Source organism: Palaemon carinicauda, chromosome 38 (assembly GCF_036898095.1).
Source record: "Palaemon carinicauda isolate YSFRI2023 chromosome 38, ASM3689809v2, whole genome shotgun sequence".
In the NCBI taxonomy this organism is placed as follows: Eukaryota; Metazoa; Arthropoda; class Malacostraca; order Decapoda; family Palaemonidae; genus Palaemon; species Palaemon carinicauda.
Genome location: NC_090762.1, coordinates 50,671,705 through 50,794,204, shown reverse-complemented (window position 1 = coordinate 50,794,204; position 122,500 = coordinate 50,671,705). Strand labels below are relative to the sequence as shown.

Sequence of the window (122,500 nt, the reverse complement as noted above, 5' to 3'; positions counted from 1 at the left end):
GATATATAAGCAGAAACAAAACACCAATTAACTTTTTAACTTACTCTTCTTCGTCTATGGTATTTGCGTGACTGTAAACAATCACGAGAGACAAAAGTTTGATTATCAGCCAGGATTGCACAAGCTTCCCCATTTTTCTGTAAAAGAAACAAAAGGAAAAATGAGAGAAAGGGAATTTCCTTACATACTTACATGTCATATTGATATTTTCTTGATTTCTCTTACGAATTCCTATTTTGATCATTTGATTCACAGGCTTAAAGTGGATTATGCTTCGGAAGACAAGTTGAAATATAAATGCAACAGATACTGTTGAATTATATTTACCAGAAACAACCAAATTATATTACACACACATTACATACACACACACACACATATATATATATACATATATATATATATATATATATATATATATATATATATGCCTATATATATACAATATATATATATATATATACTGTATATACAATATATATATATACAATATATATATATATATATATATATATATATATATATATATATATATATATATACAATATATATATATATATTATATATATATATATATATATAATTTGTGTATGTATGTATGTACTGTATGTATGTATGTATGCACAAAGTAGTTACATAATATTTTTCGATTGTTTCATATAATACGTAACTATCTTTATGGAAACAGCTGTAACAAGTCGTGTTAAATTATCCAGACTGCGAATTTTGAGTGATAGAAATTATCCACGATAGTCTTATCAGTGCCCCATAAAAACAGTGTTTAGAAGTTATTTCACAGATAAAATCAGAGGCGTTCAATCAAAAGAATATGATTATTTATAAAGAAATTGGCGTGCTTCGACATTGAAATTTTATTACTCTCTCAAACTTACTAATGATTATGATAATCAACTTAACTTTAACAAAGTAATGTCACCTTAGTAATCCAAAAGACAAACCGAGTATTTTTGAGAACCGAAGAACTGGGCAACCTACCTGATTGTAGAAAGGATCACTGCAGACTATAACTTCAGAGGTAGATCGTCTCTTTATATAACCCTTGTGACCGACGTAAATGGACAGTGTGACCTGTTACCAACTATCTTCTATAGTACGTTTTTTTTTTTTTACACTTTTCTTATTTCTGTTACGGCTTGGATGGAAAGGTTTTTATGAAAATGCTTATCATGTAAGATACTGGAAGTTAGTATATGATTTGCATAAAATGTGTGAAAAAAAAACAAATGTCAAATACTTCTTTATCAGATATGCACTGTTTTTTGTGATTTTAGCAAAATGTCTTGAATAATAAATTAAAATTATGGTAATAATTGTCATCGTTACTGTCATGCTTATATCAATGATAGCAATAACAATAATGATAATAGTCATAGTAAATTATGATGTCTTTAACGTCATTACCGTTTCGAGAAGGTCGCCGTCCTGCGTAGGACAAGTGAGAATAACTTCAGTCTGGTCACGCGTATGATGTGTTTCCATTTAAGACAGTACCGTAATAGTGACCCAGAGAGATTACTTGAACTGCATCGGACACTTTGCCCCATGCGAACATATACTTAAAAGTCCACTCTCCTTTACCGACGTCACCAGTGAAATATTCATTTTGTGATGATATCTTTTGCGCAGTCTCATCCTGTTTTACAAGAGGTTTTAATCATACGAACCCGGTTTTCGTTGATAACCGTTAAGTTACGAGTACGGTACGGTATAATCTGTTATATCTGCCCAGCGCTTTAATGAATAGAATTGACTTTATTTGGAACATTTATATAAGTGTATGCTATTAACGCTTGCTCTAGTATTTGAAAAATGCTTAACGCCTGAACAAGATGCATAATCGAAAAGTAATGGGCAAAAAAGAAAAAAAGGTTCATTTTATGAATAAAATACAGAAGCAATTTCTTTACACTTTTTCCCTAAATCAAGTGAAACAAGAATATGTATTTTTCAAATAATATGTATCACGTGATGAAGATTTGACAGCGAAAATGTCAAAGTACGGGATTTCTGCGAGTCGAAGATCTTTGGCCCTTTGGGTTTTCTTTAGTATCTTTGCAGGAACTCCACATAGTCATTCGGTCACGATCTGGCATATGCGAGTATAGTAATTACGGTGATGTCGCCAAGTAAGATCCTCACAAATCGTGGAGACTATTTTCGCGTTTAGAGTGTGGTTGTATTAAAAGTCTCTCTCTATCTCTCTCTCTCTCTCTCTCTCTCTCTCTCTCTCTCTCTCTCTCTCTCTCTGAAATATTACCTTTTTTTTTTGTAAAGGCGCAACCGAATACAAAAAATGTTTAGTGTCGGAATTTCACAAATAGAGGGGGGCATTTGTTTAATTAGATTAACACTGTTATAATATAATTGAAATTGCAGTGTCTGAATGGGTGGCAAAATATCTCATAGGGATACATCAACTTTTTTTTTTTTTTTTTTTTAGGTGTATATACGATTTGAGTTTGATGTTGGAGCTTGGACAAGAGTACAATGCAAAACATCCCACGTTATATTCCAATCTTTGTTTATTTGTTTAGAATCTACTGCGGGTATGATCAATTGGGTCACGTATGTTTTGTCCTTAGAATAGGTGTATGTTTGTTCCTTCTCCAAATATGTCTACGAGTTCGTCTAGAACCGTTATATACGCCAATACTGGAAAACTATGTTCAATAATTTGAGGAGTGGGTGTTTCACAAAAAAAAAAAAAAAAAAAAAAAAAGTGCATTAATACAAGATTAAATCTTGGGACATTATCTTGGAAATAGGAGAGATTCTTAATATTCGGCTATGAAGAAATAATGTCAGCGATGAAAACTAATGTCTGCCAAAAAGAAAGAAAGAAAAGATTGTTAGTGACGTTTTGTTACAACGATTCCTTGGAAAGAAATGAAACTGCTTATAGATTTTCCATACTTATAATCTTTACAATTTTATCACCAATATAGTTCTTCATTTAAGACTGGGAATGGATCCATCTTCGTTGATATGTAAATATTTTATGACGATTAACGTTTTCGTTTCTTATCATCTCCTGAATGATAATTTTCATTTTAGACAATTTCTCCTGACAATTCTTCCTTGACGAATATAATTGAAGTGGCCAGATTTTCTCCTACTGCTTGAATCAACGTTTAAATTCATGCCAGTCTCAGTGAGCCCATTTGAATGAAGCTGAGAAGTGTAGGCCTACACATCGAAGTCAAATTATTTGTCAAGTTCATTGCTTATAGAATTTTTCCAAGGTTATCCGAGTATTGCCTGCGTTTGCATTTTATGTTATGAGAATTGTAGTGTGATTGTATTTTTTTTAATATGATATTTTTCCCATTTAGTAGGCCATAACCTACCTAATTAAAGCAAACATTTAGAATCTTTACTTCATCTAATATATGTTATGTTTTCTGTATTAGAGAATAACACATTTTTGAAGGACATTGAATAGAGTCGTGATGTGTTAACGCAGATTAACTTTTAATGTAGTCCAGCTTAATTCCCTTTCAACCCAATAATGAACATGTATAAACTGTTTTGCTTCTGTAATCAAGAAATCAGATTTCTAACCTTCATTAAACACCCGATTTTACTTTGGCATACGTTGGTAATATATAGATTCAATAACCGGTTGATACTTATTAATTGATAAGTTTTTCATCATCTTCCAAACTCATGTAGGATTTTATTTTTCCTCTTAGTAAAGAAGCCACAAGCAAAACATTTCGATTTACTATACGTCATCTATATTATTATTATTATTATTATTATTATTAGCTAAGCTACAACCCTAGTTGGATAAGCAGGATGCTACAAGGCCAGGGGCTCCAACAGGGAAAATAGCCCAGTGAGGAAAGGAAACAGGGAAAAATAAAATATTAAAAACAGTAACATTAAAATAAATATCTCCTATATATAAAAAAGAGGTAGAGAAATAAGATAGAATAGTGTGCACAAGTGTACCCTCAAGCAAGAGAACTCTAACCCAAGACAGTGGAAGACCATTGTTCAGAGGCTATGGCACTACCCAAGACTAGAGAACAATGGTTTGATTTTGGAGTGTCCTCCTAGAAGAGCTGCTTACCATATCTAAAGAGTCTCTTATACCCTTAATAGGAGGAAAATAGCCACTGAACAATTACAGTCAAGTAACCGCTTGGGTGAAGAAGAATTGTTTGGTAATCTCAGTGTTGTCAGGTGTATGATAGAAGAGAATATGTAAAGAATAGGCCAGACTATTTGGTGTGTGTATGTAGGCAAAGGGAAAATGATCCAATGTAATACTCTCTGGCCAGTCATACGACCCCATAACTTTCTAGCGGTGGTCTCTCAGCGGGTGGCTGGTGCCCTGGCCAACCTACTGTTACATAGAATTGAATGATTAAATCGCCATATATTTTATTTACTGTTTAAAAATCCTAAGTTTTAATTTTGTCCGAAGCCACCAAATCTTTTGTTTTATTGTGTAGGATCGAATATCCTCACTGTATAATTTCTAATTCATTCACACAAGTAAAATTGTAAGGTTCTTTCATTCTGTAAGAATATTTGGATCTAACAAAGGTTTTCGAAGTATTTACATGTGCTAGTAATTATTTACAACACCACGCTCTCCATTTACTCAAAAATAATGCAATCCTGCAGTTCTCATCTTCAAAATATACTAAAAATAAATTAAACATTGAGTGATTACTCAAAAGTGTCACTATTTGTAAATTCCATATTTTATGGACACTTTTGAGTAATTAATCAATTTTTAATTAAGTACATTTTAAATATATAGTATATCAAATGCACACTGGCATCACGAACTTCTGATTATGTACGCTGGCATCACGAATTCTGTTTGGGTGACTATGTTGACATGTCATTTCCAAGTTGTTTAGTCAGGAAACCGAGCTAATTTCTTTTTATAACCCCTTCCCCCTTCCTCAACATATCTTGCTAATTATTGCTTTCCCAGAATTTAAATAACCACATAATTACTGTGCAAGAAGATGAGAACTGCAGGATTGCATTTTTTTGGAGTAAATGGAGAGCATGGTGTTGTAAACAATTACTCAAGTGCTTATAAGAACTTTAATGTATTTATAAAAAACTTATTAATGTCATTAGCATAAACACTTCGTAGAAAAACAAATTCTTATGTACTCAAAGGACGTTAACCTGCCCTAACTTTAGGGTAACATCTAACGGCATAAATGTGATGTGTGATACCTTGCATGTTAAAGAAGAAGAATATACAATATTTACATTCTGGATTCTGGAGACATGTTCGAAACTTCGTGTTCGTTTTAATACTGTCAATTTAAATATGCTAGTTAGAACTAGTTAACTTATATATTTGAACCAAAATTTAGCCGTTATTGATGTTTTATATGTTTTCTACCGTAAAGCTACTTATTAATTAAATTTTTTGTTACCTACAAAAAAGTGAAAGATTATCTATGGGTAAAACCAAAGTTTTTTTTCAGAGTTCCGAACAAAATTTTCAGATAACACTGTGAGGATTTCACAGGCTAATGTTATAAGAAGTTAGGATTATACATCGCTAATTTGACTACGGCCTTTAACCAAGTGTCAATGTAAAGTGAGGTATATTTTTGCTGGTGCTTACTGAAATAGGCCAATAAGCGTTTCCTGAAGGCTTTCAGAGCGAATGGATGAAAAACTGATCAATAAGACCCTTTTGTATCCTGGGAAAGGGACAGCAGACTATGCCAATGGAACAAAGGTTAGAGTTCACTAAATGATTATTGCTTGTAGAATGATTGGTATTATTGTTAATTTGTTCTCATCATTTATTCATTTCAATATTTCCTTTCCTCACTGGGCTATTTTTCCCTGTTGGAGCCTTTGGGCTTATAGCATCTTGCTTTTCCAACTAGGGTGGTAGCTTGGCTAATAATAATAATAATAATAATAATAATAATAATACCCAAGTTAATCTCGCGTCGGGTTTCAAGTCATGGACTAACTTAATCAACTTCAAGGAGCCATTGTGCATCAGCGGCCAATTCCTAATACGTGCAAAGAAATTGGACACGAACTAACCTAACTGGGGGCTGACTCCCCCTGCGACCTCCCCTCTTACACTGCCGTATTCTTGGCCGGCTGTCATCATGCATACAGGTGGCCGCTATCTAATTTGGAGCCTTTGTATATCAGCGGCCAGTTCCTCATGCATTGACTAAAAATGGACCTAAACTTTCCCCTCTAACCTAACCTATAATCTGTGTCCTTACATACATACCTAACAGGGTAGCTAACGACCCCCTGCGACCCCCTTACACTACCGTATTCTAAGTTAGCCATAATAATACATACAGGTGACTGCTATCCTATGTACACCCCTCAAATTTCTTGATTAAACTGCATTTAGTATGGTAGGGTAGCAGGTTATTGCCTTAATCGTTACAGTAATGCACGGGCTCTTGAACCTACCGTAGTGTTATATCAGGCTGTCATGTTCTAAATACATATATTACGTTCCATAACTCTACATTCATAAAATTAGTGGAGACCCTAATGGGGATATGATTTTCCTGCAGGTTAAATTTGCATCAGCTGCACTATCCAGTTGTGATCAGTAAGTATTTTCTGAAGGTTAATATTCTTGATGAAGAAAGGGAGCCTTTGTTATTCGTTTGGACAGACCAACTGTAAAATTTAAAAGTTATGACAGGAAAACCGCACTTTAAAAGGGAAACAAACTCAAGAACACCGACTAACCTAACTTGGGAGCTGCATCCTTACCTATTTACATACCTTGGGCTACACCCCCCTGCAACCCCCCTTAGACTGCCATATCCTTTGCTTACCCTAAGGCTAAGTGTCGAGTCTGGTTTTGCTACCCAACTGGCTTCACTCCCAGGAAGATGTAACTGATTCAAATTTCTTAAAATGTAAAACCAGCTTCATATGATATTTCAGACCAAGATAAACAACAACTTCCTCATAATTAGAAATTGGTTTGACAAGTAATGAGAAAGTTTACACCTGTTCCAATGAACTACATGTGCATTTATTTGTATTTCGGGAGCCTATGTAGTTGGTTGGGACAGATCATGTTAAACCTGTAGTTTAAGTATGGGTGAATATTTACCTTAGCATAATATTCCTAATGAAGAAAATCATAAGTCTTCCTTGTGTATTTATAGGTACTTTGAACTGTTCTTATGCAGATAGTTTGGAGAAATTGACATTTATCAAATTTTATAGGTCTCGAAATTCCAAAAGTTATGACTGAAAAACTAATTTCAAAAGTGAAACAAACAGGAGCTGTATCCTTACCTACTGGAGAGTGGAACCCGTTGTGGAAACCCCGCCCCCTACCCCTTAGACGTCCATGTCCTTAGCTTATCCTAGGACTAAGTCTCTACCCTGTGTTTGTTTACTAACCAGCTTCAGTCCTGAAACTGGATTTTTCAGATGTGTCTCCTAGTTTAACCCATCCATATAATTTGAAAAACATTTTTGTTCCGTAACCGAAATACAAACCACGCTATTTACATAGGGGTTTACTTTTGGCGTAGCTGAAAGGACGAGCCATTAGAATTTTAACGAGGGTGTATTACCCCCGCGCTAGTTAGCAGGGGGGTTGGGGAGTGGTAGCTAGCTACCCCTCCCCCCTCACACACTGGTGAACTGCTTCACTTCACTTTTGGCTCGGACAATGAACAGACGTCTCTGTCCCGTCCTCGCATGGCAGCCATTTATGCTTTGTCTTACTTATTACTTACTTTTCTTATACTTAATATATATGTAAACATTCTTATGTTTATGTATATATTTGAGTATAGAAATTCAGTAAGTTTCCTTTTCAGTGTTTGTGCTGTGTGTGTGTGTGTGTAGGAAGTCCACTCATTGTATGAAAACTTCTCCGTGTGGTCTCAGGCCACTACGGTGACTTTTCACGAGTCGCGATCTCTCCCTTTGTCCTTCGGTCTCCCTTTGGCGGGCGCCGTGGGGAATCGTCATCGCTGAACTTTTCTTACTAATATGTTTCTCCGCTGTTCCTCCTTCCCTACGGGGAACTTGGTCTATCAGCGTGGGGAACTTGGGAGTTTTGTTTTACTACGGTCTCTCTCTCTCTCCTTGAGTTCGTTCACCCTTTTATTACTACTACGTTTTACGGTATCTTCCTTCCCGTTGCGGGTTGAGTTGCTTCTCCGTTTATTTTGTCTCAATTATTTTTTATTTAAATCTAATTGTATTTGTTAACTTTTCAGCCTCTGTGTAGAACGCTTCCCTTCAGGGTTCATTCGTTCTTACTATTAGTAACATTCTTAGTTGAATTACATATTTACAATTGTTATAATTCTGTTTTGTTACAGTTCTCCGCCTCCCCCCCTTCCCGTGGGTGTCAGTGGGGGAGGAGGGCGCATTCCTGTGTGTAATTCTTATGTTCTTTTACCGCAGGGGTTCCTCTTCGGAGTTCCCCCGGGGGAATTAATGTTAACTAATTATTTTATTTTCACAGTTAACTATCTAGTTTTTCGTTTGCCTACTGTGCCTACAAAGCAGAGCTGTCCTGTTGGGGCCTGGGGAGTCTGCCGTTGCCGCCTCCTCTACGACTTCGTCATGGGCGTGTTCCCTTCTCCTAGAAGTTCTCCCGTGACAACTGTCAGCTCCTTAGTTCATATAGAATGCTCAGGAGGTTCGCCTCCTTGGGTGGGTACTTCCCTTCCGAGGGAGGTTCCCTTCCCAGGTACTGTATGAGTTTTTTCCCCTTCAGGGGGGTTTCTTCTCTTATCTTTATTTTTTTTTTCTGGTCCTCGGGCAGTTATGCTCTTGGTTGTAACCATGCTCAAGGGGCTGAGCGGTAGCAAGGCCGGACCATGGAGTTCGTGCGATTATGCTCTTGGTGCTGAGCGGTCGCACTTGCAGCTACGCTCAAGGAGCTGAGCAACTGCAGGAGCTCCTCTTCGGAGGCTTGCTCTTTATGGTCAGCTTGCTGATCCAACGGCCCTAAGGGGCGCCTTCATCAGTTCTTCCTGTCTCTTCTACGAAGTGTTCATCTCTCTCGTTCGCGAGAGAGGACACTCATAGAGACTCCTCTTTGGAGGACTCCCCTGCTGTTGTTGCTGAAGGCTCAGTTCTCCCCTCCGAACATTTTCGAGGGGGCAGCTGAGTCCAACGGTCTCTCCTGCGAGTGTCTCTCTCCCTCGGGGGAGTTCACTAACAGAGACTCCTCTTCCGAGGACTGATGATGGTGCTCCTGTCCGTGGTCGTCTTCATCTTCAGCCGCAGAGGATCCTCCTCGACGAGAACAGACAGTTGCAGCTACTTCTCTAGACCTGTCAGCAGTTCATTCGCGATCTTCGACTCCTGCCAGATCTTCTTGTCTTCCTTCTCCGTTCCTGGTCGCAGTAGCGCTGTGGGTGCCTCCACCCCGTTTTCCAAACGAGCACCGGTCCCTTCGGGGCTAAGGGCTTATCTCACATGTGAGTAAGCCCTTTGGTGCCAGGTTCTTTTACCTGTGCAACCTCGTTCTACTGCGCGTTCGCGCGCAGTAGTTCGCAAATGTTCCTGATGTGCGCAATGCGCGCCAACGTTCGCCCTCGCGCCAACGTTCGCCCACGAACCCCGGATCTGGGCGCAAGTCTCCTGCTGTGGACCAGACTTCTGCTGAATCAACTCCTGATCGCTAACTCTTCTGAGACCTTCTGTGCGGCTACGCGCCATGCGCGCCTACAGTCTCCTGAACGCCCACGATCGCCTGCTCGCCGGCGCACATCTGATCACCCTTTCCTGATGTGCGCATTGCGCGCCAACGTTCGCCCTCGCGCCCATGATCTCCGGATCTGGGCACAAGAAGGGAGGTTTTTCTTCACTGAACTCCACGTGCACCTGCTCGCCAGCGCGCATCTGCGCCCCCTTCCTGATGTGCGCATACGCGCCATCGTTCGCCCATGATCTTCGGATCTGGGCGCAGGCAAGGAGTTATTCCTTCGCTGACGATCTCTCATACGTCTGGCCGCGTATTTCTCCTGGCCACGCAACTACGCTCCTACGATCTCCTGGTTCCTGCCTCGTCACGCAGTTCAAGAAGTTCCTACGCTAGTGCACAGGCGCTCACAGGTTCTTCTGGACTCGCAGCGCTTCCACTTCACTGCACCGCCCAGGAGATACCTAAGTTAGCGCACAGGCGCTCACAGGCATCCCTGGGCTCTCCTTACGCGCCCGCGCGATTCGTCGCCTGCGCGCAAGCGTTTTCAACGTCAACGCTTCAATCGTCGTAGGTTTCCTACGCGCCCACGCGTTAACTCTCGTGTAAGCGAGCGGTCGCTACGAGCCACCGCTCGCCAACGCGCCATCGCTCGCCAACGCGCCATCGCTCGCCAACGCGCCATCGCTCGCCAACGCGCCATCGCTCGCCAACGCGCCATCGCTCGCCAACGCGCCATCGCTCGCCAACGCGCCATCGCTCGCCAACGCGCCATCGCGCCTTCGCCCCCCTACGCGCCATCGCTCGCCAACGCGCCATCGCTCGCCTACACGCCATTGGTCCCCCAACCTCCAGCGCTCGTCCTTTCAACTGCGCTCGCCCTCACCTGCGCGCCCACGTGCACTTTCGCCTGCGCACCCACGCGCCTCATGCCTGCGCACCCACGCGCCTGCATGCCTGCGCACCCACGCGCCTGCATGCCTGCGCGCGGGCTTGCCCACGTTCACCAGCTCGCGAACCAACAATTTGCCATCGCGCGAGCGCCAGGGTGATTTCGACCACTATTCCCGTCGGGTTATCGCAACACGGACAACCTGGCGAGTCTTCTGGGGTGCGTACTTCCAGTTCACGATCTCTCCCTGTAAACGCAGAGCATGGCACATACAAGAGCAGGAAGGATCTTCAGAGAGGTCTGGGCAACATTCTTCTTCTTCCTTTCAGGCAGGCCCCATCCTCTACTCCAGGATCGTTCGATTCCCTTTCCCCTAGCGGGAGTCGCTGACACTGCGTCTGTCAGCCGTCAGCAGAGGAGGTACTTCGAGATCATGGGGGAACCTGGTTTTAGCCCTTCCTCTCCACCATTCCGTGGAAGGGTCTTCCCAGGGAGTTCTTCTCCCGAGAAGTTCTCCGCCCGAGAAGTTCTCCGCCCGGCAGGTGACATTCTCGTCTTCGGAGATCTTAAGCCAGAAGAAAGCCGCAAAGTGTGCCATGCGGGCCACTTCGTGGCTGGTTGTCTGGCTTGGATCTCTGGGCATCCTGTTGCGATCCGAGAATTTGTCCAAGGAGAGCTCCAGGAAGGTCATGGAAACTTTCCTCCTCTCGGGCACGAGCACCTTGTTTCCCGGCTCACCAAGTTTCGAACTTGTGGGCAACTCGATGTTGAAGCATTGAGATGCAGTGACCAAGAGGTTCCTCTCGGAAGTCCCAACCATGGATGTCGGCAAGCTCAGACACTCTTCCACTCTTGGAAAGACCTTGTTTTGAGCCCAAGGACAGGGAACGGACAGCTATTATTATTATTATTATTATTATTATTACTATCCAAGCTACAACCCTAATTGGAAAAGCAAGATGCTATAAGCCCAGGGGCTCCAATAGGGAAAAATAGCCCAGTGAGGAAAGGAAATAAGGAAATAAATAACTGAAGAGAACAAATTAACAATAAGTCATTCTAAAAAAAGTAATGTCAAAAGAGATATATCATATATAAACTATTAACAACGTCAACAACAAAAATGTCATATATAAACTATAAAAAGACTCATGTTCGTCTGGTCAACAAAAAAGCATTTGCTCCAACTTTGAACTTTTGAAGTTCTACTGATTCAACAACACGATTAGGAAGATCATTCCACAACTTGGTAACAGCTGGAATAAAACTTCTAGAGTACTGCGTAGTATTGCTAAGAGGTGGAGAAAGCGAATCACGGTTCGCTCCTCCATAGGCGCTTGCATCCAGACCCTACAAACCTCCAGCGCCTCAACAACAACAGCCTCGTCAGCCTAGGACATCGGAATCAGCCCCGGCAGCTAAGACAAGGTGTCTAAACAGCAGCCCCCTCCTGTCAGAGACAGAAGGGCGGGGAGTCGTTCTGGGGAGGCAATAATCCTGAGGGAGCGGCCGAGACCGCAAACACTAGGATTGTCAACCCCCCTGCATGGTCCCCAGTGGGGGGATGCCCAAGGTTGCGAACTCAGGTGGCAGCAACTCGGGGCCGATTCCTGCACGATCTCTGTGATCAGCCAAGGATATCGCGTCCCGTTCTTTACATCTCTACCTCCGCTGACAGCAAATCCAGTGTCGCTGAGCTCCTATGCCATGGGATCAGCAAAGGGGCTAGCCCTTCGGGCAGGAATCGAGACCATGCTCTAGAGGAGGCTCTCCAAAAGGTCATCGACGGCTCCCCCCCACGGCTTCTTCAGTCAACTCTTTCTTGTAAGAAAGCGTCTGAAGTCTGGAGACCTGTCTCGACCTCTCAGCCCTGATCAAGTTTGTCGAACAAACTTCGTTCAGCGTGGAACAGCAGAGCCAATCAGGCTTGTAGTGTGACCACAACTCTTTATGTGCACACTGGAGCTGAAACCGGGTACTTCCAGATCCCAATCCATCCGTCTTCCAGGAAGTACTTGAAATTCAGCCTAGACAGCAGATATACCAGTTCAAGGTACGGTGTTTCGATCTCCCCGCAGCACCGCAGGTGTCCTCCAGAATGTTCACCCTGTTATCTTCATGGCCACACAGGAGCGGCATCCGTCTCCTTCGCTTTCTGGATGACTGGCTATCCCAGGCAATCTCGGAATCGACCCTTCCTCAACACCGAGACAAGCTTCTGGGTCTTTGCCAAGATCTAGGGATCATGGCAATTCTCAGGAAGTCTTCTCTGCTCCCATCTCAACTACTGGGATATCTAGGCATGATATTAGACTCCAATCTCAAAGCCTTCCCATCAGATGGCAGGATAGCAAGGCTTAGGAAAATCGCAGAACCTTTCCTCAAACGAGGAGAACTTCCAGCCCAATCTTGGTTACGCCTCCTAGGTCACCTTTCCTCCTTGGCCAATCTAGTTCCAACGGCCGCCTCAGGATGAGATCCCTGCGTCAGCGGCCCAAGTCCCGGTGGAATCAAGACAACGATTCCCCGGACATTCTGGTCCCTTTGGGACCTGTAGAACGAATGGACCTGTAGTGATAGTTAACCTATGGAAACCTTTGCAGGGGAATGGATCTTCTCGCCCTTTCCCCTCATTTGATGCTGTTCTCGGACTCGTCAAAACTAGGGGGGTGTCCACGTTCTGAATCAGGCCTATGGTCAGAACCAGAAGGGTACCTCCACATCAATCTGCTAGGAATGAAGGCTGTAGTCTGGCCCCTCAACACTTCCAACAGACCCTGGCGAGTCACTCCGTGGACGACAACTCCACGGTAGTGCCTTTTGTTTCAGCAAGCAGGGAGGTACCTTTTCATATCAACTTTCTCATCTTACAGTGGAGATACTGAGATGAACCGAAGTCCACTCATACCCTATCGGCTCGTTTCATTCCGGACAAGGAATGTGCTCTCCGACAGTCTGAGCAGGACTTCACAGATAGAGAGTACCGAGTGGTCTTGGGCCCCCCTTGGTAGCCAACAGGTCCTGACCTTATGAACCTGTTTGTGACAGTCTTGATTTTCAAGCTGCCGCTGTACTACTCCTAGTCCCAGACCCCAAGGCACTCTGGCAAGATGCCTTTCTACACGGTGGGACAACATCGACGAACTACATCTTCCCACCGTTCTGTCTGTTGAGAAGGGGGCTCAACAAGACCAGACTATCGGTCAACCTGTCGATGACTCTGATAGCTCCGCTGCGGCATCATGCAGAGTGGTTCCTGGAACTTCTGCATCTCCTGACGGAACTCCTGAGAGAGCTTCCCCCACGACACGAGCTACTCAAACAACCACACTGCGACATCTACCACAAGCCGTAGCATCACTTCGGCTTCACGTCTGGAGACCATCCAGCATCCCCTCACAGAGAGAGGCGTTCCGCAACAAGTTGCGGAGTGGATGTCTCGACACCTGCGAAAGTCATCCGCAGGGGTCTACCAGGCGAAGTGGAGAATCTTCTGTGGTTGGTGTTGTGGGAGAGGTACCTCTCCCCTTGATGCCACTATTCCAGCAATAGCGGAGTCATTGTCTATCAGCGGGAGGAGACGCTCCTTTCGCTCTCGGCGGTGGAAGCCTATCACTCAGCCTTTAGCCTGGCCTTCAGGCTGAAAGGAATAGACATTTCCTTCTCGCTGGATCTTTCTTAGTTCATACGTAACTACGAACTTACCTGCCCCAGTCGGAAGTGAGACCTTCTCCATGGAACATAGTTCGGGCTCTTAGGGCTCTTAAGAGATCTCCTTGCGAACCATTACGCCAGGCTTCTGATCGTCACCGGTCTTGGAAGACGGTGCTCCTGCTCGCTCTGGCCTCGGCCAAGCGTGTCAGCGAACGTCATGGTCTCTCGTACAGCGTCGCCCACTCAAGAGGATAGGTGGAGGTAATGTTCAGGTTCGTCCCTGAGTTGGTTACTAGACTCAAATCTGGGAGTCCCGGACCTTCAGTCGACTCCTTCAGAATTTCGAGTCTCCGTTCTGTAACAGATGACCCAGACCTTCTCCTACTAGGCCCAGTAAGGAGTCGAAAGGGTTATCTTAAAGAACAGCTGCAGTTCGTCCTCGCGTGCAAGCCCTGTTTGGGAGCACAGGGAGGACGGAGAGGAGGGTCATCAAGAATGCCTTTTCAGTCTGGACTCAAAGGGTCATCCATCACGCCCTGAATCCAGATCCTCCTCCGTCACGTCGCCTTAGGGCACACGATGTCAGAGACATCGCAACGTCCCTGGCCTTCAAGAGAAACTACCCTGTGACGCAGGTGCTACAAGCTGGAGTCTGGAAGCGTCTAAGGACCTTCACAGCCCACTACCTGCAGGACGTGACCCACTGGAGCCTCGATACGTCTATTGGCCCTGTGGTGGCTACACAACAGCTGGTCTAACCTCAGGCTCCTTATTGGACAGAAGGTTGAGGGCATTGTTACCCGGTTTTAGAGTGCATTAATGAAAGAAGTATGTCTGGCCCTTACTTCTTTCTTCATCCTCCCCTCTCTTGGGGAAAGCAGCATCCTGGGTTCTCTGCATAGCTGACCTCAAACCTCTGCAGGTAAACCATGCTTCCTTGTGTTCCTAGTATTGAGTTAATACTGTCGCGTCCCCCATACCTTGACGAGGTGGTATTGGGAACGTCCTAGCCTAGAATTCCAGCTAAAGGACTTCAGGTCGACTTCCTAGGACAAGTCACACTTCTTCCCTCCACACACAAGCTTATGTAGGCCGCACGTTTCTTGTGTAGCAAAAACTTGCGAGGTGCAGGGACTCTTTTTCTTGAGTGCTGCTCACTCGGATTCTGAGTCCCCGGGTAAGCCAAAGCCAGTAAGTCTGGGGACTTTCCACCCTACCTAAGGGTAAGTCACCCTATGTAAATAGCGTGGTTTGTATTTCGGTTACGGAACAAATGACAAATTCAGAGATAATTTGTATTTTTCCTAACCATACAAACCTTAGCTATTTACACATATTTGTCCGCCAGCCCTGTCCCCCAAGGCAAGTCTTACCTCTAAGTGAAGTGAAGCAGTTCACCGGTGTGTGAAGGGGGAGGGGTAGCTAGCTACCACTCCCCTACCCCCCTGCTAACTAGTTAAAATTCTAATGGCTCGTCATTTCAGCTACGCCGAAAGTAAACCCCTATGTAAATAACTAAGGTTTGTATGGTTAGGAAAAATACAAATTATCTCCGAATTTGTCATATTTCCTATGTTTGATTACTTAAAAACTGTTCAAAATACCTGTAAATACAACATTAACTTTTCATTTCCTATAAAAAAGGAAAATGTTCACTTGTTTTGGATGCTGTTAATATGTACATCTTTCTTAAATACAGATTCAAGAAATTACTTCCAAATGTGTGACCTGGGCGGGGGGGGGGAGGAACTTTATTTAATGGGGTGGAGCTTGTATAGGTACTGTGTAGGTAGAAGATTGCCCAAGAGAAAGTCGCATGACAGAAAAAATTATAATTGGATTACTAATGGGTACCAGAACTAATACTGTCATACAGGAAATGGGAAATCAAAATTTGGATAGGATAACTAACATTCGGGAATTTTAAGAACTCCTGAGGGACTTCTGTTATGGCAACCAAAACAAAAGCAATGAAATTGGCATTTCTACAAAACTAGGTATATGAATTATCCTTAACTGCTGAATTAGGTAATGGGGTTCTAAATAGTGTTATATTCAATTATGTTGGTGAAAGTCAGTTTACGAATATTGTGTAAAACTATATAGGTTACCATAGGCCAAGCATTAAGGCCTAGGATACTGTGTCCTAGCTCATTGAAGATGTGACTTTAATTGACCTATAACGCCATGTTTTTACCCATTGAAAAATTAACCGTGGGAACTCTGAATGGTTCATCATTAATGTATAATATATTGACCAAATGATAGTCAGGACAATATCTATAGTAGATCAAGTATTATTTGTATGCTTTGCCATATCAGGCTTATTAAGGTAGGGCCTATACTGATATCTATTCTTTACAGTATTTTTTGTTTTTCATCATTATTCTTTGTGTAAAACACTGGGTTTTCCCATTTACTGAACGGTACTTAGCTCATTCACCAGAGGTTACTGTTGCTGATAGCACCAAGTTTTTTTTTTTTTTTAGCATAAGGCACAATGTGGGCATTACTTAAAGCTTATATAACATTCCTTCGGCCTCAAACTTGCTTGCTTTGTATCCAGTAAAATTATATAGTACAATAACTGTTGTTGTTTTGAACCTATTTTTTAAACAGTAACTTGCAGAAACTATTAGTTTTTTAATTATGATGGGTTAACATCCATAACTAAAATTGCTATGGATTTCCATTAGTTATTATTACCAAACAGATTTGAAACACCTTGAAATACACCATATACCAGCTGTATTTTATGCTATTGATACTGCTTTTACACTTGTTAATTTCTACCAGTTATCGTCGTCAACACTTGAAGCTTTTGTTGAGCAGGCCTTCCGGATGCATAAAAAACGTGATCTTTCCATCCCATTTTATAGAGATGTTCAAAGCTATGTTAGTAGGACTAAAACAACCCAGCAGTGGGCTTCATTGCACAAATTTCTTAAATATAATCCAAGTTTATTCCTACCTGAATACAAACCCTCGTCCTTTAGTAGGAGCATGTTTTCAGTAATGAAGTGTTGGTAGTTACTGTCTGTGGGAGCCCCCTTACTCCAGCCAGTACACTGAGTGGCCACTTTGTTTTCAGCAGCCTGGGAACACAGACATACTTCCAGCACTGTCAATTTATGGAAAATGAAAAGTTTTGTAGCTTTCCAAAAAACTGTAGCATACGTCTATTAAGATATCTGGATGACTGGCTGATTCTAGCAAACTCTGCAGCAACCCTTCTTCACCACCGAGACGAGCTTCTAAGGTTTTGCCAAGATCTGGGGATCATGGTAAACCTCAAGAAGTCTCAATTGCTCCCATAACATACTGGTTTATCTGGGCATGTTAACAGACACCGAAAGACACAAAGCATTTCCATCAGATGAATGAATTCAGAGGCTTAGGGAGGTAGCACAGCCCTTCCTCAGACAAGAAAAGCTCCCAACCCAGAGCTGGTTGCGATTTCTCAACCATCTATCCTCTCTGGCCTGTCTAATTCCCTACGGACGCCTCATGATGAGATCCCTTCAGTGGTGTCTCAAGTCCCAGTGGAATCAATCGACTGATTCCTGGGAACTCTTAGTCTGCATAGGACCATAGGAACAGTGGATCTCAGATGGTGGTTGACAGATCAAAACTTCTGCAAAGGGGTCGATCTTCTTGTCCCTCCCTCGGAATTGATGCTCTTCGGATACATCAAAAGAAGGGTGGGGGCCCCATATGCTGCACCACACCACCTCCAGCCAATGGTCCGAATCAGAAAGGTATCAGCACATAAATCTCTTAGAGATGTGGGCACCCTTCCTCGCCCTCCAACAGTTCTACCAGTTCCTGGCAGGACACTCTGTGGTATTAATGAGTGACAATACCACAATAGTAGCTTACCTAAACAAACAGCAACTGTGCCATCTAGCAGTAGAGATACTCCAATGGGCAGAAGACAGCTCGGTGACCCTATCTGCATGCTTCATTCCAGGCAAATGAAATGTGCTAGCAGACAATCTGAGCAGAGCGACTCAGATAGTGGGCCCTGAGTGGTCTTTGAATCATCTAGTAGCCAACAAAGTCCTGACTTTGTGGGGTTCTCCGACCGTGGACCTGTTCACAACGGCCCTGTACTTCAGGCTTCCACTGTACTGTTCCCTAGCCCCGGATCCCCAAGTTCTTTGGCAAGATGTATTCCAACAATGGTGGAAAAACATAGACGTGTACATGTTTCCCCTGTTTTGTCTGATGAGAAAAGTCCTCAACTAAGTCAAAGTAAGAACTTACTAATGACTCGAATAGCTCTGCTATGGCATCAAATGGTTCCTGGACCTTCTGCAGCTCCTCACAAAGATCTCAGGGAACTCCCTCAAGGACATGATCTGCTCAAACAACCACATGCCAACATCTATCACAAAGCTGCAGCTTTGCTTCGACTTCATGCCTGGAGATTGTCCAGCACCTCCTCAGACAGAGAGGCTTTGCGCAACGAGTTGCAAAAAGAATGGCTGGTGTGGTTGGTGTCATGGAAGGGATATCAATCCCCTTGATGCCTCTATTCCAGCAATTGTGGAGTTCCTTGTACATCTTCAGGAAGAAATGCTTCTCTTGGTTTCGGCTGTCAAAGGCTGCTGCTCAGCATTGAGTCTAGCCTTTAAACTGAAAGGAGTAGATATTTCCTTCTCACTAAAACTTTCCTTACTCATACAAAGCTTTGAGATTTCTTGTCCATAGTTGGAACTTAGACCTCCTACTTGGAACGTGGTTTGGGTACGTCAGTTCTTGAAGTGCCCTCCTTACGAACCATTACGCCAGGCAACAGGTCGCCACCTCACATGGAAGATGGTATTCCTACTTGCTTTGGCCTCGGCCAAAAGAGTAAGCAACGTCTCCCATTCAAGAAGATGGGGAGAAGTAAACCTCAACTTCGTCCCCGAGTTCATTGCCAAGACTTAAAATCCGGGTGTGTTAGACCCTAGGTTCAGCCCATTTCAGATAGAGAGTCTATGTTCTGTAACCGAAGACCCAGACTAACTGCTACTTTGCCTAGTGAGGAGTCTGAGGTGTTACCGAAAGAGAACAGCAGCAGCTCCCCCCTCATGCATCGGCACTATTTGTCAGCACTGGGAAGGTCAAGAGGAGGGTCACGAGGAATACCATCTAGATCCAAAAGGAAATTGAGTTTGCAGTCAGCTCTGACCCTCCTCCTACCAAACGACCTAGAGCTCATGACATCAGGGGCATTGCAAAATCCATGGCGTTCAAGAAAAACTACTGTGTCACTGGTACTGCAAGCGGACGTATAGTAGCGTCAGATGACCTTCACCGCCCACTACCTACAGGATGTAACCCACAGGAACATGGATGCATTTTCCATTGGTCCTGTGGTGGCTGTACAGCAAGTGGTCTAAAAAACTTTCAAGTTCCTTTATGGACAAGTAGCAGAGGGTTGAGGACTGAGGTTACCCAGATTAGTCTAGGGTGATTGAGTAAGAAGGACTGACTCTCTGCTTCCTTTCACCTTCTTCCCCCCCCCCCCCCCCCCTGGGGAACACAGCACCTGTGTACTCAGCACAGCTGACCTCAAACCCCTGCAGGTAAAGACTCCTTTCAATGTGTATCCTAAGTACAGTCAGACCTCTCTTCACGAAAGACTCTGCTTACGAAATTTTCAAGCTACGAAACGAGATGCGAATATTTTTATGACTCGCTTTACGAAAAATGTTTCACTTCAAGAAAAGAGATTTGCCAGCCAGTCCGAGAATAAATTAGTCACCCATCACAGAGTTGAAGAAAATGGGTTCATACAGAAAATGTAGCTGTAGTCTATAATAGGGGTAACTATAATAGTACAGTATTGTACTGTATGTATTGTATTATTTTCCAGTTATCATTACATTATATTGTAATAACTACTTAATTTACAGGTATTAACATTTAGTTTAGGTATATTGAATGGTTCAAATGTATTTGGCTGTACAGTATTTCATTGTGGTTATACTGTAGCTTTATAATGAGATGTACAGTAATGTGGTGTTTTGTAGGGTTTGGAACATATTAGGCAATTTGCATGTGAAATATGACTCACAACACGAAAAAATCACTTTACGAAAGCCACTCCTGAACGAATTAATTTAATGTTGTGAGGCATTACTGTATAGAAATAACACTTGTTGCGTTACCCCAATACCCCTACGTGTGAAACTTTTGAGGTAAAGTCTTAGGACTCTCGTATCTTTACAATTCTAGTTCCTATGTTAAAAGATCAGCCGCATTGCTAGTATCATGAACACACAGCTTCTGCAGGCCGCTAACAGTGCATAGCACAAGATTTTAGCGAGGGCAGGGTTCCTACTACTTTTGATCTCATATTGAAGTACAGTAGAGAGATCCCCGGGTCAAATGCCAAGTGCCAAGGCCAGTTGGCGAGGAATTTCACCCTCCTAAGAGGTGAGTTACCCCTAATAAATAGTGTAAGGTTTGTATTTGTATTGGAACAAAGGACAAAATTGTAAGTAATTTGAATTTTTCCTAACATACAAAGCGAGAGCTATTTATACAAATTGGGCCACCAGCCCTGTCCCCTTGTAATTCCTGTCAGAAAGCAAAGTGGTTGCTCAGCCCTTGTGTGTGAGTGAGCGCAGTAGCTGACTACCCCGATCCCCCCCCCCACCCGCTAACTAGCGGTTGGAGTGGTTATCTCTTAAATTATCATGGCTCGCCTTTCAGCCAAAAGTGTACCGATAATAAATAGCTCCAGGTTTTTATGTTAGGAAAAAATACAAATTACTTACAAATTTGTCATATATTTTCTTCTCTTCCACTTTTCCATTTTTTCGGATCACTTTTACCTTGGCTTGCTAATAGCCTCTTCAAAAATTACAATTCAAGGAAGCTTGTTTCTGCCTACAGTACTTTTTATAATGTTCATGAAATGACTTTGGCAAATGTTGTTAACCTGCGCAAGAAAACGACCTGTGTGAATCTTTTTGGGTTGCTTCTTTTCGATGAAATCATTCTGTTCATGATAATAAAGGGATTTTGACGAAGGAAAAATCTATTTCTGGGAAGAGACCTGTGACGCCCGGTGAAAAGGGTCCTTCTTTATACTTTTCTAATATAAATCTTCCAAATATACCAGAGAAAGATAAAAGCATGGAATGCAGAGGTTACTACCCTCGCGCGATCACCTTGTGGGTGTCGTGTATACAACAGGGGCGTGTGAAAACCACTATTCACAGGCTGTCTTCCATTTAGATAATCCCTTCATCAAAGGGGAGGGCCGTGACAGGCCTTAGAGAACACAGTTGGACTACCCCACCGACACCTACTACGCGCGCCCTCCAGGTCATCCTTCTGTTTTGGACTTGCCCGCTAAGTCGTTAATTGTTTTGTTCGGTGTTTTTCGCAAGTGATTGTCGTTAATTCAACATGACTGACGTTGCTACTTCACCTTTACCAATGTTAAGTACCTTAGTTTGTTTTGACAGTTTATTTCAGTACTGGGCATTTGTTCTTTTTCCAGTATTGTGGATTTTAGTTTTGGAAGCGGTTGGCCTGCCTCGGTATCGGCAGCCATTTTGGTTTTGTTCGCTTCGGTAGTTTTTCAAGTTAATATTGCCCATCTGGTACTCTGTCATCTAGGTTATATCACTTACGTTTTATGACCAATATTATTATCATTATTTATTATTGGTTTTTACTATGGTATTTATTTGCTAGATAACATCTTAATTTCTGCCATTGTCGTAGTCATGTTTGCCGCCAGAAAACTGTTCTTGAATGACGTTTAGTTGCATGGCCTCCAATTCCTTCAGGTCGTTCGTCGTAAACTCTTCTTGGAGCTCCTCAAGAAGATCATTAATGTCATCCTCATAGACGACTAGCTTCAAGGACCTCCTAAGTGAAACGATTTCCGCAACCTCAGGTTGCAAAACAGGTTTAGGATCGTCAACTGTTTTGGCTTCAGCTAGGCCTACGTCAAATCCCTTGAAATTTTGTGAGGAGATGGAATCAGGCTACAGCTTCTTCCTTGAAGAGTTCAAGGTGCACCTCGAAACCTGCCAAGCTTGATCGATGAGTCTGAGGCCTATCACAATATCGAAATGCTCCTTCCAAAATTCACGAAGGGTTAAAGTTTGTGCTGTGAGCTTTTGAAGTTGGAAATCAGTTGCTGGTCCATGGGCTGGAGGAGAAGGCTGGTGTTGGGTGGAAGGTAGAGAGCCTTTATAAATGAATATTCTAGAAGTATATTGTCCTCGAGGCCAGGAGGGTAATCGGGGGCATTATCCAACACCAGCAGACATTTCAGAGGTAGTTGGTTCTCTAACAAATTATTCTTCAGTCAGGCCAAAACAGATATATCCCTTTCGCATTAGTTCTCCACATCACCAGCAGCCTCTCCTTTAGCACTTTGTGGGACTTGAAGACTCTAGGAGTCTGAATGATACTCCAGTATGGGCTTGACCTTACTATCCCCACTGGCGTTGGCACCGAGTGCAAGGGTAAGCCTGTCCTTCATAGACATGGCCGGGCTTCCTTCTGCTTAAGGATGGTACCTATCATTGACAGATTTCGGCCCTACTCCTTAGCGATCATACTCAACCCCATGCCAGCCTCATATTTCTTGATTATCTCCAGCTTTGTCTTCATAGAAAGCATGCTCTTCTTCTTTCCTTGAACATCATTAACATTCTTGGGATCCATGGCTATTGAATTACGGGTTGGATAAAGCAACACAAAAACTATAAGTACGAAATCAAAATCACCAACACGAATTCAATCTGAATGATAGCATTACCGAAACAAAATGATCGAGGGACTCCCATACGAAGAGGCATGATGGGAAAGATGCTGACCAATAGGAGAGCAAGATCTTGCGGCAGTAACTAACATCAGGGTAGAGAGAGATAGCCAATGGGAGTACAGAGCAATGGCGGCAAGTCTATGTTTGTGCTGTGCATGAATTTTAGAATTATTTCTTTTCGTATCCTCGGGGTTTTTTCGTAATACGAGGCGAAAAAGTCTTCATGTGTGAGTTTTTCAAATACAGAAATTTTTGTATCCTAAGGTATTACTGTATATTCATAATAGTTCAAAAACAATTTTACTGGAAACAAAACTTATTGATTTAGGACTCTATTACAATACATTTAAAATTTGTGACCTAACCAAACTTAGTCATGGTTATGGGAAATATACATTTTTTGACAGTTACACCAACCCTGACTTACTTCAGTTTTCCTCACATATGATGTCTCATTCCTCAGCCTTCAACTATCCCAATGTTGGAATCCAAAATAACAAATAGTGATTGATATACTCATAACTTCAGGTAAAGAAAGAAACTTCTATACTTCAATCAATGGGAGATTTGTAGTTCTTCTGAGTCCCAAAATTCTGTCTTGTGACATACGCTGTGATTCAACAATCTACTGGCATGCAATATTAATCTCTAGCAGCACTGAAGATAGGCTAAGCTGGTGACTCCAATTACAAGCTGGGTGCCTTTTAACCATTTGATAACCTCTCATAACAGCTGGTATTTGCTGATTAATGACATTCTATGATGCAGACCAGAGACAGAATCTGTAGACTCAGAAGACAAAAAAAATCCTAAAAAATCAGTCGAGGATTCAGGGAATAGCTCTAGTTGAGAAGACCCAAACAGAGGTGTACAAGCCACGTGATGTTCATATCACTTCACCCTGGCAAAGCTCTCTAGATTGTAGAAGGCGGCCCTGCCTCGTACGAGCCGGCTGCATTGGTGACAAATTATTTACTTTGATCTCTTGCTATTACTATAGTTCATGTAATTGTATCTTGAGAAGAAAGAGGCAGACCTCTTACCTTCACGAAGACTTGCTCCCACCTAAGATAACCTCCCCATATAAATGTCTCGAAAGTTTGTATCTGCTTAGGAATAAACTACAACCTTTTTACTATATAATTTGTACTATTCCTAGCTTTACAAACTTGAGTGATTTACCAAAGGTCCTGCCTCATCCACCCCGTAAGTCTTTGACCAGAAGAGTGTTGTGAGTAAATGCTTGATACAAGCTTTGCACATCATGTACTGTAGTTGCCTAGCATTGTAACATGACGTAATCTACCAGTTTATTTTTTATTGCCTGGCCGTAGAAAACAAAACCAGAATTAACTCCATATAAATAACTTATGCTTGTATAGCTAGGAAAAATACAAATTATATAAAACTTGTACAGTATTTTTAAGTTTTCGATGTTTATCAATCATTCAAGTTGCTTATATACTGTACCACATTATACTGCTTGCATTATTATGATTGACCTGTCATTTCTAGAGTATTGTTACTTTTTGTAGAACTTTAATAAAAATGTAGCTGAAGGAATACAATTTCCCTTAGTTACTGTCAGTCATTTACTTTATATTCTTAGGAAGAAGGCAATATTTATATATACAGTAGTCTTGACTGATTACCCATTTGTTCCGTAACCGAAATACAAACCACGCTATTTACATTGGGTTTACCTTTCGGCGTAGCTGAAATGACGAGCCAATAGTTTTTAACGAGGGTTAACTACCCCTGCGCTAGTTAGCGGCGGTAGGGGAAGGGATAGCTTGCTACCCCTCCCCCCCACACACCGGTGTTTTGCTTCACTTCACTTTTGGCTCCGGCGATGAACAGACGTGTCTGTCCATCGTCCTCGTTGACAGCCTTAATCTTTTTCTGCTTTTTCTTTCAGTTTGTGTGTGTGTGTTTAGAAGTTGATTACCTTTATTGTTCACTATGCGCAAGTGCCCTGGGATTGCCGGCCGCCCTTGTGGTAGTTTTATGTCGGCGGTGGACACTGATCCTCACACCCTTTGCCCGCAGTGTTGAGGCCGACGGTGTGATCAAGAGAATACGTGTAGTGAGTGCAGGGAGTGGTCTGCCTCCCAGTGGGAGAGGTTTGGCCACCGGCATAAGAAGAAGTCCAAGAGAGACCGTTCTCCTTCTGGGGTTGCCTTGAAGGAGGAAGGTTCTCGGGACTCCTCTTTCGCCGCCCAAACCTCCTCCGAAGCTCCCCCTCATTCGGCTCCTAAGTAGAGTCTGCCGAGTGGGAGCGCAGGCCCTAGTTCTGTTTCCTGACCTCGGTTTGGGGGAGAGGGCGTCGCCTCCCATAGCGGGGCGGTTCCTCCTCCTCCTCCGGGGGAGGTTGTTGATGAATCTTTGTCTAACGATGATCTTTTTCAGATTTGGGCTTCCCTTGGGCTTAAGGGCCTGCCCTTCAGGGTAGCCCTGATTGACCTTGTCCAGTTAGGGGCCGCTGTTAAGCAGTCGCCGGTGATAGCAGAGGTAGACCATCTGTCTATCGTCGACGTCGTGGTTACAGAGGCTTCCGACGTGGCGGGTCAATCCTCTGCAGGTGCAGTTGAGGATGTTGGTGCTTTCGGCTCTCCTCCCCCTTCCGTACATCCTTCGAAGGGGGAAGGGAGTCCTGCGGGCTCTTCTGCTGTCCAGCCTCCCTCTAAGGGGAGTGCTTTGACTGAGACTCCCCTTCGGAGGACTGATGGTCCGGATGATCTTCCTCGTGGCCGCCTTCGCCGTAAGGCTCACCGTCCGCTGTGTCGCAAGGGCCTCCCGTCTCCTTATAAGGGTGCTAAGAGGCGCCTTTTTGGATCTTCACCTTCTTCCTCCGAAGGGGACTCTCCTCGCCGTAAACAGCCTGCAGCTCCAGCTTCCTTAGACCTCTCTGGGGATCGGTCTCCTACGCCTTCCAGACCTTCAGCTTCTGGGGCTGATGTTCAGCAGCCTGACCTCGTCACCCGACGGGCAACGGTCCCTTCGGGGCAAAGGGATTCTTCCCTTGCGCGTCAGGGTTCCCCTGCGCTCCCTTCTGCAGTGTTAGCGCACAGGCGCTCTCCTGCTCGTCAGCGCTCTCCTGTTCGTCAGCGATCTCCTGTTCGCCAGCGCTCTCCTGATGATCGCCCCTCTTCTCGCCAGCGCTCTCCTAAGGACATCCTTCAACCTGTTGTTCCTGTTGAGCGCCCAGCGCGCCAGCGTTCCCCTGCTCGCCCTTCTGCAGTGTTAGCGCACAGGCGCTCTCCTGCTCGTCAGCGCTCTTCTGACCGTCAGCGGTCTCCTGTTCGTCAGCGCTCTTCTGAGGACCATCGCCCCACTGCTCGCCAGCGCTCCCCTGTGGTCTCTGAATATCCTGCAGTTCCTGTTGTGCGCCCCGCGCGCCATCAGTCTCCTGAGCGCCCTCGCGATCCTCAGCTTGTTCCTGCCCAACATCGCTCGCGTTCTCCAGCGCGTGTTTCCAAAACGTACGTATGCCCACGCGCCTCCTGTTCCTGTGCCTGTTCGTGAACGTTCGCCTCTGCGCCCCGCGCCGACTGTTCCCTCACAGGATTCCACGCGGCGCCCTCTTGCTCGTCAGCGATCACAGACGCTTCAACATTCGCCTGCTCGTCAGCGTTCTCCTGCGCGTCAGCGATTACCTGAACGTCGGCGATCTCCAGACCGCCCGCGTGACCTATCGCCTGCGCGCAAGCGTTCTCCAACGCGCCGTCGCCCAGAAGATCTGGAAGGACATGGGTCGCCTTCTGTTAGCTCGCCCTCGCGCGGTCGTTCGCCTACACGATCTACTCGCTATCGCTCGCCAACGCGTCACCATGCGCCAACACTCCATCACTCGCCTACGCGCCAGCGTTCACCAGCGCACCACCGATCGCCTGCTCGCAATCGCTCGCCCACGCGCTACTGGTCTCCTGAACAACGTCGTCAGCGGTCATCGGAGCGTTCTCGCTCACCCGCGCGTCAACACGCTCCCTCGCCGACCCGCCAACGCGTTCGTTCACCGGCTCGCCCACGCGCTCGTTCGCCTGTACGCCCTCGCGCCCACTTGCCTGCGCGCCCCGCGCGACCGCTCGCCTGCGCTTTCGCGCGACCACCGTTCGCGCCGGATTTCGCAGCCCGTGACAGCAGCAGGAACGCGTGTCGCCAGACCGCGCTCAGGATCGCCTCCACCAAAGCGCAGGACTCTTGTGCAGGATAGGGAAGACACTTCAGAGAGGTCAGTGCGACTTTCTTCCCCTTTTCCTTTTCAGGCAGGTCCAGTGGTGTCCACTCCGAAGGATCGCCCGATCCCCTTCCCTCCAGCGGGGATTTCGGACTCTGTGTCCGTGGAGCGACAGACTTGGTTTGGTCCTCTGATGCGGGCGTTAGTGAAGGCTATGAAGCCAGCACTCGCCGATCAAGGTCACAAGCCAACGACTGCCTCACCTCCACTGAAGAGAAGGAGAGGAGTGGACTTCGTGGTGACTTCCCCCAGGGAGAAGTTGGTTGCTAAGAGGTCTGTCAGGAAGGCCCCATCCCCTTCGCAGGCGTTTTCTCCTTCTCCCGTGGACGAGGCTTTTCCGTCCTCGGGTGAGTCCAGTGAGGTGATAGTCTCCCCCTCGGCACCAAGGGGGGAGCCTTCTCCTCATGGAGGAGAATCGTCTCGCGCGGAAGGTGCTTTCTGAACCTCTTTGTTGCGATCCTGTATCCCTCCCAGGAGGGAACCCAAGGACTCCAAGACCATCCCGAAATCGTCTTCAAGGATTCGCCAGGAATCCCGCTGCTCCCCGGGAGAACGTCCACGCTTCGGCCGAGGAAGAGATTCCGGGGACGGGAGACTTAGCTGCCAGCCCGCAAGGAGGAGACCAGCAGGAATCTGAACATGCCTTCTGGCAGGTCCTGAGCCTGATGAGGCAACTCAATGGGTTCATGGACCCCGTGATCGCCCCCCGAGAAGGCAAGGACACGGTCCTGGACCAGGTGTTCGATATTCAGAAGGCCCCTAAGACCAGTGCGGCTCTGCCCTGGTCTCGGGGATTGAAGAGTGCCAGAGCCAGGGCCAACGCACAACTCGCGATTCTTGTCCTCCTCTGCTGGGAACAAACTCATCCCACCTCCTCGTCTCCAGCAGAGGAGGTATTTTGAGATCTTGGGTGAGTCTAGTCTCGCTCTTCCTCTCCATCACTCCGTAGAAGAGCTGGCTAAGGGAGTTCCTTTCGAGAAGCTCTCCGCCCGGCAGGTGTCGTTCTCGGCGTCGGAGATCCTGAGCCATGAGAAGGTCGCAAAGTGCGCCATGCAGGCCACTTCGTGGCTGGATATATGGCTAGGAACTCTGGGCATCCTATTGCGCTCCGAGGACTTGTCTAAGGAGACCAATAGGCCCTGGAGACCTTACTCTCGGGCACCCGCTCCATCGAGTTCCTGGCGCACCAGGTCACCACCCTGTGGGCCAACTCTGTATTGAAGCGGCGCGATGCGGTGACCGAGAGGTTCCACCCGAAGGTCCCCGCCGTGGATGTCTGTAGGCTCAGACATGCTTCCCTCCTTGGGGAGAATCTGTTGGAGCCACAGGATATGGAGCGAACGGCTGAGAGGTGGAGGAAATCTAGCCAGGACTCCCTCCTCCATAGGGCCCTTGCAGCTCGGCCCTATAAGCCTCCAGCTCCGCAGCAACAGCAGCAGCAGCCTCGTAAGGCACCGAAGCAGGCACCGGCAGCTAAGAAAGTGGTGTCTAAGCCCCAGCCCTTTCCAGCCAAGGTCAAGAGGGGCGGTAAATCCTCCAGGGGAGGCAAGACTCCTAGAGGGAGCGGTCGCGGCCGCAAACACTAGGAGTGGCAATACCCCCGCGTGTCCACCTGTGGGGGCATGCCTTCGACGTTGCGTGCACAGGTGGCAGCAACACGGGGCCGATGCTTGGACGGTTTCGGTGATTGGCCAAGGCTATCGCGTCCCGTTCATAACATCTCAACCTCCCCTGACAGCGAATCCAGTGTCGTTGAGCTCCTATGCCATGGGATCGGTAAAGGGGCTAGCTCTTCGGGCAGAAGTCGAGACCATGCTCAAGAAGGATGCTCTCCAGGAGGTCGTCGACGGCTCCCCAGGCTTCTTCAGTCGACTCTTTCTTGTAAAGAAGGCGTCTGGAGACTGGAGACCTGTCATCGACCTCTCTGCTCTGAACGGGTTTGTCAAGCAAACTCGGTTCAGCATGGAGACAGCGGACACGGTCAGACTTGCGGTGAGACCTCTAGACTTCATGTGCACACTGGATCTAAAGGACGCGTACTTCCAGATCCCAATCCATCCGTCTTCCAGGAAGTACTTGAGATTCTTCCTAGACGACAAGATCTACCAGTTCAAGGTGCTGTGTTTCGGTCTCTCCACAGCACCTCAGGTGTTCACCAGAGTGTTCACCCTGATTTCATCTTGGGCGCACAGGAACGGCATCCGTCTCCTTCGTTATCTGGACGACTGGCTGATCCTAACAGACTCGGAGTCGACCCTTCTTCGACACCGAGACAGGCTTCTAGGTCTTTGCCAGGATCTGGGGATCGTGGTAAACCTCGAGAAGTCCTCTCTGCAGCCGTCCCAACGACTGGTTTATCTAGGCATGCTGATAGACACCAATCTCCACAAAGCCTTTCCATCAGACGACAGGATAGTAAGGCTGAGGAGGGTGGCGGAACCCTTCCTCAGGCGAGAGGAGCTTCCCGCCCAATCGTGGTTGCGTCTCTTAGGTCACCTGTCCTCCCTGGCTCGTCTGGTTCCAAACGGCCGCCTCAGGATGAGATCCCTGCAGTGGCGGCTCAAGTCCCGGTGGAATCAAGGATCTGATTCCCCGGACGTTCAGGTCCCGATAAGATCTTTGGAACGGACGGATCTGTGGTGGTGGCTGGTCGACGAGAACCTGCGAAAGGGAGTGAGTCTTCTCGTCCTCCCCCTGGAATTGACACTGTTTTCGGACGCGTCAAAAGAAGGGTGGGGGCGCACGTTCTGAACCTGAGGACCTCAGGCCTTTGGTCAGAATCAGAAAAGTGCCTGCACATCAACCTGCTAGAATTGAAGGCTGTCTTTCTGGCTCTTCAACAGTTCCAACGGACCCTGGCGGGTCACTCCGTGGTGGTGATGAGCGACAACACCACGGTAGTGGCTTATATCAACAAGCAGGGAGGCACTTTTTCGCAGCAGCTATCCCATCTTGCAGTAGAGATTCTGAGGTGGACCGAAGTCCACTCGATAACAATATCAGCTCGCTTCATTCCTGGCAAGAGGTATGTGCTCGCTGACAGTCTGAGCAGGGCCTCGCAGATAGTGAGTACCGAGTGGTCTTTGGATCCTCAGATAGCCAACAAAGTCTTGACTTTGTGGGGTTCCCCGACCGTGGACCTGTTCGCGACAGCGTTGAATTTCAAGCTGCCTCTGTACTGCTCCCCAGTCCCGGACCCCAAGGCTCTCTGGCAAGATGCTTTCCAGCAACGGTGGGACAACATCGACGTGTACGCCTTCCCACCGTTCTGTCTGATGAGAAGGGTGCTCAACAGGACCAGACTATCGGTCAACTGTTCGATGACTCTGGTAGCTCCGCTATGGCATCACGCGTAATGGTTCCCGGACCTTCTGCAGCTCCTGACGGAGCTCCCGAGAGAACTTCCTCCACGATACGAGCTTCTCAGACAACCCCACTCCAACATCCCTCACAAGGCCGTGGCCTCGCTTCGGCTTCACGCCTGGAGACTGTCCAGCGTCTCCTCACGGAGAGAGGCTTTTCGCAACAGGTTGCGGAGAGAATGTCTCGGCACCTGCGAAAGTCCTCTGAGGGAGTCTACCAGGCGAAGTGGAGAGTCTTTTGTGGTTGGTGTCGTGGGAGGGGTATCTCTCCACTCGATGCCACTATTCCAGCAATAGGGGAGTTCCTCTTATATCTGCGGGAGGAAATGCGCCTTTCTGTCTCGGCAGTGAAAGGCTATCGCTCAGCCTTATGCTTGGCTTTCAGGCTGAAAGGCGTGGACATTTCTTCCTCGCTAGAACTCTCTCTACTCATACGTAGCTATGAGCTTACCTGCCCCCAGTCGGAAGTGAGACCTCCTCCTTGGAACGTGGTTCGGGTCCTCAGGGCTCTTAAGAGACCTCCCTTCGAACCATTACGCCAGGCCTCCGATCGCCACCTGTCTTGGAAGACGGCTTTCCTGCTCGCTTTGGCTTCGGCCAAGCGAGTTAGTGAACTTCATGGTCTCTCGTACGACATCGCCCATTCAAGGGGATGGGGGGAGGTAACGTTCAGGTTCGTCCCTGAGTTTGTTGCCAAGACTCAGAATCCTGGGGTGCCGGATCCTTGGTTCGACTCTTTCAGGATCGCGAGTCTCCGTTCTGTAACAAGCGACCCAGACCAGCTGCTACTATGTCCAGTGAGGTGTCTGAGGTACTACTTGAAGAGAACAGCTGCAGTCCGTCCTCAAGTGCGGGTATTGTTTGTAAGCACAGGCAGGACGAAGAGGAGGGTCACCAGGAACACCATCTCGGCTTTGATTCGAAGGGTTATCCACCACGCCTAGAATCCAGACCCTCCTCCGTCACGTCGCCCTAGGGCACACTACGTCAGGGGTGTTGCTACGTCCCTGGCATTCAAGAGAAACTTCTCTGTGACACAGGTGCTTCAAGCTGGGGTCTGGAAGCGTCAGACGACCTTCACAGCCCACTACCCACAGGACGTGACCCACAGGAGCCTCGATACGTTTTCTATCGGCCCTGTGGTGGCTGCACAACAGCTGGTCTAACCTCAGGCTCCTTTATGGACAAGTAGCAGTAGGTTGAGGGCGTTGTTACCCGGTTTTAGTCTGCGTGAATGAAAGTATGTCTGACCCTTACTTCTTTCTTCATTCTCCCCTCTCTTGGGGAAGCAGCATCCTGGTCTTCGCATAGCTGACCTCGACCTCTGCAGGTAACCCATGCTTCCTTGTGCTCCTAGTATTAAGCTTAATACTGTCGCGTCCCCCATACCCTGACGAGGTGGTATTGGGAACGTCCTATCCTAGATTCCTATCTAAAGGTCTCAAGGTCAACTTCATAGGACGAGTCACACTTTCTTCCACACACAACTTATGTAGGCCACTCGTTCCTAGCGAAGCAAGGAACTTGTGAGGTGCAGGGGCTCCTTCTCTCAAGTGCTACTCACTGAGAGGCGAAGTCCCCGGGTAAAGCCGAAGTCAGTAAGGCTGGGGACTTACCACCCTTCCTAAGGGGTAAGTCACCCAATGTAAATAGCGTGGTTTGTATTTCGGTTACGGAACAAATGACAAATTCGGAGATAATTTGTATTTTTCCTAACCATACAAACCTTAGCTATTTACACATATTTGCCCGCCAGCCCTGGTCCCCAAGTCAAGTCCTACCTCTAAGTGAAGTGAAACAAATCACCGGTGTGTGGTGGGGGAGGGGTAGCAAGCTATCCCTTCCCCTACCCCCGCTAACTAGCGCGGGGGTAGTTAACCCTCGTTAAAAACTATTGGCTCGTCATTTCAGCTTTGCCGAAAGGTAAACCCAATGTAAATAGCTAAGGTTTGTATGGTTAGGAAAAATACAAATTATCTCCGAATTTGTCATATTTTGTTTTTATCTGTGCAATTGACAGTCCCAGTTTACACATCTTTAATAGATAATTATCATGTTTTGCAGGTTACATTTCATGTGAAGACAGAAACTGTTGAAGAGTCACCTAAAGTTATTGATGACAGCAAGAAATGGAAAAGTCCAGTAGAGCTGCTATTGGGTAAAAAGTTTAAACTTGAAATATGGGAAGCATGTATTCGTACTATGTTACCAGGAGAGATTGCTAGCTTCTCTATAGATAAATCAGTAAGTGGTTTACTGTATGTTCTCATATATCGTTACATACATAAATAGATTATAGTTTTTTACATGCACATCTTTTAAGCTGTGATGTATCAGATGACCCTCTTTGAAGTAAAGGCTTTAGTGGGATCATTGGTGGGTATATTAGCTCTGCATTGCAGCCTCTTTTTTTACTGTCATAGGTTTTCAAATAGGTCAGTGAGCTTAGCATGAGCAGCCATCATGTTGCTTGGACAGTGATCATCTTGTTTTTGTATGTTCATTCTAGGTATCCATCTTTCCTTCTGCTTTGACAACTTTTAATCTTTGGTAATTAAGATAGATTCAGCTTCTAACGCTTTCTGAGTTTTACATTTGTGTACATTGAAGTATCATCCTCTGGTGTTTTAATTAGGCTTCCAATGGTAAGTTAATATGTTGGTGAAAGTAGATATTTGCTTCTTGTCAGTCTTCATTGTGTGATCACTGAAATCATAGAGTTATTGTTTAAGGTATAAGCTTGTGTATATTATATACTCAAACAAGGTTGGTAGAATCCCAGTTGAGTTGATAAGTTCTTGAAGTCTAATCTATGTTTAATATCAGCTTCTTTCTCATTACAGGGCTTTGCTACCTAACATTGATTTACTCCTATACGTAATAAAAAAACTGACTTTTAATAGGAGTATGACTTCAATGAGGCTGGAATGGCCTTTTAAACATTAACAAGCTAATAGTAGTAGTAGTAGTTGGCAGACAGTGGGTAGGCTCCACCCACCTGTCATGTAGGGGGTTCCCCTCCTACCTGCCAAGTACCATAACTTTCATTTTACTTTGGCTGCCAGGGAGTTCAGATACTTCTTTGCATCCTCATTTGGCTGTTGAAATCTTTAGCTTTTTCTTTCAGAGTTAATAAAGGGTCATGCATATACTAGTGTTTGAGGGATATTAATGGAAGAAGCCAAGTATGTACAGTGTTTCATGGTAACTGTAATTAGGTGACAGTTTTCTATGCTACCTGCCATTATCCAACATACGTGTTCTTATCAAGTGACATGTTTGTCACTGTTCCATCCCTTGTGTGTATGGTCATATAACAACAGTGACAACGTGAACCTAAGGAATTTGGTTTTTCTGAGACATCGCTGGTGCTCTCTTTTAAGAAGAGTTCCATCGCCGCTGAGTTTGAAAGAGGAGGAACGTTGCATTTCGTTTTTTTCTTCAGTGCCTGCTGATCCTGAAAGGCACTAAAAACCTATCACTTGGTTTTACTGTTGTTGTCTTTTTCCATGTGAGAGTATCGTCATAGGCCTGCACAACTTTTGAGAAAGTAAACTTCAAGTTCTCCCTTCTCCCCTGCCTCATCTTTTGACAAGTTGTGAAGAACAAGTAGAATTTGTCAGTTAAAAAGTCAAGGAAATCCAATTGACAGGAGTCAGGTTTGTATGTAAACCTTCACCCTTCACATAGCAAAGATAACAGTGAGAATGGAGTACACGGGAGTCAAAATTTCATAATGTGTAAAGAGTTGGTCAGTGGTTATCGACTGGTAGTGTGGAAAGCCCCTCCCCCCTGCATGCTCACTGAGTAGTCACTTTGATAGCAGCCATCAGTGAGAACAGACATTCTCACTGGCTGGAATATTGGCAAACTTAATTTCTCTTTCTTTTTATTTTTCCTATATGTTAGCAACTTTGTATCTTCTGTGGCGATCCTTCGGGTATGCGGAAATGTCCAGGGCTATCAGACAAGACGTGCAGCACCTTTGCGAACTCCAGGGAAATGGATCCCCACTTTTTTAGGAAAGCCTCCTCCTGTGCTGAGAGTAGGGAGTGGTCACCCTCCCAGTGGCAGGAAAGTGACCGATGGCCACCCAATGAGGCGCTGGCCAGCCCAAACAAAGGCCAACCCAGCAGAACAACCCTCGCCAGGAAGGACTAGGTAATCTTAAACAGAGGAAGGGTAAAAGTGGGCAAAAGTGGAGATAACCGCCACTAATGGGAATCAGCCACCAACCCTGAAAGCCCATGTGGGGTAACACCGCAAACAATGGGACACATCCTATCAGGGTACCCACTGGACTCTCATTTGTCAGATTAAGACCTGAGAAAGGCAAATGAAATTGCCCTCGTGGTGGTTTGTCATTGGTGCCATAAGATATGATAATGACCCTCCCAGTGGGAAACATAAGGCAGGATGAAGTCCAAAAGAGATTCTTCACCTTCAGGGTCTTCCTCAAAGTCGAAGTCCCAACTACTTCCTCTGACCACCATTGCCTTCCGACCCTTCCCCGCCAGTCTGGTAAGTTTGGTGACCCTTTAACATTGGAGCAAACCTTGAGACAAGGAGACCTTCCTGTTTCCCTTAACGAAACGGAAGGGTCTCCCTCCCCGGGAGAGCCTTCAGTGTGTTTCCAGATGGAAGTTAGAAGTTGTCTAACAATTGTTATGGCCCTCCTTGGGACTTCAAGGTCCTTCTTCTAATGAGTGGCTGGTGAATGTGATCATTTTGAAGACTACACAGGAAAATGTTGTGCGTGCAGGAGAAGTCATTGGCTCTTCTCCTATGAGAGCCTTGAAGTAGGCGTCCCTCCTCACTAGCCTCATGTCTACACGGGGCAGCGTTCTTTCGACGACCCCAATTTAAGCAAGAGCGTCGGTGCCGGTTAGGCAACCTCGTAGGCCAGCACAGAGAAGTGACTTCTATCCCGCTCCATTCATTTTGAAGTGGGGAACAAACCAGTCCTTTCCGATTCAACAGGTTCAAGGGTAAGGCGTACGAAGGGAAAAGGACGAGGACAACAACCAAGCTAGAGGGTAATTTTCCCATGATACCACTTGTGGGAGGATGCCTGCAACCAAAATGGAAGAGATGGTGGTATCACAGGGCAAAGAGAGGGACTGTAGATGTCCTGCGATCCGGATACCTCCTCCCATTCATCAGCTCTTCACCTTTTCTAATTCCACTGCCAGTGATATCATCTTATTGCGAGGGATTGGTGAAGGACGTAGCCCTTCATGCAGAAGTCCAGCTATGCTGGAGAAGGGTGCCCTCCAAGAGGTTGATAGCGGCTCCCGAGGTTTCTTCAGTCAACGCTTTCTTGTCAAAAAGGCGCCTGGAGCCTAGAGGTCATCCATAGACCTGCAAGCCCTGAACGAGTTTGGGTTACGGATGTCGTTCAAGAAGGAGACCTCAACAAGTCAGGCAGCGATCAGTCCTTTGGACTTCTTGATGACAATTACTCTCAAAGACGTGTACAGTACTTCTAAATCCCAATCCATCCTACCTGGAGAAGTACCTCCACTTTGTTGTGACCATCAAAATGTACCAGTCAAGGTACTTTCTATCAGGCTTTCAACAGTGCTGCAAGTCTTCACTAGAGCCTTTACGCTATTATCAGCATGGCCACATTCCATCTGCATTTCTCTCATGATATCTGGACATTTGGCTGATCTTGGTGGACTCTGAGGAAACCCATCTTCACTGAGACAGACTTCTTTCATTTTGTCACAATCTTGGGATTGTGGTGAATTAGAAGTCCATCCTAGGGCCTTAGCAAAGACTCGATTACAGTACTTCGGAATAGACATCGACAGAATCCTAGGTAAAACTTTCTCATCTCAGGACAGGGACAGCATTCCCCTTCCTTGGACAGCACCAAAGGTCAGCTCACCAGTAGCAGAAGTTACTGGGTCCTCCAGTGTTCCTTGACCGTCTCGTTCCAAATGGTCGCTTTCACCTATAGTTGCTTTGATGAGAGTTAAAGGGACACTGGTCTCAACATCTTGACCACCCTCTTTCATTGGTCTTCATAGGGGAAGAGGCCAGACACAACCTAGAATGGTGGTTAGAAGAGAAGAACCTTCTTAGGGACTCACCCCTTGCGTTTCCTCTTCCAGGGTTTTTGTTGTTCATAGATGCATCAAAGGAAGGTTGGGGTGCACACCTCTGTCAACATATGGTATCAGGACAGTGGTCCAAACTAGAGCATTGGGGCCATATAAACATGAAGCTGTGAGCAGCCCTTCTGGCACTCCAGCACTTTTGCTTTCCTTTTGTTGGTCAATCAGAGGTGTTGATGAGCAATAACGCCACCATAGTGACATACGTGAACAACCAAGGAGGTACTGTGCCACTACCGCTTTGCCAACTAACAATAGAGATCCTCTAGTGGGCATTGCTCAACTCGATTATTCTGATAGCCCAATTCATTCCAAGCAGAAAGAATATCATAGCTGACAAACTTAGTTGGAGGATAAAATTGGTTGGTTCTGAATGGTCCTTGAATCCTAGGATAGCGACCGAAATCCTGACTTTGTGCGGTTTGCTGATGATTGACCTATTTGTGGCTTTATTAAACCACCAGCTCCCAGTTCACTGCTCACTGGTGCCAGACTTGGAAGCAGCATTCAAGGACACTTTCCAACACCTATGGGATGGCCTCAACGTCTTATGTTTTTCCGCTGTTCTGCCTAATATGGAGTGTCCTAAATTGAGTTCAACCTACTCCCAACCTCAACATGACTCTCAGTGGCCCCAATTAGAATGGTACCTAGACTTTCTACTCCTGCTAATAGAGACTGAGAGAACTGCTTTCTCTTCTCGACCTGTTGTGCCAACCACACACCTTGATCTACCACAGTACATTGGAATTGCTTCAGCTTCATGCGTGGAGGTTTTCCAGCATCTCTCAGAGAAAGGCCTTGCGTTGGAATTTGTGAGAGAGATGTCTTTATACCTACGCAAGTCTTCAACCTCTGTATATCAAGCATGTTGATTGTTGTGGAAGGGCTGTTTCTTCTCTTGAAGCCTCTATCCCATTACAGTAATAGCTGATTTTTATTTTAAATGTGAAGGGAAAAACTCTGCTCAGTGTCATCGGTGAAAGGCTATCGCTTAACCTTGAGCCATGTCTTTAATCTGAAAGGAGTTTGTTTCCTTTTCAGCTGAGCTTTCCATTCTCATACAGTGTTTTGAACTGACCTGTCCTTCGTCAGAGGTGAGACCACTACCCTGGGGATTATATTATCTGAAGGGGGCTTGCCTCAGATAGGAACCTCAACCTTAATCCCTTAGCTACAATGATGTCGTTTGATGTCAAAATATGCTGTCACACACGTTGATGTCCTGGATACGTTATTTACAAATATAAACCATATGGAAGTTAAAATTACTCATATATCGTACTAAACAAATGAGTACGGTACATGGTCGTATATTACACTGTTCACACTCAAGAAATTTCACTCAAAAATCTCCTCCCCTTCCTGATATTACCCCCTTCCTTCTTCAGCCAACTAATGAAGTCTTTGAGATTCTAGCCTTTATTCCTGGTTGTGTAAGAGTTATTATAGTCTGTTTGTATGTTAGCATGTAGAATCACACTACTGTCATGCCAATGGCAATATTCCCTACCAGAGGCATTACTCAAACCCTCCTGTCACCCCCACTTTAAAAACTTAGGAATCCTCACGTCTCACCCCTCCACCAAGCAAAATATTTGCGATTCTAGTCCTTATTTAAAATCGTGCAAGGTCTATATTAGTGTATTTTTGTATTGGCATACGTTTTCAAATCACACAAAGAACTATGTAGCATTCTTCATCTATCATTGGTTCTCCACCTCTGACTCCCACGAGTCCCAACCACAAGGTCACCAGAACATTTTACCAGTAATGCAAGTTGTTGACACACGACGAGATTTGTCTTTTTCTTATTTTATTCCTTTTTTCTCAACTACCAATTCTACAAAATATCATCATCTTCATGTCTTATATATTTCAAATTAGTATTGTTATGAACGAAGTAGTGAGGGTGAGAACGGGTTTAGAAATGATTTAGCAGCTAGAGCAGATATGAATGTGTTGAGGTGGTTTGGCCATGTTGAGAAAATGGAAAATGGCTGTCTGCTAAAGAAGGTGAGGATTGCAAGAGTTGATGGGAGAAATACAAGAGGAAGGCCAAGGTTTGGGTGAATGGATGAAGTGAAGAAAGCTCTTGGTGATAGGAGTATAGATGTGAGAGAAGCAAGAGAGCGTGCTAGAAATAGGAATGAATGGCGAGTGATTGTGACGCAGTTCCGGTAGGCCCTGCTGCTTCCTCTAGTCACCTTGGATGATGGCAGAGGTACCAGCAGTAGGGGATTCAGCGTTATGAAGCTTCATCTGTGGTGGATAACAGGGGAGGTTGGGCTGTGGCACCCTAGCAGTGCCAGCCGAACTCGGTCGAGTCCCTAGCCAGGGTGGGAGGAGCGTAGAGAGGAAAGGTCCCCTTTTTTCATTTGTTTGATGTTGGCTACCCCCCAAAATTGGAGGAAGTGCCTTGGTATATATATATATATATATATATATATATATATATATATATATATATATATATATATATATATATATATATATAGATTGTTCATTGTGTTCACTCATAAAAGTTAGCTTACTGTCATTATTTCCACTTACAGTATTGACATTCTACATAGTATGTCATGTTCTTACATGTGGTCTCTATTTCCAAGCCTATGAAATACCCAAAATATGGATTATCCAGTTCATACTGATAGTCACATGCAAGGTGGAATGACAAGAACAAACAAACCTTATGTCTAATGAACTAAATTTATCTCTCTCTCTCTCTCTCTGTCTCTCTCTACCAGAAATATGTTTCTTTTGTCATTGGGTTTTTGTTTATCGTACACCTTATAATAACATATTATAGAATACTTCTTGTGTCTAAGGAAACAAATGGATATTTTCATTACATTTATGTATAACATAAAGTCCATTATTACTGAAGAGTAGTTTTATATATTTCAAAGACTATTTATCGTGGAATTATTACAGAATAATAGTCACTTCGATGAATATAAAGATTTTTACACATAAAGTGACTGCTTTACCATGATTTAGAGAAAATTATATGAAATAAGTTTCAGAAAAAAATCTGTCTATAATCACTTTACAATGAATATAAAAAAATATTTCCATTGTGTTGAGACTGAAATACAATAGAAAATGATGCAAACTTTTGACAAATTTATTCTGTAATCAACAGTAAAATAAATAAACATGGAAATGTAGGCTATTACAGAATAAGTGAGCATGTACAGTATACTGATGGTGACAAATCTTGTACTGTATATAGCTTGAGGGTGTATCCTCTGCCTTGTAGTGAAGTGGTTAAAACAGTCTTCTTGCTCACCTTAGCCTTGGCTAAGCGGGTTATCGAGGTGCATAGTCTCTCCTGTAATATCCCTCATACCGAGGGATGGAGGCAGGTCTCATTCTCCTTCATCCTAGAGTTTATTGCCAAGACCCAGAATACATCAGTTCTTGATTCCAGGTTTTTGTTGTTTCAGATCGCGAGCCTGAGCGAGGTAACCAACAATCCTGATCAGTTGCATTTGTGTTTTGTAAGGGCACTGAGGCACTACCTCAAACATATGCATGTAATCTGTGACCAGAAATAAAATCTCTTTTTGGCTAAAGGAGATCATGACCCTACCCTTCTGCCACCTTCCCCTTCCCCCCCAGAAAAAAAACAAAAAACTATTTAGTATGCATAATGTCAGGTAGAGCAGAAACTGCAGTCAGATGTGTGGAAATGTCAGACATTGTTTAAACAGCCTTTTGGAAGCCTTGTAAACTTTGAGAGGCTGTGCAGTCCGTGCATGTGGTGTTGCAGCCAATGATTTTAGCCTTCTTAAGCGTTAAAAACACTGTCTGAAGGAAGAATTGCCCATTACCTGCGGGAATCGACCCACATGTCTCTAAACACTTTTCCTCCAGGGCCTGTAGTGTATAGCTGCACAGCAGGTGGTACTGTGTAGCTACCTCAGCTCCTTTCAAAGAACCATCAGCATTGCATCAAGGACGAAGGTTATTTATTAGTCTGGGATGAAAGTGAAAAATGACCGGACTTTTCTTCTTCCTTTCAATCTTCCCCTCTCATGGGGAATAGCTTCAAAAACCCTGTCTGCTCAAATTGAAATGACTAAAGGTAAGCCCTACTTGGCTTGCAGTAGATCTATAATGTATATTAATACAGTATAGATGTATCATTCCACACACTCTATACGAGGGGGAGTGTGTAGTAACCAGATAAACCCATTACTAAAAATATGCCACATGTGAACCAAGCAAACCTATTAGGATACATATGCTACTTGGTTAGAACCAGGCAAACCCATTACTGTAGTATCCATAAGCTTCAACTTTATGACAGACTTTCTGCTCACTGTCCTTTATTGCACAGGCCGTGGACCCACTTGGATTGTCACAATGCTGGTGCACAAGGTGCAAGGAACTTAGAAGGTCTAAGTTTAGGAATTCCAGAATTTATTTTCTAGTCGGTTGGAATAGGAATTTCCTTCCACCTAAGGATTATTCCCCCCTTGTAAAGGACGAAGGTACAGTATGTACTTGTACCAGAACAAATGACGAATTTGGAGATAATTTGTATATTTCCTAACTATGCAAATCTGAGTCTTTTACTCATACTTTTCTGACATCACCAACACCCTAGGCCTAGAAAGTCCCAGCTGCAATCAAAGCGACTACTCAGAGAGCAAGGAGCAAGGCAGGGCTTTTCCTGCTCCAAGTCGTTAACTACCAACGAACTGTTTACACCTCATTATAAAATTGTAACTGCTGTGTATTCCAGCTTTGCTGTCATTCCATTATTTGTTGGACTGCATGCAGGTAAGCTGCATAATCAAGAAGCTTTTCTTAACAAAAAAGTTAGGTGCAGGATGAGCAGATGTATGCAAATCCGATTTTAGTAAATGACCATACTTTCAGATAACATATTCTCTAAACTGATAAAAGTTTTTCCATGACCGTGTACAGTCCCTGGTAGTGGCCTAGCCTAACACTTGTCTCATTTTCATGCCCAGGTCATTAGGAGGTTGAAAGGAGTCATCACTCTTGCTCCCGTACTGGACCGAAATGCTTTGACATTTTCTGGAAAAGTAAACCAACCAGTTTGTTTATAGGGACTCCCTATCTCCTCAGGATAAGTCTCCTATTAAAGGACAAAGGTTTGTATTCAAGTTAACTTACTACCTCTTCGACCCCCCCCCCTAAGTTCTAGGTTAAAAGTCAAAGGTTTCAGTAGTGCTGTTATTTAGAATTCTAATGTTTTAGATAGATAACATTTTAATGCAAATAAATGTAATTTTGAGGCATACAGTACTGTAGCAGGTTAAAGTTTTTGTTATTTACCTTTGCTGATAAAATTCATTTAGAGGGAGTTTACCAGGTTCTTGATCATCTCTGTTTTGAAAAGAAATATCCCCTTTTCTTGACATTACAATGAACATATTGGATCAAGATTTAAAAAAAAAAAAGAAATTTATGGGGGGGTTGGTTAGTATCATAGCATGCCAGGCACTTGCTGTTGCCATGTTTGGTTAACTAAAATCCCCTTTGTTTGTAATCCTCTCGTTTTTGACTTCACTAATCAGTTTATAATATTCTGAGGAAATTTGTAGAACAAATCCACATGCAAAGAAAATCCCACTTGTGTGGTACTATGCCCTTCTTCGGAATCTCCTTCCTCATGCACTGTTGGAGAGGCTGGTGTTGCCTTCTCTCATTCACGCTTCATTTTTCATCATGAGCTTAACTGATTTTTGCAAATACTAGATGTACTTCCTTTTAAGCATGATTGATATCTAAGAGTTAAAAAATAAAAAAAAGCATTACAGAAAGGAAATATCACTGATATCTTCCTGTGCGTAAATGTGACATAACTTCTGTAATGGGTTAGGGCACACTGAGGATATTAGTTATAAGTTCGGAGCTGCTGCTAAACTCAATAACATACATTAAAGGTTTCAGGTCTGTATTCAGAAGTTATATATAAAAGATACAAATTACTTACTTTAAAATAATTATTTTATACATTAATACAAATCCATTACAGTACAGAAATATCTATGCATAAGAAACAATTACAGTAGTTTCATTTTTTAAAAAATAATTAAACTTGAGCATACATGTACATTGGTGACTAGAACTTATTGGATGTATGATTTTCTCTTCTATGTACAGTACTGTATTTCTTAAGTATTTTTCTTTTTCCAGTTACTCGCACCATATCCACTGGTGTCAAAAACCCTTCGCGAAGCTTATGAAAAAGACAGTAATGGAAAAAAAGAAAAGAAGCCACACCACTGCTGTGGAATGGGATTTAAGGAAGGCTTAGGGTATCCAGACTTAGATAATTTAGTAAATCATCCCAAGGACCTGAAATTTACTATTGGTATGTTTATTTTTAAGCTCAGTTTGACACTTTTGTAATATAGTCTTTTGATCATGTTCAAAACTAAGATGCGAGATTTAATAAACCATTTTTAGGTTATTCTTTATGAATGTCATTTGCTCTTACACGTGATACAAACCCTCAACCTTTAATAGGAGTGCCACTTCAGCAGAGCTGAAATGGCTGTTAAACTTTTAACAAGATAAACACAGTTCCCTGACGTATGGCTGTTATGCCTCACCCACCTGACAGGTGGAGTAATACTCACTTTGATTTTGGCTGTGGGTAGTGCTCTGATGTACCTTCTTATGTCCTGCTCAAGGTGATTAATGTTTTTCTCCTTTCTCTTTTCAGTGTGTTTGTATTGTGCTCTTTGTTGATAATGTCAGCTCCTTGGACAGACATACACCTTGCCAAGAATGGACCGGTATGTAAATAAGACCGATGTAGACCCCCATCAACTTTTTAGCTTCTACAGGGGACATTACAGTTCACATTAATCTCCCTGTGACTAGTGTAGAGAGTAGCCTCCTGTGTCCTGAGTGGAGAACACTAAGAATAGTAAGAATTCTATGAGGGATTCATTGATATCAGACTTGGCAACACCCAAGTTGATGCCAAAGTAACTCTTGAGCTTCTTCCTATTTTGGAATACGAAACACGATCTTTTTTGTGTTTCCCCAGACCTGGATCCTCCAGAGTAGGGTTTCCCAAACTTCAGGACACCATGGAGCCCCGAGCAGGGCAAAGGTTTTTCCATGGAGCACTAACAAGATAATTTCTAAAATAAATATGAGAAACATTAATTTTGAATTTTAATACTAACTAATGATTTTTGTGTTCCTTTACTTAAGGCTTAAGCCAAAAGGAGCAACCACAAAAGCATTGACAAATTTGTTTCTTTGGTTGTCTGAGATTTGAGTCATGAAAATATATACCAGGTAAAGAATGCTCATGATGGATTTATATGAGAATAAACTACGAATGATATCGACAATGAAAATGAATAGGTCGAAGAAAATCACAACTAAAAAATGGTCTTTATTATTGTTCTTCTTAAATTGATAGCCAAAAATCATGCCAGTTGATAACAGAAAGAGCTGATCAATGCAAAATATGAAAAACTATCGGAAGTAATAAAGAAAATAGCAATGGAATTCGATATGGAGAAATAACTAATTCAGAATTAAACAAAATCTAATGACCAAAGTGCAGCTATTGTTTTGCATTGCAAAGCTTTTCAAAGTCGGGCATGATTGAAGTAACTTGTAGTTTCATATCATTTTCTGCATTTCGCCTATTTATATATTTAGTTTTAGTAGCTGCATACAAGGAGAATGTTTTCTCACAAAGATAAGTTGTTGGGAAGCGCATCAAAAACTTAAGGGCTTAAGCTGCAATTTCTGGAGTCAAGTAGGTTTATCGAAAATGTTGAAAGTTCACTTTCCTTAAATTTTGCTTTCAACTCATAGTTGATTGAAATGTCTATTAACTGTTCCCTCTCTCTCAAAGACAGTTCTTGTGTGTTTTGGGAATCAAGAAATGTATCTTGAATCCAGAGAAAGTTTTCAGTATTAGAAATAATATACTTGCCAGTTAATTCAACCATCGTAGACAGATGCTGAGAGATAGAGACTTTTACGTCTGTATGAAAAGAAAGCTGGCTGATAAGTAGATACTCACAAAGGTGTTCTAAACATTCCTATTTTCCCTTGAGAATGCAATCATTCCAGAGCTTCAGCTTGCATTGGAGAGTAATTATCTTGACTCTTGACTCTCAGCCACTTTTCCATTTTAAAGGGTGTAATTATTTCAATCTCCTGAACAAGATACATCGAATATTAGAATAACTTCCTAAAACAACAGATACATGGCTATGTTTAAAAGGGCACCGCTGGGAGTCGGTGCAAATGCGGTAAGAACTAGGAAAAAAAAAATTGTTTCACTGACCTCACAATGATTCCAAACGTTTCAGAGCAAGATTCCAATTACAACTTTTTGTTAAATATTTTATAAAAATAAATACTTGCTCACCTCTGCACGCACTTGCCAAGCATTGTAAACATTGAGAACTATTTGTTGGGGGTCTTTAGATTTTACTTAATACTCGTCATTATATTTTTTTTCTTATTTTTATCCTTTATAAAAGGACTAATTGGTAACTTTTCATCAAAGGCACTATCGTTATTTTGTGGAATTTCCACAAAATAATTTTGGTGGCCTGGATGAGGAGCTTAGCATTTGCTTATACATGTTCATTAGTTGTTTCTGTTTGTGATTTTACTAGATTTTTGTGTTTACAACTATTTTTTATTTTTGATTAATCAAACATCGTTGCATTTTTGGTTAATTTATTTTTTTTTATTTTCTTTTTCATGGACCATAATGAAACTCTTTACACTCTGTAGTTAGGTATCATATCTCTTTCCAGTAAAAAAGATCAATAATTAAATGTCTGCAGCCATTAAATTTTTCCATATAAAGCATTTGGTCCTCTTTAAGAAAGTGTTTCCGGAGCCCCTTGGATTCACTCACAGAGCTCCAGGGCTCCTTGGAGCCCATTTTGGGAAACCTTGCTCTATAGCTATGCGCATTGCTCGTTTCAGCGAGTCTTCCCATCTAGGCTCAATAGAACTAGAAACCTTGTCTAGAGCAAAGGCGACCTCGACCTTTACCTCGCTACGCTCAGGTATACTACATTGTACCTGTGCAAACTGAAAAGGGTACATGCTCAAATACTCCTTGTCAGCCCTCCCCTTCCTAGCGCTCACCTTATAATCGGCCTACTTTGTGAGAGGAACAACGAGTTCCTTCGCAAAGGACGGTAGGATTTTCTGCTCAGGCTGGTCATGGGGCAGGACAGGTTGACAGTGCACACCTTCTTTAGTGAAGATGAACACAAGGAAGGGGCATGAGCTTCCATTCTCTTGCCCTCTTTCTTTGTGTGGTACTTCCCCTGAGCCTATGAAACAAGTACGGGGGCCTCATTCAGAAGGATGCCCTTTGGTTTCTAGATCTTGTCCAGGTGGTGAAGCAGACGGTTTCAGGATCGATCACCCTTTCCCCGAAAGTTCCTTCCCCAGACACTCCTACTATCTCGGAGTCCTCCCAAGGTAGTGAATGCTCATCTGATACTATGCATAGCAGTGAAGCTTGGCAACCTCATCCTCTAGCCCCTCCCAAGCCTTAGTTGTCTTCGATGTATTGCTAGTATTTGAAGACCAAGACCCGGTCTGGGAGAGAGTAGGATTGATTCCAATCATTCCTAAGAAGAGGGGAAGGAATCACAGAGCAGGTATTTCTCCTCCATGGGACACCTTACATCCTCGTACGAGCAGGGAATTGAGCTCCCCGAGGGAAGTCACATTCCCAGATAACTATAGGCTTTTGCCTGTAGAGTTGAGCGGGCCAGATTCCTCTACCAAGGTGGCAGAGGTTCCTCCTGCTCTCCCATAAGGAGCAAAACCTAAAGAGTCAGAGAAGAAGGACAGCTCATCCCTTTTCAAGGGCTTCAATATCTGCCCAAGGGAATGGAAGGACACTAAGACGCTTCCTAAGAATTGGCATTCTATGGATGAACGTCCGTCTCAAGGGGAACCTCATTCGGCATCAACATCTACCTCTGTAAAACTGGAGCATAGCAGACTTCCTCCGAGGCTCCAGTCCTCTGCCAGAAGGAACTCTGAAGAAGACCTATACCCTGCTATGAGTGCCATCTTTGAGGTGGAAGAACCTTTCAACAACGGGTCGGAACCTCCGATGGAGTACTACCAGCATCCGCCGGCCCCAAGATCTCACCCCTGGAGCAGAAGAATTCAGACAGTCTCTTTCTGTAAGTCGTTTCCTGCATAACGAAGTCAACAACCTGGAGGAGCCAGATCAGAATCTGGCAGAGGGAAAGGACATGGTCCTAGACCTCTTCTGCGATACGTCGGGGCCAACCAAGACTAAAAGACCAAGATAGCTTTGCCTTGGTCGAGGGGATTAAGACGGCAAAGAAGAGAACTTATTCCTAAGTGGCAGGAACTTCACGATCTCTCCGATCTGTAGATTCTACTCGTAGGCCTTATAATCCTCCCAGTGCTGCTATTCCCATGATACCAGAGTACCTATTGTACCTCAATAAGGAAAAGCTTTGTTCAGTATCAGTGGTAAAAGGCTATCGCTCCCCCTTGAGCCTCGTCTTCAAACTGAATAAAGTTAATGTTTCCTCCTTGATGGAATTGTCTTTGCTCATACGGAATTTTGAGCACACATGCTCTCAGTCAGAAGGCAGACCTCCTCCTTGGAGTGTAGTCATGGTTCTTCGTTCACTAAAAGGAGCCCCTTACGAACCTCTTCATCAAGCCTCAGGTCGAGACTTGACCCTGAAGACAGTTTTCCTTCTAGCCCTGACCTCTGCGAAAAGTCGTCGAGCTTCGTGGTCTGTCTTATGATGTCGTCCAATTCAGTTTCGTCCTCAGTTTGTAGCTAAGACTCATAAACCAGCAGTAGCAGATCCTAGAATCAGGCCCTTCCGGATTGAGTCTCCGGTATGTAACAGATGATCCAGATCAACTGTTACTCTACCCTGTAAGGGCACTGAAGAAATATTTGAAAAACTAAGAGAGCCCACTCACAAATCAACAGGCTCTTTGTGAGCATGGAGAGAAGTTAAGGGAAGAATGTGATATCTTCCAGGATCAGGTAGGTGATTGAGAGAGCCATTCAGCAAGATTACTCTTATCCCAGTCCGTGTCCCCTATCCCGTGATGGATGTCATGGGTATCAGTACATCCCTGATGTTTAAGAGGGATTTTTCTGTGAGGCAGGTGTTACAAGCGGGCGTGTAGAAATGACAAAGTACGTTCACCAGCCACTACCTGCAAGACATAACCCACAGAAACCCACACATTCACCTTAGGTCCAGTGATGGCTATGCAAAATGTGTTCAAATGACACCTGAGCTCCCTTGTAGGACAATCAGCAGTCGGTTGAGGCCAGATGTTACCCGAGAGTAAATCTACAATGGATGTGTGAGACTGTCCACCTCTATTTTATTCTCCCCTCTCTTTGGGGTCAGCAACTGAGGAACTCTGCAAGCTGACCTCCGCTGACAATAGGTGGGTACAATGCTTTTTGTGTAACCTGGTATATTTCTATATATTTGTTATGTCCTCGATTGGAGAAAGAGGTGGAGTCGGGGAATGTTTAGGTAAGTGAGGGACGTTGCTCCAATTTTACACTTAATCGGTCAAGTTACATAGCCAAATTCTACGCTAGCACCAATTGCCCAGGCCATCATCCTTTAGGACTACGAGGTGTCAGCGTGCTTTTTAAGCAGTTCGTATGTAGCACAGAGGGACACCGTGGGACTGTCTCCAGCCAGTTGGTTTTAGGGACTTCCACCCACCACGAAGTGACTGTCGTATGTAATGAGCGTGAGGTTTGTATATAGCGCAGGAACAAATGACAGATTGGCAATAATTTGTATTTTTCCTAAACTTACAAACTTAAAGCTCTTTACACTGTGGTTCCCTCCAACACTTTCCCCCGGAAGTCCTACCGCAGTTGCAAAGTGACTGTTGTTTACATAAACCCCTTGATTTTGGTCAGGAAGTTCTTAATCATGAGGCCCTTATTTTCAAACTCAAACAGTTGGAAGTGGGTGGGTTGTTTCTTAGGTCTTCATTGGATTTTTAAGTAATAGATTGCAAAGAGTTGTTGTTGATGGGCACCATAGTGAGTATAGGAATTTGATATCTGGTGTTCTTTAGGGTAGTGCTCTTGGCCCATTACTTTTCATGCTATATACACATGACATGTGGTTTGGCCTAGAAAACAAGCTTGTTGCATATGCAGATGATGCTACACTCTTTGCATCAATTCCATCTCTTGAATGTAGATGTGGGGTTGGTGAATCCCTTAATAGAGATCTAACTAAAATTAGTGCATGGTGCAAATTATGGGGTATGAAGTTGAATCCTAACAATAATCAGAGTATGATTTTAAGTAGGTCAAGGACAGTGGCTCCTCATCATGCAAATCTCAACATTGATAATGTTTCTTTAACTGTATGACTTAAAATTTTAGGTGTGGTTCTCGGCAGCAAATTTACTTTGAGAAACACATTAAATCTGTGTCTTCTTCAATTGCACAAAAAATTAGCTTAATGAGGAAGTTTTTCAAAATTTTCTGTGATCAATCTATTCTGAAGAAGTGTTTTAATTCTTTTATTCTACCTTGTTTCGAGTATTGTTCTCATGTTATATATTAATCTCTTCCACTGTCGTTCAATTAGTTCATTATGCATAAGATTTTTCATAATTATGATCATTATTCATATTCAGATCTTCCCAGACAGTTCCATCCTGTTTGTAATACTAGACATGCAGTTAATTCTAATAGTCAGACCTCCATCATAAGGCTCAATACTACACGGTATTCTAGAAGTTTTATTCCATGACCAAGTTGTGGAATAATCTTCCTAATCGGGTAGTTCAATCGGTAGAACTTCAAAAGTTCAAACTTGCAGCAAATGACCTAAGTCTTTTTATAGTTTATATATGAAATATCTGTTTTGATGTTCTTAGTTTTTTATATTTTATTTTAATTGTTCATTATTTCTCATATTGTTTATTTATTTCCTTATTTTCTTTCCTCATTAGCTTATTTTTCCCTGATGGGGTCTTTGGGCTTATAGCATCTTGCTTTTCCAACCAGGGTTGTCGCTCATCTAGCAATACTGTAATAACAATAATAATAATATTGATAATAATAATAATAATAATAATAATAATAATAATAATAATAAAAGAAATAATGGTAATAATAATAATGATGATGATGATGGTGAGGATGATGATAATAATTAATAATAATAATAATAGTTAATAATAATAATAATAATAATAATAATAATTGATAACAACAACAACAACAACAGTGCAAGTGTGAACGGGGTGGCCGGTTACCCTGCTAAATCCCTCTGCTAACTAACGTAGGGTAGTTACACCGTGCAAAAGTTTCTAACGGCTGGTTTCAGTTAGCACCAAAATAATACTCCTCTGTAAAGATTAGGTTTGTATAGTTAGGAAAAATACAAATTATTCCAAATTTATCTTATTGGCAGTTTTTATTCGATTACTAATTTGGTACAAACTTTTTTCAGATCTGATAAAAGTGGAGGGTTCAGGTTCATATGAGAAGGACTTTTGGGCCATGACAGAAACAGAAAGGCTAGATAGCATTCCTATACTTAGAGAGGAAGGAAATTCATTGTACAAAGAAGGTAAACATCCTGAAGCTGCCAAAAAGTATTCTGAAGCACTTGGGAGACTGGAACAACTTATGCTAAGGTATAGATAAATGCCATTTATATATACAGTAGTACCTTGGTTAATGAGTTTAATCCATTCTGGGAGCAAGCTCACACCCAGTACTTGTAAATCAGGACAATTTTTTCCCCTAAGAAAGAAAGGAAATTATCTTGATGCATTCTATAAATCCATAAATACACATATACACTAATTTTTAAAGGTTTGTAATGTTATTTAAAGAATAAATTACAGTACAGTATATTATAACATTGCAAATTAATACAAATTATTAATTCTCACTAAATAATAGAATAATAATGACAAATTTACTTATATTCTACCTTTGAGGAGATTCATGGTTGGCATGTGGGAGACGAGACAAGAGGAGGAGATGGAGGTGGTTACTGTTTGGAGGGGGATCCTTCCTTCATGAGAATTTCTTGTAGAATATTGGGAGCTTTCACTCTTAAACTACGTTCACTATCGCTAGTTAAATCACTTAAATTACGCTTTATGGGCATTTGTACATCATTTTTTTTCACGTATAAAATTTGACAAGGAACCTATCTGAAGACAATTTCCTTTGCCTTTTCTTCAAAAGTCATTTTTTAAATGATGTAAACACTGCATGTGTGGCATACAGGCACCATGTTACTGATTTCATGCTACTCCCAATTGTACTTATTTACAAAAAATCTATAAATGGAAGAAAATTTTTGCTCATAAACCAATTTTGAATTTTTATACTTGCAAACCGATTTACCCATATTCTGAGCGACTCATAAACCAAGATATCACTGTACAGTGTTCATGTTGTGTATTAAAATGAAAAAAACTCTTAGCTTGACTTAGTTTTCATACATTAATTGTGTTTCATTTATTTTAGTTTTCATAATCATGGGAAAGCTTAAAAGAGGCTTGCTTATCTTGAGTTACTGATAGGCTTCTTGTTTATTGAATATTGATGAATAAGATTTTTTTTTATATTATTTGTTACAGTGAATTAAAATGCTTATATCTCTGCTTTTAAAAATATGCCAGAAAATATACCCTGCGAAGGTTCCCTGTGATATACTAACAACAAGAAATAATTTGAATATTGAACTTTCAAATAAATACTGTAGATTACAAGGAGCAAAGTATATGTTAAATTGTTTATAATTGTACAAAACTCTTATTTCTATACGAATACAAACCCTTGTCATTTGATAGGTGTATGTTTCTAGCATGGCTAGAACTTTGCTGTCAAAAATTGTGATAAGATGTCAGTAGTTACTGGTTGTTCTTGTTGCTGTTTATTTCCTCGCGAGTGTGAACTATTAAGCAGGAGTACTCCACTTAGCGCGCATTCATTGGACTTGAGCATTATTATGTTCATGCCTATCTATTCATACACAAGCATAATCATCTGCTTTCTCCCCCCACATGTGATGTGCATTCATTGGATCTTGATGTCACATCTGTTCGTGCGCACCCTTTTACAGTAGCTCACCCTTACCTAGGCCTCATAGAAAGCTATGTTCACTCTCTTTTATAAAGAGCTCACATTAGCCCTCTAGTAAGGCAAGAAACTTGATAGTTCTATGTTAGCCAGAAAATTTCAACTGGTATACGATGTTTGGCAATTGTTGTTAGTCTTGTAGAAAATGCAGTGGGGGGTAGGGTAAAGTGGTCGCCTTCCAAGTCGGCCAGGTAGCGAATATGTGGGCTAACTGAGTTTTGAAGAGGAGAGACAGTGGTTTCTCACTTCTCAAAACATTAGCCCAGAGGTGGCATTAGAATTAAGAAACTTGTCTGTGCAGGGTGCCAAATCTCTTCTGTCGTGTGCAGGCAGTGGTGAATTCATGAAGCTTTACTGAGCTCTCTGATCTACCAAGCTGTTGTCTTCAAGGGCTCTGGCCTTTAAAGAGGAAGGGTGGCCAAGCCTGCAAGTTCGGAATCAATGAAGATCTTTGCGCCCGCTCTGAGACTCCATTTCGCACCACCTGCAATCTCTTCACAGAAAGATCTTGTACATGCACAGCATCTTCACAGAAAGATCCTGTACATGCACAGCCTTTTGGACTACCTCAGCCTTTCCTATCAGGAAGGGTGAGGGGAGGGAGAGGGAAACATTGTGACATGTGTTCCCCTTCCCTATTGCCACAGGAAATTGGGTCATAGTCTTCGGTAGTGTGTCCTTCAAAATGGTTACTTGCTACCCTTTCTCGACAACTTGTTTTCCCCCCCACCTCTTGTTCCAATAGAGTTCTCAATGGAGCACCTAACATTTACAAAAGCCTTGTCCTTGCAGGCAGAAGTTGAAGGAATGTTGAAGAAGTATGCTCTCAAAGTCGTTCAAGATGGATCTTCTGGTGGAGAAGGTAATGGGAGCTGGAGACCGGTCATTGACCTCTCTCCTTTAAAAAAAGTTTGAAAACAAAAGAAAGTTCAGGATGGAAACAGTATGTTCTGTGCTATCCTCATGCTTTTGGTAGATCTGAAGGATGCGGTGGCCTATTGGAAACGTCCTTGCCTGGCAATCCCCAGACGGGAGATAAGAGTCCCTCTCAAACTCGATAGTTTCTTCTAGTGTCTGCCACCTCACCATTCTTGTGAGCCAAGGGAGTTGGGGGGGGGGCCTTTGGGAGAGCCTATAGGTCTACCTGCTAAGTCATCAGCAACCATTGCCTAGCCTTCCCTGGTCCTAGCTTGGCTGGAGAGGGGCCTTGGGTGCTGATCGTATATATGATCAATCTCTAGGGCATTGTCCTGCTAGCTAGGCCAATGTCACTGTCCCTTGACTCTGCCATTCATGAGAAACCTTTAAACCTTTAAAGATGTATACTTTAAAGTGTCTGTTCATCAGACCTCTTGAAAATACCTCCGCTTCTCCTCCCTCTGTGGTATGATGCACCAGTTCAAGACTGTGTTTTGGACTGTGTACGGCTCCCCAGGTGTTCACATTTGTGCTCACCTTGGTAGCTGCTTGTGCTTACTGATGATTGATTGATCTTGACCTCCTCAAAGAGGTAGTTTCTTCAGGATTAAGATCATTTTGCTACAATATGGCAGTTGTGGTAAACTGCGAGAAGTTGAATCTCATGCCCAAGCAGAGGTTGAAGTACCTGGGCATGGGCATGTTGATAGACTCGTCAGTAGCGAGGGTCTTTACCCCAAACGATCACATCAGCAAGCTCAGGGAAGTTGTGTGACCATTTCTGTCCAAGACAGTAATTCCAGCTTGGCACAGGCAACATCTCGGTCACCAGTCCTTGTTAGAAAAGCTTTTAACACACAGACAACTCCACCAGAGATCTTTTTAATAATGTCTAAAGGATCACTGCTCAGCCAGCAAGAATCCTCCATTCTTTCTTGTTCCAATTAAACAAGATATTCGGGAAAAGCTGGCCTGGTGCCTCAATGAGAACTACTTCATCTTAGGAGTTCTACTCAACTTCTCATGTCCAGACATTCTTCTGGTTTCGAACACATCAAAGGAGGGGTGGGGAGCACACCTGGACGACTTGGTCGCCTCATGAGTGTGGACCAAAAAGGATAGGCACCTGCACATCAACATTCTCAAGGTGCAGGCAGCCTTCATAGGGTTATAATCATTCCAAGAGCATGTGAAGTGGCACTTCGTAATCTTGATGAACAACAGCACTACAATGATGACTTCATCAACTCCCTCGTGCCCCATCTGTGAGTTGATGAAACAGATGCACATCTGGGCGGTATTTCACTCCATAAAGTTTTCAGCAAGGTTCATTCTTGGCAGGAGGAATGTATTAACAGACACAATCGATGGCTAAGGACAAGTTTTAGGAGTAGAATTGTCCATATATCCTTAGGTGGCAGAAAGGCTTTTGCCTGTGGGGCTCTCTAGGGATTGACCTGTATGCCAAGCGGCTGAACAAGAAGCTTCTCGTATTCTGCTCCCCCATTCCAGATTCATGGGCTGTGTTCAAGGACACCTTCCAACACCCATAGGATTACCTGGACATCTATGCCTTCCCACCATTTGGCCTGATTCGGGCAGTGTTAAGTATGCCAGGACTCTGAATGACCCTGGTGGCTCCCAGATGTCCTCACATTGAGTGATATCCTGATCTGCTTGCTCTTCTGTTTGAGGTCTCTAGAGAATATCCCTTGTGGCTCCTTGCTCTTTGTCAGTTGCACCTACAAAGGTACCTGCAGTCGGAAGAGTGCTAGGTCTTCACAGGTGGAGACTCCAGCATCTCCGTCTACCGGAAGGCTTTTCATGAGGCACTTCCCAGAATCTGTTTGGATATCTTTGGAGATCCTCTACAGCTGTCTAAAAGGCTAAGTAGGCCATCTTCTGCGATTGGTGTCGTATAAGGGATTTTTCTCCAATTGAAGCAACTGTAGTATAGATTGCAGATTTTCTAGTGTTCCTTTGCCGAGAGAAGCACCTCTCAGTCATAATGAAGGCTACAGTACTGCTCAGATTCAACTATGGCCTTTCAACTGAAGGGAATAGATCTCTCCACTTATTGGGAGTTGTATATGCTCATGAGGAGCTTCATGTAGTCTTGCCCACCCCAGGATATCAGGCCTCCAGAGTAGGATGTAACTCTTAGTCCTCAGGGTTCTTACACGTATCCCATTGAAACCCTTAAGAAGGGTATCAGATAGGGATTTAACTCTCTCAAGACTTTCTTCTTGCTACCTTTAGCATTGTTGAAGAGAGGATGCGAGTTGTACTATCTTTTATATAGTCATCCATGATCATGGATGGAAGGAGGTCTATTTCAGTTTTGTGCTAGACTTCATGGCCAAGACTCAGAATCTGGCTGCACATGACCCCAGATTCAAATCCTTCTCCATCTGTGCCCTCTTGGAGGCTTTGGGTGGTGATTGAGAGGAGATGCTCTTGTGTCCCGTGAGTGCTATGAGGTGCTATTTGAAGAGGACCCAACTCCTGAGGTCAAAATATCAGATTTTTTTTTGTTTTCAATGGCAGATCCAAGAAAAAAGTGTCAAGTAACGAGGTCTCTTTTAGGCTTTGTGTGATGATCTGGAAAGCTTAAACCTCGCCTGATGAGAGATTTGAGGTGCCAACCAGGACCAGAGTTCATGAAGTTAGGGCATTGGCCTTACACCCACTTTTAAGGTAAAGAACTCCAAATCAATCAGTCAATCACTTTTAAGAAGATCCTGTCAGTAGGCTTGGTATTGAAGGTGGGTGTCAAACAGACAACCTTCACAGTCTTACTAGCGAGAGTGTATCCTTATTTTCCTTGCCGTTCATTTGCTTGGACCTTTGGTGGCTGTTCAAGCTATTGTGTAACCAGTCTAGATCCCACACAGGACAAGGATGCATCTCATCTATGGTAGTGATTAGCCATAGATCTGAAATGAAAGGTGGTATAACTACCTCTTCTTTATTTTTCTCCCTCTCCCTCTGGGGCAACCGGTTGAAGCTTTACCTACCGGTAAGTTACACTTCAGAGCACCATTCTTTATTTCAAAAGAAGTGTATCTCCCCATCCTCTGTATGAGCAGGGGGATTGCTAATCCTATACCTACACATTAATCTTGTATTTAGTATTTGGTTCTAGCTGATGGCTCCTTTAGGGAAAAGTTCCTCTTGTCTGATCTAGTACAATTGTTTTTTGTTATACTGTACTAGGTATGCAGTTAATTATAAGTCTATCATAAGCCTTAATACTACTGTACACAGTATTCTTGAAATTTCATTCCAGCTATGAACAAGTTGTGAAATGATCTTCCAAATCAGGCAGTTTGAATTGGTGGAATTTAGGAAGTTGAAACTTGCAGCAAATGTTTTCATGTTTAATATGCTGACGTAAGTCTCTATTTGTAGTTTATTTATAAAAGATCTATTTTAATGTTGTTACTGATCTTAAAATATTTTATATTTATTGGTCATTACTTTTCTTGTACTTGATTTATTTCTTTGTATCTTTTCCTCACTGGGTAATTTTTCCCTTTTGGAGCCCTTGGGTTTATAGCATCCTCCTTTTCCAACTAGGGTTGTAGCTTTGCTAGTGACAATAACCCAGTCCTCTGTTTTCTGAGGAAGTGATGAACATCTCCAAGGAAGAATTAGAACCTTCCAATTTTAGTTCCATGGTACAGTATTTCCAACACTCAAGTAGTTGGCTTCCCTAATTAAAGGACAAGTGGTTGTATGCTGCATAGGAACAAATAAATTTTTTTTCAAAGTAATTTGTATTTTTCAAAGCTATATAAATCTGAATGCTTTATTATAAACTACCCTCTAAATCTTGTCGGATAACTGCTTGTTATCTTTTTTCAAGGACCAATTCCAGCTCGCACCAAACAAATTTCCCTAATCAAAGGACTTGGTTTGGGCTTGGCTTTGTATAGCTAGGGAAAATGCAAATTACTAAATTTGTTGTTTCTGCTGCATAGGGTAGCATGGGTCTTCTGTACCAATTGTAAACCTTTACTAACCAATTTGATATTTTTTATTTATCAGTATTTTAGCTGTCTCTCAATTTCATGTTTCAGCTACTTTCTTCTTACTGCTTCTTTTACTACTTCCGCTGTCCAGTCTTTCTGTAAGGTCACAGAAAGGTTCTTCCTCTTGTAAGATCTTTCCATTTATTACAACAGAGCTCTCAACTCTTCTGTCTTCTTCACTATTAAGACAATGCAATCTTAGAAGTACAGGGTGGTGTTAGAAGATGTAAGGGTTGTATGAATCAGATTTTCACAGTTAGGCAGATATACGAGAAATATTTAGCAAAATGTAAAGAGGTGTATGTTGCGTTTATGGATCTAGAGAAAGCGTATGATGGAGTTGATAGGGAAGCAATGTGGAATGTGATGAGGTTATATGGAGTTGGTGGAAGGTTGTTGCAAGCAGTGAAAAGTTTTTACAAAGGTAGTAAAGCATGTGTTAGGATAGGAAGTGAAGTGAGCGATTGGTTTCCGGTGAGAGTGGGGCTGAGACAGGGATGTGTGATGTTGCCGTGGTTGTTTAACTTGTATGTTGATGGAGTGGTGAGAGAGGTGAATGCTCGAGTGCTTGGATGAGGATTGAAACTGGTAGACGAAAATGACCATGAATGGGAGATAAATCAGTTGTTGTTTGCAGATGATACTGTACTGGTTGCAGACGCGGAAGAGAAGCTTGGCTGATTATTGACAGAATTTGGAAGGGTATGTGAGAGAAGGAAGCTGAGAGTTAATGTGGGTAAGAGTAAGGTTATGAGATGTACGAGAAGGGAAGGTGGTGCGAGGTTGAATGTCATGTTGAATGGAGAGTTACTTGAGGAGGTGGATCAGTTTAAGTAATTGGGGTCTGTTGTTGCAGCAAATGGTGGAGTGGAAGCAAATGTATGTCATAGAGTGAATGAAGGATACAAAGTGTTGGGGGCAGTTAAGGGAGTAGTAAAAAATAGAGGGTTGGGCATGAATGTAAAGAGAGTTCTGTATGAGAAAGTGATTGTACCAACTGTGATGTATGGATCAGAGTTGTGAGGAATGAAAGTGATGGAAAGACAGAAATTGAATGTGTTTGAGATGAAGTGTCTAAGGAGTATGGCTGGTGTATCTCGAGTATATAGGGTTAGGGACGAAGTAGTGAGGGTGAGAACGGGTGTAAGAAATGAGTTAGCAGTTAGAGTGGATATGAATGTGTTGAGGTGGTTTGGCCGTGTTGAGAGAATGGAAAATGGCTGTCTGCTGAAGAAGGTGATGAATGCAAGAGTTGATGGGAGAAGTACAAGAGGAAGGCCAAGGTTTGGGTGGATGGATGGAGTGAAGAAAGCTCTGGGTGATAGGAGGATAGATGTGAGAGAGGCAAGAGAGCGTGCTAGAAATAGGAATGAATGGCGAGCGATTGTAACGCAGTTCCGGTAGGCCCTGCTGCTTCCTCCGGTACCTTGGATGACCGCGAAGGTAGCAGCAGTAGGGGATTCAGCATTATGAAACTTCATCTGTGGTGGATAACGGGGGAGGGTGGGCTGTGGCACCCTAGCAGTACCAGCCGAACTCGGTTGAGTCCCTTTTCAGGCTGGGAGGAACATACAGAGGAGAGGTCCCCTTTTTTGTTTCATTTGTTAGATGTCAGGTATGTTTAAAGGATAATGATGGTGAACTGGTAAAATAAAACTGCCTTTGCAGAATTTCATCTTGTGGGATCAGTATTGGCTTCCACAGTTGCCGTCTGCGCTCCGACCTGGGTTCATAACAGTTGGGGCAATAATAGTAAAGCTTTTCACTTCATATTTCATAGTTTTAATCCTTGGTGTCTTGTATGAAAATAGTCCACAGGATTGCAATTGATAAAAATTTCAGGACCATAACATACTTCTGATAGGCAAGAAGTCAATTATTGTCAACTTTCTATTACTGTATGTACAGTAAATATTATCAAAGCGTATCCCTACTGTATCATGTCATAAGCAAAGAATGTGAATAGTGCTGACTAAATTGTCTTTTCTCTTTAGAGTAAGTATCAAGTTATCATAGAATTCGGTGTCATTTGAATAGGATTTTGTTTCACTGGGGGCGGATGAAAACTTATCTAAATATCTTGAAAGACTATTTTGTTGTTGCACAGTTAAATTTGAAATAACCCTTCTTTTTTTTAAGTGATTACTAAAGCTTGCCATGTTCAGCAAAAAAGGTTTACCTTACAATATCTTTATTTGGTAATTTTGTAGTGTAGCGAAATACAGTATATTAATTTGCTCTTATTTTTCAGGGAAAAACCAAAGGATGAAGAATGGTTGAAATTGAATGAAATGAAAATCCCTCTGCTACTCAACTTTTCTCAGTGCCAAATTTTAGAGGGAGAATATTACTCTGCAATAGAACACTGTACATCAGTATTAGAACAAGATCCAGGTGAGTGTCAAAATAATATTGCTCTCCAATCTTTCATATTTGATTAGTAAAGATGCCAAGAATTTTTTAACGACTATGTTCCTCTTTACACAAGATTATACCTTGGGAACCCTATAGGGTAGTGGTACCATACTTGTGCCTCACACATCACACTGTAAGCATTGCTAAATTTTTCTTTTTTAGAGTACTGTAGTCCCCGATACTTTGAATAAAACACAGTACTATGATTAGGGTGAGGTAGGGCACCAAGTCTCCTCAACTCGTTAAACTGGTGTGTGCATGAAAAATCCGAGTGAGGTAGTGCTATTGTTATCTCCTACAGTTATCACTTGACTAATCTCACTGGACTTTGTCGTATTTGTTCGATGTGTATTTCAGAGTAATTTTTTTGTGGCGACATAGCATTTAGGTTGATATTCTCAACTGTTACTTGCTTATGGGTGTGAAAAATACTAAAAGTAAATTTACTTGCATAGGATAAATTTGATTTTAAAATTGAATGCAACCCTAACTTGCAAACTATACTGGAAAATTACCTTGGGTCTTGGAGAATCTTTCCTCCTTTTCTTAGACTCCATGTAAAGTGATACCACAAAACTAGATATAACTTAAAAAAGGAGGCTACGAAGTGTCAATTAATTTTGAAGATCAATCTGGTTACAGCCAGATTAAAGTGTCCAGAATACAGTATTATGAAAGAAGAGGTAAGACTTTGAATTAATTCCATTAGTGCTTTGTAGTGGATGATTTTGTTTGGGAAAATCTAAATTTAGTTATTATTATGACATATCTTTATAGCATGCATCAAAGACCTAATTTTAAAAATGTTCAAATATTGATATGAAGATCAGTGACATAGAATTAGATAGACTAAATTTTTCTCAAATTTTAAGATAACAGTTAATTATTGAAGACCAGACAGGTCAATATTCAAAATACTGTATGGTAAAAAAAAAAAAACTTTAAGGATTTCCTCAATATAGCAGTTTTCTGTGCAGTTGAAAAAGAGGTAGACTAGATATGCTTCCTATAAAGTGAATTTTCAATCAGGAATCACACTTAAAATTTGTAAATGAGCTTTGTGTAATTATAGATCACATACAATTTGAAGAGCTGACGAAACATTCTTTATTTTATCATGCAGAGCATCTGTTCTGTGACAAAAGCAACTGACCCAGCTCATGCATAGCTTTTGGCAGGTATTTATAATACCAAACATGTTATGTCACACCCCTAGTATGAAACTAAGTACCTTGTAGGAGCAACTACAGTTAACACCTTGACATACGAGTGTCCCAACATACGAGAAATTTGAGATACGAGGAAAGTTTCAAGCAAATTTTTTCCCCGAGATACGAGACAAATTTGAGATACGAGGATACAAGACGGTTCCCTATGCAGTTGCTAGGTGGCCAAGTGTGCGAGAAGCTGCTCACGAGGACAGCATCGCTCGCTCTTTCCCGTCGGATCTCCGTTGCGTAAAGTTAACTCCGAACATTGGCCATAGTGTTTGCATTTTTTACGTGTTTTTTTTGCATTGATCAGTACAGAATTCAGTCCAAAGCAAGTGAGTGCAAACAAGGGTAGTGAAAAAAAAAAGCGTATGATGACAATCGAGATGAAGCATGAAATAATCGAAAAACATTAGAGTGGTGTACAAGTGACTGAGCTGGCTTGCCAATATGAAAGGAGTATATCAACAATATGTACCATCCTCCAGCAAAAGGATGCCATAAAGAAGGAAATCAGGGACATGTTAGTGAAGTGGCAGGAGTTCTTTGATTTTATGGAAAAGAGGCACCCGGATAAGTTGGTGTGTGGTCGTGCGTTAGCCTTTTGTGACGACACTTGTGTACGTCATTTCCGTAACATTTTGAAGGAGAGACAAAAGCAAACATCCTTACATAGGTTCCCTTTCAAAAGACAAATGTGAAGGTGAAAGCGAGCCAAAAAGAGCCAAGTCGGAAGAAGAAAATTAAAAAGAATGAAAATGAAAATAAAATTAGAATTAAGTTTAGTGTAACGTAAGATTAACATTTATTTTTAAGTGTGTGTACAGTAAGCTAATTTCATTTAACTTAAATCTAAAGTTTAAGTTATCTTACGTAGTGCTACAAAGTGTAGCGTACCGAACGTGTTGCTGTCAAGTCTCTCTCCTCCCCCTTCTCTCTCCCTCCTCCTCTGCACAGACCGCCGTTAGCTGCTACCATCTGTCTCAAAGGTAAGAACTCTATAATAATGTCACATTTTATTGCAGATCATAACCAGTACATAGGTATTTGTTATTTTGTGAGCGTAGGTTGTGAATTAGAACAATTAAAAACATGTTTTTCCACTGTAATATACTGTTTTTAGGTGTTTTTTCAGAGGGTGGGAACGGAATAATTTTTTTTTGTTATTGTATATTGGAAAAATTGATCCGAGATACAAGCGAACTGACATACGAGCTCGGGTCCCGGAACGCATTAAGCTCGTATCTCAAGGTATTACTGTACTAAATTTCAGATCTCAACCTATTTACATATGCAGGTGTTCTTGGAACTATATGACAGTTCATTTAGCATATAAGGTACTGTAATCTTCTTTACATTTTAGTATGGCATATGAAAAACATCCATTTTAAACTTTCTTAATGTACTCTCAAGATATCAGCAGATTCTAGAGAATGCGCAGGAGAGTATGGGCGCACAGTACGGTGCTGTGCAGGAAGATGCTGGTGTGCTGTTTCCGGTGAATGCGCAGGAGAGCACTGGCGCGCAGATGAGCACTGGCAAGCTGGAGAGCGCCGTCGAGCCGGAAGGTGCTGATGAGCTAGAGAGAGCTTTGGCACAGCAGAGCGCTGATGCGCAGGAGAGCGCTGGCGCATGGGAGAGCGGTGACGTACAGGAGAGTGCAGTTGTTTTGGAGAACGCTGGCAAGCTGGAGACCGAGGCTACGCATGAGAGCGCTGATGTCTCGGGGAGTGCTAATGAGCTTAAGCTGGAGAGCGCAGTCGCGTTGGCGAGTGTAGGTTGGCTGGCGATCTGGCAAACGCTGCTATTTGGAACGGCGGGGCTGTGCTGGAGAGCGCCGGCAATCGGGAGATCGCTGGGGCATTGGGGGCCGCTGAGAACGAATAGGAGAAAGCTGGCAATCAGGCGAACATCGTAGCGCTGGAAAACGAAGACAATCTTGAAAGCGTTGGAGTGCAGGCTGGCGCTGATGTACTGTTGGAGAGCGCTGGTGCCCTGCAGGGCGCTGCCAAGCTGGAGAGCGATGGCGCGCACCTAAACGCTTAGGTAGAACATCCGCAGGATGTACAGGAGACAGGAACGGTGACAGTAGGTCAGCAAGTCGGCTGGAAGGTCGAACAGGAACAGGGATGTGCACTTTGGAAGGGCGAACATCCACCGATGGGGTCGTGAACGATCCGCAGAAGAGTCCGGGGCCGAAGTCCGAGAACTAGCGGCAGCGTCGTAAGGAGAAGGACCTGGGACGAGCGAAGGTCGAGGGCCAGAAGACGACTGAAGCGGAGGCTCCTCTGTGGGGGACAGCTGCGAAGATGAGGCTGAAGAGCCGAAGAGGCGCCTTTTCACCGATGGGGAAGGGCCACTTCTAAGGCGAAGCGGAGGGTGAGCTCTGCAACAGAGATGCCCTCTCCTCTAGGGGCCGTTGGATCAGCAAGCTGACCTTGAGCAGCAGTCTTCCGAAGAGGAATCTTTATGAGAGAACTTCCCAGAGGGGGAGAAACACTCACAGGAGAGACCGCGATGGACTTGGTTTCCCCCTCGAAGGATGAACAGGAATGGGGGAAATGTAGTCGGCAGCAACAGCTCGAGAGTCTGGAGGGGCAGGAGCATCGGCAGCAACCACAGAAGACGCCTCTTAACACCACAACGTCGACGAGAGATAGAGGATCTACCTCTGAAGTCGATGACGGCTGTACACTCGCACTGCGGAGGATAAGTTACAGCCAGGACTCCTTGGAGGGTGGACCTGGAAGCCCCAAGGACGACACACCTGTAACACAGAACACATAGACAAGGCGTCACCTGGGGGGAGAGGTGGGTGCCGCTTCAGTAGGGGAAGCAACACTATCTCTCGAGGACTGAGGTTAGTCAAAAATTAAAGAGTCTACGCTACTGCTCCATGGTCTCTCGGAAGAGGGCGAATGAGCAGGAGCTTCAGAGGAAGGTCGGGAGGCGGAAGAAGAGGTCTTGGGTTTTTTCTTTCCGAAGGAATCTTCTAAGGAGAAATATCCCGCCTAGACTCCTTCTTTCGTCGACTTCACACGTGGAGAATATCCAGCTCCTCCTCCCTCAGAGAGTCTTTTCTACAACTGGTTGCTTTGGCTATCCAGGCTAAGTGAACTGTAAGTTGGTATCATGGAAAGGGTATCCCACCCCTCGATGCCACTATGCCAGTATTAGGGGAGTTCCTCGGTTACTTTTTGGAAGAAAGCTTCTCTCAGTCTCAGCAATGAAAGGCCACCGTTAGTCCTTCAGCCTCTCCTTCAGACCGAAAGGAATTAACCTTTCCTCCACGTCAGTATCGCCCCTGCTTATACAGTATGGAGTTTCGAGCCTCCAGACCCTTAGTCGGAAAGGAAACCTCAATCCAGGACTCCAACCAGCAGATGTTCACCTGACCTCGATGGCAAGTCTTCCGCTCGTGTTGGCTTCGGCCAAGAGAGTCAGCAAACCCCATGAGATGCCCTTAACGTGTCTTATTCACAGCGATGTGCCAGGTAATGCTCGACTTCGTTTCTGGCCGCTCAGACCCCATAATCCGAACCCTTCAGTTTGGGAGTCTTTCGCAGCATGACCAATGATCCAGATCAACAGTTACAGTAGACCCCCGGGGTACGGCGTCCCCAGCTTACGTTTTTTTCACGTTACGGTGTGGAATACGATGTTTTTTCGTCCCCTCGTTACGACATTTTCCCCACCTTACGGCATCGAATTCCAAAATTCAAACTTGGCGGTTTTTACACGTACGATTGTGCAAGTCACTCGCCTACCACCACGCTCATATGTCACTGCATACGTCACTAAGAAGCTGGTCTGCTATTGGTCAGCGTCACTGCGTCACTAAGATGCCGATACGCTATTGGCCGAAATCCCTCCCACAATGCCTAGAGAGATGCTGCCTCTCTCTCTCTCTCTCTTTGTTAATCGCGCTCAGCTCAGAATCTCGTGTGCGTTTCGTAAAGGCATGATCTCGTGTGAGTGCTTGCGATATCGTATTTTTTGTGCATTTTAGTGCTTAATTCCAACTTTAATTTGTTAGCCATGGGTCCCAAGATTGCTAGTGATGTTAAAGGGAAAAGTAAGATGATGATTACTATGGAAACGAAGCTGGATATAATAAAGAAATACGAAGAAGGCATGCGCATCGTTACCCTCGCTAGTACATATGGCCGTAACCAGTCAACGATTGGTACAATCATCAAAAACAAGGAAGCCATTAAAGCAAGTAAGTCTTCTAAAGGCACGACTGTCCTTGCCAGTGGAAGGACCTCAATCAACGACGAGATGGAGAGATTCCTTCTATGGATTAAAGAGAAGGAAATCGCTGGTGATACACTCACGCAATCGGTAATTTCGCACAAGGCGAGCGTCATCTTCGCCGATCTCGTGGAAGCCCAGAGAGACGGCGGAGACGAAGGAACGTCGCAGCAAGCCCCCCAAGAGTTCAAGTCTTCTCATGGGTGGTTTGATCGTTTTAGGAAGAGGACTGGCATTCACTCAATCGTCAGGCATGGAGAGGCGTCCAGTTCTGACAAGAAAGCAGCAGGAGAATTCCTCAAGAAGTTTGAGAAAGTAATTTCCAGAGAAGGCTACATTCCTCAGCGAGTGTTTAACTGTGATGAAACTGGCCTTTTCTGGAAGAAAATGCCCCACCGTACATATATCACAGCTGAAGAAAAGAAACTTCCTGGCCATAAACCGATGAAGGACAGACTTACTCTCGCATTTTGTGCAAATGCTAGTGGGGACTTAAAAATTAAGCCCCTACTGGTATACCACTCAGAGAATCCTCGTGCCTTCAAGGCGCTAAATATCACGAAGGATAGGCTCTCAGTATTTTGGAGGTCTAATGGCAAGGCCTGGGTCACGAGGACCATATGTATTGAGTGGATAAACGTCTGCTTCGGGCCTGCTGTCAAGAACTTTTTAGAAGAGAACAATCTTCCTCTCAAATGTCTCCTGGTACTGGACAATGCCCCTGCTCACCCTCCTGGCCTCGAGGACATCATTCATCCTGACTTCTACTTCATCAAGGTTCTCTATCTGCCACCGAACACCACCCCTCTCCTCCAGCCTATGGACCAGCAAGTGATTGCCAACTTTAAGAAGCTTTACACGAAGCTTCTGTTCAAAAGATGCTTCGGAGTGACCGAAAGCACTCACCTCACCCTCAGTAAATTTTGGAAAGGGCATTTTGACATCGTTCAATGCCTGAAAATGATCGACAAAGCTTGGAATGAGGTTTCACGGCGCACCTTGAACTCCTCATGGAAGAAACTGTGGCCAGCTGTTGTGGCAGAACACGACTTCGAAGGTTTCGAACCTTCAACCGAAGACGAGGCCATTGATGATCCTGCCCCTGAGGGGGATGTTGAGGAAATAATTTCAATTGGGAGGTCCATGGGGCTTGTTGTCGATGAGGCTGACGTCCATAACCTTATCGAGGAGCACATGGAGGAGCTTATAACTGAAGACTTGATGGAGTTGGAGACAATGCAGTTGACCATCATTCAAGAAGAGCACAGCTCTAGTGGTGGCGAGGACGGGGGGGGGGGAGACTGAAGAAACGACATCGGCAGAAATAAGGGAAGCTATCGGTTGGTATGAAATACGAGTTTCATTAAAAAAAAACACCCAGAAAAACTTCACACAGGTCGTCTTCTGGAGAGTGTTAATGACAAGTGTATGAGTCATTTTAGAAATATGTTGAGGAATTGTCAGAAGCAGGCTTCTTTGGATAGATATTTCTCCAAAAGAGGTGTCAGAAAGCAAAAATGATATAAGTGATTCTATTAAAAAAGCTAAAAAAGTAATTTTTCAAGTTCTAAAAAAAATCATAAAAAAAATTTCAAACGACAAAAATGTAAAAAAAAAAAGCATTTTTAATTTTAAGTGTTTAATAGTAAGAATAAATTTTATTATTAAGTGTATATAACATAATTAGCATTGATACGTTTTTATATCTGCCGTCTCCTCCTCCCTCTGCCTCCACCCACTACCAGCTTAAGTCACGTCACTCCAAAGGTAAATAAAATTTCATTTTTCCTTTACAGTAAAGTATATAATTTTTATTTATAATGTTATTTAATTATACAGTGAACCCTTGCTACTTCGCGGTTCGACCATCGCGGATTCACCACTTCGCGGATTTTTTCCATAACCCATATTTATACAGTAATATATATATATATATGTATGCATGTATTTATGTATATATGTAGGTATGTATATGTGTATACATATAAATATATATATATATATATATATATATATATATATATATATATACTCACACACACACACATATATATATATATATATATATATATATATATATATATATATATGTATATATATATATATATATATATATATATATATATATATATATATATATATATATATATATATATATATATATATATATGTATATATATATATATATATATATATATATATATATATATATATATATATATATATATATATATATATCTAAAGTAGGAAGATGTGATGTAGTTCTAAGGGAAAAGTATGGGAAATATGTCTGGGTAATAAGCAAAGCTCTACCTCCAGTTTGTTTCTACATTATGATCAGAGATAAATGTAAACAAAACATTGGTTGCCATTTTTTATCGTGCTTTTTAGCATGTTTAGGAAATGCATGATATAAAATCACCTTTAATATTTGTGCCTGTTTTAGTTTAGGGTACTGTAGTACATGCATTAAGTGTTCTGTACATTAAAGGGTAGTTTGTTAACAGTACTACGTACAAGGGAAGGTTTTAAAAGTCTGAATATACATGTTGAATAAATAGGTAAATATGGTGTCACTACTTCGCGGATTTTCACCTATCGCGGCCGCGACTGGAACCTATCTACCGCGATAAACGAGGGTTCACTGTATACTGTACAGTACATGTATATTATATATAATTATACTGTAGTACAGTGCTTACTATACTATTTTGTTACTAATTTTTAATATGTATAAAATTTTGATGTTTTTGACCTGGGTTTTTGCACGCATTAGCTATTCTATTGCCTGCCATACGACATTTTCACCATACGATACCAACTCCGCAACGGATTAATGTCGTATGGCGGGGGTCTACTGTACTATGCCAAAGGGAAACTGGAGGCCTTCCCTCAAGGAAACTACAAGAGCTCGCCCCAAAGTGCCAGGATCCTTCGTCAGCTGGGGGAAATTCAAGAGAAGGATCACGAAGAACACGTTCTCGACTCGGATTCGCAAGATCATGGACCAAACATCGAATCCTTCTCCTTCTCCTCATAGAAGATACCGAGACCTCATAATGTTAAGGGCAGGAATACGCCCTAGCGTTTTATAAGACTACTCTGTGATGCAGGCCATGTCAGCTGTCGTGTAGAAGCGTCAAATGACTTTCACCGCCCACTTCCTGCAAGACGTGACCCACAGGAACATGGAGACGTTCTTCATGGATCCTGTGGTGGCTACGCAATTAATGGTTTAAATACCTTAGACTCCTTGATGGACAAATAGCAGATGAGGGAGGGTAGAGTTTAATCTTGGTTAAATCTGGGGTGAATGACAGAGAATGACTGGCTCATTGTTTTTTTTATCTTCCACCCTGTGGAGTAACTGCACCTACAGTACTCGACGAAGCTGACCTCCACTGCAGGTAGAACCATTTCCTTTGTGTAACCTGTAATAGATAGATATACTCATTAGGTCTTCATACTCCCTGGCGAGGTGGGATTGGGTAATATCCACGGTACCCTCGGAGGAGTCCGATAACTCGAAGAACTCTTACCTGGACCAGTCACAATGCTAGTATCACAAGCACACAGCTTGCGTAGGCCAATGACCGTGCGTAGCATGGTAGTTAGCGAGGTGTAAGGGTTTTTACCAGTTACGTGCAAAGTGCGTACAGAGAAAACCCCCGGTCAAATACCAATAAGCCAGACTGGTGCAGACTTCGACCCTCCTAAAGGTTAAGTCATCCCCTATAGATAGCATTGGTTTGTATTTAGTTATGGAACAAATGACAAATTTGAAAGTAATTTGTAGCTTTTTAATACTAGTTGGCCTGCCAGTACCTGTCTCCCTTAAAGTCCTACCTCCAAGCAAATTGGGTTCACAGCCCGGGTGTGTAAATGAGCGGGGTAGCAACTACCCCCCCCCCCCATGCCCTGCTAACTATCAGGTGGATGGTTAACCCTCGCTAAAAGTTTAATGGCTTGGCTTTCAGCTTTGCCAAAATTAATGTCCCTTATAAATAGCTACAGGTTTGTACTGTATTCTTAGGAAGAACAAATTACTTTCAAATTTGTCAATTTGTACTATGAAAAGTCACTTTACAGAGAGATTAAAGAAAAATAGGATGATGCCCATGAGCAGAAGGTTAAAATTAAGTGAAATCTGCCTCTGAGAATTTTTTGCACAGATCCAAAGTCTTTAGAGGGCTAAGCTGAGGGTCAAGAAAGAGAATGAAGTTTGGAGATTTCCATCTACACGATTTGTTATCTTTGATCAATGATGAAGTCCTACGTGTACTACAAAAAAAAAAAAAAAAAAGGCAGTGGTGAAAAAAGGAAAATTGAATAAGAATACCTAAATAAAAATGAGAACAGTTAATGAAACCTAAATGTACAATTGAAAAAAAAACAAAAAAACATGCAGTATATTTCAGATGTAATTTAAGGAAACTATGTCTGTACAGCTTTGCCTCAATTTCTGATTTTTTTCTTTTTCTTTGCTAAATGGCCCCTCTGGCCTTATTACTGGCCAATATGGTCCAAATGATATGAAGAAATAGAATTAGAAAATAAATACTTTAGTCGCAAAATTATCTGCTGATAGTAATGATTCATGTTCTACTTAGGGCTTTGACCTAACAGTATACAGTATTGTATACAGAAAAGTACACACATATTTGAAAATGTGTACAGCATGTATAATATCTGAAGGAATATTTTTCATTTTTCAACAGATAACATAAAAGCTTTGTATCGAAGGGGACGAGCATATGTGAAAGTATTTAGCCCCGATGAAGCTCGTGCTGACCTGGAGAAAGCTTCCCAGCTTGATTCGACGATAGCTCCTGGATGTAAAAAGCTGCTAAATGAATTAGCAACCTTAGAAATGGAAAAGACTGAGCATGATAAAACTGTTTATAAGAAATTGTTTACATAGGCATTTTAAGATTCTATTAACGCAAAGTGTAATGTAAAACAGATTTATAGAAATATTTATATATTTTATTATTTAATAGAAATTGTATAGTGTTCTTTATGTGTAATATACAATGTAGCTTTAGATACATCCACAAAGTTATCTTTTTTGGTAATTATAGAAGGATGATCAAACTTTTAACAAGATAAAGCTGTATTAAGCATATGTATGAAAATTTCATAGAATATATATATATATATATATATATATATATATATATATATATATATATATATATATATATATATATATATATATACAGTATACACACCAGTATGTATTATATACCATATTAGTTATTTATGATGGTATTTTGTTCTCTCTGGTATGCAGCACTGCAATCTCATCATAAATTGTTGAACAAAAACTTGAGATCTATTAGATTTTTATCACTGATCAGAAAGTCAATCTCTTGGGCTATTGTTTGAATAGCTCTTTGGGCATGCTGTGTAAGATTATTCCTAATACTAATCATCCTTTGAATTTAGATAATCCCAGGCTATAAGTGTGCCATCCACTGTGTAGTACCAAGTATGCAGTTAATTCTAATGGTCTTCCCTTTTCTTTCATAAGTCTCAATACTATACAGGGTTCTAAAAGTTTTATTCCAGATGTGAAAATTTTGTGGAATAGTCTTCTAATCAGTGTTGAATGTGATGGAACTTCAAAAGTTCAAAATTGGTGCAAACTTTTTTTGTTGGGCAGGTTGACACAAGTCTCATTTCAAAGTTTATCTGTTATTTTTTTCTATGTAACAATGATATTTATTTTACAGTAGCCTGTTTTATATTTCATTATTCCTCATTTATAGTTTAATCTTTACTTTCTTCATGTAGCTAGAGCTGTATTTTGGTTTATAATAGTAATAATAATGATAATTATTTTAGAAGGGTGGTAAGAGTGCAAGTGTTCCTCAGGTTACGACGGAGATCAGTTTTTACTCATGGTGTAAATAGAATTTTGATGTAAGTCAGAGAACACACCTAAACACAGTACCAAAGTCACCCCTATGCTAATAATCTAGAGAAAAACACACTTTATGATATGGAAGCATAACTAGGATTAAACAAAAACATGGCAGACAGAGATGTACTTTGTTGTACTGTAGAACCATATAAAAGTTAAAAAAGATAGAACTGTAATACAACTCCTTACCTTATGGAAGATGCAACATATCAATGAAATATCTTCAAGAAAAGACAGCTTTAACCTAAGGACCTACTGTGCATTACAAAAGCTATTTGAAATTTTATAATAATGAGGTTTAGAATGTTCTTGTAACCAGTAAAAGGACACCAAGATTATCCAGTACTGTATTGATAAACGTAATTAGCTGCAATTTTTTTATATAGTGTACATCTTAGAAATGTCTCAATTCTAATTTGCCATAATCTATTCTTTTATGTACTATGTTTGTTTCATACATTCCTTATGGACTTTGTTAAGAAATACTAATTTTCAATTTAATATTTCTATTAGATTTTACAATTAACCACTTACTTTTGTAGTCCTGCTGTGTCTATTATCTTAAGCTTACATTAGAATTGAGGATCATGGAAGTTTACTGGAATTATCAGTAGAATTCTTGTACAGTATTTGGAAGGTCAATTTTAAGACATATACTTGTTGCAGTACAAGTATAATATTTAATTAAGAGTATTCATTAATGATTATAAAAATACTTTCTTTCATTTCCATGTTAGGTTCCATAGAAGTCAACAGATTCGATTTCTATAATGCATCTTGAGAATGATATACAGTATGTGATTTTCCAGCAATTGATTTGGTATACTAAAGAAGTGGTTTTATATTGTATGGATTATGTTTATCGCACATGGAATGAGTTTATCGTGGACGAGTAGTACTATGAAGGGAGAGGATATGTAACGGCTCCTCACCTATCCTCCTCCTTAGATTCCTAGACGGGGTTAAGTCTGTTTGGGGTGCAGATATCTATGGTTATCTACGGATACGTCCCTTATTATACACGATATCTTAGTATAGTCGTTCTGGGGATTAGAACCCTATGATGCCCGCCGGTAATTCTCTTGTAATATCGCTCGCAGAAATATTATACAGTAGGAAGCTGCCTAAAGGAACTTCCATCAGGACGACATGGCTATCTCACCCAAAAATAGAGTTTTCCTAAGTCAAAATCCATTTTATCGCACATATCCTTCCACAATAGTTATGGCTAATTCAATAGGATTTTATAAAGTTTAATCTTGCTATAAGATTGTAAGGCCATTATTATTATCAAATAATTTAAATTATCCTGTGTATAACACTTACATAGAGGAGGCTCAAAACAGTAATCTAATAAGTTATTGAATAGGAAAAATACTGGAGATCATGACCATTTCCATGAAGGATTTATATCCAGAACTTCTCATATGTAGTTATTTGAAAGTAGGAGTCCTGCACTTTCACACAAAAGCAATGCAGTTAAGATACTGCATTCCCAACTTTGTTTCATCATTAAGTTATTATGTTATATGGATGTGCCTAATTTCTAAACAGGTTATTATTGCATCTGTGAATAGTCATAGACTAGGCTTTATGTAATCTTTGCCAGTAAAAAGGAATACGGATTGCCAAAAATATTAAGGGTAATTTTTTCTCGATAGTTTCAATTGAAGATAATATTATATTCTTTTAGTACATAAAATAAATTGTGTATTTTTCCTTTAGAAACATTTGAAAATCAACTTCTTTCTTGATTTTTTTATCTTATTGCAGCTCCGTTACAGTGATCCCTTCCTTATCTTCACTAATAGATCCAAGGCAGTCTCAGATAGTAGTTAATAAGCTAGGCCTGTCTTGGTTAGATTACCTCAAAATTGTGGCATAACAAAGTATAGATTATTCAAACATATATTTAAATGTATATTAATTCCTTGAATACATAGAGATAAGGACTAGGTATCATTTAAGTGCATATTAAGAACACCACACACCTAGGCATAAGCAGAGTACTCTAAAGTAATCAAGAACTCACTTGATAAATCACATATCTATCATTAAAAGAATTTTTCAGTACAGTATTATTACTAAAGCAATATATGATTAATATTGATGCATGAATGTACGATTGGTGAGTAAATGTGTGCATAGTTGAATACTCAAAGAAATAGTACAGTGCATACTAAAACTATGTTTAACACTACTGCACAACACAAGTGTTGCCTTAAGAAAGTACTGTATGTCCTATTGTTTAATTTTTTTTTCAGTACACAATTCTTCATTCCCATGTATAATGGAATTCTTATTGTCTTATTCCTATATTCACCATCCAATGCTGGTACAAATGCGTACTGATTCACTTTTAAAAGTGTGCAGTGAGGCGATGGTGGGAATTCAGATACACGAGGGATTAATTTACTAGTCTTTACCAGGTTACACTTTTTCTTGCATATATTACCTTTAATTCATACCTGTGTATCATACAATTGTATTTAAAAGGGAATTGTGTTCCCTACAGTATTGTAGATACTTGAAATTGTGTAATGAAATTTGGCTGTTCACGTGAATTGTGTTATATTGATAATTTACTGCATTTAGTTACTGTATATTGATTGTATAATGAAATTTGGCTGTTCACATGAATTGTGTTTTACTGGAAGTACTGCATTCCTTTCAGATTTGATCTGGTTCGAGGGGTGGTAGTGAGGTAACCATTTGTTATGCCCAATTCTCAAATAGAATCTTATCACTAATGCATTTTATCATTGTTTTGGTGATGACTACCACACCCTTGCTTTTTATTTATATATCTTCAATACCTGCAATGTTATTCTATAAATACTGCAATTTTTTTAACAAGCTTTAGTGATGGCACAAACTCATACAGGTTTGATTTTGCCCAAAATACTGCAGACATGGTAGCATTACCTGTATCTTCATTTCCTTTAGTGCCTATATCGAAATAGATCAAGGGTGGTACAGCATTTATTACATCTTTATGCAATTTATAGTACTGTAATTCATCAGTAGTACAGGGATTTCTTTTTGTACAGTTAAATATCAAAGGTTTCTGTGTGAGAATTACCAACTTTTGATAAGGTATAGTTTTAATAATTTTATGGCAGCTAAGTTTGCAGACAATTACCTTATCTTGAGATATTGCAACAAACACCATGCCAATGAAAGATTTAGATCCATCAGTGTACATTTCATTCAGTTAACTGTTTTGTATGCTTCAATCTGTGGTTTATATCATGTTCTAGTATGTAATTATATTTTTTAAACTATATTAATGGACAGATGTTTATGCATCATCCAAAGAGAGGGAAGTTTTATTACTAGAAATTGGGTTGTTATTTAAGAATAGGACTTAATGAGGTGATTGGATCTTATGGTAAGTGATGGGGAATGATTATACATTAAACATCTCTTTTAAGATAGTTTCTTAGTAGGGAAATATTGCATGTACCTCTTAAAGGTTGTGAAATCAAGTGTATAAAGGTAGCTCAACACTTTTAATTTGTATTGATTTGTCAATACGCATTTTGAGTCCATATTTTTGAATTTATTCTAATGTGTTTAGGATCAAGTCTACAGCAGATCCATATATTTTACTTCCATATTATATTTTTGGAGTTAGATTGCTTGTGGTCTCCAAGGAAGTTCCTGTAAAGGGTTAGAACAGGGAATCCAGTACAGCCTGATTACCAAACAAAATATTGTTTCCTTGCTCATGGGCCAGTGTATCAAAGTGCAAAGCATGTACTCTGTGAGTATAGGAGAGACTTGCAAGTTCAGGCTCATTTGAATATGCCTCAGTTCCTCCAAAGCTGAACGTTGTCTGCTACAAGTAATTTCGTGCACCGTGTTCTAGAAAAGAACTAACGTTCCAGTTGTCGCCAATGTGCATACATCACAACCAGTCCCCAACGACCATTTTAAATCTGTTGCCATCCAAACTGGTGCTTTGGGATATGTGTCTGCTGTGCTTTCAAGTACAATATTAAAATTATTGAAATTAAGCCTAAATGCATCAAAGTAGGATGTGATAACCCAGCTAACCCTAGATGTGGTCATGAGTGTTGTCGAGTGCAAAATGATTGTTCTACTGATTGAGGCAGGGTTTAGGAACCTCGGAGATATTCTGTTTGTTTGGATTCGGTTAGCTCTACTCAAAATTTAGATCTTGAAGCAGAACATTGTAGAGCCAAGGCCGTTTGCCTCCTTTCTATGTGGGTATAAGTATTTTCTTAGATAAGGCATCTGCTGTTTATTTACATAGCAAGGACCTCAGAGATCTAATTGATATTGAAATCCAAAATTCAGCAATTAGGGGTTTCGGACGTAAGGTCTTAGTGGACCAAGCCCCTATCCATGTTGTAGATTTTAGATCAGAGGATGAAGCTTTACTGTTGGGTCTTTCAGAGAAGCCCATGGCTCGCTCAAAGAAGTATCCCTCTAGGGACGGCTCAATTACCACGATTGTGCCTAGGTCGTATCCAGGTCAGGGTTCCACTATGCAGGTTACCGGTTTGCCGGGACTGGGTATGCCTCTCTGATAGCTAGAATAGTAGAAGCTTTGATCTCCTCCCTCTATAGTCAGGCCACTTCTGGTGTGGTGCGGCCAGTTACTGATGACCTGTCTCCTTGACTCTTTCAACTCCAGCCTAGGAATCTGGGTTTCCAGCTTCCAAGGTAGGTTCCTATGGGAGTCCTTTCTTCCGGCCATTTGAATTCAGCTATTGTTGGTTCTTTCAGCTACCAGCTTCCAAGGAATTCACCAGCAAACCCCCCCCCCCCCATCTTTCTTCCTTACTACAGAATCGGCTGTGGCTGGACCTTCTGATGTTCAGCTTCCATGGAAAGCTCCAATAGGGCTTATTCTTTCTGGTTCTAGGTTTTTGGCTGTTACTGGGTGTTTGGGTTCCCAACTTCCAAGGAAGGGTCCAGGAAGGCACTGTAGTAGAGGGGATGGGGCAGAAAATTCTTCTACCATGGAGGTAGATGAAAGAGATTTAGTAGGTAATTCTTACCAATCCTGGGATGAGTGCACATTCTGGCCTGAATCTGTTTTTAGGCCCAAATATATGGATTTGCCTTTAATGACATCGAGTTTGAAAACCTGGCGGCATTTTCAGACTCAAGATCGAGAATCAAAGATGCATCCTATAAGTTATGCCCCTAGTTAACCCCAAAGGAGGTTATCCTGATGCCTCATAAGGTGCTCTCAGTTACTTATCAGAAGCAATATCAGACGGGGTTATCTTCTCGACCGCAGTTTGCTCAATGCTTCAGTGGTTGAAATGACTGCATACGGGGGGTTCTACCTTACCAAAAGAGTGTAGCCCCTTTTTGGGAGTACTATACCATGAGGAGTTTTAGGACTTCAGGGAACAAAAATGGTGAAATAAGTCTTATTGTATAAGACATGTTTTTCTCAGGCTGGAATTAATCTTTTGGGGGACTAGTTCTTATTAGTCCCAAATAACCTTTGGGTTGTGAAATTAGTGCCCTGGAGACCCTGTTCAATCTAGTGTCTGTTGTGACATTCTTGGAAGTGTGATGGGGGCTACAGGGGATTTCAAGATGGCCACTTCAGTGGTGGTCAAGCTGTTATGTATGCTTGTTTACAAAACCCGATATGCTGTTTGTGTGGGAAAAATGGAAGTACAGTCCGCCCTTGCTTTTCGCAGGCTCATTCTTTGCGATTTTGCTCATTTACGACACAGAACCGTATAACCTATTAAATAAAAAATCACATATTCGCTGGTTCATAAGAATTACCCTTGAAGTGCAATGATTTCAAACAGCCCATGTTCCTTTGCACGCAGCTCACTTCACGCCACTTCCTTCTGCGTCCAGAACAACATCCCATCTCACGCTGACTTGGCTTCAGTCTAACATTGTCTTTTCTTGCGTGTGCATCTCCAACTTCGGTCCTTTTTGAGCAGAATCATGTTTTCATGTAAAAAAGTGATGCATTTGTATACAGTAGTACATCCATCTACAGTACATTACTCAGTAAATATAAATACTGTACAGGAGTGTGATTCCCTACAGTACTGTGCAAGAGACAATGCATCAGAAGTTGTCACGATCAAGACTGTTCTTAGAACTTCATACAAAAATGATTAGTGGTTTTTGTATAAAATATGTTCAATTGTTCTTATTAAGTGAATTACTGGAACCACAGTTTTTAAATAAAAAAAAAGAAATGTTGCAGCAAGACAGCTCCTCTCATCTGATTGCTGTAGCAGGCAGACGTGTTTACGATTGCTTCCACGTTGAGCTTCATGCTTGTGGTGTGTTTTGTGCTTTCTTTCTTTGTTTTGTGTAAGAATAATCAAGAGTACTGGTAGTATGAGGACCTGTACTGGTTGATGGACATTCATGTGGCACCTTCATGAGCTGAATCAAGGTCAATTCCCATACTGTAAGCCCAAAGTTGTCAAGGTCAGTACTGTACCCCTTCCTCTACTGCATTTGTGATTTTTGCAGGGAATGGCCACCTTCCCAGTGGGAAAGATAGAATGCAAGGTGTATGCAGATGGACAAACAAGATCGTTCACCATCTGCTTCTTCCTCTTCTAGCGTCAAGAAACAGAAACCTTTGTTAGTAGTTAATGAGATTTCCCATTCAGATGCATTCTTTTTGAAGTTTTCAGAAACCCCAGTGTCGTAAAATGACACTCATCCTTTTCAGGGTACTGAAGTGATTGATGTTGTGTCTTCTATGAGAACATGCATAGTGATATTGTAGTGATCCTCTGGCTTCGGCTCTTGTTCAACACAAGCATGAAATAGTGCAAGTGTTTTTTATTTCAGATTATAACAACTTTAACAGGCTCCCATCTCCTCTTATGAGTGTGCTCAGTGAAGGGGGTCACATTTTGTTTTCAGAAATTGTCAGTTGAGAAGATTTTTCAGGTGAGAGTGTTAAAAATATCACCTAAAACGCCACCTCGAATACTGCATCGAGTGGTAGTAGATCAATCTATCGCTCCACGCACAGAATCAGTATTACTGGAGGGATTCTATTATTCACCATTATGAGCTCGAAGCAAGCCTGGCCTTCTAGTATGTACATACATATACCAAGGCACTTCTCCCAATTTTGGGGGATAGCCGACATCAAACAAATGAAACAAAAAGGGACTCAACCGAGTTTGGCTGGTACTGCTAGGATGGCACAGCCCACCCTCCCACATTATCCACCACAGATGAAGCTTCATAATGCTGAATCCCCCTACTGCTGCTACCTCCGCGGTCATCCAAGGCACCGGAGGAAGCAGCAGGGCCTACCGGAACTGCGTCACAATCACTCGCCATTCATTCCTATTTCTAGCACGCTCTCTTGCCTCTCTCACATCTATCCTCCTATCACCTAGAGCTTCCTTCACTCCATCCATCCACCCAAACCTTGACCTTCCTCTTGTTCTTCTCCCATCAACTCTTGCATTCATCACCTTCTTTAGCAGACAGCCATTTTTATTCTCTCAACATGGCCAAACCTCCTCAACACATTCATATCCACTCTAGCTGCTAACTCATTTCTTACACCCGTTCTCACCCTCACTTCTTCGTTCCTAACCCTATCTACTCAAGATACACCAGCCATACTCCTTAGACATTTCATCTCAAACTCATTCAATTTCTGTCTTTCCATCACTTTCATTCCTCCCAACTCCAATCCATACATCACAGTTGGTACAATCACTTTCTCATACAGAAGTTTCTTTACATTCATGCCCAACCCTCTATTTTTTACCACTCCCTTAACTGCCCCCAACACTTTGCATCCTTCATTCACTCGCTGACGTACATCTGCTTCCACTACACCATTTGCTGCAGCAACAGACCCCAAGTACTTAAACTGATCCACCTCCTCAAGTAACTCTCCATTCAACATGACATTCAACCTCGCACCACCTTCCCTTCTCGTACATCTCATAACCTTACTCTTACCCACATTAACTATCAACTTCCTTCTCTCAAACACCCTTCCAAATTCTGTCACTAATCAGCCAAGCTTCTCTTCCGCGTCTGCAACCAGTACAGTATCATCCACAAACAACAACTGATTTACCTCCCATTCATGGTCATTCTCATCTACCAGTTTCAATCCTCGTCCAAGCACTCGAGCATTCACCTCTCTCACCACTCCATCAACATACAAGTTAAACAACCATGGTGACATCACACATCTCTGTCTCAGTCCCACTCTCACCGGAAACCAATCGCTCACTTCATTTCCTATCCTAACACATGCTTTACTACCTTTGTAGAAACTTTTCACTGTTTGCAGCAACCTTCCACCAATTCCATATAACCTCATCACATTCCACATTGCTTCCCTATCAACTCTATCATTCGCTTTCTCCAGATTCATAAACGCAACATATACATCCTTACCTTTTGCTAAATATTTCTCGCATATCTGCCTAACTGTAAAAATCTGATTCATACAACCCCTACCTCTTCTAAAACCACCCTGTACTTCTAAGATTGTATTCTCTGTTTTATCCTTAATCCTATTAATCAGTACTCTACCATACACTTTTCCAATTACACTCAACAAACTAATATCCCTTCAATTACAACACTCAAGCACATCTCCCTTAACCTTATATAGTGGTACAATACACGCACAAACCCAATCTACTGGGACTATTGACAACACAAAACACATATTAAACAATCTCACCAACCATTCAAATACAGTCACACCCCCTTCCTTCAACATCTCAGCTCTCACACCATCCACATCAGATGCTTTTCCTACTCGTTTCATTTAGTGCTCTCCTCACTTCCTCTCTTGTAATCTCTCATTCTCATCTCCCATCACCGGCACCTCAACACCTGCAACAGCAACAGCAACAGCAATTATATCTGCCTCCCTATTATCCTCAACATTCAGTAAACTTTCATAATACTCCGCCCACCTTTTCCTTGCATCCTCTCCTTTTAACAATCTTCCATTTCCATCTTTCACTGTCTCTTCAATTCTTGAACCAGCCTTCCTTACTCTCTTCACTTCTTTCCAAAACTTCTTATTTTCTTCATATGAATGACCCAATTCCTGACCCCACCTCAGGTCATCTGCCCTCTTTGCCTCACTTACCTTGCGTTTACTTCCACATTTTTCTCTCTATATCTTTCATACTTCTCTACACTATTACTCTAATATGTAAAGCAGCCAAAATAAAGTCTTCTCCACAGAAGGGAGCCACTGGCTCCCCTAAGAGGGTTTTCTTTTCCTTTTCACATTTACAAATGTCCATTGTGGCATCTCTTTCTAATCTGTCCGTCTTGAGGCGGGGTCAGATTTCGTCCCAAAGGTGCACAAAGGTAGGATCATTAAAGTTGCTACACGTAAGCCATCTGGACGCCTGCTAACTGAATGCACCGCCATCCACACACGTAAATGTTTTGATGCACCAATAGAATTTCCCGCCGTGACTGAGTAAAACAGGAGGACAATCTGCCACCATTTCATGTTTAAGGCATACAGGTTTGGAAGGTAGAAAAGTGCGTATGTCTGCCAGTTGGAGTAGATTGGCGACTATATCACTCATTCCTTGGCCTGTATTGCCCCAAAGGAAACATGATTTTCCTCATCTTCAGAGCTGCAGCCTTGAGGACTATGGGGTGAAAAAGGTGACAGAACCTTACCAACCGTTTTCTTGTGTAGCCATGCCTCTTCTTTCCCACAGTTATCCCTATTTTAAGTTGCCTGATACACCCTCTCCAGTGCCTTCTATCAAAGGCATCCTCTTCCACCAAACCTCTTCTCTCCTCTCCATTTCATCATTAATCATATCTCACCATCTAATTCTCTGCCTCCTTCTCGATCTTCTCCAGTAACAGTTTCCTCTTAAGCCCTCGTCACTCCCTCCTCACCATCCATCCTCAACAGATGCCCACACCATCACAGTTGTGACACTTATCACCTCTGAAATCTTTACTATGCCTGCCATTTTTCTTATTTCATCACTATCGAATCAAACGGTAATATTCCCAAAATCCCCTTCAGCATTCTCATCTCTATTCTCTCAAGCTTTACTTCCTCTTTTTGTCTTAGAGCCCAATTTTTCAATTCAACCATTAACACTGGTTTTATTACTGTGCTTTTAGATCTTGAATTTTAGCTTAATTGACATGTTCTTATCACATACCACTCCTGCTACCTCCCTTCATTTTCCCCAGTCTGCTTTTATCCTATTCTCAACTTCAGCCTTACGTACTCACTCTTGACTTAAAGTAGATCCCAAGAACCTAAATTGTTCCACCTATTTTATAACTGAGCCTCTACTTTCATACAAGGCTATCCTAACCCTACCTTTCTTACTGCCCACCATAGCCTCCGTCTTAGTCTTGTCTACACAATATCAAAATCAGCCCCCTCAGAAGAGGAGGAGGTTGGATTCCCCTCATTATTCAGCCCCTAGGTGCAAGCATTTCTGATAAGATACACCTGATAGATCTTTTCCCTACAGGTTTCTAGCACAGAGACAAAACTATCTCTACCTCCTCTAATGTATTTTGACCACAAGTCCTTAACAAGAAGCAATCAGGGCTCTCCACAGTTTTTCGGCTTTTCTCCCCAAGTAGCAGATACGAGAAGAGAGAGGAAAGATATCCTGAGCAAAGCAAAAAGATTGTTTCATAGTCAGGAATCCAGGGCTGCAGTAGAGAGAAAAGATCATAGAATGTCCACACCAGCTCATATCACTATTGATGACTCATAGGAACTGACTCTGGGGACTACTTCTGATCATGTTAGAGTAGCCCCTTTGGAAATGCTGACATCTGGTGCAGCTGAGGTGAAAGATCTAGCTATACTTCTTTCCTGAGAAGGGCTGCAACCTCAAGGTTCCCAGATTCCCAACAAGTACGTAAACCTTCGCTTGTCAAGCAGTCTTAGGAGCGTCTTCTGCTACCAGAGCTAGATAATGCTGAAGCATCCAGGAAACGTAATTAGACTTCTTTTCATTGCAGAGGACACTTCTTTGAACAGAGGAGCAGAGGTGGTCAAGGCTCCCATTAGGGAGGGCAGGTCTCACAACTTACCACCAGTAAAGGGATGCCTGCAAAGTTATTGGACGAGGTGGCAGTTCTTCGGGGGCAGATCCTTGGACTTAAGTGCTCTGTTGGGTACCGCGTCCCATTCACGAGCCGTCCTCCTCGTCTGACACTGACTCTAATGATCCCCTAATTTTATTTAAGAGAATCATGGAAAGACTTATTATTGTAACAGGAAGTGTCTCGCATGATTGTGAAGGATGCCAGAAAGGAGGTCTTTTTTAGCTACCTACAGTCAGCCCTTGCTCTTCGCGGGGTTAAGTAACAGAGACAAGCGCGAAGAACGAGAATCCTCAAATACTTGCTCCCCTAGGGTAGAATAACTCATAACCCAACCAACTCAATATTTATACAAAGAACCCTAACCATTTTCGTGCGAAGTTCTATACGGGTGATTCTTGAAGCATGACACAACTCCTGATGCGGTGTCTCTTGCGCTGTACTGTAGGGAATCACACTCATATAGTGTTTATATTTACCGGGTAATGTACTGTAGATGTACTGTATGTACTTCTGTATAGAAATGCATCCCTTTTTACATAAAAAGGTGATTTAATTCAAAAAGAAATGAAGGAGAAGATGCACACACAAGGAGAGACAATGCAAGACTGAGGCCAAGTTAGCATGAGGTGGAATGTTGTGCTTGGTGGAGAGGGAAATGGCACGAAGCGAGCCGGATGCAAAAGAATTTGGGGTCTTTGAAATCGTCGCGCCGCGAGAGTAATTTTCACGAACCTGCGAATATGTGATTTTTCATCTAATAGATCATATGGTTCTCTGTGTTGCGAACAAGTGAAATTGCGAAGAATGAACCTGCGAAAAGTGTGGGTGGACTATATTCCTGGTGGAAAAGTTGACTTGGGGTTGGAGACCTGTCATAGACTTTCACGCTTGAACCAGTTTGTGCTCCAAACAAGGTTCAGGATAGAAACCCTAAGCACAGTTCTTTAGGGCATCAGAAAGAATGACTTCCTGCCGACCATTTACCTCAAAGAAGTGTATTTACAGATTCCTGTTCTTCTCAGCTCAAGAGAATACTTAAGTTTCCTTTTCAGAGACAAGTTTTACCAGTTCAATGTGCTGTGCTTCGACCTATCCACAGCCTCACAGGTATTTACCTGTCAATTTTACCTAGTCTCCACTTGGGCTCATAAGGGTCCTGTGTTACCTGAACGACTGGCTTCTCCTGGCAGGATCAAGATCACGGCTCGTACACCACAGGGATCTCCTCGATTTTTGCAGAGATCTGGGGATCCATCTAAACCTAGAAAAGTCCAGTCTTGCCCCTCAATATGCCTTCTGTACGTGGGCATGGATATAGACTTGGCCCAAGCAAGAGCGTTTCTGTCCTCAGGCAGAGTTCATAGGTTCAGACAAGTAGCAGCACCTTTTCTCAAAAAGAAATCTCTCCCAGCTCACTCAAAGTAGAAATTTCTAGGTCACCTTGCCTCCATTGAGAAGCTAGTTCTCTTTAATAGGATGCTTCTTTGCTCATTGCAGTAGGCACTGAAGAGCCAGTGGTCACAAACTAGCAATATGTCAATCTATACTTGTGACATTTGTTATATTGGCATCACCTATGTTAAGCAGCTCTTATAGGAGAGCATTCTAAAATCAAACCATTATTCTCTCGTTTTGGGGAGTGACATAACCTCTCTATCATGGTCTTTCCCACTGTCTTAGGTTCGAGTTCTCTTGTTTGAGGGTATACATGGGCACATTCTTCTATTTGGTTCCTTATTTATTTTCCTCGCTCAGCTATTTCCTTGTTAGAGCCCTTAGGCTTATAGTATATTGGTTTTCCAACTAGGGCTGTAGCTTATAAGCTAGTGATAATAATACTCTAATGGCAGTCTATTTACAGAAGTATACAGTAGACCTACAACAAAATGTTTAGCCTGAATAAGTGTGTGCATAACTTTTAGACCTTTAAACTAATTTAAACATGAAATTAAGCAGCTGATTTTAATGTCAAAAGTTATGTATTCCCAATTCCATTTGGTCAAGTAAAATACACCAGACGCTTTCAACCGAACTTTACTTAATGCCTTCATTTCAAAACTCCTCCATTCACCAGCATAATACTTCTAAGTCGATGGGATAAAAAGTATGTTAGCAGAGTGGGCCTATGCCGAAATGATTATATCTTAAAGCCGTCTATAACTGGAAATACAAATAGCTATTTTATACATATGGAGTCTAAGAGCCAGACTATAAATCCTAGTTTTTAAGATACTATAAAATTTCAATTTATGATATTTTTCATTATTCTCAAGTAAATCTTACACCTTTTGTAATGTACAATTATATAAGTTATGGAAGATAATATTCCTAAAGGCATTAAATCATTCCTAAAGGCATTAAATCATAAATTTTCTACGATGACATTATAACAAAAAAAAAAGAAAAAAAAATTCTGTGCTAGCTAAATACATTTTAGTTACTCTTAACTAAAGTTTTCTCTAAATCAAAAGTTGTATCGTTTTTTTTTTTCATAAGCCTCCAGATACAGGGGCAGCTTGCTTAAATATTTCACTCGGATATATCCATTAAATATTAAATTATATTCTTACGAATATCTTCTGAACTCCTATTACAATAATATTAATCTATCGTAAGAATGTTTAAACGTATTCTAAGCAAAATAATGGAATATAAAGGCTATAGAACGCAGACTATGGTAGATGTGTCTGATTGGGTGAAGCAATTCTGTAACCAGGGGGACAATTTTTGCGGAATTTGTCCCCAAATCTGTGAATTTTTTGAGGTTTTTGGGAATATAAGGTGGGCAAATTCCCATACCTTTTGTCATGCCATTCATTACAATTATAATTTGATTAAAATATCTTTCAGAGCACAAACTGAAATCAGAATATGTTCATGATTAAAAAAAAACTAAATTTTAGTGTTTGTGGTTATACTAATAAGATACAGGGTATACACAATACAGCATTTAATAAGGTACAGATTTAATTGGGTTGAAAAATGCATGGAGAAATTATTTTTGGTCTGGGGAACTTTTAGGGACTGTCTAGTGATGTCCCTAATAGTGTAGACAGTAGAAGGTTAATTTATGTTTAACACACACATACACACAGAGAGAGAGAGAGAGAGAGAGAGAGAGAGAGAGAGAGAGAGAGAGAGAGAGAGAGAGAGAGAGAGAGAGAGAGAGAGAGAAATAAGTCTCGTCTTTTAACTTGTAATTCTGTAAACGAGGAAGGCTTTAATGGATGAGGATGGACACATTTTATAAGGTTTCATTGTTTCTATTATGTTCTCGCTGTAGTTTTATTACTCAAAATACTGAGGAGATTTTAATTCTTTACTGTAATAGTAAACCATTGAATTTCTTTAAGGGCTTTTCATTGGTAAATAAATTTTTATAAAAAAAAAAAAAAATCCAAAAATAGCTGCCATAGCGTGTGGTGGTAATTCCCTTAATCGATGAAAAGTCATTAGATGAGATTGTTTCCAGATGTGGCTTTAACTTGTCAATTAACAATAGAATGGTTTATAACTGCAGCTTTGGGGTTTTAGTTCCAATTAGGGACACTGTAATCACCTATAATTGTAGTTGTTACTGTAAAAATGAATGGGGATATTACCAAGGTCTATAGCCGTAGGCCTATATTTTATAATCCAAATCAAATGTTGATAATACCTACTTTCTTCGGAATTTTTATTTATTCCGTGATTGAAATGAGGTCGTTCTTCATGAAGTCTGCTCAGTTTCTTATTTAATAAAATACAAAACTGTGTTTTAATCACATGCTTTGATTTGATGCGGTAAGAAATTGTATTAGGCATTTTTTTTCACATTTCAAAAGTTGCAAATGTGGATGGTGTTTAGATATTGTGAAAACCGTAATTTGTTCAAATTATTTGCATTACAAAAGTGTAATTAGGAACCGAGAGTTTCGGGTGATGTGTGTTGGAAAGTTATTTGTTAATTAACTAAAAATACATTTCAGTTGACAACCCAACATTCTGACATAATCATTATTTTACTTATGCACAAATTGAATAATTTATCACTCGTTATACACATACAGTATGAATGTACATATATCATTCATTTGAATACAAATGCATACAATCCTTGAGACAATTATATAAGCTACAGTTAGTTTGCTTTAAGAAACAACCATTGTCTCACTTTACATTAGTTAGACAACTCGCAGTATCAGCCAGCGCCCACCAATTAGGCTCTCTCTCTCTCTCTCTCTCTCTCTCTCTCTCTCTCTCTCTCTCTCTCTCTTCTACTTTAAGACAGTAAGCATCAAATCCATTGAAATATCAAATATTCGGATGTTTATCCCAAGATATAAATTATTTGTAAGTTTAGATTAAGTCATCTCAGCACACGCACTTACACAGAAGTAGGCTGAGTGGTTGATGGAATAAAGGCTTAGTTTTGATCTTAAGGGACTCTATACCACCAATACACTGAAATTCAGTTTAGATTAAAGCAGGAAATTGACGTGATAAAAGAGCAAGTAGAAAAACGGCTTTTTATTTAGGATTTTAGAAGATATTCTTAGGAAAACATTTATAAAAACGATTTATTTTGTATGCAACTCATATTTTTCTCATATTCCATTAGTGGGCGTATAATTACCTCATTAGTAATGACTAAACTCTGTAAGGGGGTTGGGGTTCTTTGCCTGTTTTTCGACCAACTAGACAGAACTGGTTTTCTGCATATTTGTTCTTTGTTCTAGAGGACGGGCCTACTCGTTGTCAGTGGATTTAAAAGAAAAATCCGTTTTAATCTGAAAATTGGAAGCCTTTTTCAGTAATTAATACCAACGGTCTTCGTTAAGTGTTAAGGTAAAAGTTTGAATTTATTTTACATAAATTAATTTTGTTACTAAGTGATGATTACCATCAAGGGGGAAATTACTGGTGACCATAAAAAAATAAAAAATAAAAAAACCTTGTCGTTAGTTGACTAAGCAACTTGAATCGAAGGCGTGACTTTTGATTTGTTTTGTACTATTTTGCCAAATGTGAAAATTCACTTCATTAAGTACCTAAGTTGTTGTTGTAAAAGCTAAAATTATAAACCAACTAAGTACAAATTTACCAATGCATAGATATTGAGGTACTTAACTGCTACCCTCAGTTTCCTATTGCGCGACCTCATCATACCTGTATCTATTGTCAATTCACTTATAACATTTTAGGCAAGTGCCCCAGTCAATCATATTCCTCTTTATATGAATTTAGATAATAAAAAAATTCAAAATACGATTGTTAATACAGTTCTCGATTAGTTTAATTGGATGGTTAAGTAGACGGTCTTTCACGGACTGACAACGCAAGAGCCCGTGTCCCATATAAGGTGGGACGATCGCAATTGTTGGCTTTAATACAAACCGACCGACCGAACTGAACTGCACCAGGTGGTCGTTGATCCTAAGTCAAAGTACGGATGAAATTAGTGTAGGTAGAAGCTATTGACCTTATATGAGAGAGAGAGAGAGAGAGAGAGAGAGAGAGAGAGAGAGGGGGGGGGGCGGGGAACTCTCTCTCTCTCTCTCTCTCTCTCTCTCTCTCTCTCTCTCTCTCTCTCTCTCTCTCTCTCGAGAGAGAGAGAGAGAGAGAGAGAGAGAGAGAGAGAGAGAAAAGAGGCGGGGAACACACACTCTCTCTCTCTCTCTCTCTCTCTCTCTCTCTCTCTCTCTCAAAGAAAAGAGCGATCATCGATTTCTTAGAAACATTTTGGAATTCATTAAATCCCCAAATAGTTTAACGAAATGTATTAAATCACAAATCCTGTAAGCATACGACAGTGTGGACGCACTGCCTCAACAAACATGTGTTTACGAAATTTACTTTGGAATATAAAAGAGAAGCATATATTTTGGTTACTAACCCGTGTGAGTGTGTGTGTTTATTTGCGAACAGCTTCCTGGCCACAATTTTAATCTTAGAGTAATGACACTTGCAGGGATTGACTGTTAGGTAAAAGTATGGAGATGTTAAATTTTGGAAGGTTAAGGTCATAGGTCAAGGTCAAAGTCAAGCAAAATGTCCAATTCACGTAATCAGCCATAAGTTTGAACATCATCACAGAGACTTCAGACTTGGTTCTTATTTGAGTGTATGAAAATCCACTCTAATATATACATGTTAAGGTCAAAGGTCTAAGGTCAAGGTCAAGGTCGAGCGAAAGATCGAGAAATAAGCTTCCGCGGCGGTCTGTGCTCTAACTGAGTGCCCCTCCAGTTAGTTTGTGTTTTACTGTTACGTAACACATGATCATGTAAAGGTGGGGACAGGTGGTTTCAGTGCACTCCACGGGGTGCACTGTAGGCACTACTAAACAGCCTTTACAATATCACTTGCGCACTTGGCTAAACCCACATTTTAACTTTATACTCTACCATTATCTCTATTGTTCAATCTCTTTCAGCCTTTGCCTCATTCAGCTTTTACCTTTCAGTTTTACCTCGAATACAATTTGTTTTCCCCCATTTACTCCTTATTTTTGAATAGCCATCCCAGCCCGAGAACAGGGCCAAATTAAATGATATGTAGGCTACGTGAGAGAGAGAGAGAGAGAGAGAGAGAGAGAGATCTGTCAAAATGAACTCTGTAAATGTCATTTTTTATTCGAGTAAGGAGCTGACTAACTGATATAAACTCAATCACTTTGCGAAGGTATTTCTGCAAGTTGATCTGGGGTACCAATATTTACTTAACTTTTCTTTTTCGTTGCTAGGCCAAAGTAAAAAAAAAAATTGTAATTATTTAGTGTATATTTTAGAGTAAACTACATTCGGCGAGCTTCCACATTACGTTAAACGTTATTATCCCATTTTTTTTTTTTTTAAATTTGAAACTTCTTTTTATTACCGATCCTTCTCCATATATTGAAAATTTAGTTTTTATTCAAGTTTCCATTCGTATTTTTTTTCACACACATTCCCAAAAACTTGAAATTCAATTTTGTGTTTTATGGGACTTATATTATTATTTCAACCTGTTCACTGGTCTTATGTATATTTTTAAACCATGATTTCATGATTTCTATTTTCCTTTTTATTCACTCCATAATTGTTGACTAGTCTGGCCATTTTAACTTATGGATCTAGGAAAAATGAGACCATAGTTTTAGCATAAGCCTAAGGGAAGTAAAAATAGAATACTTAGAACAAGAAGTTAGGAAGTATGGAGAAGTTAAGAGTTGGGTAATTGACATTGAAGGTGAAAATACAGATATATGAGACAGCAGTGGTACCTACATTGTCAGCAAATATTGAGACCTATGGTGTTATAAGGTTAGAGAGACCTCAGTTCAAGATTATTAAAGGAATGTTTGAACAAGTTGCAACTAAACCCTATTTTTGGGTTGATACCTGTAACAAGCATTTGGATAGGAGAGAATAGAATAGTAAAAAACGGTGATGCATTTTCAAAACCTCATTACTTAAGATAACAGATAGTTGAAGAGACAGCGGAAGACCAAATAAGGGAACTACAAATGGTCAACGTTAAGGAAAAATCATTTAGAAATATACAAAAAGTATAATAACGAAATTGAAGAGGCAAGAAATGATAAAAAGTAAAAACTAAACATCGAAATAAAAGGTAAAGGGAAAACATGAATTGCTATAGATATAGATTAAAAATGAAGCATAAATGACAAAGCTGATATTTGTTAAAGGAAATAACAGAATGGATTACTTAGTAGAACTTAACACGGAGAAAACTGCCATAACAACCAATCACGGCTGAGTACGATAGATTTAAAAAAGAATGTAAAAACGGGAATGAAAATGATAGGGTTTGTGAGTTTTGCAAAGAAACAGATGATACAACAGGGCCTTTGCTTATCTGTAGAGTTACGAAAATAAGCTTTATTATTATTATTATTATTATTATTATTATTATTATTATTATTATTATTATTAACAGCTAAGCTGCAACCCTAGTTGGAAAAGCAGGATGCTATAAGCCCAGGGGCCCCAACAGGGAAAATAGCTCAGTGAGGACAGGAAACTAGGAAAAATAAAGTATTTTAAGAGGAGTAACAACATTAAAATGAATATTTCTTGTTTAAACTATAAAAACTTTAATAAAAGAAGAGGAAGAGAAATTAGATAGAATAGTGTGCCCGAGTGTACCCTCACGCAAGAGAACTCTAACCCAAGAGACAGTGGAAGACCATGGTACAGAGGCTATGACACTCCCCAAGACTAGAGAACAATGGTTTGATTTTGGAGTGTCTTTCTCCTAGAAGAGCTGCTTTCCATAGCTAAAGAGTCTCTTCTACCCTTACCAAAAAGACTGAACAATTACAGTGCAGTAGTTAACTCCTTGGGTGAAGAAGAATTGTTTGGTAATCTCAGTGTTGGCAGGTGTATGAGGACAGAGGAGAATCTGTAAAGAATAGGCCAGACTATTCGGTGTTTGTGTAGGCAAATGGAAAGTGAACCGTAACCAGAGAGAAGGATCCAATGTAATACTGTCTGGCCAGTCAAAGGACCCCATAACTCTTTAGCATAGAATTAAGAATATTAGTTTTGTCAACCAAAGAAGTTGCCCGGTATATGAGATGATAATGAAATTTCTGGAGATTACATCGCTTTACACCTTGTGACTTGAGTCATTGTTGAGGATTGAGCAACGAGGAACATAGAACGGGATTGTAGTAGTAAATTTAGCACTAGTAAATAAGTTGAGTCAACTGAAAAAGAACTTTGAGTTACTTTGGGGGGAAAATTAGTTTCCTAATGCATTTGTTTTCTATTTTATTATTTATGATAATCAGTTAAATACTAAATTCTCTCTCTCTCTCTCTCTCTCTCTCTCTCTCTCTCTCTCTCTCTCTCTCTCTCTCTCTCTCTCTCTCTCTCTCTCTCTCTCTCTCTACTATGTTATTTTATATGGGATGACTGAATACAATGATTGATAAAATCACTAGAATATTAATTCATTTCCTTTTTCAGAAGTTGGACACACTAGTCAAGAAGATGAGAATCTTTAGGGGCCGTAGCTCAAATGTCCTTCTGAAGACCACAAGACACGAAAAGAATAATCATCATCCGAGTGCCATATCCCAAGGAGGTCGGCAATCATGGCTCGCCATTCCTCTCTCTTTCCGACACTCTGCAACAACCGTCTGCAGATATATGCTTCAGTCATTACAGGTAAGTGGTTAACTAAGTAAGGTATACTTTTGAGTGTGTGAGAACATTCAAAGTGGAACACTCCTGCTTTTCAGGCTGTTGAATTATCATTCTAACTTTGAATAACTTTGTTTATACTAAACTTCATCATGTTTGGTGAAATTTATCCTGATCATACCAATGTATATTATGCTAGCCTTAAATTTTAGCTTTTTATGATTCTCATCCATATACTTTTCCCAGTGTTGATAAACTAAGAGTAGTCTTTATTCCTGCATTCTGTGCTCTTCTACTAAGAAGTTGCATTAATTTTCTTGTAGTATAGAAAATGCCATTCCAATTTCCTGATTTATGTCACTATTCTCATGTTTTCACAGACATCTCAAAAAGTACTTCACAAAATATCAACGAGGCCACTTTTTTTTGTTACTTTTATTAACTTTATCCAAACTTTTGCCACTGTTCTCACTTTATAAAATTGTCCTCTCAATATGTAAGTACCTCCCACAACACCCACTTGGCCACCTATATTAATTTTCAATCTTGTCTCCATTCTACTTTTTAAACAATACAAACGGAATGTTCTTCCTTTCAACATAGTGTTCCTTTCTTCCGTCACCACGATTTTGATCATTTCTGTTTGAAAAACATGACCAAAGCACTAATCTAGTCTCTTTAGCTGAACTTTCAACACCCTACTATTTTGACTGTCTATAATGAAATAATATCTGATCCTATCTCTTCTCGTCACTCTGCACATCCATTTTATCATTCATATTTCTACCACCTCCATTTTTCTATCTTGCGCCTTCTAAATTACTTAATGATTCAGTCCCTCAAATCCATTGCAGGCCTATTTTCCCTTTCATAAAACATTCCACTAACGTTTGCATTGATCCCCTTGCCACCTAGGATTCCTGACGACCCCCTCCAATTCTTCTGAGAACTTTGTATTTCTATAGTTAATTTCTGAATCCATATTTCCATTTATTAATTTGATTCTAGATAACTGAAAGATCCAACCCTCTTGATGTCATCCAAACCCAGTTTCACTGTATCCTGTCTTCTATCATCCATAGAAAACAGGTATTTTTTATGATTATCTAATGCCTTGATCTTCAAGTGCCTGGCTACACATGTTTAGCTTTTGAGTTTGCACAAACAATTTTTTGGAGGAAAGGAAGTGCTCTAAGTGACCTCTTCTCTTACGTCTGATGTTATGATGTCCATCACAAGGTCAAAGTCGTAAGGACTAAAAGCTAATCCTCACCCTAAAATTTTCTGTACTTCCCACAGAGCATCTTATTTGTGAGGTTACCTCTATATACTTGTACTGCTTTAACATACTTTTCAGAAACGGCCTTCTCATTTATCTCAATACATCTTGCCTTAGTAGGCCTGCCTGATAATTTACTTTTTCCAAATCAAATGATATTAAGTGCAGTCCTTTCTACTTCAATGTCTCTCAATGCAAAAAAAAAAAAAAAAAATAATAATAATAATAATAATAATACAGTGAACCCTCGCTACTTCGCGGTTCGACCATCGCGGATTCACCACTTCGCGGATTTTTTCCATAACCCATATATATACAGTAATATATATATATATGTATATATATATATATATATATATATATATGTATGCATGTATTTATGTATATATGTAGGTATGTATATGTGTATACATATAAATATATATATATATATATATATATACACACACACACATATATATATATATATATATATATATATATATATATATATATATATATATACATATATATATATATATATATATATATATATATATATATATATATATATCTAAAGTAGGAAGATGTGATGTAGTTCTAAGGGAAAAGTATGGGAAATATGTCTGGGTAATAAGCAAAGCTCTACCTCCAGTTTGTTTCTACATTATGATCAGAGATAAATGTAAACAAAACATTGGTTGCCATTTTTTATCGTGCTTTTTAGCATGTTTAGGAAATGCATGATATAAAATCACCTTTAATATTTGTGCCTGTTTTAGTTTAGGGTACTGTAGTACATGCATTAAGTGTTCTGTACATTAAAGGGTAGTTTGTTAACAGTACTACGTACAAGGGAAGGTTTTAAAGTCTGAATATACATGTTGAATAAATAGGTAAATATGGTGTCACTACTTCGCGGATTTTCACCTATCGCGGCCGCGACTGGAACCTATCTACCGCGATAAACGAGGGTTCACTGTAATGTACCTGCTGTATCCATCCTTGGTAAGAGCCAAAGTTCGTCCTCACTGGAGTTTACTTCATTATTTCTTCCTAATTATTTTCATAAATATTTATAGAGTATCAGTTTTATCCATCGTTAACTACAGTAGTCCTGCAAATCCCCCTCCCTTTTATATTTGTTTCTACACGAATGCAAACCCTTAGATAGAAATATGCTTTCAATGAAGGTGACTAATCACTTTCAGGTGGCAGGAAAGCCCACCCACCCGACAAGACACTGATCTCCCACATTGTTTTCACCCGCCAGTAATACAGACAAGACCGGCTCTTTCAAATGGCTGTTTTAACAATTGGTTGGCAGATCGTAATGTACAAAGGGCTTTGAGGAAGAGGAAAGTTTTTAAGTTTTCCAAATAACTGCAGCTGACTAACAGTTATCAGAGTCTTCTGTCGAATCTACATTCTTGTTCCCGCTACAGATTTTCTTTAGGCACTCCATTCTCTCTCTTTAGTGGTCTGTTGGCTCTCCCTTCCCTTTCTTTATTGTCCTGTTGGCACTCGATATGCGGTGCTGTAGGCGTTACTTTAGGCTTTCCATTTTGCTGTCAATCTCCTCTAACATATATAATTTCCCTTTCTGAGTGGGGCTACCTTCACATTAACGTGGTGAAAGGGTTTGTGTATCGCTGTGATCAGAAAAGCTGTACTAGTCAGGGTCACCCATATTATGTTGGTTTGCTGTGAGCGATCAGACGAAAATCTCAAACCATCACCAATTCGCCGTTGACCAGCGTGGTGATGAAAAATGGGCAAACTCCAGACATGAATAAACACATGTCTGAAGCCTTTGTCCTACAGTGGACTAAAATCTGCTACATTTGTTAATGTTGATATATATATATATATATATATATATATATATATATATATATATATATATATATATATATACAAGTAACAAGTAACAAATTGGAATTTTTTTAGTTTTGGAAAATCCTGTAAATAAAAAAAGTCCTTTAATCTTATCTTTACCTCAAATCGTAATATAACTTTACAGTTTCAGGCTCACATTTCAATATGATATGGGCAGACCCACCTGTAATGCATTTCTAGAATAACCTTCTTAACCTTATGAATCAATTGCAAATAAAGGTTTTTCCTTAAGTATCATATACTTTGTCCTTTTCAATGTATACATTGCCTATTAATACTTCGCTTTTAGTTCCCAATCTTTCTTGCCTTGGTGCAAGTATCCTGTTATTATTATTATTATTGTTGTTGTTGTTGTTCTTATAATTTATATTATTATTATTATGATTATGATTATTATAACATTCGATCTTACAATATTACTAATAATATTATCCCTATTTACCATTCTTCTTTATCTACTTTATAAACTTGCTAGTTTATTATCCAATTTTATTATTAGTAGACACTAATGAAGAAATTATAGCAAAAAAAAAAAATCCTGAAAATTATCTTAAGCCTACCAGCCAATAGGACACGCTCTTCCAGAGCCTCTTGTCAAATTGCGAAGCTTTTAGCCAATAAGAGCAGACAATAGTGACGGGCAAAGTGGAGGCCTCTGATTGGCCAACGCACCAATTCCAACTTGGAATTTCTCACTATACTTCTACAGCTGAAGAAGGAAGGTGGTTAAGGTGAGCTAGTGGTAAAAGTAAACACGATTTGTTTGTTTTTCCTTATTGTAGGGTGATGTTCGTGATTTTATAAATGGAAGAGGTTTGATTAACTGTTGAATAACCTTTTTAGTCAAGATGATAAGTGAAAAGATCGAAATGTTGATTATTTTCGACAAAGACTGGTAGCCGGTGATATCGCGTGAATTTCGGTCGGCCATTTCTTGTTTAAATTTTTTTCCCCTTAAGTTTTGCAAATATCCCGAGCTGCCGAAGACGACAATGGTTCGAGAATCGAAATTACAGTGTCAATCAATAATTACATCTTGCAATTGGTTGGTAATTATGAGATAGGGCCGACATGGTGTTATAAGTAGATAATTACCAAGGATTAGTCCAAACATGACCCAAAGTTCTAAATATACTTCTTTCGCGTTTGTGTATTGAAAGTGACGTTCTAGATAGTGCAAACCAAATGACCTATCTATGAAGTACATATATTTTACCTATTTTCTCGTTCAAGTAAATGTCATATAATAGGTCTGGAATGTATATGCTGTACATCGTATGAATATGAACACGTTAATAAAGGGATTTGGAGTTTATACAACTATATATTTTAATAGAAATTGCATGGAAATGTTGCAAATACTCTGGCCGTCTCCATTAACAATCTCGTTGGTCTTGGGGGGTGTCAGCCACGCCCCCACTGCCGGCCGCAGTGGTAATTTTTATTAAGAAATATTGTACCAAGCTTTTCACGTATTATTGAAGATAAAAAAATAATCCTTTGTACTTCTATTTAGAAAATTATCTTATTAATTACGGAAGTTGTTTTCCTGAAGTAAATTAACGTGAATATCAATGTTTATGACAACCGTAGAGGGGCCACGTTTTATATTGTCACTCGGGTAGTTTGAACGGTATGATTTCTTCTAATGTTGCTGGACATGAATCATATTCTGTGTATGGCAGTTTGTCAGTGTGACCACTAAGCTTGCGCTTTCATACAATGTGGTATTGAATCTAAACCACAACAAATGAAGCCGTCTCTAGTCCACTGCAGGACAAAGGCCTCAGACATGTCTTTATTCATGTTTTGGGTTTGGCAATTTAAATCACCGCGCTGGCAAGGGCAGATTGATGATAGTGGGAGATTTTAGTTAGATGATTCACAACAAACCAACCTAGTATGGGTGGCCGTAACTAGTACTGCTTTGCTGATCATAGTGATATACAAACCCTTTCACCACGTTAAGATATCCCTACTCAGAAAGGGGTGTACTAATCTTCTCTTTTGATGTGCGATTTATGGCAAATATCTTTGAATTTGTAATTACGTTTTTGCCTCGTTTTCAATTGATTCAGCTTCTGATTTGGTTTAGTGGATAATTTCTACTTTAAGGGTTACTGCTTTCCTAATCCTATCACGAAAGGAAACCCTGTATTCGCTACAGCAAGGCCTATAGGATATACAAGGTCGGTTTATCGTATAAATTCTTGGGTATTTTACATATAACTACATAACTGGTGTTTATATTTCTGTCCACATTTATCAAACCTCTCTTGAGAACAAGAAAGTCTTCAGTTTCCTCTTGTACGAAATATTTCTCATTTATAAATTCTTAAATTTCTATTTATTATTATTATTATTATTATTATTATTATTGTTACTACTACTACTACTAGCTAAGCTACAACCCTAGTTGGAAAAGCAGCATGCTATAAGCCCGAGGGCTCCAACCGGGAAAATAGCCCAGCGAGGAAAGGAAATAAGGAAATAAATAAACTACAATAGAAGTAATTTTGTTACCAACAGATTGCACATTTACACAGATACAGTTTATGACATCCTTAGTATCCATGGTCCGTATTTTCTACTGATCTCTTCGATTCCAAATCATAAGCTTTGCAATTTTTTGAATTGTTTGAACTTGAAAATTTCAAAATTTGAAGCGAATGTTTTCATGTTGAACGGGTTAACAGAAGTAGTTCATCCTATTCTAATATATGACAGATTTATCTTAACGTTGTTGTTGGTCTTAATATAGTTTTATAGTAGTTATTAATTACTTTTCATGGAATTTATTTCCTTATTTCATTTCCACATTGGGCTATTTTTGCTTTTTGGAGACCTTGGGCTTATAGCATCCTGCGTTTCCAACTAGTGTTGTAGCTTAGCTAATAATAATAATAATAATAATAATAATAATAATAATAATAATAATAATTTTCACGGATCATTTTGGATGTTTAAAGAAAATAGAAAACTTCTTTATTCGGAATATTTGTCATTTTTTTTTTGTGGGTTATTTACCCGACGGTAATTTGCGTTTTTGTGATCTACGGTGACTCAACATTTGCTGTTTATTAGCAAATTATTGAGACCATTTAGTTTGTTTTACTAGGCCAATTTGGAGATGACGCTTTTGTGCAGTTTTGTTGGAAACAGGTAAGACAGACTATAGTCGATTTTTTAATATGCAGAGACTCGCAGAGGTGCCCTCTTAGCTCGGAAAAGTTTCCTAATATCTGATTGGTCGGAAGTATTTTTGTCCGAACACCTTTATTGTTCTCAAATAATTACCAAGTAATGTGAGTCGAAACTTATTTACTAACCTATATTTCTACATCACTATGTTTTGTCACTAAACAACGTTAAGGAATAAATATATAGTATCGTCATGGTGGGTCTAAATTTAATAACAATATTCACCGGTCAACAATAGGAGCTTGTTTTGGGATAAACGCTTCATAATTTTGTAATTTTTCACATATTTTAACACAAATTGAAATAAATTGCACCAAGCATAAGAAATACGTTATTAGAAACAGGTACGACATAATATTGTTGCCCGGCTGTGAACTGTACAAAGAAACCTTTGGTTATAATGACAGTTCTTTCCGTAATGAGAAGTGAGATTACAAGGGCAAATAATTATACCCAAATGTATTAGCGTTACCTCCGACTATCTTTTGGTGCGAATAGTAAGCGTACTGACATGTCTTTTCATGCAAGGCTAGCAGATATTATGAATTAGGAATAGCAGAATCTGTGGAAATTATGCAGGTGATTATAACACTGAGGAATGTACTTCGGATTTCGTTTACTGTATTACCTACCTACCTACCTACCTGTCTGTCTATATACCTACCTACCTACTTACCTACCTACCTACTTACCTACCTACCTACCTACCTACCTACTTTCCTACCTACCTACCTACTTACCTACTTCCCTACCTACTTCCCTACCCATCTATATACCTACCTACCTGTCTATATACCTACCTGTCTATATACCTACCTACCTGTCTATAAACCTACCTACCTACCTACCTACCTGTCTATAAACCTACCTACCTACCTACCTACCTGTCTATAAACCAACCTACCTACCTACCTACCTACCTACGTACCTACCTACCTACCTGTCTATAAACCAACCTACCTACCTACCTACCTACCTACCTGTCTATAAACCAACCTACCTACCTACCTACCTACCTACCTGTCTATAAACCAACCTACCTACCTACCTACCTGTCTATAAACCAACCTACCTACCTACCTACCTGTCTATAAACCAACCTACCTACCTACCTACCTACCTATAAACCAACCTACCTACCTACGTACCTACCTACCTACCTGTCTATAAACCAACCTACGTACCTACCTACCTACCTGTCTATAAACCAACCTACGTACCTACCTACCTACCTACGTACCTACCTACCTACCTGTCTATAAACCAACCTACGTACCTACCTACCTACCTACCTACGTACCTACCTGTCTATAAACCTACCTGTCTACCTACCTACCTACGTACCTACCTACCTACCTGTCTATAAACCTACCTACCTACCTACCTACGTACCTACCTACCTACCTACCTGTCTATAAACCTACCTACCTACCTACGTACCTACCTGTCTATAAACCTACCTACCTACCTACCTACCTACGTACCTACCTACCTACCTACCTGTCTATAAACCTACCTACCTACCTACCTGTCTATAAACCTACCTACCTACCTACCTACCTACGTACCTACCTACCTACCTGTCTATAAACCTACCTACCTACCTACCTACCTGTCTATAAACCTACCTACCTACCTACCTACCTGTCTATAAACCTACCTACCTACCTACCTACCTGTCTATAAACCTACCTACCTACCTACCCACCTACCTGTCTATAAACCTACCTACCTGTCTATAAACCTACCTACCTACCTGTCTATAAACCTACCTACCTACCTGTCTATAAACCTACCTACCTACCTTTCTATAAACCTACCTACCTACCTACCTACCTGTCTATAAACCTACCTACCTACCTTTCTATAAACCTACCTACCTACCTACCTACCTGTCTATAAACCAACCTACCTACCTACCTACCTACCTACCTACCTACCTGTCTATAAACCAACCTACCTACCTACCTACCTACCTACCTACCTACCTGTCTATAAACCAACCTACCTACCTACCTACCTACCTACCTACCTACCTGTCTATAAACCAACCTACCTACCTACCTACCTACCTACCTACCTGTCTGTCTATAAACCAACCTACCTACCTACCTACCTACCTACCTACCTGTCTATAAACCAACCTACCTACCTACCTACCTGTCTATAAACCAACCTACCTACCTACCTACCTGTCTATAAACCAACCTACCTACCTACCTACCTACCTACCTACCTGTCTATAAACCAACCTACCGACCTACCTACCTACCTACCTACCTGTCTATAAACCAACCTACCTACCTACCTACCTACCTGTCTATAAACCAACCTACCTACCTACCTACCTGTCTATAAACCAACCTACCTACCTACCTACCTGTCTATAAACCAACCTACCTACCTACCTACCTGTCTATAAACCAACCTACCTACCTACCTACCTACCTACCTGTCTATAAACCAACCTACCTACCTACCTACCTACCTACCTGTCTATAAACCAACCTACCTACCTACCTACCTACCTACCTACCTGTCTATAAACCAACCTACCTACCTACCTACCTACCTACCTGTCTATAAACCAACCTACCTACCTACCTACCTACCTACCTGTCTATAAACCAACCTACCTACCTACCTACCTACCTACCTACCTGTCTATAAACCAACCTACCTACCTACCTACCTACCTACCTGTCTATAAACCAACCTACCTACCTACCTACCTACCTACCTGTCTATAAACCAACCTACCTACCTACCTACCTACCTACCTACCTGTCTATAAACCAACCTACCTACCTACCTACCTGTCTATAAACCAACCTACCTACCTACCTACCTGTCTATAAACCAACCTACCTACCTACCTACCTGTCTATAAACCAACCTACCTACCTACCTACCTGTCTATAAACCTACCTACCTACCTACCTACGTACCTACCTACCTACCTGTCTATAAACCTACCTACCTACCTACCTACTTGTCTATAAACCTACCTACCTACCTACCTACTTGTCTATAAACCTACCTACCTACCTACCTACCTGTCTATAAACCTACCTACCTACCTACCTACCTGTCTATAAACCTACCTACCTACCTACCTACCTGTCTATAAACCTACCTACCTACCTACCTACCTGTCTATAAACCTACCTACCTACCTACCTACCTGTCTATAAACCTACCTACCTACCTACCTACCTGTCTATAAACCTACCTACCTACCTACCTACCTGTCTATAAACCTACCTACCTACCTGTCTACCTACCTACCTACCTGCCTGCCTACCTACCTACCTGTCTATAAACCTACCTACCTACCTGTCTACCTACCTACCTACCTGCCTGCCTACCTACCTACCTGTCTATAAACCTACCTACCTACCTACCTACCTGTCTATAAACCTACCTACCAACCTACCTACCTACCTACCTACCTACCTACCTGTCTATAAACCTACCTACCTACCTACCTGTCTACAAACCTACCTACCTACCTACCTGTCTATAAACCTACCTACCTACCTGTCTATAAACCTACCTACCTACCTACCTGTCTATAAACCTACCTACCTACCTATAAACCTACCTACCTACCTATAAACCTACCTGTCTATAAACCTACCTACCTGTCTATAAACCTACCTACCTACCTATAAACCTACCTACCTACCTATAAACCTACCTGTCTATAAACCTACCTACCTACCTACCTACATGTCTATAAACCTACCTACCTACCTACCTACCTGTCTATAAACCTACCTACCTACCTGTCTATAAACCTACCTACCTACCTACCTACCTACCTACCTACCTACCTACCTACCTACCTACCTACCTACCTGTCTATAAACCTACCTACCTACCTACCTGTCTATAAACCTACCTGTCTATAAACCTACCTACCTACCTACCTGTCTATAAACCTACCTGTCTATAAACCTACCTACCTACCTACCTGTCTATAAACCTACCTGTCTATAAACCTACCTGTCTATAAACCTACCTACCTACCTGTCTATAAACCTACCTGTCTACCTACCTACCTGTCTATAAACCTACCTACCTACCTACCTACCTGTCTATAAACCTACCTGTCTATAAACCTACCTGTCTATAAACCTACCTGTCTACCTACCTACCTGTCTATAAACCTACCAACATACCTACCCACCTACCTGTCTATATACCTACATACCTACCCACCTACCTGTCTATATACCTACCTGTCTATATACCTACATACTTACCTACCTACCTACCTACTTGTCTATATACCTACTTACCTACCTACCTACCTGTCTATATATCTATCTATATACCTACCTATATACCTACCTATCTATATACCTACCTACCTACCTACCTATCTATATACCTACCTACCTACCTACCTACCTACCTACCTGTCTGTATACCTACCTATCTATATACCTACCTGCCTACCTGTCTGTATACCTACCTATCTATATACCTACCTGCCTACCTGTCTATATACCTACCTATCTATATACCTACCTACCTACCTACCTACCTGTCTGTATACCTACCTACCTGTCAGTATACCTACCTACCTGTCTGTATACCTACCTACCTACCTGTCTGTATACCTACCTACCTGTCTGTATACCTACCTACCTACCTACCTGTCTGTATACCTACCTACCTACCTACCTGTCTGTATACCTACCTACCTGTCTGTATACCTACCTTCCTACCTACCTGTCTGTATACCTACCTACCTACCTATCTATATACCTACGTAACTATATACCTACCTACTTACTTGTCTATATACCTACATACTTACCTACCTACTTGTCTATTTACCTACCTACCTACCTGTTTATATACCTACCTATCTATATGCCTACCTACTTACCTATCTGTCTATATACCTATCTATCTATATGCCTACCTACTTACCTATCTGTCTATATACCTACGTACCTACCTACCTACCTCTCTATATACCTACCTACCTACCTGTCAATATACCTACCTACCTCTCTATATACCTACCTACCTGTCAATATACCTACCTACCTCTCTATATACCTACCTACCTGTCAATATACCTACCTACCTACCTGTCAATATACCTACCTACCTACCTGTCAATATACCTACCTACCTGTCAATATACCTACCTACCTACCTACCTGTCAATATACCTACCTACCTACCTACCTGTCAATATACCTACCTACCTACCTACCTACCTGTCAATATACCTACCTACCTACCTGTCAATATACCTACCTACCTACCTGTCAATATACCTACCTACCTACCTCTCTATCTACCTACCTACCTACCTACCTGTCAATATACCTACCTACCTACCTACCTACCTCTCTATATACCTACCTCTCTATATACCTACCTCTCTATATACCTACCTCTCTAACTACCTACCTGTCTATATACCTACCTACCTACTTACCTCTATATACCTACCTACCTACTTACCTCTATATACCTACCTACCTACCAACCTCTTTATATACCTATCTATATAGCTACCTCTTTATATACCTATCTATATAGTTACCTACCTACCTACCTACCTCTCTATATACCTACCTGTCTATATACCTACCTACCTCTCTATATACCTACCTGTCTATATACCTACCTACCTCTCTCTATACCTACCTACCTACCTACCTCTATACCTACCTGTCTATACACCTACCCGTCTATATACCTACCTACCTGTCTATAGACCTACCTACCTACCTGTCTATATACCTACCTACATACCTACCTACTTGTCAATATACCTACCTACCTACCTACCTACCTCTCTATCTACCTACCTACCTACCTGTCAATATACCTACCTACCTACCTACCTGTCTATATACCTACCTGTCTATATACCTACCTGTCTATATACCTACCTACCTACTTACCTCTATATACCTACCTACCTACCTACCTCTTTATATACCTATCTATATAGCTACCTCTTTATATACCTATCTATATAGCTACCTACATACCTACCTACCTCTATATACCTACCTACCTCTCTATACCTACCTACCTACCTCTCTCTATACCTACCTACCTACCTCTCTCTATACCTACCTACCTACCTCTCTCTATACCTACCTGTCTATACACCTACCTGTCTATACACCTACCCGTCTATATACCTACCTACCTGTCTATAGACCTACCTACCTACCTGTCTATATACCTACCTACCTACCTACCTACTTGTCTATATACCTACCTACCTACCTACTTGTCTATATACCTACCTACCTACCTACCTACTTACCTACCTGTCTATATACCTACTTACCTACCTACTTGTCTATATACATACCTACCTACCTACCTACCTACCTACCTGTCTATATACCTACCTACCTGTCTATATACCAACCTACCAACCCACCTACCTACCTGTCTATATACCTACCTACCAACCTACCTACTTACCTGTCTATATACCTACCTACTTACCTGTCTATATACCTACCTACTTGTCTATATACCTACCTACTTGTCTATATACCAACCTACTTGTCTATATACCAACCTACCTACCTGTCTATATACCTACCTAAATACCTATCTATATACCTACCTACCTACCTATATATCTACCTATCTATATACCTACCTACCTACCTACCCACCTGTCTATATACCTACCTACCTACCTACCCACCTGTCTATATACCTACCTACCTACCTACCCACCTGTCTATATACCTACCTACCTACCTACCTACTTGTCAATATACCTACCTACCTACCTACCCACCTGTCTATATACCTACCTACCTACCCACCTGTCTATATACCTACCTACCTACCTACTTGTCAATATACCTACCTACCTACTTGTCTATATACCTACCTACCTGTCTATATACCTACCTACCTACCCACCTGTCTATATACCTACCTACCTACCTACCTACTTGTCTATATACCTACCTACCTGTCTATATACCTACCTACTGTCTATATACCTACCTACCTACCCACCTGTCTATATACCTACCTACCTACCTACCCACCTGTCTATATACCTACCTACCCACCTGTCTATATACCTACCTACCTACCTACCCACCTACCTACCTACCTACTTGTCAATATACCTACCTACCTACCTACTTGTCAATATACCTACCTACGTACCTACCCAATTGTCTATATACCTACCTACCTACCCACCTGTCTATATACCTACCTACCTACCTACCTACTTGTCAATATACCTACCTACCTACTTGTCTATATACCTACCTACCTGTCTATATACCTACCTACCTACCCACCTGTCTATATACCTACCTACCTACCTACCCACCTGTCTATATACCTACCTACCTACCTACCCACCTGTCTATATACCTACCTACCTACCTACCCACCTACCTACTTGTCTATATACCTGACTACCTGTCTACTTGTCTATATACATACCTACCTACCTGTCTATATACCTACCTATGTAACTACCTGTCTATATACCTACCTAGCTACCTGTCTATATACCTACGTAACTGCCTGTCTATATACCCACCTACCTACCTGTCTATATACCCACCTACCTATATACCTACCCGTCTATATACTCACCTACCTATATACCTACCCTTCTATATACTCACCTACCTATATATATACCCACCTACCTATATACTTACCCACCTACTTACCTGCTTGTCTATGTCTATATACCTATCTACCTGATTATATACCTACCCACCTACCTACATACCTGTCTACCTACCTACTTGTCTATATACCTACCTACTTGTCTATATACCTACCTACTTGTCTATATACCTACCTACCTACCTGTCTATATACCTACCTGTCTATATACCTACCTACCTACCTACCTGTCTATATACCTACCTACCTACCTACCTACCTGTCTATATACCTACCTACCTACCTACCTATCTGTCTATATACCTACCCACCTACTTGTCGGCATACCTACCTACCTACTTGTCTACCTACCTACTTGTCTACCTACCTACCTTCCTATATACCTACCTACCTACCTTTCTATATACCTACCTACCTATATACCTACCTACCTATATACCTACCTACCAATCTATCTATATACTTACCTACCTACCTATTTATCTATATACTTACCTACCTACCTACCTACCTACCTGTCTATATACCAACCTACCTACCTGTCTATATACCTACCTACCTACCTATATACCTACCTACCTACTTACCCATCTATATACCTACCTACCTACCTATATACCTACCTACCTACCTACCTATATACCTACCTACCTACTTACCCATCTATATACCTACCTACCTACTTATCTACCTACCTGTCTATATACCTACCTACCTACTTATCTACCTACCTGTCTATATACCTACCTACCTACCTACCTGTCTATATACCTACCTACCTACCTACCTGTCTATATACCTACCTACCTACCTACCTGTCTATATACCTACCTACCTGTCCATATACCTACCTACCCACCTACCTGTCTATATACCGACCTACCCACCTACCTACCTACCTGGGTATATACCTACCTACCTGCCTACCTGTCTACCTACCTACCTACTTACCTACCTGTCTATATACCTACCTACCTACCTACCTGTCTATATACCTACCTACCTATATACCTGTCTATATACCTACCTACCTATATACCTACCTACCTACCTACCTGTCTATATACCTACCTACCTACCTACCTACCTACCTGTCTATATACCTACCTACCTACCTACCTGTCTACATACCTACCTACCTGTCTATATACCTACCTACCTACCTACCTGTCTATATACCTACCTACTTGACTATATACCTACCTGTCTATATACCTACCTACCTGTCTATATACCTACCTACCTACCTACCTGTCTATATACCTACCTACCTACCTACCTACCTGTCTACCTGTCTATATACCTACCTACCTACCTGTCTATATACCTACCTACCTACCTACCTACCTACCTGTCTATATACCTACATACCTACCTAGCTACCTATCTATATACCTATCTACCTACCTACCTGTCTATATACCTACCTACCTGTCTACCTGTCTATATACCTACTTACCTGTATATATACCTACCTACCTACCTACCTGTCTATATACCTACCTACCTACCTACCTGTCTATATACCTACCTACCTCTCTGCCTACCTACCTCTCTACCTATCTATATACCTACCTACCTCTCTACCTACCTACCTATCTATATACCTACCTACCTGTCTATATACCTACCTACCTCTCTACCTACCTACCTATCTATATACCTACCTACCCACCTACCAGTCTATATACCTACCTACCTACCTACCAGTCTATATGCCTACCTACCTACCTACCAGTCTATATACCTACCTACCTACCTACTAACCAACCAGTCTACATACCTACCTACCTACCTACCAACCAGTCTACCTACCTACCTACCTACCTACCTACCAGTCTATATACCTACCTACCTACCTACATACCTACCAACCAGTCTATATTCCTACCTACCTACCTACCTACTTACTTACCAACCAACCAGTCTATATACCTACCTACCTACCTACCAACCTACCTACCAGTCTATATACCTACCTACCTACCAGTCTATATACCTACATACCTGTCTATATACCTACCTACCTACCTACCTGTCTATATACCTACCTACCTACCTACCTGTCTATATACCTACCTACCTACCTACCTACCTACCTACCTACCTACCTACCTATCTATATATCTACCTACCTACCTGTCTATATACCTACCTACCTCTCTACCTACCTACCTATCTATATACTTACCTACCTGTCTATATACCTACCTACCTCTCTACCTACCTACCTATCTATATACTTACCTACCTACCTGTCTATATACCTACCTATCTCTCTACCTACCTACCTACCTACCTACCAACCAGTCTATATACCTACCTACTTACCTACCTGTCTATATACCTACCTACCTCTCTACCTACATACCTATCTCTTTACCTACCTACCTACCTACCTACCAACCAGTCTATATACCTACCTACTTACCTACCTGTCTATATACCTACCTACCTCTCTACCTACATACCTATCTCTCTACCTACCTACCTATCTATATACCTACCTACCTACCGACCTACCAGTCTATATACCTACCTACCTACCTACCAGTCTATATACCTACCTACCTACCTACCTACCAACCAGTCTATATACCTACCTACCTACCTACCTACCAACCAGTCTATATACCTACCTACCTACCTACCTACCAACCAGTCTATATACCTACCTACCTACCTACCTACCAACCAGTCTATATACCTACCTACCTACCTACCTACCAACCAGTCTATATACCTACGTACCTACCTACCTACCTACCTACCTACCAACCAACCAGTCTATATACCTACCTACCTACCTACCTACCAACCAGTCTATATACATACCTACCTACCTACCAACCAGTCTAATATACCTACCTACCTACCTACCAACCAGTCTATATACCTACCTACTAACCAGTCTATATACCTACCTACCTACCTACCAACCAGTCTATATACCTACCTACCTACCTACCAATCAGTCTATATACCTACCTACCTACCTACCAATCAGTCTATATACCTACCTACCTACCTACCTACCAGTCTATATACCTACCTACCTACCAGTCTATATACCTACCTACCTACCTACCAGTCTATATACCTACCTACCTACCTACCTACCAGTCTATATACCTACCTACCTACCTACCCACCTGTCTGTCTCTGTGTATATACCTACCTACCTACCTACCTTCCTACATCTGTCTATATACCTACCTACCTACCTACCTGTGTGTCTATATACCTACCTACCTACCTGTGTGTCTATATACCTACCTACCTACCTACCTACCTACGTCTATATACCTACCTACCTACGTCTATATACCTACCTACCTACCTACCTCTCTGTCTATATACCTACCTACCTATCTACCTACCTGTCTGTCTATATACCTACCTACCTATCTACATACCTGTCTGTCTACATACCTACCTACCTACCTACTTACCTACCTACCTACCTATCTGTCTATATACCTACCTTCCTACCTACCTACCTACCTACCTGTCTGTCTATATACCTACCTACCTACCTACCTGTCTGTCTATTTACCTACTTACCTACCTACCTACCTACCTGTCTGTCTATATACCTACCTACCTACCTACCTACATACCTACCTACGTCTATATACCTACCTACCTACCTACCTACGTCTATATACCTACCTACCTACCTCTCTCTATATATACCTACCTACCTACCTACCTACCTCTCTGTCTATATACCTACCTACCTATCTACCTACCTGTCTGTCTATATACCTACCTACCTATCTACCTACCTGTCTGTCTATATACCTACCTACCTATTTACCTACCTGTCTGTCTATATACCTACCTACCTAGCTACCTACCTGTCTGTCTATATGCATACCTACCTATCTACCTACCTGTCTGTCTATATACCTACCTACCTATCTACCTACCTGTCTGTCTATATACCTACCTACCTACCTACCTACCTGTCTGTCTATATACCTACCTACCTACCTACCTGTCTGTCTATATACCTACCTACCTACCTACCTACCTGTCTGTCTGTCTATATACCTACCTACCTACCTCTGTCTGTCTGTCTATTTACCTACCTACCTTCCTACCTGTCTGTCTATATACCTACCTACCTACCTACCTACATACCTACCTACCTGTCTGTCTATATACCTACCTACCTACCTACCTACATACCTACCTACCTGTCTGTCTATATACCTACCTACATACCTACCTACATACCTACCTACCTGTCTGTCTATATACCTACTTACCTACCTACCTACATACCTACCTACCTGTCTGTATATATACTTACCTACCTACCTACATACCTACCTACCTGTCTGTCTATATACTTACCTACCTACCTACCTACCTACCTGTCTATCTATATACTTACCTACCTACCTACCTACATACCTACCTACCTGTCTGTCTATATACTTACCTACCTACCTACCTACATACCTTCCTACCTGTCTGTCTATATACTTACCTACCTACCTACCTACATACCTACCTACCTGTCTGTCTATATACTTACCTACCTACCTACCTACATACCTACCTACTTGTCTGTATACCTACCTACCTACCTACCTACCTATATACTTATAGGTCTATATACCTGCCTGCCTGCCTGCTTGCCTGCCTGCCTGCCTACCTGTCTATATACCTACCTACCAACCTACCTACCTACCTGTCTATATACCTACCTACCTACATACATACCTACCTACCTGTCTATATACCTACCTACCTACCTACCTGTCTATATACCTACCTACCAACCTACCTGTCTATATACCTACCTACCTACCTATCTATATACCTACCTACCTATCTATCTATATACCAATCTACCTACCTATCTATATACCTATCTATAAACCTACATACCTACCTACCTATCTACCTGTCTCTATACCTACCTACCTATCTACCTGTCTCTATACCTACCTACCTATCTACCTGTCTCTATACCTACCTACCTATCTACCTGTCTCTATACCTACCTACCTATCTACCTGTCTCTATACCTACCTACCTATCTACCTGTCTCTATACCTACCTACTGACCTACCTACCTATCTGTATACCTACCTACCTACCTATCCGTATACCTACCTACCTACCTATTTAACTATCTGTATACCTACCTACCTAACTGTCTGTATACCTACCTACCTTCATATCTGTATACCTACCTACCTACCTACTTACCTAAATATATATATATATATATATATATATATATATATATATATAATATATATATATATATATACAGTATATATATATATATATATATATACAGTATATATATATATATATATATATATATATATATATATATATACAGTATATATATATATATATATATATATATATATTATTACTTGCCAGGTTACAACCCTATTTGTGTCCGATCTATCGGAGTCCAGACATGGATGGCTTTACTGTATATGAAAGGTCTGGGACTAACTGACAGGTGTTAGGTAGCAGGAGCCTGCATGGTGAGGAGGAGGTATGCTGGGTCTTTAGTTCACCACTCACTTAGGTGAAGCGGGGTCATTTCATCCAAAAAAATACCTAAATGATATGCTGTATTTAACTATACCCTCTCTTTAGCCCACATTTTGATGCTCCTTACCTTTAGGATCAGGGGTTTTTGACCTCTTATTTTGAGGTGCCTTTTTTTCTAGCATTTGAGGTTCTTTGTGACTCTATTTTGAGGTGCCTTATCTCCAGCATTAGGGTCTTTTTTTACCTCTATTTTAGGTGCTTTAACTTTAGCTTTATGACCTCTGTATTTTTAGGTGGATTATCTCTAGCATTAGGGGCTTTTTGGCCTTTATTTTGAGGTGCCTTATCTCTAGCATTAGGGGATTTTTTTACCTCTATTATAGGTCCCTTATCTCTAGCATTAGGGTTTTTTTACCTCTATTTTTAGGTGCCCTAACTTCAGCTTGACGGCTTTGTCATTTATTTAAGGCACCTTGTTTCTAGCATTAGGGGCTTTTTTACCTCTATTTTTAGATGCCCTGTCTTTAACCTTAGGAGCTTTTTTACCTCTTATTTTTAGGCGCCTTATCTCTAGCATAGGGGTTTTTCAACCTCTGTTTTAAGGTGCCTTATCTCTAGCGTTAGGGACTTAATGACCTCTATTTTAAGGTGCCTTATCTCTAGCATTAGGGGCTTTTTGATTTCTGATTTTGAGGTGCCAGGTGTCTTATCTCTAGCGTTAGGGGATTTTTTTACCTATATTTTGAGGTGCCTTATCTTTAGCATTAGGATCTTTTTTACCTTTGTTTTTAGGTGCCTTAACTTTAGCTTTAGGGGCTTATTTATAGCATTAGGGGCTTTTTTACCTCTATTTTTAGGAGCTTTATATATAGCATTAGTGGCTTTTTTTCCTTGATTTGGAGGTGCATTACTTCTAGCATTAGAGGCTCTTTGACCTCTATTTTAGGTGCCTTATATACTGTATAGCATTAGGGGCTTTTTTACCTTAAGTTTGGGGTGCATTACTTGTAGCATTAGAGGCTCTTTGACCTCCCTTTTTAGGTGCCTTAGGGGCTTTTTGACATCGATTTTGAAGTGTATTACTTCTAGCATTAGAGGCTCTTTGACCTTTATTTTTAGGTGCCTTATTTATAGTATTAGGATCTTTTTGACCTCTATTTTTAGGAGCCTTATATATAGCATTAGGCCCTTTTTGACCTCAGATTTTGAGGTGCATTACTTTTAGCATTAGAGGCTCTTTGACCTTTATTTTTAGGTGGCTTATTTATATCATTAGGCCCTTTTTTACCTCGATTTTGAGGTGCTTAATTCTAACACTAGAGGCTCTTTGACCTCTATTTTTAGGTGCCTTATTTATAGCATTAGGGGCTTCTTGACCTCGATTTTGAGGTGCATTACTTCTAGTATTAGAGGATCTTTGACCTTTATTTTTAGGTGCCTTATTTATAGCATTAGAGGCTCTTTGGCCTCTATTTTTAGGTGGCTTATATATAGTATTAGGGACTTTTTTTTACCTAGATTTTGAGGTGCTTTACTTCTAGCATTAGAGGCTCTTTGACCTCCCTTTTTAGGTGCCTTAGGGGCTTTTTGACCTCTATTTTGAAGTGTATTACTTCTAGCATTAGAGGCTCTTTGACCTTTATTTTTAGGTGCCTTATTTATAGTATTAGGAGCTTTTTGACCTCTATTTTTAGGAGCCTTATATATAGCATTAGGCCCTTTTTGACCTCAGATTTTGAGGTGCATTACTTTCAGCATTAGAGGCTCTTTGACCTTTATTTTTAGGTGGCTTATTTATATCATTAGGCCCTTTTTTACCTCGATTTTGAGGTGCTTAATTCTAACACTTGAGGCTCTTTGACCTCTATTTCTAGGTGCCTTATTTATAGCATTAGGGGCTTCTTGACCTCGATTTTGAGATGCATTACTTCTAGTATTAGAGGATCTTTGACCTTTATTTTTAGGTGCCTTATTTATAGCATTAGAGGCTCTTTGACCTCTATTTTTAGGTGGCTTATATATAGTATTAGGGGCTTTTTTTACCTAGATTTTGAGGTGCTTTACTTCTAGCATTAGAGGCTCTTTGACCTCTATTTTTAGGTGCCTTATTTATAGCATTAGGGGCTTCTTGACCTCGATTTTGAGGTGCATTATTTCTAGCATTAGAGGCTCTTTGACCTTTATTTTTAGGTGCCTTATTTATAGCATTAGGGTCTTTTTACCTCTATTTTTAGGTGCCTTATTTATAGCACTAGGGGTTTTTTACCTCTATTTTTAGGAGCCTTATATAAAGCATTAGGGGCTTTTTTACCTCGATTTTGAGGTGCATTACTTCTAGCATTAGAGGCTCTTTGACCTCTATTTTTAGGTGCCTTATTTATAGCATTAGCAGCTGTTTTACGTCTATTCTTATCTGCCTTATTTCTCGCATTAGGGGCTTTTTTACCTCTATTTCAAGGTGATTTACCTCTAGCATTAAAGGCCATTTTACGTGTTCGTTTAAAAGCTCTTCGTTGCTGTTCTCCTCTGTCTGTTCTAGATTTTAAGATCTTTAGTTTTTCGGTTTCCTTTGATATTTCATCTTCAACTTAACTGAGTTTGTCATTTTCCTTCGAGATTTCATCGTATTCTTTCTTAGTTCGTCAGTTTCCTTCTAGATTTCAAGAGAGATTTCAGTGCCGTGTGTCCTCAGTTCGTCAGATTCCTCAGAGAAATCGATGGCATCCATGTCTTTGTCCATCGGGGCGATGGGTAGAGACAGGAATGCAATAAATTTTCTCCGCATACGTCATCACGCTAAAGTAAACGAAGAGCAACACTATATTTACCATTATGACCTGGATATGTCCTTTCTTCAGTGTCTAATTTTGGGACTATCCTGTTGAAGAACCACACGTCACTCACCGTTTAGTTGAACCATTCTGTCTCTATCCTTATTCCTTATTTCCAATAGTCTCCAATTATAGGACATCGTTGCACAAGCCCAAGCAAAGGGTCATTCAAGGCGCGTACATTGTTCTTCAAAGCTCGTCAACTTCTGCAGCAACCACCAAAACCAGCTGTAGATGAAGGTGTTCCGAAGAGCCTCTTGTCGATCCTGTAGTTGTAATACGCAATTCTCACAGTCAGCTCCCTGTTCCAAAAATAGCCATTAACTATGTTCACTGCGTTTCATGCTTAGTTTGAAAAAAAAATACCAGGTCTTCAGAAGTCATTTGAAGCTCGGGGCGGAGCCGTTCAGAACAGCTCCGGGAAGATTCCGTCCTGGAGGCATTCAGAACTCTTATGCTAAGTCTACGGCTATGTCTTCTGAAGTCCTTTGAAGATCCCGGATAATTTTCTTCAGGTGCCGTTCAGGGATCTCCAGGAAGAATCTGTTCTGGAGTCATTCAGAACTCCATGCTAAGTCTACGACTGTTTCTTCTGAAGGCATTTGGAAATCCGGGAAAATTTTCTTACGGAGCCGTTCAAAAATTCTGCTCTAGGGTCATTCAGAACTCCATGCTAAGTCTATGGCCATTTCTTCTGAAGCCATTCGGAGATCCGTGAAGATTTTCTTCCTAAGCCGTTTAGGACTCGCGAAAAAACACTTCTTTCGTTTCAATAAATCCTAGTAACTCATTATCATTATCATTATCATTATCATTATCATTATCATAATAATAATAATAATAATAATAATAATAATAATAATAATAATAATAATAGAATACACGATTTGATTTATGGATTTGAGCCTGAAAGTTCTGAAGTCGTTCCACGCTCGGATTTGCAATTTGAAGGAAAAGTTAAGAGATTGAATAGGAAGATGAAAAGATAATCAATACTATAATTCATTACTTTTATTATTAAGTAACACCTGCAGCGCACTTGGTGATCGAACTCAGGCGAAGGGTAATGGAGTTTTCAGCAAACCCCATTGAAATAACCGAAGGCTTTGACTTATTTTTTTCAGGAAAAGAAAATACGTCTCGAAAAACGCATTTCTCGAGTACTTTTCTGAAGAATTCATTTTAGATATTTAATAATGATGTAATATTCACATGATTTTTCCAATGGAATTATTACTTTCTAAATTTTTTTCGAAGGCGATGTGTATATATTATGTTTCTACCAATGGTTTATATATTCACACACACACTTATATATATATATATATATATATATATATATATATATATATATATATATATATATATATATATTTTGGGCTCAAGCCATGGCGTCCTGATGGAAGGATCCTTTTTGGTAGCTTCCTTGGGTAATCACTACTAGGATTTTCCCAGAGAATTAAACCACAGGTTATCACAGAATTCTAACTTCTGGAGCGAGTATCCTAAGGGTTTCCCCTTAAGACATCGTGTATCAACAGGGGACACGCATGTATAAACGTGCCACATAGCTATCTGCACCCCATATAGAGTTAACGCTTCAATATGGCGGACAGGGAGTGGCTGGGAGCTGAGCCGCAGCCAATCTAGACGTGGCGATATCGGTACTCGCGATGTAAACAGACGGACGCCATTGCTTTTGATGACGTCACGTCCGTCCTCATTCCTTTGCTAGTAGCTCGCTCGATTGGACGTATTTTTCCCTTTGTGCGACTTTATCTACTTGCATCCTCGCTATGTCTCAACCTTCAGCTTCACCTTCTTCTGGAAAGTTGAGTACAAAGGTTTAAGTATTGTTTAAATAAGCTCTGGCCTTAAAGTAAATCTTACTTTTCGAGATATTTGCATATTTGTGGCAGAGCTTTGCCAGACCGGTCAGCGCCATTTTATGACGCTGCTGTTGCTTGCATGCCTTATTTAGTTAGCCGCAACAGCCTTACCGGTATATAAATCACTAATCAGCGCTATTAGTTATTTAGTCTTCATAGCTAGGAACTTTTATCGTGTTTTTGACGCTTTAGTTAGGGTCTTCGCTGACCCCATACCAGTAGGCTTTGTTTAGCCCCTAGGCCAGTGAGCCTATACCAGTGTTAATGCATGATATTTCAGTGATCCTAGTGTTAGTTATGAAGATTTTGGCATTATTTTACAATACCATTGACAGTGATGCAAGTGTTTTTTCGCCTTCAGGGACCATATAGGGGGTAGGTTATCTTGAGTGCCTTGCTAACCTAACCTTATGATAGGACCCCTATATGCTCTCTTCATCCCTAGCCCTAGGGCTTCCCTCTGGTAATCTTGTACCCTATTACATGTGATAGGACAAGACTCCTCAGAGTACTGTATCGCCTCCCCACCTAAGGGAATGACCCCTCCCTTAGTGTCGCGGGCCTTAAAGGTAGGACCACCTCCTTTAAGCTGAATCGGTCCTTGACCTTTTCCTTGCGATACGTCTTCTCCCTTCCTTGATTAGGGTCTAACAACCCTAATCTAGGTTAGGTTGGGAGGGCTGGTTTATGTACCTTGCTGAAATATACGCGTGCACCGTTTTTTCAGTTAGTCCACCTACTATAGGTTAGGGTGAGCATCTCCCTTCCTAGGTGGCCGCTCTGGTACATAACCCATCCTTTCTTATAAGAAGACCCTTTTCCCCCCCCCAACCTATCTCTTGCCTAGCCTAACCTACCAGTAGATTAGGCTTCATATGTCCCCTGTCCTACACTCCACCCTAGGCTGGAGTGCTGGACCCCGTGGTGCTCCCAGTGTTGTCCGCTCTGATACATAGACCTTCCATAGTGCTATGGAGTCAGTTATCATTGGTCGACATGAAGAGTCTCCACCCCTTCTTTGGGTACACCCTGTCCTCTCTTGGACTGCCTTAGCCCCCGGCCCTTGCGGCCCCTGCTTAGGATGATAGATTCACCTCTATCATGGTGGTACCTTTTCCAGAGGTGTCTTGACTGGGCTTATACAACCTTGCCATCCCACCTCCATCTTTTGGTGCTTGTCCCTTGCCGCCTCTACCCCGGCATTACCGCCGCTACGGGTGACTTCCTTATCCTTGCCGCCTTCCCCCGAGTGCCGGGGGATCGCCGCCGGCCGCTGGCTTACCGCCGTGGCCTCTCCATTCCCTCATAGCCTCGGCACACTGCCGACCCCTCCCGGAGTGCCGGCACTAGCAGCCGGCCCCCGGCCCCGGCTATGCTCCCTTATCCTTACCCCTGTCACCCTCCGACTGCCTCCGGCTGCCGGAACCGCCGCTCCTTGCCGGCGGCCGCCGCTACCGGCTGCCGCCACCCTGGCTTCTTTTGACCATAGTATGATCATTCTTGATTGCCAGAAACTCTGCTCGAGCGGCTTCCAGCGTGCCGGGGGTAGGCCGGACCCGTCCGGAGGCGGCAAGATGCCTTGCACCCCTTCTCTCAGCTATCTTTACTAGCGATAGCTCCTAAAAAACCGCACCTAGACGGTTTGTTAACGCAGACAAACTGGTACGGAATCGTACACTTTGTTCAGTTTTCACTCTGTCTTCTTGCGTGTTTCATCTTTCCAGCACGCTACGTGTAATTGGCACGTCTGGTTGCCGGAACCTTACTAGGATCTCATGATCTCCAGACTTCTTGATAAGATTTCAAGCCTAGTCTATAATATGGTAATTCTAAATGGAATTCCCATTATCAAGACACCTTCCATGGAGGCCTACGGCCACCTGGGACTGTCTGATGCTACGGCAACCAGCCGGGCGGGTTACACGAGGCATGCGTCTGTCTCCTTTCACCCACCCTTCTGTGCATCACAATTAACTTATGTTAATATTAACTTGTTAATAATTAACTTTATATACGAGCCATATTATGACTCTACAATACTCATCGTCTCTTTCTTTTACAGGAGGAGTACGTCAAGTGTGACCACGACTTCTGCGCGGTCCGTCGGCCACACTTCTATGGACACACGGCGTGTAGGACACACGCCCCTTGTGCTCACAAGAGAGGGGATCTCAAGTACTGGGGCCCCACCACCTGTTCGGTCTGCCAAGAATGCCTACAGAAAGCATTCTATGATCCTCCCTCAGCGGAGTTTCGGGACACTGCTCGGGACAACCTACGCAAGTGGGTACGTGGCTTTCAAAAGAACGCCACTGGACCATACCTAGCCACAGAAGAAATGAGGTCTTTGCTGTTCCCAAAGGCCTCACCAGACTCAGTGGTCCCAGTCGAACAGATCCCCGTCGTCCAGATCACAGTGGAACCTGATACTGTCATGGCTCAGTCCATGAATGATTGTCACCTGGATTCAGAACATGATGAACACATGTCAGAGATCTCGGAGGACACCGAGAAAACCCTTATGGCCCAGGGTGAAGGGGAGGATGATGAAGAAGAGGACCGGGTAGTATATACCGAGTCCGATAAGGAGGATGCCCCTCCCTCCATCCCCCCTCCTACTCCTACACCGACGGAAGTGTCTCTCCCGTCTACGTCCTCCACCACGACTCCTCTACCTACGGCACAGGATATGATTCGGCTCATTGAATCCGTGATGGAGCAGAAGCTCCAAGAAACTCACAAGATCATTCGGTCGATGGGAGGTTCCAAGGAATCTCGCAAAATCTCCATCAAGGACCTCCCCGCATGCTCGAGCGACAATCCGTGGCGGTTCGCCGAGCATATGGTCATCGCTGATGACAAGATCTTCGTCAGCGATAAGATCGGTTCCATACCCCTGGAAGAAGTGGAGTTCTTCCCCCGCTTTGAGGCGTATCCGGACTGTTACGTCCGTCTACGTTCAGAACCATCCTCAAAGGAAGAGACCGAACCGAAGGAGAAAATAGTGTTCGATCTCTCGAAGGCCCAGGCTATGCTTGCCAAAGCGCTTAAGAGCAGAGGCTTTACCTGCTCTGGACTTCCGGCTCTGAGCAAGAAGTACCCCACCTACGTTGCGCCCGATGAAGTGGTGATACCCTTCACGGAAAAGGCCTTCGCTGCCTGCCTTAAGGCTGTAGAAGAAGGGAAATCCTGCCCTGCATTGGAGGAATGCAGACCTTTCTCTGCAGCCACCCCGCCCGACACCAAACACTGGAAGGATGTGCAACACACCTTCGTGGTGGGCAAACTAGATCCTGACGTTGCTGGACGTCAGTTTAATGAGGACCTCCCCAAGCTAAACGAACACCTCCTTCGTAGGGAACAGGAAACGAAGGAGAGGCTGGCAGCATCTCTCACTCTCCAGGTCCAGATGGACGTAATGGCTGGTGACACCAGAGTCCCTGACCATTACATGGTCCTTGCCAAATCTCATATGGCAACCTTAGTCAAGGATCTGTACCATTTCATGCGAGTTCGTAGAGCCTGCAGAGAATTCGTGTTCTCCAGTGCCACTGTCAGACACGAACCCCGGAAACTAATTGCCTCCAACATCTGGGGCAAGTACCTCTTCCCGTCTGATCTAGTGAAAGAGATCACAGACAAGGCCGCATCTGAGAACAGGAACCTTCTCAACAAATGGGGCATGTCTAGGAAGAGAAAGCCCTCTCAGGATGACGGTCCTCAGCCTAAGAGGAAGCAGTCGAAGCATAGACCCCAGCAACGTCAGCACAGACGTCAGTTTCCGGCACCCGCTACTCCCCAAGTGGCCGCTCAGCCGCCACAGACCTTTCAGTTGGTCCCACAGCCGGTTTTGTCCTCATCACCGGCCTTCAACCCCGCCTTCGAGCAGCACTCCACTACCTTTCGTCCCAAGGGTAGAAGCTCAGGCAGGGGTTCCGGCAGAGATTCCTCTCGCCGGCCCTCCAGAGGCAGAGGAGGACAGGGAGCTAGCGGCCGAGGCAGCAAGTCCTCGGGACCCCAGAAGCAATGAAGTGCTTCCGGTGGGAGGAAGACTCCGCCACTTCCAGGATCGCTGGACCTTCGACTCCTGGGCACACAGCATCATCAAGAAAGGTCTGGGCTGGAGCTGGGCGCAACCACCCCCAACCTTCCAGCAATTCTTCCAACGTTCAACCCCCCTCCTGGAAGAATATGTGCTAGACCTCTTGAACAAGAAGGTGATAAGAAGGGTGAAGTCCACAAGGTTCCAAGGGAGACTGTTTTGTGTTCCCAAGAAAGACTCAGACAGACTCAGAGTCATTCTGGACTTATCCCCCCTCAACGTATTCATATCGAACAACAAGTTCAAGATGCTGACTCTTCAACAGATCAGAACCCTCCTGCCTCGAGGGTCTTTCACGGTCTCGATAGACCTGGCGGACGCATACTGGCACATACCAATGAACCATCACGCTTCCTCCTACCTAGGATTCCGACTCCAACGGAAAAGCTATGCCTTCCGGGCCATGCCCTTCGGACTCAACGTGGCCCCTCGGATATTCACAAAGCTAGCGGACGCAGTAGTACAACAGCTCCACATCCGAAACGTCCAGGTGATGGCCTACCTCGACGACTGGCTAGTGTGGGCGCCCTCGCCCGAGGATTGTATAGAATCCTGCAGAAAAGTTACCCAGTTTCTCGAACACCTGGGATTCCAGATAAACGCGAAAAAGTCTCGCCTATCTCCAGCTCAGAAGTTCCAATGGTTAGGCATCCACTGGAATCTTCAGTCACACCGCCTTTCCATTCCAGCAAAGAAAAGGAAGGAAATAGCAGGGTCTGTCAAGCGACTGTTAAAATCCAAACGGATCTCGAGACGCCAGCAGGAACAAGTTCTAGGCTCTCTACAGTTCGCCTCGATCACAAACCCAGTGCTCCGTGCACAGCTAAAGGATGCAGCGGGAGTCTGGAGACGTTCCGCATCCATCGCTCGAAGAGACCTCAAGAGACGGCTCCCAAGCAGACTTCGACTTCTTCTAAAGCCGTGGTCAGAAGCGAGGGCCCTAAAAAGGTCCCTTCCTCTCCAACACCCACCTCCATCTCTCAACATCCATACGGACGCTTCGTTGGAGGGTTGGGGAGGTCACTCCCACCAAAAACAGGCTCAAGGCACTTGGTCTCCCCTATTCAAGACGTTTCACATCAACATCTTGGAGGCCATGGCGGTTCTTCTGACGCTGAAGAAACTCTCCCCGCCCCCGTCGATACACATTCGCCTGACCCTGGACAGCTCTGTGGTAGTGCGTTGTCTCAATCGCCAGGGCTCAAGATCGCCCAAGATAAATCAGGTGCTCCTGACAATCTTCCGTCTGGCAGAAGGGAAGAAATGGCACCTGTCTGCAGTTCACCTACAAGGATTCCGCAATGTGACAGCGGATGCTCTATCTCGGACAAACCCGATAGAGTCGGAATGGTCTCTAGACGCAAAATCATTCTCCTTCATCTCTCACAGAGTCCCAGAACTCCAGATCGACCTCTTCGCAACGAGCGACAACCATCAACTTCCTCGATATGTAGCCCCGTACGAGGACCCCAAAGCGGAAGCGGTGGACGCCATGACCTTGGATTGGAACAGATGGGCCAAGATTTACCTGTTCCCTCCCACCAATCTTCTGCTGAAAGTCCTCTCCAAATTGAGAACCTTCAAAGGGACAGCAGCTCTAGTGGCTCCCAAGTGGCCCCGCAGCAACTGGTACCCCTTGATCCTGGAGATGCAGCCAACGCTGATCCCCCTCCCGGACCCAGTTCTCTCCCAGCAAATACAGAAGTCGACTGTCTTCGCTTCATCATCGAAAATCAAGGACCTTCATCTCATGATTTTCTCACCCTAGCCGCTAAGAAAAGGTTTGGGATTTCGAAGAAGAGTCTAGACTTCCTCGAGGAATACAAGACCGAATCCACGAGAAGGCAATACGAATCGTCTTGGAGGAAATGGGTCTCCTTCGTCAAGGCAAAGAACCCCTCGAAAATCACCATAGATTTTTGCATGTCCTTCTTCATTCACCTTCATGGACAAGGCTTGGCAGCCAACACGATTTCTACTTGCAAATCGGCCTTGACTAGACCTTTGTCATACGCCTTCCAAATAGATCTGTCTAGCGACATCTTCAACAAACTACCGAAGGCCTGTGCCCGTTTACGACCGGCACCTCCTCCGAGACCAATCACTTGGTCTCTAGACAAAGTTCTCCACTTCGCCTCCAACTTGGACAATGATTCATGCCCTCTCAAGGACCTGACTCAGAAAGTTATATTTCTCTTCGCTCTAGCTTCGGGAGCCCGAGTCAGCGAAATAGTGGCACTATCTAGAGAAGAGGGACATATCGTTTTCAACGATTCAGGAGACCTCTCCCTCTTCCCTGATCCGACGTTTCTCGCAAAGAACGAATTACCTACCAAACGATGGGGCCCGTGGAGGATATGCCCCTTGAAGGAAGATGCCTCTCTATGTCCAGTAGAGAGCCTTAAGGTCTATCTTCATAGAACTTCAAACTTTGGTGGAGGCCAACTCTTCAAAAGAGAAACATCGGGCAACGACCTGTCACTGAAACAATTGAGAGCAAAAATCACCTACTTCATTCGCAGAGCGGATCCAGACAGTACACCCGCTGGTCATGATCCTAGGAAAGTCGCTTCGTCTCTGAATTTCTTTCAGAGTATGGATTTCGAAAGCCTCAAGAACTATACAGGCTGGAAATCCTCGCGTGTTTTCTTTAAACATTATGCGAAACAAGTGCACGAAGTGAAACATTTTGTGGTAGCCGCAGGTAGTGTTATGAAACCTGCTCTGAACTCTGCTTAGAACAGTGAGTTATTAGGGACTCTAACTCGTCGGGTGCCTATGTTGACCCTCAAGTGATACGTAGTGAAGCAGAAACCACCTTGTGTTTTCTTTAACTGTTCTTACCTCAGGTGAAATGTCATAGTAGATTACCACATGAGTGCTACATGCCACGTGCATGACGTGTGTTACATAAAGACTAACGTTCCGTAGAACGAGTGCCTACTAATACTTGATTCTTCCCTTTCAGACTCAAGAGCACGCCTTTATGACTATGTACATTTTTATCAATGTAAATGTTTTTTACTAATTATTGCATGACATGTATTGATTTACCTGCAATTATATAATAAAATGTCTATTTTATTACTTGTGCGTCTCCCTTGCTCCTTTCTTACTATGAAATATACTAATTGTCATAGTTTTATTACCCTTTATTCTTGGTTAAGGAAAATGCCAGGATTTACTCCGAGCATTTATTTATATAGAGCAAGTAAGTTTCCTTAGCGAATACTTACTCAATTATGAAGATGAGTCAACTCCATG

The 122,500-nt window shown here is 41.8% G+C and overlaps 2 protein-coding genes across 2 annotated transcripts in view; one reads left to right on the top strand and one right to left on the bottom strand.

The window, feature by feature from the left end:
- The window catches only part of LOC137630190 (uncharacterized), a 7,387-nt gene extending 6,333 nt beyond the window's left edge, over window positions 1-1,054 (bottom strand). The window contains exons 1-2 of the mRNA XM_068361635.1: window positions 997-1,054; window positions 45-137 (exon numbers count right to left, since the gene is read on the bottom strand). Coding sequence (XP_068217736.1) covers window positions 45-133 — 89 coding nt within the window. The 5' untranslated portion in view covers window positions 134-137; window positions 997-1,054. The remainder of the gene's footprint in view (window positions 1-44; window positions 138-996) is intronic.
- Window positions 1,055-5,486: 4,432 nt separating this feature from the next.
- On the top strand, window positions 5,487-69,877 carry LOC137630191 (AH receptor-interacting protein). The gene is made up of 6 exons (XM_068361636.1): window positions 5,487-5,746; window positions 32,677-32,856; window positions 42,912-43,089; window positions 50,240-50,426; window positions 59,092-59,234; window positions 69,439-69,877. The coding sequence occupies exons 1-6, from the start codon at window positions 5,672-5,674 to the stop codon at window positions 69,639-69,641; spliced, it is 966 nt and encodes a 321-aa protein (XP_068217737.1). The 5' UTR covers window positions 5,487-5,671; the 3' UTR covers window positions 69,642-69,877.
- The last annotated feature ends 52,623 nt before the right edge of the window (window positions 69,878-122,500 follow it).

Bases quoted from the DNA above. Each gene is read 5' to 3' on its own strand.
- LOC137630191 (XM_068361636.1), top strand. From the start codon at position 5,672: ATGGATGAAAAACTGATCAATAAGACCCTTTTGTATCCTGGGAAAGGG. The intron at 32,857-42,911 runs GTAAGTGGTTTA...TTCTTTTTCCAG, and splicing joins GCTTCTCTATAGATAAATCA to TTACTCGCACCATATCCACT. The intron at 59,235-69,438 runs GTGAGTGTCAAA...ATTTTTCAACAG, and splicing joins AGTATTAGAACAAGATCCAG to ATAACATAAAAGCTTTGTAT.